This window comes from Mytilus trossulus, chromosome 1 (assembly GCF_036588685.1).
Source record: "Mytilus trossulus isolate FHL-02 chromosome 1, PNRI_Mtr1.1.1.hap1, whole genome shotgun sequence".
NCBI lineage: Eukaryota > Metazoa > Mollusca > Bivalvia > Mytilida > Mytilidae > Mytilus > Mytilus trossulus.
The window spans coordinates 55,698,934-55,841,683 of NC_086373.1; the positions used below are offsets into that span (position 1 = coordinate 55,698,934).

The window sequence follows — 142,750 nt, forward strand, 5'->3', positions numbered from 1 at the left end:
AGTCTCCAGTTCAATATCGCGATAGGGTTGTCTTTGTTTCAACCTATTTTTCGAAAGATGAAGATTTTCGTCTATTATAAACAATACAAAATTTAAAAAAATTTAAGCACGTATACAAAATAAACTATCCTTATGTATTTTTCTAGAATGAGCAAAATCCCTCGGAACTATCCACAATCTTTCTGCAAAACCTCTCTGAACTGTCAATCCCTCTGACGTTGCAGGCGATGTTGGTACGAATTCAATTTTGCTATAGATTATCATAAACATAAATACGTAGACTGGTCAGTTCGATAAAAGTATAGCGATTTCTGGTTGAATTCATTACAATAGACTTGAAAATCTAGACAAATCGGAACTGAAATTGAAAATACACAAAAACGTCATGTCCAACGTCACCTTAAAGTTTTGTGTGCAAAAGATCGGAATTCCGTTTCTTTCATATCGTATTTTTTCTCCGATCATCGTAAAAAGAGTGTTGCTATTGTTATGGTTATTCGAGTGCTAAAAAATGGGGGCTACAAAAGACAAGACATTGATAAAGGTGTCGCTCGTGCTAACAGGATCAGCCGAGATGAACTTTATAATATTTAGACAAGAAGGTTAACAAAAGAGTGCCGTTTGTGCTGACTTACCCATGCATCCCAAATTTGACAAGTTATCACACCTAATCCGCGAAAATTGGAAAGAAATCGGAAAAACATGCTAAACTATCCAAGATCTTTCCCGAGCCACCTGTACTGTCTTTCAAAAGCCTTAAAGACTTACTGTGAAGAGCTGATTTATCATCTAAAGCAGGCTCTTGGTCTGTTGGCTCTTGCAAGGGATGCGGAAACAAACGATGTCTGACTTGCAAACAAATACTGAATACCCAGACGTTTAACAGTCACTCCACTGGTACGGAATACACCATATTTTGTCATGTTAATTGCAAGACTACAAATGCTGTGTATCTTCTACAGTGTAAATGTGGTAAACAGTATGTTGGCGAGTCAGAACAGCCATTTCATAAACGAATGAACGGCCATCGTAGCGACTACGAATGCAAGCCAGAATTTCCTCTCAGTCGACATTTAAGATCCCCTGGCCACACTAAAGCAGATCTCAATCGACTGACCATTACAATCATAGACCACAACACTGTTGGTCTAGGGAGGATAGACTCGCTGCTGAAAGATTTTGGATAAGAAAATTGAAAATTTTGGCACCAAATGGGATAAAAGTAAAGGTGTAGTTGTAATTCGGACAGTGCTTTTCATTTTGGGTTATATAAATATTACTACACAGTCTCTGTTACTACAATGTATTTCTTTACCTTGGTTAACTCTAATACTTGAATTATACCAGTTTAAATCACAGGGTTCTTTTCAAATGGGATGCACAAGTACGCAATCACGTTCAATTACTTAACCTTTGTAAAAAATTATTATTATTGTTTTCATCATGATCAAACATGCTATGTATTTGGATGTTTAAATACGCATCTTCTGTTGTAATTAATTTACAGTTGTCAAATTTGTAATATATACCCAGCTTAGATCGGCCAATGCTGTCCATTGGGAATGTATTTCCCTGCAGTCTTTGTTGTAACATCTTAACTGACGTCACCTTTGAAATTTTATAGATGTACCAGTTCATTTCGCACATTACTATCTTTATTAGAAACATATATATGCAGTCTCTGTTGTAAATACCTATATAACCTACGTCATTTTTGAAAATTTAGAATCAAACAAACGTTTTTGTGTTCGGTTTTTAATTGTATAAAATTCAAGATCGTTATATTAAATCACAAAAAATTTCTACGGTTTAAAATGAAATTAAGAATTAAATTATAAGAAATGACTGTAATATTTTTTTCTGTCAGAAAAAATATAACAGTCTTTCCGTAAATAGATTGATATGACTCTTTTTACACCATAATCATTATAACGAAGGATACCTGTTATCCGAAATTTTTATAATAATACATAATTATAATAAATATTATCATAATAGATAATTACATTTTATTTGTATTTTTTTAATATTGGTCTTGTTTTGTACGCTTTTTATATAAATAAGTCTGAAAATTACACCAAACAGTGTTAGAGTTAGATTTTCTACTGACAAATTTTTGTCCGTCCCTCAGGGGGATTCGAACTCACACCTTTGATACTATATATTTTTATATATCATATGGGATCACGATTCATTTCATCATATCTATAATACTAAAAAAAACGAGGTCCAATTTGTCAGCCGGCATCACGTAAGAACGGCGAATCAAAGAATTCAACTGTCTATACAACTAATATAGTACAAAGGTGTAGATAAAGAATTACAACACTCCAGGCCCTTCTGTTTTCCACGTAATTTATATTGCCAATAAGTAAGAAGTTCCGGGTCGAGTCCGATACCGATACCAATAGTATATTTACCTGTTTCCTATTACCTTATCTGTACGTTCCGCATCTGGAAGGCGCACCACCAAACGGTGTATTCGGGATTAATATGCTATATTCACGGGTCATAATCACAGGGTTGACACTACTAAATTTTCAAATTGTTACCTATTGCAGTATTTTAATCAGTAAGACTTTCTAAGATAACAATACGAATACTAAAAATCTGGACTAAAAATAAGGCGTTTAGGTACAGTTTTCAATTTGTTAGCGGGCATGACGTAAAACAGCGAATCAAATAATTCAACTTTATTTATAACTAATATAGGACAATGCTGTTGATTAAAAAACTCTCCATTCCAGGACCTTTTGTTTTCCAAATAATTAATATTACCAATAATTGATAAGTTCAGTTCGACGGGTTCAAACAAAAAGATTTAAAAGCAGACAAAACTGTGTATCTTATAATCGGCATGACTTTATCAGATGACAATACTAATACTGAAATAAGGCTTGAGAACAGTTATATATTTTTTTTAATACTAGTACTTTAATTTAGTCACGGACCCGCGATATCACGGGTGTGTTCTAGTATATATATATATATATATATAGCATTGAATTGCATTTCCAAATACTAAAGCTACCAAAAATATAATCTAGAAAAACCTTTATACTGCTTGCTCTTCGTGTGAATCTGTAAATTAAATTCTGGATTTACCTTATTGTATATCTTTAGTGGTCTCGTGTTAAATTAAACACAATTTAAATGTAAAATAGTTCGAATTTGAATCTGTTCAAACAATATGTACTTCAAACCAAGGGGCATGACATAAAAGATCTACATGTATATATACATACCACGAAACTTCTACCATGTTTCTTTACAGTTCAATACTTGTAAATTACAACATTTTGTCTAGCTGCGCACTAACTCAATACTTGTTATTGTTAGCTAACGATACAAAAAAATGCATCACTTTAAAATTAAAAAAATGTAGATTTTAACTTTAATAAAGAAGAAGATGTGGTATGATTGCAAATGAGACAACTCTCCACAAGAGACCAAAATGACACAGAAATTAACAACTATAGGTCACCGTATGGCCTTCAACTATGAGCAAACCCGATACATCATAGTCAGCTATAAAAGGCCCGAAATGACAAATGTATAACAATTCAAACGTGAAAATTAACGGCCTGATTAACTCCAGACTCCTGACTTGGGACAGGAACATACATAATGTGGCGAAGTTAAGCATATTTGGCAGGCGCCCAACCCTCTCCTTAACCTAGGACAGCATCATACAAGAACAAACTGTACAAAACAAAAAAGGAATAACAAAATATGATACTAGTATGTAGAAAAAAAACCACTGAATTACAGGTTCCTGACTTGGGACCGGAACATACAGAATCAAGCGGGGTTAAACATGTTAGCGGTCTCCCAACCTTCCCCTAACCTTGCACAGTGGTGAAACAGTACAACATATGAACAAACTATACAAATCAGTAACAGTCGAAAAGAGCTAACTCATCAGATATAAATACAACTAGCAAAACAAAAACAAAAATCATTTATAAAAACCCGAGAAGAAAGAAATGTTTAAACTTTAAATATAAAGTATTATTTACTGTACGAGTAGTTATAAACTACATTTGATACAGAGGACAAGTTATGCTAACACTATTTGTTGTGTTCTATATTTCGTTAAAATCACAAAAACCTATGTATATACTCTAAACTATTGGTCACGATCGTTCTTGATAATGGTTATTCCAGAAAATAAATCATATCATAGTTTTTCCACCAAATGGTTGGTATCACTGATGTTCGACTATCCATCTCCCAGGCAAACTCCGTACAGTGATCGTTTCCGTTCCAGAACTATTTTCCTTTTCTCCACAATTTATATTGTGTAGAGTAGTATGCGGAACGGAGCTGGAGCTGCCGGGAAGTTTGTCTCCGAGGTGGTCATTCGATCCTTTCTTTGGTATTGTTGTTTACACAATTGATAAATTTTGTTTGTACATGTACAGTTCATGAAAGTATCAATAAAATGCAGGTTGTATACATGTTATAAACTGAGGTGAAATAGGCAGTTTTGGCTAATACAAATACTTGCATGCCAAATTTATATTCATGGTCTTAAAAGGCTTTCCAAGATTTTGGTTATGAACGTACCAGTTTAATAGTATTAAAAAAAAACGCGTTTGACGCACGAAAAATCATAATAACCGGTGTTTTTTTTTTAAACCATTTTGTAGGTACCATACTTGTAGACTGTCTCGAGGGGAGGGAATTATTCCCTTACTAACAAGTGCTTCGACTTGTGCATGATTTGAATTTAATATGCTGATTAAAATTCCAGTTTTTTTAATTTAGTAATTCTGTTTTGAATTATACAATTCTTTATGCATGTTATATGAACTGCTGCATAAGAGGAATAGATGTGAATAATTAATTAAAAGTCCAAGCATAAACTGACACCACACTTCTCAAATGAAAATCATGAAAAAGCAGAGGTCTGTTTTAATTGTCTTTTGGTATTTCAACCAAGAAGGAAGAATAAGATCTCCTTTACACTACTGGATACTAAATCTGTGTCATTGCATAGAACGTTCTGTTACTGTGTCTTCGAATTACTTTACGGCAACTCTTTCAAAATCATTTACTTCTATTTTTACATGTTTCGTCAGTCATTTTGCTATTTAATTTACGTCGATGACTCTTCAGGTGTTCAAGTGTTTGTTCATCCTTGACTTTCATTTTTTTTAGATGTGAGTGTTGCTGATGAAGATAAATCCAGAAATACCAAATTTTAAAAAGGTTTACTTTCATGTTTGTTAGAATACAATCTAAGTCCATCTCCCCGTACAATAATATAAAACATTTGACTTTCCCCCTCTTTACACAAGTATTCCTCATTTCAAACTTCAAAACAGACTTATAGAAACAGTACAATTTTGTTATATACAACAGAATGACAAACGTAGATACAAATATCTTGTTCATATAATATAAAGTTATAATACAAAAGCAGTAATATTAATAAAATGTTTAATAACATTGAAAAGCATACAAAGCAAAACGCAGTTCACAATACATATAGAGGTAAAACAGCTAAAGTTTCATTACAACATTTATCAACATGTATCAACATATGAATACAAAAGTTATTTGTAAAATAATACAATTTGACAGTCTAATGAAATCAAAGATCATATAAAACCGCACAACGAATTTGTAAAATGAAAATTTGTTCAATTAATGTTGTCGTGTTTAAATGCAAGTACAGTATCAAAAATCAATTGGACAATATGTTCTGCTTGATTTTAGGGGCTCTTCTTATTCGATGTTTTTATAACTATTTTTATTACTTTCAAATTTTCTATTGTGAATGTCCTTTCTTTTAATTTTTGATTTTGTTTTTGTCTTATGAATGAACTGGCCCTTTTATTTTTTCCATGATTTGTCAAGTTTATCATGTGTGCAGCCATCAATAGTGGAAGATATTAGCTTGCAAAATCGAGGGAATTGTGCAAATGATGATACAAGCATGAAAATTACCACAAAGCATCATTATTATATACTTTTAAAGAAACAACTGCTGGCCATTAAAAAAAATCATTTTTTCAAGATGGCCACCGCCGTTTTCTAAACTGGCCGTTTTTTTCAGTTTGAAAATATTGATTTTTTTCTGGAAAACTTTTCGTTTACCTCCTTTTAGTGAAAAACAGTTATCAGGTTTTTTAGCTACCTTCCTTACATGTGAATAATTCACTAGAAATGGGTATTTGACATATATAGGGTTTGCGCATGCGCGAAAATGTAACAAAAGTCATTAAAAAATATTTTAACTATAATTTATTTAAAATAAGTGATTTGGGATTTTCAATGATATTATGATTTGGTTTGATAACATTTTTCAAGGTTATGACACAATTTAACAATTTTGCGCATGCGCAAACTATTTATAGACATAATGAGTAATTTGTATGCACTTCCAGGTCAAACCGTAGTTTATCTTATTACTACTCTAAAAAGCAAGTAAGTGTAAAATCTATGATGTCACTGTTTAAAAACAAGCAGCCAATTCAGTTGCAATGATCAGGAATTTTATGGATAAGACGGAAAATGTGGTTAATTCGAGAAAAACATCAATAGTAACGGCAGATCAGCCACTTTTGGTAATGGATATTCAGTGGGAATTGCCTGATTTGTACAGAAAAGATAAGTTTATCGTCATGTGAGGTGGATTTCACATTGAAATGACTTGTTATTAAATTCTGGGTGTTATATTACGTGAAAGTAGATGGACATATGTCCTCACTAAAACCATTATTGCAACACCTAGAACGGCATATTCTTGTATGTATGTTCAAATGTACCTAGGACTAGACACGCGCATCAGATAACTCTATGTGTTTGGCTTGAATGGTAAATACCGGCTTAAGAAAGTTAAACACAGAAATTATAATCATGTCATGACTCTGTGACGTTCAATGATGTGATAGACTGGTGTAAGAAAATATAGTCATCTATACCACAGTTCAATTCCTGGCGTTCAATTATAAAATAAAAACTTCTGGTGAATTTGGTAGTATGCTCATTTCATGAGTCAGATTTTGTACAAACAGTCCATATAAAGCATGATACCGTATTCATTTAGGTCTTGATCGTGTAACATATTCTCGATCGCTACCGACCTTCTCCGAGAAATGGCTTTCCTTCTCTTACGTCACCCACAGGTGGCAATTGATTTTGAAAATGATAATTTCACTGTACGTTAGACCAGAAAATAATTTTCTTATAACACAATAAATCAGACAAAACCCCCAAAATAATACAATTGTAAAGGGGGATGTGTTGTCATAGGTTAACCCGAAGACCCTATTTAGACGTATTGATGGTAGCTGGACCAGAAGTCAGTAGACTATCAGATGAATTTGCAAGGCAAACAATTTGAAGATCGTTTGAAGCAAATACAAAACGAAGTAGAACCGGTTTCTTATAACAGATCAAAAAGAACAACTTAATCCATAAAGACAAACTGCTCCTCCGTTTTTGTCTTTGGATGTCATTTTAAACAGTGGTATTAAATCAGTGCAAATGGATAAACTTGAAAAATTTTACAATTTGCAGATCCAAATTCTGACGCATTTATCGTTGATGGGGCAGCAATGGCTAATTCCAGGCCACCTTGTAGGGCAACAATATTGGATGATTTTGCAATTGTGTCATACGGCCTTAAATAAAAATCTTGCATCGATAAGTATTCAAGAGTAGACATTGTGTTAGATTTACTAAATGAATCATTGAAAGGCTAGATGACAGAAGACAAAAGTTGGGTTCTGGAGTAGTTTTCTCTGAAGATGACAACGAAACGATTTTTTTCAAGTGTCTTGCCGACGGAAATGCTTCTGTAGAGACTAATAAGATACTTTCCAGCTACCCCTTGTAAGCACGGAGAAGCAGATATACGAATGTTTGTCCATGTTCGGCATGATTATGAAAATTGTTGTAAGACGGTAATTTAAGGTAGCACCGACACAGATGTAGTAGCATTAAGAATTGCAGCACTTTAAAAATATGGTGGAACAAACTGTGAAAAGGTTTTGGCAGGAATGAAGACTTTTGATGGCTTCCTGTACGTGATATATCAAATGCGTTTGGTCCTCGTGTAGCTACTCTTCCTTTCATTCATTCAGTGGACGTGACACTAAGGGAATAGGTCAGTTTGTATAACATGGGAAGTATTTCAACATGTAAGGGACGTACTTATTTCTTTGCTGAAGTATAAAGACACATACATGGACATAAAAGAAGCATTTGTTTGCATCATGTATGACAGAACAACATCACTACTTGCTGTTAACGAGGCACGATGTTAATTTTTACCCAGGAAGCAGTGGCATTGTGATGTAGTTCCGCCTACAAGAGTTTTTCTTCCCGGAGCACATCCAAAGAGCAGCGTATTAAGGTGGATAAGTTTGGGGTCAGCCTGATTTATGTAACAATTCATGAACACTGGGGTTGGATGAAAGAAAAAAATCGATGACAGCCGCCATTTTAAAACTAGAAATCACCCTTTTTTGTCATTTATGTGTTGTTTTTTGGTAGAGTAGGACCTTTTATTTACGCTTAATAGAAACTTACATTGGATTTTACCTATAACACAACTTTCAAGGATTTACAACTGGATAGGACGCCATTTGCAAAATGATTGGTGGCATCTTGAAAAAATGGAAATTTGTGATGGCCAGCACCTGATTTCTTTTAATTATCATTTAGTCCACCTTTAAACCAAATTTCATGCTTGTATTTCATGCTTGTGTTATTACTTGTTTAGTTGATGAAAATTATTAAAATATTTTCTACGTATTTGCATCTAATTTGGAACTGGAAACCACTATTTTTTTTCATGTATGTGTTGTTTTGTCGTACTAAGGAGCTGTTTTTAACGTTTTTATCATAACTTACATAGGATTATACATTACGCATTTTTTAAGGATTTAAATTCCTTGTGAAATTGCTTGAAAGAAAAAAAAATCGAAATTTTTTACTCTTTTACCGACATTTTGAAACCGGAAGTCACCTAAAGCTTCATTAATGTATTGTCTAGTCCTTATTTATGAACTGTCATTTGCTTTTTATCAAATCTGACAATGGATTTTACATATAACACACCTTTCAAAGGATTAACATATAATGGCTAATTTGTTATGACGCCATTTTCAAATGTGTGGTGGCCATCTTGAAAAATGATTTTTTTTCTGGCCAGCAGCGGATTTTTTATAAGTATCATTTAGTTAACCTTTATACCAAATTTCATGCTTGTATCACGATTTGCACAATTATGTCCATACTATCTCCCAATAGTGGAAAATATTAGCTTGCAAAATCGAGGGAATTGTGCAAATGATGATACAAGCATGAAAATTACCACAAAGCATCATTATTATATACTTTTAAAGAAACAACTGCTGGCCATTAAAAAAAATCATTTTTTCAAGATGGCCACCGCCGTTTTCTAAACTGGCCGTTTTTTTCAGTTTGAAAATATTGATTTTTTTCTGGAAAACTTTTCGTTTACCTCCTTTTAGTGAAAAACAGTTGTCAGGTTTTTTAGCTACCTTCCTTACATGTGAATAATTCACTAGAAATGGGTATTTGACATATATAGGGTTTGCGCATGCGCGAAAATGTAACAAAAGTCATTAAAAAATATTTTAACTATAATTTATTTAAAATAAGTGATTTGGGATTTTCAATGATATTATGATTTGGTTTGATAACATTTTTCAAGGTTATGACACAATTTAACAATTTTGCGCATGCGCAAACTATTTATAGACATAATGAGTAATTTGTATGCACTTCCAGGTCAAACCGTAGTTTATCTTATTACTACTCTAAAAAGCAAGTAAGTGTAAAATCTATGATGTCACTGTTTAAAAACAAGCAGCCAATTCAGTTGCAATGATCAGGAATTTGATGGATAAGACGGAAAATGTGGTTAATTCGAGAAAAACATCAATAGTAACGGCAGATCAGCCACTTTTGGTAATGGATATTCAGTGGGAATTGCCTGATTTGTACAGAAAAGATAAGTTTATCGTCATGTGAGGTGGATTTCACATTGAAATGACTTGTTATTAAATTCTGGGTGTTATATTACGTGAAAGTAGATGGACATATGTCCTCACTAAAACCATTATTGCAACACCTAGAACGGCATATTCTTGTATGTATGTTCAAATGTACCTAGGACTAGACACGCGCATCAGATAACTCTATGTGTTTGGCTTGAATGGTAAATACCGGCTTAAGAAAGTTAAACACAGAAATTATAATCATGTCATGACTCTGTGACGTTCAATGATGTGATAGACTGGTGTAAGAAAATATAGTCATCTATACCACAGTTCAATTCCTGGCGTTCAATTATAAAATAAAAACTTCTGGTGAATTTGGTAGTATGCTCATTTCATGAGTCAGATTTTGTACAAACAGTCCATATAAAGCATGATACCGTATTCATTTAGGTCTTGATCGTGTAACATATTCTCGATCGCTACCGATTCTCCGAGAAATGGCTTTCCTTCTCTTACGTCACCCACAGGTGGCAATTGATTTTGAAAATGATAATTTCACTGTACGTTAGACCAGAAAATAATTTTCTTATAACACAATAAATCAGACAAAACCCCCAAAATAATACAATTGTAAAGGGGGATGTGTTGTCATAGGTTAACCCGAAGACCCTATTTAGACGTATTGATGGTAGCTGGACCAGAAGTCAGTAGACTATCAGATGAATTTGCAAGGCAAACAATTTGAAGATCGTTTGAAGCAAATACAAAACGAAGTAGAACCGGTTTCTTATAACAGATCAAAAAGAACAACTTAATCCATAAAGACAAACTGCTCTTCCGTTTTTGTCTTTGGATGTCATTTTAAACAGTGGTATTAAATCAGTGCAAATGGATAAACTTGAAACATTTTACAATTTGCAGATCCAAATTCTGACGCATTTATCGTTGATGGGGCAGCAATGGCTAATTCCAGGCCACCTTGTAGGGCAACAATATTGGATGATTTTGCAATTGTGTCATACGGCCTTAAATAAAAATCTTGCATCGATAAGTATTCAAGAGTAGACATTGTGTTAGATTTACTAAATGAATCATTGAAAGGCTAGATGACAGAAGACAAAAGTTGGGTTCTGGAGTAGTTTTCTCTGAAGATGACAACGAAACGATTTTTTTCAAGTGTCTTGCCGACGGAAATGCTTCTGTAGAGACTAATAAGATACTTTCCAGCTACCCCTTGTAAGCACGGAGAAGCAGATATACGAATGTTTGTCCATGTTCGGCATGATTATGAAAATTGTTGTAAGACGGTAATTTAAGGTAGCACCGACACAGATGTAGTAGCATTAAGAATTGCAGCACTTTAAAAATATGGTGGAACAAACTGTGAAAAGGTTTTGGCAGGAATGAAGACTTTTGATGGCTTCCTGTACGTGATATATCAAATGCGTTTGGTCCTCGTGTAGCTACTCTTCCTTTCATTCATTCAGTGGACGTGACACTAAGGGAATAGGTCAGTTTGTATAACATGGGAAGTATTTCAACATGTAAGGGACGTACTTATTTCTTTGCTGAAGTATAAAGACACATACATGGACATAAAAGAAGCATTTGTTTGCATCATGTATGACAGAACAACATCACTACTTGCTGTTAACGAGGCACGATGTTAATTTTTACCCAGGAAGCAGTGGCATTGTGATGTAGTTCCGCCTACAAGAGTTTTTCTTCCCGGAGCACATCCAAAGAGCAGCGTATTAAGGTGGATAAGTTTGGGGTCAGCCTGATTTATGTAACAATTCATGAACACTGGGGTTGGATGAAAGAAAAAAATCGATGACAGCCGCCATTTTAAAACTAGAAATCACCCTTTTTTGTCATTTATGTGTTGTTTTTTGGTAGAGTAGGACCTTTTATTTACGCTTAATAGAAACTTACATTGGATTTTACCTATAACACAACTTTCAAGGATTTACAACTGGATAGGACGCCATTTGCAAAATGATTGGTGGCATCTTGAAAAAATGGAAATTTGTGATGGCCAGCACCTGATTTCTTTTAATTATCATTTAGTCCACCTTTAAACCAAATTTCATGCTTGTATTTCATGCTTGTGTTATTACTTGTTTAGTTGATGAAAATTATTAAAATATTTTCTACGTATTTGCATCTAATTTGGAACTGGAAACCACTATTTTTTTTCATGTATGTGTTGTTTTGTCGTACTAAGGAGCTGTTTTCAACGTTTTTATCATAACTTACATTGGATTATACATTACGCATTTTTTAAGGATTTAAATTCCTTGTGAAATTGCTTGAAAGAAAAAAAAATCGAAATTTTTTACTCTTTTACCGACATTTTGAAACCGGAAGTCACCTAAAGCTTCATTAATGTATTGTCTAGTCCTTATTTATGAACTGTCATTTGCTTTTTATCAAATCTGACAATGGATTTTACATATAACACACCTTTCAAAGGATTAACATATAATGGCTAATTTGTTATGACGCCATTTTCAAATGTGTGGTGGCCATCTTGAAAAATGATTTTTTTTCTGGCCAGCAGCGGATTTTTTATAAGTATCATTTAGTTAACCTTTATACCAAATTTCATGCTTGTATCACGATTTGCACAATTATGTCCATACTATCTCCCAATACAAAAGTGTTAACCACAAAGACTTTAATGTTTCAATTTATGTCTGTGCTTATTGTTGGTAGTCTTAATTTAAGTTAATTAACATACCTGTTGAATTAAACACCATGTATATGCTATAGATGGTTTTGGTGTCGGTATATGGAACCGCGGAAGGGAATCTTTGTGATTTTTTCCGCATCACTAACTGATTTTTATCAGCATAGTAAATGTTACTACCCAATACACCTATAGCAAAGTAGTTTTTTGAAGGAGAGTTAGTTGAAATGACAGCTTTAGATCAGAACCATCCACATTGACTGATTTTATGTCACCGTCGTTATTCATCCAATTCAGGAGTTGTTCAGTCCGGTCTAAAATACAACAAAACAGTTGCTTTGACAATTATGATGTATTAATCCATGAACTATAGGAGGTTAAAATTGAGAATGGAAATGGGGAATGTGTCTAATTTCCAAATTGTACACAAGATACTAAAATTAAAATAATACAAGACTAACAAAGGCCAGAGGCTCCTGACTTGGGACAGGCGCAAAAATTGTATATTTCATTTTAATTTATATATTTATTTTTTGGTTAAAGTCATATGAAACAAGTGAGTGGTGGAAATAATGTTTGTCCAAATCTTGAACCAATGCATGTATAATACAGCATAAACTTAGTCCTCTGTGCACGATTTCATCATTATTTTCGCAAATATATCATATTATCGTAATTTTTTTTCTCTCTAATTGTTATGATTTTACAAATATGGCTTCTCATTAAATGCCGTGTTTTGAAGCCGAGTTTTACCGATTGTCACCTCATAGTAAACAAATCACAAAACGCATGGGTATTGAGCACGTGTTTAACATGTACAATCAGATATTTGTTTATTTTAATGACAGATTTATGCGTATTGTGGTCACCGGATTTTGAAGATTTACGGTTACGCTCGGGTCACTATGCATACGGAAAATATGTCGGCGAATTGCTTCCTGGGAGCAAGCAATTAAAAATAAGTAAACTTCTTCTAAATGTGGACAAACTAAAGAATTTTCCTCAGAAAAAAGTATATGTACATAAGTTGTATAATGAAAACTATCCATTTAGTTATAAAAAACATGCACATTTTTTTTTAATTTGAGGTTTCTTATGACTTTAAATATTTTTTGTCTTTGTTCATTTATTGAGTGTTTATTGCCTTATTGTTTTATTTATTCATTTATCATATTTTTAATTATGTTGTCAATCAGTGATATTATTTATGTATTGATTTTTTTTAAATGTATGTATCTAATTAATTAATCTATTTATGTATACACAAGTATGTATAATTGCTCACGTTTCGTAGTATAGAGAGAAATTATTGTATATACGATACTAGCGTAGTAGTTTTATATGTCTACGTCACTAGTTATAAGACGTGAATACATTTTTTTGCGGGAATTTTTTTTCCTGATATTATTACTTTCTAGCCCGACGCAGACAGGACAACATTCAAAAATGGACACCGGAATATCTAATACAATTAAAGACGCCATTTTGTTAGATTTATGAGTTTGACTGTCCCTTTGGTATCTTTCGTCCCTCTTTGTTAGAAGTGAAAAATGTCGTTTCTAACCTTCAACAAGATAAACTGAATAGAGTTTCTTCTATAATGGATTCCAGATTATCGTCTTTCCAATCCAACATAAGACAATCTCAACAGGACATTTGAAAGTCTCAGATGTACAAAATCGAGCAGACCGTTACTGACAATTACCCATTCAAGAGAAAAGGCAATGAGAACCAGTTCAAACATGAATCCAGGGTACTTTCTTAGCTGAAAGAAGCAGACGTGAACTAAAATTCCAGATTTGAGCGTCGATTCCGTACAAACAGCTAAAGCCAAGATAGTAGAAGGTATGGAATTAGTGAAAGAAAGACAGAAACTTATCAAAATGGCAGATTCCTCAGAACTTGGGTGAAAGATTGTAAGTGAATGGGTGACAAATCCTATCGCCGACGATTCGGAAGATGAAAAGAAAATAATCATGGCTCAAAAAAGAAATCCAATAAACTGGTCATAAGAAACACACCATACACAGGAGAGAAGGCAGAGAATACCAAGTCTTCTTGGAAACTGCGTAGGTGCTTCAACTGTGGAGTAAGCAGCCATTGGACCGACGATTGTCCGGATAGGAAGAAGATAAGTACAATTATAACTTTATTTAGTTTGCCAATATTGACTAAAAGTATTTTTTTTCAAATTTGAATGATACTGAACAGAGTTTAATAGAAACTGATGACACATGACATTTTATTGCAATGCTGTGGTCAATAATAAGGTCAGTTTTTTTTTAAATCGCTGTTAAATGTCACGGTTGATCAGCCTTCCGGTATTTTCTCACCTGGTTGTCAGTTAAAATCTTAATTACCTGAAAGGCAATCAATTACAAATAATACACATATTTTGGATGTTATCGAAAACGGATACAAGATACCTTTCAAGACAGAACCAAAATCAAAATTTTTGAAGAATAACAGATATTCATTTGATAATCCAAAATTTGTGCAGATGAAATAAGAAAATTAATTGAGAAAAAATATATTTCAGAAGTAAAGTAAAGACCTTTTGTAGTAAACCCTCTCACAGTTGCTTACAAATAAAAACAATCTAGACTGGTTTTAGATTGTCGGCATTTGAACCCACATTTTTAAAATTTTAGATTTAAGTATAAGATACAGAAAACGTGCGATATCTTTTTGAAATGTGTGATTTTTCTATTTAGCTATAATTTCATATATATCACCATATTGAGATGACAGAAATACACAGGTGATTCCATTATTTTTTTGTTTTGCTTTTGTTTTTCACGGTGGTATGCGTTATTTTGTGTTTGATGTATTGCCATTCGGTATTTCAACAGTTGGAAATATATTTACTAAAGTGCTAAAAGAAGTTGTCAAGCACATGTGCATAGAAGGTAAAACGTGTCATCATGTTTTAAGATGACGGTCTCGGAGGAGACAATGACTTTGAAAACTTGTATATATAGTAGTTTTGAAGTTAAAAATACACTCGAAAGATTAGGATTTTTAACAGCTCATGATAAATGTCATTGGTTACCTAGTCAGAGTATGGATTAGTTAGGTTACACATGGGATACCAAACTAGGTAGAGTTTTATTAGGAGAAGGAGTTGAGAAAGCCGAAAATAGTACTCGCAAATTATGCAGAGAAACCATAAACGGTAGATTGTTATTAAGTGCTAGATTTATAGCCAGTATTTTGGGCCAAATAATTTCCATGATGATTGTTATTGGTGACAAGATGAGATTGCACACCAGATACTTGTAAGATTGTATCATGGGACGAGCAATTCGGGACGCACCTGTTAAGATGAACCCAGATGCTCTCACCGAAATTTCATTCTTGGATAGCTCGCTGAGAAAATTAAACGAGCAGGGTGTTTATTCCCTCAGTGTAGCGTTGTTACTTGGGTTGATATCAGAGGAATGTCAGGTAATTGGACAAGTGATGAAAATTTGGATAGTTCAAAGTGGCACGAATTAGAATGCGCTAGACGAGTATTATGCACTTATGAAAGTAAATTTAGCTTAGATAACAAGTCGATTAGCATTAGTTCGGACAATTAAAAAATTCCAAATATACTAAAGGTCGGCAGTAAGAAAAGCATACTACAAATCATAACAATAGATATTTACAATATTTGTTCAGAAAAGAACATTACTTTAAATTTCAAATGGCTACCAAGGGCAGACAATCAATACACAGACACATTAAGCAGAAACACTGATTACGATGATATGGGTATTCATGGTGCATTGTTGAATTATTTAAATGGTACATTGGGACCATAAATTATAGCATTGCACGTTTCAACTAAAGATATTGGTGCCCAGGTTCAGAAGGCATAGACGCATTTTCTCAAAATTGGGGTAACGACACAAACTGGTTAGTTCCACCGCCGTCTCTTGTTCCTATTGTTTTTTTTAAATAATCAGCATGATAAGGCTGTATATACCTTAGTTATTCATGAATAGAAATCGGCTTCTTTTTGGCTGCTGATTTACATATTTTAAAAAGGTATAGCACATTATATACAAGACATAGAATATTTTTCTGGAAAAAAGGCTGATAGTAAAAGGAGCAAACAAAAACGGAGTATTCGTAAAATTGACAATGAATTTTAGAATGCTACATGTAGCTTTGAAATTAGATTTTTAATAATACAATTGTTAGTTGCAGGTGTGAACCTTAAACTAAAAGTTGAAGCTGATTTAGTAGAGAGTGGCGTTTCAGAGAACTGTATAATTGACAACTTAGCAGGAAAAACGACTACATTCGAGAAGTGAGTAAAAGTACTATTCAAATTCGCAATCGAAAAAACTGTTTAAATTAATTGCCTGCCGAGCCTGTTCATATAGCACTTTACATTACAAAATTAATAGATGAAAAATGTTCTCCAAGTGTCGTAAATTCAGCTGTATATTCAATCAAATAGGCCCATGATCTTAACGGTTTTAATGATCCGACAGAAAATTCATTTGTAAAATATCTTTTAGAATCCGCTAAAAAACGTAATGGTAGGCCTGTAAACAAAACAGATCCAGTTAACAATGACCTGTTGATTGATTTATGCTCTATGTACACAGATAGTTCAGTATCACTATCGCTTGTCCAGTTAATATGTACATGTATTTACGATATTTGTTTTTAGCTGGTTTAGACGCACAATGTGAACAATTCATATCTAATCCTATTTTTAGATTTAAAGGCGTAGCCAGACTTACATATAAGAATAAACATATGAGCTACACTGCAGCTAAAGAAAACATTGTAAAGAGACTTGAGCTGGTAGCCCCAAGTTTAAATCTTGGTCTTCATATCTTACGGTCGGGTGATGCAACTGCAGCTGTCAAGTCTAGTGTATAGAAAAGATGCATAAAGTGTTAAATTTTGGCTAGAGTCATAAAGGCATATTATCGACCAAAGAGGGATTGAAAATCATACTAGATAATAACACTTTTTTCTTTGATGGACAATATTATTTACGGATCTCTGATACAGCTATGGGAACACAAATGGCTCCAACATACGCAACTCTCGTGATGGAATTTCTGGAGGATAAAATGAACCAACACGTTGAAAGTGAATTTGATACAGCTTTTAAAGTGTACATAAAATCGGAATGGAAGCGATTCTTAGACGACTGTTAAATCATGTTAAACAAAAGTCACAATTAAGGGACGTTACATAATCTGATAAACAAATTACATCCTTCGGTTAAATTTATCATTGAATCAAGCGAACAAAGGCTGCCATTTCTAGATATTTTAATAGTAAAGAATGGAACAACCTTAACCACAGATTTATATTATAAGAAGACGGACACCCACCAATACCTAAATTTTCATTCATGTCATCCTTCACATACGAAACGAAACATCCCGTTTTGTCTTGCACGACGTGTATGTGCAATTGTAAGTGATGAGTTAACGGGAGGAAAACGTTTGAATAAACTAAAGGTGTTTTTAAAAGAACAAAACTATCGAAACCCACTAATAGAAAAGGGAATAGAAAAGGCAAAAGCAATACCAATGACAGAACTCAGGTCAACAGCACTTAAAGAGAGTAATACAGAACTTATTCCGCTTGGTAGCACTCATAACCCGTACTATCCTGACATATTCAACGTCAAAAAAGCAAATTTGCAAATTAATGTAAGATATAGTCACAAAAAATAATTATATTTTTAAGTACGTCTGAGTCAGTGACAACTCTACAACAGATTTATCCATCGGATCACCAGCAGTGATGGTGAAACATGACTGTGTACATTATGTATATACAACTCATCTAAACATCAACCCAACAATGTTAGATCGGAAAAAGTACTCTCATTGTTAGATAGACTCTTGAATTTTAAGAGTCAATATAGGATGACGGATCATATAATCCGAAGGGAAAATATGATACAAGCCCAAACGAAAAAATATTAACGAGTCTAAATTGAAATTAACGTTCAAACCTATTATTGCGTTGGATAAAAACCGCAATTTTAATACGTGTGCATGTAAAACAAATTTCGTTGTACGAGGGGTCTAAATACAGCACAAACAACATTTTCAAAAAGACCAAAAAAGTGTAAAAGTATATTTAAACAAGACGCATTGGACTAACTGGTCGAACAACTAATGTTCTTTAACACTGCTGACTGCCATTGGCGATTGCCAAATAAAATTGACCACAAGATGTAATGACTTCGTTGACTTTCGTTTGAATGACAAATGTATGTCAGCTATTAAAAATTAAAGAAGCACAAGACCTGTATTATATTTTTTTCAAATATACACTCCCCGTTGACGTACGTTTTCCGTTTTGAAAAAAAACCAGAGATTGTAAATTAAGGAGATTATCTGCAGACGAAAGGAACGTTTGAAATGATGCTTAATAAAGTATGAAGCAATCCCAGTTATCAACTTTAACAGAGACACATTCTAATTAACACTTTGAGTTCTTTTTTTTTTCTGAATTTTCTAAATAAAATCTATCTAATAATAAATACTCACGGAAATTATATATGATAAATATATTTTTAAAAAAACGAAAAGAAGAAGGGACACCAATTGAATAACGACAAACAAAAGCCATACACACATCCAATAATTAAAGGTTCATTAAATTTTGCAAAGTATTTTGATTAAACAAAGTCATGGTCAAAAGCATGAAAGACAACTCCAATGAATCCTCAAAAGGTTTCATAGTTTCGGACTATTTAGTTAAAACTTGAGTGAAGCATTTAACAAAATTAATTGGTTACAATTCCTGGTCCCGTTACGTGCGTACGTCGAGATAGATACGTATGTCATTTTATTGGAAATCTCTCTCGGTGAAGCTCAGACCAAATAATAAGAAAAGCCAAACAAGTACAAAGTTATAGCACTGATGATCCAAAGATCTAAAAGGCCAAATACGGCTAAGGTTATCTATGCATGGGATAATAAAAGCCTTAGTATTGTGAATAATTCGTACTTTGCAAACAGTAAATATATAAAAAAAAAAAAAAAATGAATATATAATTGATATTCAGGTCAACACCGAAGTGACTACCCACAGCATAAAAACAACCTAGGATCTTTCACCTTATCTTCATATTTTGTGTCAAACAAGGTTTGTTTTGTGTGCATAACTTTGAAAATTTAGAAAGCAGTTATATATTGTAATTGGCAAAGCAACTGCTTCAATCATATCTGAATTATTTCCCTTTGAATACTATTTTTTTAACTTTGTTAAAACGTTGCAATTTTTCTATTTATTTCAAGTGGATTACCTCTAATAAGCACATACATGTATTCACCAGAAAAGACAATTGTTTTACACGTTCTGAATTAAATTCCATAATGAATGTGAGTTTTTCAATCACAATCCTAATTAGAACTGATATGTATAATGCAAACAATTCAATATAAGTCTTTAAAACAAGCCGGTCCTTCGTGTTCCATACCTTTATTTTGGGTAAAACATCAATATATACCTTTGTCTCAAATGTTAACGATCTCTTATGTTTAAGTGTACGAAAAAAAAATGACTGTTGTAGACGATGACATGTTCAACACATGTCAAACATTTAAAAACAACTAGTACTGTATATAGGTAAAGGAAGATGTGGTGTGAGTGCCAATGAGACAACTCACAATCCAAATAAAAATTTAAAAAGTAAACCATTATAGGTCAATGTACGGCCTTCAACGCGGAGCCTTGGCTCACACCGAACAACAAACTATAAAGGGCCCCAAGATTACTAGTGTAAAACCATTCAAACGGGAAAACCAAAGGTATAATCTATTTTAAAAAAACATGAAACGATATAATATAAAACACCATCTGACACAGAATGCCGCTCAAACTGCTTATTGGTGTATGTTTGACCAAATGCGTTTTAAATTCATCGTAAAGCTTAACTTAAACGTCGAGAACAACTCAAATAAAATCATTGTTCAACCGTTTCCTTTTATTCTTTGTGCTAATTGACTTCAACAAAACTACAGAAGTGTTGTAATATTGACAATGAGACACCTATACACAAGAGACTAACGAACAGTTATAATGCAATTAGTTTGTATCAATGTGTGTGTCTGATTGGATGACAGTTAGCGTAAAATTCTCTATCTCCTTTGTCTGTAACTAAGGTAGCAGACATTTTCAATTGTTGAACGTATTGACACGTAATTTCTACAATAAGCCATAAAACTCACATGTTGCCCCTACAAATGCACTTTTTATTAAATTTTATTACATTCTGAAGCGGCACAGAAACCAGAAAACGCCCGGTGTTTATGTTTGACGCCGGAAGCATACCTATGACGCCATCTAGTGTTGGGACCAAAGAAGATAACATCTTTTTGAGGAATTTTCTTTAATGAAGATTTCACACTGATATAATGATTGAAATTTAGTTATGAACTTGCTTTGCATTAGAATAGAGATACCTGTATTGTATTTGAAGCTTCTCGGACGTCAATCGTTATTTTTACTGTCGCAAATACCCGTTTACCTGTCTCCGCTAATCGTCGCCAGGTGAACTAAATTTGAGACAGTAAAACTACCGATGGACGTCCTTAAAGCTTCAAACACAATATAGTTATCTCTTAATTATTGGTCACTGTAAATAGTAAATAAAAAATAGGCATAAAAGCAGCATCATGAAGATTTAGTGATTTTTCAAAGTTCCGTAGATTACTAGTAATTAAAACATGCATAATTCTCAGAACTCTCTTAAAATGTCTATCATGCCGTTTTAGTCAAACATTAAGTCGGTATTTGTAAGGATGTCATGTCTTTTGTCAATATTAATGTAGATATACAAAGAATTATTTAAACAAACGTTTAATTTTGATTTGAAAAATTCAGTTTGAGATAAACAACATTTAGTTCACCCTAAAACAAATATCTTATTGAATGTGTTGAAAATGAAAATGTTTTTAATATTCGACAAAAGTCATTTGTATATAGTTAAAATGATAAGAGTAGGATATGTGGTGTTGTTGCTTTTGATATTACTATCCAACAGAGTCCGCAATGAAGCAAATTAATCAAAAATATGTCGCGTAACGAGCTAAAGTATAACATGTTACCCAATCAATATATAATATATAAGCCAACGTTGCGGAAATCATAGAACTACTTATGTATATATCTTTTTTACCAAGTAATGTCATAGAAATTTGCACCCTTAGAATTTTTTGAGCACAAATATTTTAGTTTAAGTCATCTCTTGATGCACAAACTTAAAACCCTGTTTTACAACCTTCGACATCAATTACCCTACCATGTTAAGACAATGATGTTTACGAGTTGGTTGACATTTATAGAATATCCGTTGCACAGATGATGGCAGATATGTTCCTTATGTTTTAATTACAATCCCATTTCCTTCTCACGAATTTGACCTATCAAAATAGACTTACCAGATTTGTACTATCATAAGCGACACGACGGGTGCCTTATGCGGAGCAGGATCTTCTTACCCTTCCGAAGCACAATATCTCATCCCTAGTTTTAGGTTGGATTTGTGTTGCTCAGTCTTAATTTTTTTGTGTTTGGATTTGTGTACTTCTGTGTATCTGTTTGTCATTTTCTTTTTAAGCCATGGCCATGTTAAGTTAATTTCGATTTATTATTTTCAATCTTTCGCCCCTCATTTTAATCACTACACAACACCCCTAGTCCAAGTCAGGAAAATGACAGTTCTTGTCCATTCGTTTTTGATGCGTTTTGTTATTTGATTTTGCCATGTGATTATGGACTTTCCAAATTGATTTTCCTCTGAGTTCAGTATTTTTGTGATTTTACTTTTTATATAAATGTATGAATGAAGTATTTGAATTCTAAATAGTTAGCAGTATGACATGAATGACGTTTATTACTAGTCTGTACCTGTCATATGCAGCGATAAAGCTTAAGATATCCTTAGATTTTAGTTCTTTAATTGTTTAAGAATGGTTTCGATAATAACAGCACTGTGAAGCAGTGTTATCTAAATAAAATCAGGATAATGGGCTTACAGTTTACTTTGAACAAATGTTTTCAGCACTTACATTTTCCTATTAACTACTAAAGAGATAAAAGGAAGACAATTTAAAAGTTTCTAAACATTTATTTTATTGTTAAACATTTGAATTCCTATCAAAGATTTACAGCAAATTCTTCAACATTACATAATTTAAATTTTTGATATTATTCTGCTTGGTGTTAAATCTCCAGAAATGTTACCTCTTTAAAGTGATGATACTACACTTCAGTTTGCAACATCAGCTGAAAGAATCAAGTCATTTCTATTTTAACATAATTTAATACAAACAAAATGTTTTATTGGGTCTATGGTAAAAATAAGGCCACCTTCAAATTTTAATTCTTGGCAGTAAAAGGTTTATTCTATACTAACAGTTTCCTCAGCTAGACTGGACTTTTGTTCCGATGTTGTCAAATTTACAATATGAGACATAAGTTTTCGTATATAATGTTTTGTATTTCTCAATATTGGTTTAATGACCAGTTTGATAAACAATTTGTGTTTACTATTTTTAAAATAAACATGTTTATAAGCATTGGTTCATATTTGCCATGTCGATGCCCTTTATAGCCAGTACTTTACGTTTTTTCTCAATGTTGAAGGTTTAACAGTTATCTATAATTGTGTACGTCCACTTCATTTAATCTTTGGTGGATAATAGTCTCATCAGTAATCATACCACATCTCCTTATCCTTGAACAGCTGAATTAAAACAGAAACCATTAAAAAAGAAATATTATAGGATATGGAAACGTTTTTTGAAAGTCTATAACAATCGATTACTCAGAAAAATATCAAAGTCACTAAAACATAACTAAGGAGGCCGGGTCACAAAATATTCATGGTAATGAGCACCAGTATTAATACAACTGCATACCAAATATGTTTGACTTACCACTAGTAGTTCACCATAGACTATACATAATCACAAACTAATACATTGTTGACGCCGCAGACCATAAAAACAGCTTACCAAATCTTGCTTTGTGACTCCGTCAAGTGTGACAATCAAAGTAGGATAAAACTATGGAACACATAAATGCTACTTTTTTTTAAGATTAAGAACATTAATCACAAACTACACATCAATATTGGACTGGGGTTCAATTTTTTTAAACATGAGTTTTTCGGTCGGTTTTGTCAATACGCAGTGCTTCTTGATAAATTGAACATCATTGTTCGTAGTCTTTTTGCAAAATCAAGGAACTTTTATTTGAAGCGTAAAAAAATGAACAGTTATCGTATACTTTTAAAATATTACCTAAATTTTTCAGTTCAATAACATTAATAAAAATATTAACGTATATACGAGGATTATTATGTTTAGTAACGATATTCCTGATGATATCCTCAACAGGCTAATCTAGAAATTTTATTGACTACTTCCGGGATGTTATCACATGCATTCCGTTAATGACCGTGATGTTTATCACATGCAACGTCGTGCATTCCTGGAATTTTTTTTATAGAGAACACAGCTGCTTTTGTTGAATCTTTGAAAAACGACGATAGAGTGCGGAAAACTGCAAGTGATTTAAGATTGTTCACAAAATGGTTGATGAGCAACAAAGATTTATAATTAAACATGTTTTGAAAGACATATCAATTTTGTGTCCAACTCAAGACACAATCCAGCCCCAAAAATTTAAGGCTTCAATAAAATCGCGAAATTGTCCTTGACCATTATAAAGGAAAACTATGCCCATGTTTTCGGTGGAAACCAGCACATGAAAGGTGAAAATATGTTTTTCAAACTAAGATCATGATGGAACAGATTTGACTTTTTTAATCAAACGTCAATGAGGAGTTATTTGAAGACGTATAGATTTTACCACTGCACCGAGTGTTATACAATATTTATCCACTCGAGACAGTAAAATTTTCAAATTTTAAACGCGAGGCTCAAACAATACGCAGGCAAACTTATTCCTTTTTTGCGATTAATCTGCAAAAAGATGTGTTCTTGCTATGTGACGTCATCAGGCACGGTCGCCTTTTTTCATGCCGTCACAATAGGAAATTCAGAGAAAAACAAGAAAATTCGACGTCATAATCGGATTTTAACCAATGAAGATCTGAGATCAAACGAACCACACGTTGATTAAATTTTGTAATACAATGGGGGTTAAAAAGGATAATATTGACAAAGAATTAGAGAAACAATTTTATCTTTATATGATACATGTGTATGTTATGTTTACTTGTTATGTTTACTAAGTCAGGAATATGACAGTTGTTATACATTCGTTTGTTGTATTTGGGGTTTTGATTATGCCATTTGCCAAGGAGTTCGTATTAAGAATTCACCATGGACTACGGTATTTCTATTATTTATTTTGTATGAACCAATGTGTCAACGATGTTTTATTTTCGCCTTCAATACAATTGTTGGTGTCAAATACAAAAAAAAATTAAACTAGAATTGCCATTACGAGCAATAGCAGATGACATCCTGGTCCGCCAATTACCACTGAGTGGCAGCCATTTTGATTTTTTTAACATTGAATTAACTTAATTTACTTCACAATACATCATTTTGCAATTTTTCAGAAAATTTAAAGAAATTTGACAATTTTGATGTTTGTACTGTTTTCATGGCAACGATCGCCATTTTCCAATGTTTGATGTCAAGTCTTCGCATGCCAAGTAACATTTCCACAAAATTTCATTCAATTTGAAAGACTTTCCGATTTTTCACATTATTTCTGTTTCCATGACAACTGCAGCCATCTTGGAAATGCCAACCCCCGATTGCACATCTGCACATGGAGGTTAACATTATGGTTAAGTTCCATCATCAGAAATAGTCTGGACAAAAAAATGTGGAATAGAAATAAAGATTATAAATAAAGAAAAGAATCGTACAATAACAATATGTCACCCAAACTCCGTCAGGGTGACATACTAAAATCTGCTGGACGGGTGTCAAATATAAATGGCATAATAAAAATAGAATTGATGATTCCAAATGTAATAATCGAAAGCAAAAAATGCTGGAGAAATAAAAAGGTCCAATTCCGACAGAAATACGTTGATTTAAAATAGTTTGATCCCAATTTAAACGAAATCTGCTTGCGTTAAATAAAACTTCATAAGAGTATGGTGGTATCAAATATAACTGTACAAATCAAATAAAAGCTTGTGGTGTCAAATATAAGGTTTCTGTCCAATAAAAGCAGTTGGTACCTTGCAAATAAAAAAGCTACTGATGTTAATTTCAAAGATGTTATTAAAAAAAAGGATGCTGGTTCATATTTTACCACGGGTGTGTACTCAAAGCGTTTGAAGGAAGTCATATTAAAATATAAAGATACATGTATCTATAATACTAAAATTACGAGGTCCAATTTGTCAGCCGTCATCACGTAAAAACGACGAATCACAGAATTCAACTTTATATATAACTAATATAGTACAAAGGTGTAGATTAAAAATTACACCACTTCAGGCCCTTTTGTTTTCCACTTTATTAATATTGCCAATAATTAAGAAGTTCCGGGTCGAGTCCGATACCGATACCAATAGTATATTCACCTGTTACCTATTACCTTATCTGTACGTTCCGCATCTGCCAGGCGCACCACCAAACGGTGTATTCAGGATTAATATGCTATATACACTTCAATTTGTTAGAGGGCATGACGTAAAACAGAGAATCAAAGAATTCAATTTTTTTATAACTAATATAGGACAATGCTGTTGATTAAAAAATACTCCATTCCAGACCTTTTGTTTTCCAAATAATCAATATTACCAATAATTGATAAGTTCTAGTTCGACGGGTTCAAACAGAAATATTTGAAAGCAGAGAAAAAAACTGTGTATCTTATAATCGGTATGACTTTATCAGATGACAATACTAATACTAAAATAAGGCTTGCGCATAGTTATATTCTTTAATTCAGTCACGGACCCGTAATATCACGGGTGTGTTCTAGTATATCAGATAAAAACGACTGTCGTCATAAATTAAGGCCTCGTTGACGTATCCGCATCTGCAGATTGATAAAAAAAAACAGTATGTGATCTCGAGCTTTAATTTTATGTACTTTCAATAATGCTTATGAGCAACTGATTAATTTTTAATGCAAAAATTAACCCAAAAAAATAGGAAATATCGAGTTTTTGTGGAACATGTAATCCGACGTTAACAGATATTCCGGATAGTTGGAACAGTTTACAGGCATGATAGGAGTGAATACGGTAAAATCGTTTATTTGTGTGCTAACTTGTGCTCACGTAGAACCAATTGTTATTTGACAAATAGAGTGATAATCAGTACTGTTTTATTAAATGTGTACATGTATTTATATGACATCTGATTCAGAAGACAACTCGTGTTTCTATTACCTCTTATGATAACATCGCAAATGAACAATATTCAAAGTTCCTTACATGTATATAAGTAGTACATCTGCTTTTTTTTTTGTGTTTATTCATGTAAGATCTTGAAATATTTTTAAACTAGATTATTAAAGAATTGTGTACGATATTCGTGTACCTGCCATACATTGGTATCTTTGTTAGGGCATGTAAAAGTAGTTGATAGACCCCCTTATTACCATTTTTACAAAACACCACTATTGCAAATTTGAAAGTGAATGTTTGATTGTTTCGAACGTAAAGTGTGCTTAAGCTCGGGATCACATAATATGTTTTGATAAATCTGTAGATGCGGATACGTCAACGTTTTTAAATGACCAACCTCTAGTACAAGGTGTTCTTGTCAAATATATATTGATCCCAATCCAAAGTGTCAAATATAAAGTTCCCATTCTAATAAAGTCAACTTATTTCAAACGAATATAACAGTCCAAATCATATGAAAATTTCTGGTATTAAATATGATGGTCCCATCCAAGTGAAAGCTGTTAATGTCAAATTAAGGGTCCAAGTCAAATATGAACTATCTTTTCAAATAAAAAATTGGTGTCATATATAAAAAGATCTCTTCAAATATAGTACTACTGATATCAAATAGCATGGTTGCATTAAAATGAAAGCAGATGTGTCAAAAATAAATAACTCACTACAAACGATGTCAAATAATTTACAAATTTTAAATAATTGTAAAATCATCATACATGTAGTAAACATTCCGGATGTAATAATTCTTTATTGAGAGATTTATGCCTACTAGTGATCAAGTATTTGTTTACCAAAAGAGTTTTTATTCTATTATCATATTCATTTTTTTTAAATTGTATAATTCTGCACTTATACTCTTAATGTACCTCAGGTCTAGAAAATATTCTAGCAAAGTGAGCAAACTATTTATGTTTAGATATGTGTATGACTGATCAAAGTGATCAGTATTCGTCAATTGATTAAGCTACAATGTAATATTGTGAATTTATGTTCATTCACATCCATGTATGACTTCAAGCATATGTAAGTATACTTTTTTTTTAAACTGACAAGACAACTATTCCTTTCCTGTATGATGCAAACCTATTTCAAGGGAAGTTTTAAAAGTAAAAAGTTAAATATCAAAATTATGGAACTCCGAAGAAAATTCAAAACGGAAAGCACCTAATTAAATTTCAAAATCAAAAGCTCAACCAAATCAAACGAACGGATAATAGCTTTTTTTTATTTCAATTTATAGATCATACACTTTCCAAAGATTATATTGACTTTATTTCATTAAATACCTGTCATAAAATCTTAATTTATCCTTTTTGCGTCACAACACAGACGGAATCATCTGACTAATAAAACAGCAAGGAATGTTACCACTGGGTTGTACTTAGAAAAACCCATCACCTTCATTCCAATTCTGTCTGCATCAAGGACAACACGTGTCTCATGAAAATTATGTAAGAAGACATTCACGTTTTACATGGATTGTTGATTTGGTAGACTTGTTTATAATAAGTTTTCGTGTGTGCCCCTTTTAATGTAGGAACAAATATTTTTAATATTTAAGTAAAACACTTTTAATTAAAGCAATAGCGTAGACATTGATTCAAAAAAGTGTGCTATAACTTGTTTTGACGTATTTGTAATTAGTGATAATGGGACACGTCTTTTTCCATCAATGGGAAAATATAGTATAATCGACGGTTTCTTTAAATAGTAAAATCACAAAAATACTGAATTCCAAGGGCAATCTAAAACGGAAAGTCCCTTATTTTATAGCAAATTCAAAAGCTGAAACACATCAAACAAATGAATAGCATCATGCATGTTCCTAACTTGGTACAGACATTTTATTATGCAGAAAATGGTGGACTGAAACAGGTTTTACAGCTAGCTAAACCTTTCACTTGTATGACAGTTGCATCAAATTCTATTGTATTGACAACGATGCGTAAACATAACACGTTTTTAGAACGTTTTGGTGGCTCTGACAGGCCCTCAAATGTGATTCTTAATTTAAAAAAAAATTACTTGTTTATACCTAACATTGTTTCATAGAATGTCCTGTACCAAGTTAGGCATATGGCAGTTGTTATCAAATAATTCGTTTTATGTATATTGGTGTTTGATTATGTTGCACCTCAGTGTTCCTGTTGTTCCTTTTTTTCATTTTATAGTTAATGTGTTTCACTTGGTTTTAGTTTATAATCCTGATTGTTTTTCTGATCTCAATTGGTTTATGACTCTTGAACAGCGGTATATTATTGTTGGAAATTTACCACTAATTCATGATCCCATTGCTTTCTATATTAAATTTCTCCGTTTCAAGCAGGCACACCTCTTTTATTTTAAGTTCAAATAAATTGACAATCATCACATTTCAAAGCAACACTTCTGGTTTCTTGTACTGAATATCAAAATCAACATACCTTTAATGGTATACAAGAAAGGATGTACCTAAACATGTACTTCAAATCTGACAAACAGACAAATGTACCTTCTTTTTTGGTGCAGTTTATCATAATATTCAAAATTTAAAGTCCAAAAGTGTTCTACAATGATCACCAGTCCTTCAGCTTTCATTTGATACCAAAAATATCTAAATATTCTGCATATTTTGAAAGTAGCACTCATGCGTAGGAACTATTTTGTGTTAAATATGTACTATTTTTTTGGTATGTGCTTTATGGCCGGGCAGGAATTAGTGGTGTTACCTTTTTTATGTTGAATGTTGAAATATTCAAAAATCTTTTTTGTTCTATATATACATTTGCCGGTTCCTCGATTTTGGCACACTCTTTAGTATTATTTTTTTTATTATTAATGCTCTTTATCATTGTATTTTCATTGGCTTTGCGAGTTTTGATTCGGACCTCACTGATGAGTCTTGTGTAAACGAAACGCTCGTCTGGCGTACCTATTTATAAGCCTGGTATCTTTGATTAGTTTTTCAGGCTTCTGTTACTTCAGAACTGTATGTTTTATTATTGACTTCATGCTTTTCATTCCAGCCCTTTCCTAATTTCAAGTTTGTCATGATATAAACTGTTTCAAGCAGCCATATTTGCCTGTTTCTTTTAATACATATAGTCCATCCGCAGAAAAAAATGTAGTTGTGCTCCCTTAATATTACTGCTAGATTAAGGAAGACTCTTGTCTTTGAAAATCTAAGGTGTGCTGTCCCGTTTTGAGAAGTCTTTGAATAGAATTTCAGTTATATTATATTTTTATATACATAGTTCTCTTTTAGAAGGCGAAATAAATACCAATCATGCATTGTTCATTTTTAAGACTGCAGAAGATGGTTTAGAATTATGTTTCATTACTCAGACCAGGAACCGTAATAATTTTCTGAAGCGAAAATTGAAAACTCTTGTTCTTTCTGAAAATTAAACAATGCCGTGTAATTGTATCTGTTCGATCTTCCTTAAGGAACAGTTTTAGTGTGATTATGAAATTTATGCTGTTCTGAATGATAAACATACAATATATTTTCTTGTTCATGATAGAACCTTCATTGGAAACATGATAAGTATCACCAGCCCAGTAGTCAGCACTTCTGTGTTGACATGAATATCAAATATGTGGTCATTGTTATAAAAATTTTTTACAAAACTTTGAATTTTTCGAAAAACTAAGGATGTTCTTATCCCACGCATAGATTACCTTAGCCGTATTTGGCACAACTTTTTTAACTTTTCGATCATCAATGCTCTTCAACTTTGTATTTGTTTGGCTTTATAACTATCTTGAGATTAGCGTCACTGATGAGTCTTATGTAGACGAAACGCGCGTCTGGCGTACTAAATTATAATCCTGGTACCTTTGATAACTATTTACACCACTGGGTCGATGCCTCTGCTGGTGGAAGTTTCGTCCCCGAGGGGGTTGACATGAATATCAATTATGTGGTCATTGCTATAAATTTCCTGTTTACAAAACTTTTTTCGAAAAACTAAGGATTTTCTTATCCCAGGGATAGATTACCTTAGCCGTATTTGGCCGTATGAGCGTTACTGATGAGTCTTATGTAGACGAAACGCGCGTCTGGCGTACTAAATTATAATACTGGTTCCTTTGATAACTATGATAAACACTTTAGATCTATACATAAAATTGAATAATACATAATCCCTTTGGCCGAATTAAGCATTGCATTGTATTGTATTTATGCAAGTAACTTGTGTATTCCTAAAACATTTTTTTAACTTTCAATGCTTCTAACGGTTTTACTAAGGGATGATTCTGAGAATCAAATAGCATTAGCCACATTATGTTTGAACCACATTGCACCAGAGTTGCATGTTGACAACTAATGTTTCTTCGGGATTACACGAAGCCTACATTTTTATAGAACAAAACCAACTAAAAACGTAAGCTATACATGCGGGAGATATGGTTCTTAATATATAATGATTAAGACATGTTTATGATAACATTCCCAAAGAAAAATAGTAAAATGTCCATATTCTTGCGCCGAAGTACCGAAGTACTAGCTACTCAGATTGTAAAACTTTCAGAGAAACAAAAATTCCAGTAGCAGAGGGATTGACCCAGTGCTAAATCTTATTTCCTAGAGCTATTAACTATTGTGTAGCAGTTTTTTTAGTTTTATTCTAAAGGGAACTTTAAAAAGTGTTAAATAAATTTCCTGATCATTATCTATAATATTACCCATATTCAATTTGAAACATCTGAATACTGCTGAACACCACATTGGGTTCAAAATTGTTGGTTTCACAGTTTATTTAATTTTTATCTGGTTGTGTAGGGCATTGAAATATGTAATTGCATTCAGTTATACATGCCACGGGCTTTTGAATAGAAGCAAGAGAGTACTTGTTTTTACTAACATTTCAACTTTTCAAGCATCCGCTTTGGACAACCTGATAGTGTAAAAAAGAACAACACAGTTTTGCACTTTTTTAGAACCTGCTGATAGTATTGTTTAACGTTTTCTTTATTTGTAAAGTAGCAATTAGATTAATATTACCATTTTATGAATAACTCGTCAGTAATGCTCGAGGCTAAACTATTTGAAAATTCAAAATCTTATAGAAAAGTTGAAGATTTGTTGAGAAGCAAATTGTATGTTAAGCTGCATAACAGTTAACTGATAAATAAAGAAAGCTACAGAATAAGGTGAAATGATTTTCTTTTTTTAAACATATTTATTTAACGTGGATTGGGAAACAACTTAGTGTAACATATATTAATCCCTTTCCATTTTTCGGGTGTGAGTGCTGATTTTGTAGCGGCATTAGCCTGCTCTTTTTCTAAATCTACAACGGTGTCTTTCAAGTGCAAGAGAAATGGCTCTCTCTAACCACGGGTCAGCCATTCATCGTCCCCTTCCGACGGACTATCATTCTCACAAATGGTGTCACGGGAGAGCCGAAAATTTAGTCCCTTACATTTTCTCCCCGGAGCGGGCATCGAACTAGGAACCTTTGTGTACTACACTACGGCTCTCTTTAAATAGTGCATTAAGTGAAACATTTAAACAAAACAGCAGAGTGCAGAGAATATCAATAACCATTCAAAGTGATACCTGTAAAATATTTTAACAAATGTAGGACTTTTACCATAAATAAAACACAACTATTAAGTACAAAATTAACAATTTATTGCAGTCGGCGATAATTTTTAATAGTGAATGATTTTCTATAATACAGACTTAATTTTCTGTCGGGACAACATCAGTAAGAGAAATCAATGCTAACATCATAACTGCTAAATTAGATATGTTTTCATCACATTAATTCCGATTGAATCCTCAACTTAAAAGTTAATCACTTCACAGTCAAGTTAAATTACATTAACAACCTTTTGGATAATTTGTGCTTTTGTCTCGTCCATTTATAGTGGAGATTGAGACTTCCTCCTGAGGCGTATGAATATTGGTTAATGTTGCAGAAATAGTGCCGACAGAAACTCATTACTTCGTATGGCAGGATGTTATCGATTGATGAAAGTGCAGATTTTATACTGATACTAACTTTATTTGCAAATGAAGCTTTGTGCCGATAAAACTGGTTTGAATCTAAACTTTTCGTCATAAAAAATGAAGGATTTGTGAGAAAATTACACTTTTAAAGTTCGTTATTATATTCATAGACTAAGATATTATCATATCATATTATGTTTAACTTTTTTATAATTTCTTTTCATATCATTTTTCTCTTCTAGATTGGTTTTAATTTTGTATTTGAGACAGTAAAAAAAAATGGGAGGTTATACATAAAATTATACAAAAATCGTAAGAACCTGGTGGAAACTTTAATAGTAAATCAGATCAATCTTGGCTTAAAACTCACACGATGTTGAGGAATGAAAAATGAGTTTATTTACAATGCAAATAAAGATCCATATCAGTCACACGTACATGATTTTCAGTGTTAAATGATTTTAATTTAAATCTTTAAATGGGTATCAAGTTTCGTCAAATGTAATTGATGAAAGATGCCTTCAATATCGCTCTCATTCATCTAACATACTATAACTTCGTGGTAAAACTCCAGTAAATCGAAAATCTACAAAAATACATTAAAACGATAAACTGTTTGAACAAATTTTGTAAAAAATCACTGACAATTAGTTTCAAAATATTTGATTGTTTTCATTTTACTACAAAACACATCACATAGGCATCTTGATGCTTAATTAAATTGTATAAGCTGTATTATATTAAAGAATAAGGTATAAATTTAAGATGCAAGTTGAATTTAAGTCCAGAATGTTTACGAGATATTATAGTACTACAACGTAACAAAGTTGTACGTTAGCGAACAAATTTCAAGTATCCGTATACACGTAATAAACTTGTATACATAGTACGACTTTGGATACTAGTGTATGCGTTCAAAGTGGGTATTGGAAAAAACTCACCAATCACTGTTCACATATTTCAGTTACATGACATAGAAATATAACAAATATAACAAAACAAGTTACAATATATAAAAAAAAACAAGTTTCATAAAAAAAACATTGCGTAAATAAATAATTTCTATATGATTATCTACAAACAAGATTGAAACTATATAAACACAATTAGAATAAAACATTTGATGAACATCACGAATAAAACTTCCTATCATAAAAGCATTGAGATTCATTAAAACAAAATGTCCAGTTAACATTTTTATATTATTGATATGTTATTGGATTTTCATTCAGCCTAATTGGAAACTTTACTGTATTTGTATTACTCAGGACCGATGACGATCTATTGTTTGTAATCATGACAAATTCCTCATTTTATATTAATAAGTTAAGGGTATCTGCTTTAAATGTTATGCTCTACGTGTATTTTTTTCTATTATCCAGATTCCAAACTTCTTTTACTATTAAATGTCTTTTATATACTTGATTGTTCTGATTGATCAGAAATATGTAACAATAGTCTTCCATTCCATGGAGTCCTAACTAAGGAAGGCTGATATAAGATCAAGGGAAATACGATGTTATTTAATGAGACTGGATGAACCTGCATACAAAACAATACTTTACTTTTATGTACAAACGAACTATTTACAACATTTTAATTTATACGTTGAACATTTTTTACTGACAGGACAAACTTTCTTATCTAAGGGACTTTCAACAATCAGATACAAGTACCACAATGTTCATATGTTGACGGGAATCCTTCTTTCATTATACCATAGAAAACTGGCCTTTTTTTTCATTTGAATGGTCATTATCGATTATCTAAGGGGTCAATATACGTGTGGTAGTTTATAAAGTCTGAATCCATTTATACGAGCGAATATGCATCAGAACTACAAAAAAACATGTCATGGTAGTAGTAAAGATCTTAAATAAAGAGGTAGAACATAAGTGTATATACATGTTAAACTAGACTGTTATGATTTGCATTCATTTTTACTCCTGTTGTATTTGTATGTGTTCTATACATTAACACATGTCGAACACATTTACGCAAATGGCAACTCCGAACAGTTTCAATGCCTTTCAAATCTTTTATAGAACCTCATCATTTGCATCCCGGATTACCATATCTTATTCTAATCTCATAGCCTATTTGAGGCGGACATTTGTTTTTGTTTTTGCATATGTTGCGATCATTTGCATGAGTTAATATCAACTATTCTTTCACAAGTCCGGCATTTAACATAACAACACCAATGAAATTTACACTGGCATCGTTCTATTAGTTTTCGTTTGAATGTATTGTACCCTCGACCACAACACATAAGTCTACACCCGTCCATTCCTTCGGACAGTCTGTTACACTCCCTGCCTACGGTCCCTAAAGAACCAGTTGTTGAATTGGCCACACAATAATCAGGTGACGTATTTACATATAATAAATCATCTTGTGTTGGTTTATTAAAACGTCTCTTCCTTCGTATTAATCGTGTTCCTCTTTTATTAAATTTTACTTCCACTGCACCGTCATACCGGTCTTTTAATCTTTTTCCAACATCTTTGAATGGCGGTAATGCCTGCCAACAAGTTTTCAAACTACACGATCCGGATACACCATGACACTTGCATGCAACATTGGCATAATTATAAACTGCCTGAAAATAAAAATAAAGCATGGATTTATTCTAATGAAGTCCTGCGTTTTGCCTTTGCATATTATATAAAGGAGATACACTAACAGATAAGTGAAAAATAGATAGCATGCACCACGAGGAACAATGATATTCTCATAAGAACAAAGTTGTGTCCATTCTGCTATGCATTTAACTATCGTTGTGTATTGCAATTATAAAGGAATGTTTAAACAAAACCGTCCCACTGTAAGTATACTGTACGGCCTTTGAAGAATTTAAAAAAACTGAACCATATGGGGTACTAAACATTTTTTGAATTGATGAAACTACCAACGATAAACATATCTACTTTTTGAAGACCCGTTCTGATACGTAAATAACCATCATATTGTCTTTAATCCAAATGTTTTATATCATTCATAATAACATAATGTGAACGAATACACGTGCTCTTTGTGACAATTTTATAACAATAAGTATGCATAAAATTAAAACAAATCAAACTTGCAGCTTGATTTATGTCATTATTTCTTAATATTAGCATTTATAAACTATTATAAAATTTGAAAGCTACTTATTTGAGAATATTTTTGTTGTTTTTATGTTACACGTTGATATTATGCTCATTTTAGTATGCAGCACTTCTTCGCATTATGCAATCAAGAAAAAAACAAGTTATATTATTGAATGAAATATAAGGGTTACAAAACTAAAACCAAGGACACAAAATATAAAAGGCATCTATAGGGCAGCATTATCCTTTTACAATAAGCTAGGGTATTATTCTTTGGAAACAAAAAAGTATTCAAATTAAGTCAACAGAATTTACACAAAAATGTTTTACGATTTAAAAAGAATTTTTCCTACTTTTTTTGGTATAATTTAAATTACTGTGCATGATTCGTGCTCAAAGCGATTAATGTCATGATTGTTTCAAGATAGACTATAGTTTGATTGATTTAAACGACATTTTTGTCAATGATGTAAGTGGTGTATTTTTATGCACTCTTTCATTCTGTTTACCAAAAATGTTAATTCATAAGTATACATATAATTATCTAATCATTATGTGTAACCTGTCTTCAGGGCAATAATTTATTGCCAATTGAACTTTTTGGAACGCTGCAGATAATTGTTTTTATAGATATTTAAAACCGAAATTTATGATTTAAATTGTGTTAAATTATGACAAAATTGACGTCTTTACTACAGGTGTTAGACTACGAAGTCTATAAATATTTCATTATCCGGGACAGGGAACCTTTTTTTGTTTAACCCGTTTAGTCTAAGAAGAACCAAATAGCCTGGTGAACAAGGAGCAAAAACCTAGACAAATATGTAGATGTCTAATAATATATCTTGACTAGAACAATATACAACATTGTGCACGGCGAAGACAATGACAGCTGTCTCTCGTTGAAATATATTAGTATGAAACATCACTAGTAAATTTTTTTGTCTTTTTGATTTTACATCATCTAAATAGTCTGTTTAACAAATTGTTCCGTCATGCTAAGTGTTTGAATCAATTTTCAAACTTTTCACTGCTGCAAATTCAGTACTGTTTAAGCAATTTGCTTGCAGTGAAATCAGAACAGTACCGTATATGTCTGTACATTTCAGTAAAATGTTGATGAGTACATGTTGATAACATCTACTGAACAGTCTCAACATTCTACACCTAACAGGTCTAAGTTGACTGCAAGCGAAGTGTCTTAACAGTACTAAATTTACCACAGGGATAACATTGTCGTTACACTTTATTGTTCAGTCTTTACGGCCTGTTCAGATCAAAATGACCCTTTCAGATAAAAATTAATTTACTAGTGCATAATAATTACTTATTTGCTGTATCGAACGTGAGATCAAATGTGATTACTTTAATCATTATGCATTCTTATACTCTTATTCAATTGCAGTTTTAATCTTCAAGTCAGCCATCTCTACTCCTTTTGATAAAGTAATTGTAATATAGCCAGTCACCGTTTTAACATTGTAACAACATGTGTTGGCTGTTTGAATCTTTGCATAAGTTTCAAAAACAAACCATATCGAAATATCAAAACAAGTTTGAAAAAATAATAGCTCTTTGGTTTGTCAGAAACATACTTGTACAAGGCTTTACACTTTTCTTTTTGTGTTAAGTAGTAGCATGTAAATGATAATTTATATTTGGCAGAATAAAATATTCAAACAAAATTATATCAAATAATTTTATAATTTGTGTCTTTGTAGCATTTACTCAAACTATGTGTATGGTGGTTAATTGTATAACATAAAAGTAACCATGATCGTTCTTTTTTATTTAAATGATTTCGCATTTTTATGAATCTTCATCAAACAAACAATCTAGTTCAACACGCATTTGTACATGAACATCTTTAAATACATGTTGCGTTATTTCATAGAATGCAAAACAATTATATGTTTAAAGAACAAAACAAAAACGATCGCAAAGTTAATGATCAAAACGATTGAACAAAAAGCATGAACACAGTGTTGATTAAAAAATAGTTTATTAATAAGTGACCGAAAGGTAAAAGTTTCTCACTTCCATATCACGAATTCGTAAGTGTTGTAATATAAGAAATGTATACAAAAAATGGTAATAACACTTCATAAACTTGGTGTGTCCAGACCGCTTTTTTGGATTTATCTTAACCAAAAGCAAACATATCCATGACATGAATGAGAAAACCTAACAAGCTATATAACAATTCAGGACCTGTATAGTATAGCAACAATCATCGAGGAATTTGAAAAATAAATATGGAAGTCTATCGAGGATTAATTGAAAAATATTTCTTGTATAACATAGCTAAAGAATACAACGTCCCATTTTTATGAGTTTACAAGTTAAGAAATGTCTAGGAATATTTCAATATGAGTTTATGACTATAACTGAAGATTGAAATGCATATAAATACAAAAGGTTTTTGTATCAACAAAATCACGAAGATATGAACATATAGGGAAAAGGTATTCCTATGATTTAGGCACCGATAACACATGTGGGAATATTTCCTGTCGTTTGATATTTAATCAAAGCCTTGATGTTCACATTTTAAACATTTCTTCTTAGTATACTGCCAAATAAGATTTTCGATAGCCAGGTCTATAATTGAAAAAGTCGTAAATTTCAGATTTTATGAGTTTCAAAATGGTGCAAGTATAAAGTGAATTCTCTCAACTTTGACAAAAAAGAAACAATAAATCAAGCCTCCCCTCATAACATAAATTAATGAATTTCTCATCATAATACTCACTGGTGCATATTAAATTTAATTCTTATTTTACAGTTGTACCAACATAAGGTCAAAATATATCGGTGTTTGAAGAATAAGCTTGACTTTACAAATTTTTAGGGTGTATTTGTCTGTATTTTTGTAATGAAACTAAATTTAAAAGCGATACTATAATAAAACTAAATTCAAAAGTGATACTATCTTGAACCTTCGACAAATGTTCTTGTATTTATTTGATTCTACAATAGTTGGAATTCATATTATAACAAAATAGGCCAATTTTACAGCCGGTTTATTACAATCGATGAAACAATTTTCAAGTGGAGCATATTCAAAGTAAAAATTTTCTTTCTGTGATCAAAGTTATGATTACAAATTTTTAATATCTGAAAAAAGATAATTGTACGTGAGCACATCGGGGAAACTATTGAAGTTACAATCTATTCTGAGCTAACATCCAAATATTTCAATATGGAAAAGTAATAATTCCGTTCGGGCGTGTAGATTCACGATATGTTTGCTTATTAATTAAGTCCGTTGGGTTTTCCTAAATCATTTTACAACGAATTGGTAAATTAGATAAGCAGATTATTTTAGTGCAAAATTTTGTAAAGTAATTCCTGCCTTGTCAAAAATCCATATATCTTCATAAAATTAAAATAGTTTCTAACATTTAATTAAATGCAATAACAATCAGTTCTATTAAAATTCCTGATGTGGTCCCCAAGGGAATCATCTGCACAACTACAGTCAGTGCTTTAGCACTGTTACATACACTTTTACTAAATACTAAGTCGATAAAATGTGTTTACAGAAACTATTCCCTCGTTCCTGGTTCTTCGTTTGTGATAGCATTCCTGTCTCATATTCCAGGCAATGCATTGGAATTGTTACATTCTGTGTTCTTAAACGATTCATATTTTATCGATTAGTCCAGTTTTTTCAGGAGGACGGTGAGGCAGTGCAATGTAATTAACAATGAAAAAAATCAATTTTAAGTGACAAATTTGAATTCATACGTACATCCCAAACAGATATTCCGTTCTCTAACTTAAGTTTGCATCAACCAAATATTAATGTTATGAAATTTAAGAAATTATTCATGGAAACCATAGATTAATTGGGAATTTACACATAGCCTGTGCCGTGACCGTGATTTTCGAATTCTATCCTAAGTATTAGCGTAAAAAGCCATTGAACCAGTCTGATAATAAGTTTCATATGTAATAACAGTTTGGTTATGTCTTTTGTTTAACCTTAAAACTATACGAAGTTCATCAATTATAAATGTAAATACTTTAACCATAAGACATGAATGAACGTGAAAATTGTTTAATGTTATACACAAAGCTTGCATGGCGGTGGTGGACAAACCCTGAACGATACAAACAACTTAGGAGTTGAAATTGAATGGATAATGTGTTCATTGGACGCAGATGATGCCCTGATTACATATAACGTTATAAACGGACGTAGTTCTAACAGTAATAGTGAAGCCACTCAGATTTGAACTTGATCCGTGTTTTATGGTTATAGGTATTGTGTATAAGTTCCATAACATATACTAGTAGTTAAGGCTAACTAAAGTAAGAGAGCAGAAACTAATTTTTGATTTTTGGACATTTGTACGAACAGACAATGGTTACACTTTATGCGGCGAGGAGCATAAAAATAATGCAAAACAGCATGAACCAGTAATAAACTTTAGGTGAACTATAGTAAAGCGGATCCTGATCATTTAGTTGCACCCATCAGTGCTGCCATGAAAAATAAAAATCCGATGACTCAAGTCGCCTTCAGTGATGCCATAAACGAGTAAATTTTTAAATGTGTTAATGGCTTATTCGACTTTTAATTTGTATAGGAATGTGAAAGACCTCTTCATAATTTATATAAATCACTAGAAATGACACTTCATTAGTACATGTATATAAAATTGAAAAATAAATTATATGTTATCTATATCAAATTATTTCAGTTTTTTATAATCAATTTCAATTCTATAAAAATTGTATTTGAAATTCCTGAACCTAAAAAAATTGTTTGCCTTTATAAAATATAAATATGTACCTGTTCACTTTCCATGCATGTTAGTTATGACACTAAGACGGTTGTGGAATTAGGAAAAAACCACCCAATCGTTTAATAAATGTATATAGCTCGAAAAAGATCCATTCAAATGCTTTTAAAACTACTTTATAAAGAAGCTTTTTTCGCACAGTCTCACCATATCCATGAGAAGAAGAATGTTATTTTTTTCTTTTTTCAAAATGTGTATCTCATTTTAAATGTTGAGGCAATCGACAGTTAAACATAAAACATTCAATTTACTTTTATTGAATAATATTGCAAGCCACTCTAAAATGCAATTTTGAAAAATGTAAAGACAGTTCAATTTATTAGTTAAACTTTTTCACATTTTTGTATAACTTTTGTTTTCAATCTTTCGACGCAACCCTGTTTTTTTTTATTGAAATCAAAATTGTACGCAAATGATCGCGTTTTTCACCAATCTTATTGAGTTAATTTCATTTTCTACATGGATGTGTTACAAATGTAGGAGTGCAATCCATCTTTGAAACCATTTTTCGAATAAAAGGAAATATTATCGTTTAAATCTACATGTTTGTTATAAAGCACATTAATATGAACAGCTATTACATACCAGATAAATAGCTGATATGCAAATAAATATTCAAATTAATTATAAAATTTAAATCCTACGTTTTCCACATCTAGTAAGTACTCATTGGCCCTGCAATAACATCTCGAACTATTAATTATCAGAAAATGTTTGATCTTCAAAAATTGCATATTGAAAAAGAAATCATATCATTAAAAATATGGAAATTGCATTAAAAATAAACCGCTTCGATGATGATCTAAGAGGTGGATACAGTTGTTTGATCAAGTACGAAAAAGGTAGAAATATCAAAAATTCTTATGAGACATGTAAAAGTAATTACCACCATTACCAGAAAGTATAGTGTCATCTTATCGTTAAACCATTTGAACTATAAAATCAACAAAATCCGACATCAGTCAATTATCTAAGGATGTTTCTAAATTGGTGGCGAGCTATGATAATTCCATGACAAAGTACGTATTGCATCATTGAAAGTTCTATTTCCGACCTATCATAGTAGACAGTAATTAGATTTATAACAAAGTTAATTAATGGCAAAAACAGTCAAGAACTGTGATTATTTGTTAGTTGCACATCTAAGTGTTTAAAGCTGCCAAAAATACAGTTTTGTAAGTAAGTTCGAAATGAAAATCAATTATAGTGTAGTTATTTGCACACAAAAAGTTTTGCTTAAAAAATTGTTGCAATTGAGGTGAAAATTCTTGTTTCATGTGTGTTCTTCTGTTTCAAATTTAACAATTTGTTTACTTTTTCGTATAAGTCATGCGTTCCAAAACAGAAAAACACGAACATTTGAAATCGACCACCGAGATTTATTATAACATGTTTTTGCCCATCGGTTTGAAGTTGCTTATATACATATATGTTCGAGCTTTTTCACGTTCGTGAAACCTATTTAAACTACATCTTCGATAAAAAGATACTTTAACACTGAAAAAAAAATTGAACAAATTAGAAGTGGAAGTTTATTGGCTACAAGTTTATCACAACAACGGTTTGTGGTAAAGCAACATACAACCCAGAATATATACATTTGATTCTCAAAGCAAACTGATAATTAAGAAATAAAAGAAAACACTATACACTGACCACAATTTTGCTTGGGGTACAGTAGAAAAAACTTACAATGGTGTGTTTTTTCAAATATTTAAAAAAAAAAAAACTTTCTCAAATTGTAGATATTTAAATCTATAATACGATTTTCCAATATTTGTTACAATTACATGTCTCTTTATACTAATCGTATCGCCTGCGAAGAAAGTTGCTTCAAGCTTTTTTGCACTTATTTTCTAGTTTTTCATGTTGTTTTGAGGTATATACTTTCATTTTCTCCTTGCATGCATTTTTATCCCTTTTATCTATTCAGTATTTTTTAATATACTAATATTTTTTGCAATATTCAACGATTTCCCATTTAATAAAAGATGAATAAAATGTTCGGTGAGACTTTGACATATTAGAACATAAAAAGGTGAATGAATTAAATACAAACTCACAAATGAAATTTATGTTTAATCATGAAACCAGCTGAGAGTTAAAGATTAATTCTCAATAAAAGATGTCATATTTATACAGTAGGTTTGCTTCATTGACTTTCCCTAGTAAAGGTTGCACAGATAGACATGAACTCGCCTGTGGATAAAGTAAATAAATTTGTCAAGGAACGATGTAGGTAAAGCTGCACTACTATTGTAAATATCTTTCCGAAAAAATGTGGAATTGAAAACGTACGATAAGATATTTAAAAGAGTTATGAGAGCGGTAAGTCATGTTGAAAACGTACGACAGTAAACTCTTATTAGTAATGATATCGGTACGTCATGTTAAGCGAACAGTTGCGAGGTCAAAACCTAAAGGAACGACAGCATTCGCAAGATTGGATTGTCATCAAAAAACGTATGACAGTCAACTTTTTTAGCATGGCAATGCAATCCTCGTTGAAAGTGCACACGACATAGAAAAAAGTAAAATCACAAAAATATTGAACTCAGAGGAAAATAAAAAAATTAATCCCTAATCAAATGGCAAAATCAAAAGCTCAGATACATCAAACGAATGAATGACAACTGTCATATTTCTGACTTGGTACAGGCTTTTCCTGCATTTTAAACTTGGTTTTATAGCTAGCTAATCCTCTCATTTGTATGACAGTCGCATCAAATTATATTATATTGACAACGATTTGTGAACAAAACTAACAGACATAGTAGGTAAAAATGTCAAAAATAGGGGTACAGCAGTCAACATTGTGTTATAATCTTATCCCAATAAAAAAAACCAAAGAAGCACAAAAAGACATATAAACAAATCACATTAGCAACAATGAACTTCGAAGAAAATTCAAAATGAAAAGTCCCAAATCAAATGGCAAAATTAAAAGCTCAAAAACATCAAACGAATGGATAACAACTCTCATATTCCTGACTCGGTACTTGTTACTCGAAATATGAAGGTCGGCATGGAAAATCTAGTACAGAAAGTATTGTGATATATCTAGAGATCATACAATAGACAGTATAAACCGTGTAATGTGATCGACATACATTCACAGTATGTCTCAGACTATTTTCTGTTATGTAATCTATCAGATGTTGATTGGAAAATAGTTTCAATTAAAAAAAGTTTTCTTTAATAACTTTATAAAGTTTAACTGGTTCTAAAATAATAAAACCGTTCTTCTCGCTGTGTTACTAGAGCAATATCACAGCTAAAATGCTATCAAATTTTTCTTGTGATATGTCGATATTTTCAGCTTTATTCATAGTAAACCGTTTTATTTTAAAACACACTTCTTATTCTTATCTCGATTCCTTTTTTATTTTTTTTGCTAATAAATACCGAGTGCAGACAGTAAAAATTAATGGAAGTAAAAAAATGTTGAAGATCTTTTGACAACTACAGAAATATCTGTTTTCCTTCAACTATAGTGCACAAATGCTTCAATCAAAGTGTTGTATATTTAAAAAAAATAGTTATCTTTAACAACTGCGAGTGGATATTGATCGGTGCGTTGTATAACCCTCGTCATGTGCTGGGTACTGATCCGATGACCCAGGCTCTGTCCAAATGATTTTAATTGTTTGTTTAAATAAAACGCTATAACATCATCGTCCCGTGTATTGGAGGTTTAAACCTCACTAGCATCTTTAAACTCACAAGTCGTATTATTCATGTTAAAAACAAAAGAACGTAACGAAAACCCAGACTGCAAATTAATGCATCCTACAACTGACTTTGTAACAGACAGGATAAAACTGAATTTACTGCAATATCAAATGCTGGATAGGTGAGGATACAGGTTTAATCCACAATTTTCTATATTTGAAAATGCCTGAACAAAGTCAGGAGTATGACATTTGTTGTCCGTTCGTTTGATGTGTTTTGTCATTTGATTTTTCCATGTGATTTGGGAGTTCAGTATTTTTGTGATTTTACTTCATACTAATGTGCATAAAATAGAAAATAAATTTTGAACTGCGAACCGTAAAAACACAGCAGATGAAAATAAATTATCATAAAGGGAAAAATCCTCCCCTCCCCCATCCTAAAAATATAACAAAAGGTCGTCCCCTTATCAACATCAATTATAACACTACACCACAGTAAATTCCTTCGATAGAAAATTCAAATTAAAAAAATACTTTTAAATTTCATTGACAAACCGTTATTGATAATTTAGAATGTTATACAATACATTTAAAGTGTATTTAAGAGTTTAAAAACGACAATTACACAATTAAAACATATAATTATCAACCTGGTTAAACTAACCTTGCAGAATGTCATTTTTTTCGTAGCTAATATTTTAATTGTTATAAAGATCTGCAAATTTGCGTGTGGTACAATAACTAAATACTTTTGACAAGTCATAAATAATGCAGAGCTGATAACTGAACAATACTCAGATTTTAAGAAATGAATACTATTGATTTGCGGTCTCGTATAGTGTGTCAGTTATCTCACAATTAAAACAGACCAATGCATAACGGTTATACATTATAAAGCAATGAACACGAAATAACAAAAAGGAGAAAGGTTTAGGTGAGGAGGTGTTGTCGATTCGTTGTTTAAAAGAATTTAGCAAACCTTCGAAAAATCGTTGTCAATATAATGGAATTTTATGCAACTGTCATTCAATGCACTAGTGAGAAGTTTAGCTAGTAATCAAACCAGGTTTAATCCACCGTTTTCCATATCAGGCTTTGAAATGCCTGTATCAAGTCAGAAATATGGTAGTTATTATCCATTCGTCCGATGGTGTTTTTGATTTTGCTATTTGATTAGGGACTTTCCGTTTTGAATTTTCATCGGAGCTCGTGTTTTTTTTTCTTTTTATAAAGCTGGCTGACATTACAATTCGTTTTTCTGTCAGTAGTCAGATTTTGTCCTTCACATTGTCATATTTAGCTTAAAGTTTTACCATTACTAAATCCTTTTATTTCAATATATTGTTGACGTACATTTTCTCTTGGCAAATATGTTAAATATTAAAAATAATAAATATATATGCATATTCATTATATAATTAAATCTTACATTTTTTGCAATGTTTCCCCTTCTAAAGTTTATATATGATACTGTATAAACTATTAATGCAATACTAAGCGGGATATTAGCATTTTTATGACAGATAAAAAATGTTCAAGGTGAAATATTTAATGATAAGTTCCAAATAAAAACAGGTTATCATAAAACAGTTTTAAACCGTACTTATTTGTAATATAAGATAGGTTTAGTGCTCCATAAAATCTATTAAATGTTTTACAAACAAATATATAAAAACTTCAAAGAATCAAGTTTAGAGAAATATTTTCAGATTTTAATCTCTAAATTACTGTATCACATTATCAATTTTATCCCTTAGAGTTAAAGTTTGCAATAAAACCAAGAGATTGCATTACATCTGAAATTTTTTTCTAAGTTTACAATTATTTACTATTTTGTTAGTAAGAATAACACTTTCTTAACACCTATATTATACCTCCAGCTTATTTAAGATTACATATCTCTATTACATACAAGTGTCTTGTAGGGCTTTTCACCGTTTTAATTTGGCTAAGTCTTAAGTTACCTGAAATACTGAGTAGCTTAACAGATGTCTGTCAGTTGTTATCAAAGAGATACAAATCAAACCTGTTCAAATGATTTTATAGTAATGAAAAATATATTATAGGATATTAAAACAATTTTTAGCTTATTTTTGACTTACAGCCTCCAATAGCAAAAAAAAGCGATATTCATTTATAAAACCTATCAAAAATGAAATTGATTTCTGCTATCATTTTCTGTCTCTTAAATTAACATGGAGACGTTTAAATGTGAACATTAGACAATTATTCGATTCCCCGTAATAACTATACCTATAACTATAACATATAATACCAAGGAGGATGAAAAATGAACACGATATTAAGCACGACTATATATGAAGTAAATTTACCAACGTGTGCCTTTCACGATGGATTTAATATGTGGAGCAGGAACTCCTCACTCTATGGATCACCTATGATTCCACCATCCCCGTTCATAGTTCATGTTGCTCCGTCTTTAACTTTCTATTTTTTGTGTTTTGTATATTGATGTATGTCAATTTTTAAGTTTTTTTGCCATGGCAATGTCAATTTGTTTTCGATTCATAAGTGAGTTTATCTCTTTGGTACATTATATCTGTCAAACAGAGACTCATATTTATCAGAGTCGAAACCATATGCCGTGTAGTCAGCTATGAAATGCCACGACATGACAAATTGTGAAACATTTCAAACGAACAAAAGGCAACGTCCAAACAAAGCAATGAACTTCTGACAGACAACAACTAAAGCGGAATTAAAAAAAAACACTGACTTAGGACGGGTATATATAGAATTTTGCAAGGTTGATCATGTTTGCTTCCCATAAGCTAGGACAGTGGAGAAACTAACATAAGAGGAAACTATAAAACAATCAGTTGGAAATAGCTTCACTTATGAGATCGCACAAAGTAGGAAAATAAAGAAGAGCTAACATTAAGACGAAAGAATGTATCATCAATAGACTGATACATAACTTTTATCATTGTCGCATCGAATATATGTATAAAGAAGACATAATAAGAAACTTTTGCATCTGTTAGTTTTATGTAAATCTCAAACAGTCCATATGAGACCATTTGCAGTATTCCGATTTAACTTTGACAACTGAAGCATACAGAAAGAAAGCAAAGACATTTGAAGTGTTTATCAATCGATAAAAAGTTTAGAAAGAAAAGTACACTCAGTTTTCAATAAAAATTACAAAAAGACAATAAACATTCAAAAATACCCAAGATACAAAGCAAATAATTCATTTTTTATTAACTTTTTTTGACTCTCGAAACTTATGGAGCAAAAATCCTTATATTCGCGGTGTGCATACGGTATCGGAGGAGGTATTTTTTTCTTCTAAATACAGTTGAATGGTAGAAAATTAACCGTTACACTTAAGAATATCTTCAAACATACAGCAATAACTAAATTTTAACTGAGTATTTAGATCAATAGTGCTGAATCAAATAATTGTCTGACCCCCATACTTTGCTAGTAATTAATTTATATTACCCTGACAAAACGGATATAAAATTTTCATACAAAGGATTAATTGATCAGTCGAGCTATCCGGCGGTTATCATATCTTTTTAAGACCAATTTTTCTACGTAAAACATAAGAAATTTAACGATAATTCGTGATCAAGTTTGTTTTTTAAACAGATTTCCACAGTTTTAATCATTTTCAATATTGCCCTGAATGACAGTTTTTCTGATTTATCAAAAATATTTCCGACCTCAATGACACTCCTGCTTAAATTTGACAGAATGCAAATAAATCAATATTTCATACACGAATTCAAATTTTAAAAGTTGAGATTCAAATATCTGAGTACCAAAAATTACCCAAAAATTTCCAAAAGAGGTTAAATGAAATCAAACATACTGAAATAATATCATTCCTGTGTTATCCTCCCCCAGAACCATCACATCTTAATAACGTATGAAACAAAGGAACTGTTACAACAAAGAGCCTACAACGGACGACAAAAGAGATAGAAACAATGTAAACAGAAATATCTGAACATTGAAGTTTAGGTCGAAACTTTGAAAATCAAGAAATGAACAAATACACATAGAAAGGGGATAATTTGTAGTTTCAAAAACTGAAAATGTATATGTCACACAAACAATGATAAACTATATACAGGGAAATGAGTCATGTATCATTATGATGAAACACAGAATAAGGAAGCATACATGTAGAACATCGTAGTGAAAATACATGTTAAGGAACAAATGGACGTGAAAATACATGTTAAGGAACAAATGGACGTAAAAATACATGTTAAGGAACAAATGGACGTGAAAATACATGTTAAGGAACAAATGGACGTGAAAATACAAATTAAAACTAAAAGTAAACTTTAAAAAAGAACCAATAACCAAAACAACATAGAAGGAAATGGATCTATGGATCTTTAATGGATACATGAAGGACAATATGGGTTTCTACATAACATGTTTATAAAAGTTTGTTGTCTTGTCGAAAATGTGTTATTAATACGCAAAATCACATATTTTCAGAATGCATACACAATTGTTGTGTCAATAAATTATAAAAATGATTGCAATTTTCATCCCTCGTAATGATGTTCCAAAGATATCAGACTGATATTGAAAGTAAAAGTTTGATATCTCGACAGTTATAAACCTTGAATTGTGACTGTTCCGTGCCAACTCTTATTTCAATTTAACTGGAATGTAAGCACGTGAAGTTTCCGCTTTTCTTGTACAGACGTAGGTTAACTAAAATCTCTTTGAACAATTTATAACAAAAGTTTTAACTCAACAATACCGTTTTTGAAGTATGATCTAAATGCAAGTGCTAATAGACATGTAGATGGAGAATGTATGGGGAATGTATATTACGTTACCCATGATTTCAGCTGAAGTGTTATTTTGATTACATGAGAATCTGCCTGTCAGTAATGATTAAAAGATAACGAAGTTTCTTACAGTGAATGTGCTATTACACCGTCAAATATCTATAACTGTTTTGTTTTACAAAATATCAAACTTTTGCTTTCGTCACTCAAATAGTGAAGATATTTACAAGATAGCATATAAATCGACGACTGGTGTATAAACTAGTCATGCGACGTTTTCTTACGTTTTTCTTCAGAATTTGTGTATTTTTCAACAACAAAAATATTGATTTTTTTTGTCTTTTTTAGCATTGAAGAAACTAGCCTTAAAGATGGGCTTTTGTTTAGTTGCTTCGTCAGTGCCATGAGACAAAACTTATAGTTCCTTTTTGTAAAGGATAATCCTTTTATCGAAAATGACGCAAAAAGTACCAGATTTTAGAGGAAAATCCCCTTCACATTTTAATAAAAGTAGCCTATTCCGTGATCAATTCAATTCCATGGAATAACCATGTTAACGCAGTTTCAAAATCATTGCAGATAAAAGCTGTTATCAGGAAATAGAAATCAGATTCTTGAAGGTCTCGAAATTCATATCAATTACAGAATAAATAAGAAATGTCAAAGGCGAAGCAAACAATATTCAATATTAAGCAGTTTGTGTGGAGTGTATACGCATTTTTGTTTAAATTAAGAACTGACAACATGGGTATGTCGTTCAAATAGGGATGGAAAGGACTTCTCTATAGATATGTTGTCTTATTCGTAAAATATTCTAGAATTCAGATAAAGCAAATTTTGAAAAATAAACTATAATGACTTTAATTAGTTCTCTGCTTTTGTATTGGTATAAATGTTGTTATCATCAAGCACTGACAACAAATTCAAACAAAAAACATCATATCCAATATAATTTTCCATTTCAGTCCAAGTCTCTGTGGAAACTCTACATTGCATTGTAACTAATTATACGCCAAATAAACTCAAGTATATGTTATATCTATGATCATGATTTTAATTAAACTGACGTTTTCACACATTTAACATATCCTTCCCCACAAAATATTCCTTTGAGCTTGATGTAGAACAACATTTTTAGCGAGTTGCTACTGTTATTCATGTAATCTAAACGATGCCTCGCTTTTAACTATAACACAAAACATGTTTCTTGGAATAATGATGGTCATAACCTCTTCGTATTATTACTTTATACTCAGAAATATGACAATCAAAGATATTGCTGAACATGCCAGAACTTCTTTCTAGATACCCTTATCAAAAGACAAAAGTTTTTGATGACTAGATATAGAAAGATGTGGTGTGAGTGCCAGTGAGACAACTCTCCATCCAAATAACAATTTAAAAAAAAAAGTAAACAATTATAGGTCAATGTACGGTCTTCAACACGGAGCCTTGGCTCACACCGAACAACAAGCTATAAAGGGCCCCAAAATTACTATAATAAAACCATTCAAACGGTAAAAACAACAGTCTAATCTACATTAAACAAACGAGAAACGGGAAACACGTATAAATTACCTAAACAAACGACAACTACTGTACATCAGATTCCTGACAGGTCCAAAACTCTTTTTTTCTTGTTATTTCGAGGTTTTCGCACAATTTTCTTGGATACAACATGTATATTGAGAATACATGTTGAGCTATTTCGGTTCTTTGTCGTTGTGTTGCTGTAACATTCGGGTGTACCCTTCATTTCAATTTATTAATATTGCTTTTAAATCATAATAAACATGTTTTCCACTTTCAAATCATTTCTTCACATCCCTATTTGAACGACATTTTTTACCTTATAATTTACGGTAATTACGGTAACACCTGCAAAAATTTGCATCATAAATGCTATGTAATTTAATAATTACCGTTATAAAATCTTACAGATTGATATAATTATATGTAATCACCGTTTACGCTTTGAAGATAGAAAATGTGGTTCATGATAGTTTATTGGAAACTAAAAGCTTTGCAATGGACATGCTTTGCTTATAATGATTAAATGGATACATTTCAGTGTCATAAATGACATTCTTTGAAGAACATTATATTGTCATAAATATTATATCTTGTATATATTTAGTCTATCATGTAAAACCAATAATACAGGTGTTCCAAGGTTTAGAGAGAAAATATTATTTTTATTTCTTGCGAATTGCAGAATTTATTAGGCGATGGCTTTTGATATAGGGAGTGTTTATTGCTTTGGATTTTTTTAAACATAACTGATTTGTTTAATTTTTTTCTGACAACGCAGGCTGGAGATAAACTTAAATTGCTCAAAATATTATGTTCTACGCTTCTTACACTTAAATTTTAGCAATCTTTCAATCGCTTACGTATTATTTCAAAGGTAACAAGTAGGTAAAATGTAGTTTTCAAACATTATCATTTAAATCGGAAATAAAAGACCGATTTTAGTTGAAAATCATCATAATTAAAAGTGATGTTTACTTCTGATAATCTAATAATGTAGAAATAAATAGACCTTGTTCTTGAAAATGTAATGCCCACACAATCAGCACTCGTGGCATTTTTCTCACTTGTTAAGCTAGAATTACTCGTTTTTTTAAAGTGTTTACAAAGCAGATTTGGAATCTCTTTATAAAGCTGGAATCTCTTTATAAAGCAGTAAGTACTGATGAGTTGAATGTTACATTGGTTGATGCCAACATTTCTAACAGATTGTTAATCCAATGTAATAAACCAGACTGAGTAGCTTTGGGCAGATTCTAAAAATTTGAATATTTTATTGGTGTCAAAACATTCTTTAAAACATGGCTGGTTGAGTTCTGCAAATACCATATCACACTCTTAACTTTCAAAAACATGCTGATCCCAATGCTACAGAACATTCTTAACAGGTCCTTTTTGTCTCTTTGAAATTTATTTACCAGATGTATACACTTCGGTCGATAACAAGTTCACTTGTTAATCGTTGTAGATTATATGACTTTGTCTAAATAAACTCATCAAAGATACATTTTGTACCAGGACTAAATTTAGTATTTACGCCAGACTCGCGTTTCGTCTACAAAAGACTCATCAGTGAAGCTCGAATCCAAAAAAGTTAAAAAGCCAAATAAAGTACGGAGTTGAAGAGCATTGAGGACCTAAATTCCTAAAAGTTTTGCCAAATATATATTTCAAGATGTCCTTTTGTTTTTGTTTCGTTGGTTTGCTGTCAAATTGACGTGTACCTACATCATAGTTTTTGTCATATAGCCTAAGGATCGATAGCTGAAAAGAATTATATAGAGAATATATGCAAAAGCAAGTTGTACGAAAATTCTGATATAAAATGGATTGCAATAGGAACTAACACGTGAACTAGTAGCAAGTGAGCAACAGTCTTCCACTCACTATACAATAGTAATTATTTTAAGTACTAACAAGTGAACATTTAGCACTCGCGTTGAATAACAATCTACCACTATCTACTACAAATGTAGTACTTGGTTTTAAGATGGAACACTTACCCTTCTTCCTGCTTCGTTGTTATGAAGGTTCATCAACATTCTTGACAACTCAGGAGAAAGTCTTGGATGATTTTTATCTTTTTCTCTAAGATCAACAAAGTAACTTCCAAATTTATACCCGTATTGTATATTATCACCACACCCACCCCATATCCAGTCCCTTACTAGTTCTTTAGGGCGTAATGCTTTACTACAGTGACACGAACTTAGTTCACCATCTCGACACGACCGTGCTATAGCACTAACAACTCCTGCTGCTAATATAGAATGCATAAATGCTGCCTCGCGGCTCGCTGAAAAAGAAAGACATTGACATTATGACTACTATAATGTAACATTGCACTTTATAGGAATAAAGGACTATCGTTACTTAGAAAATTAGTTGTAGTGTACTTTGTTGTGGCGCATCCGAATCTATTCGAACCATTTGCAACAGATTCTGCTCAAGCTAGTGCTAGGGATCGTCATAAACGTATAGGTGACAGTTTTTATGGGTTTTGCTCGGTGTTGAAGGCCTCGTTGTGCCTATGAGATGATAAACTGCAATGAAAGCACTGTTCGTTCGTATTTTGTTCTTTGTTTTTCTGTAAATGTAATAATACTGTGCCAACGTGATCCCCTATGTAAACATATATACAGGCTACAGGCCTAGGCTTTTGTATGTTATCTGAGCAGATACAAAAAAATCCATTAATTTTAACAAAGTACACAACCAACTAGACACCGCGTCGTGCGTTTGGTATCCGAAAGCAAAGAGGTTAATATTCTGTATATAAAATTATAAAATATGAAACAGATATGGTGTTACCCACTGAGAGATGCAAATTTTCAACTGATGTCTTCATTTTTTCTTGCGATTAAGTTATTCAGGCTTAACAAAAACAACAGGGGAAGATTACAAGACTAAATAGCTTATTTTGTCTTTTAATTACAGGGTAAATATTTAGAGCATAGTTAATTGTGCATTTACATTCTTTATTCACGTCAATCAATCCTGGCACGTGCCAATTGTGTTACGGCGTCTGCAATGTCATTAATCAACAAATCATCAGGTCGTCTGCTGAAACATGCTGTAGATCAGCGTCTTAATCTATTCACAAACAACATATTAAAAACTATTTATTTCTCATATTGAAAATTGTCTTTTAAAACGGGATTTGAGCAGTGTAACTGTTTTACATGCCTAATCCGACACCTGAGTATTCCAACATCCAACTTTAACCGAAACATTTTTCTGGTCCCAAAATATACATATCCTTGCCAAAAAAATATTGTGAGTATTCCGATACACTACTTAATCCGATATGTGTTTCTGTCCCCCAGTGTTTCGGATAACACCGGTTACACTGTATATGGAAGGACTGCATTTCTGTTGCATTTATGTATTTGCTCTCCAGCATGATGCATGGACAAGTCTCTGTGTAGGATTGAAGATTGATGTTGAATTAAAGTGTTCTTAGAAAGTTTGAATTTAGTAAATTCTCAAAATAACATATTTTATTTCATTATCTTCCTGCTGTCATGTTCGATTTGAATTTGTCAAATAAATTATTTTGATGAGTGAAAAGAAATGACGGTTGGCGAGGTCAAATGCAGCCAAGGAGTGTAATGTATTGTAATTTGTTATAGACAAAGTGGTTCAGAAAAAGCAAAAGTGTCGTTAGCCATACAATATGTATATTCTGTACTTCAAGCAGAATTTCGTAGTTGATTTTTTGTATAGCAAAACAAGTTTCAATGCACTGTTGCTTTTCTCAACATAGAAAACATTTGATACCAGTAGGACATCTGTTAATATCATTACAAGATTTTTTTGCAAGTTTTTAAGGCCTACTTTATCGTATGCTTGCGACTAAATTAGAAAATTAGCCTTGAAACAGTTTTTATGTAGTGAGTTTCAAGAAAAATTATTACAATTATTACAGATTATGTTTTTCATTCATTTGTGTATTCTGCAATATCACTTTTAATTATAAAAGCTAGAGAAAAGGAGAGAATTCCTGTTCAAGGCGGCGAAGACCTGAGTTACTTGTGTGCACATTAAACATAATACATTTACGTACATTGTAGAGTGCTGCTGATATAACTTCAGTTTTAAAACTTATTATGTGACTATCCATATTGTTTGTTCTTTGATCGTCTGTTATCAGCATTTATATACTGCTTCAAGGAACATTGTTCGTCTTTTCGTCTCTTTTCTTTTGTCTTGACGTTGTCAATACTTTGACTTATGATTTTGCACATCTTTATTTTTATCAATTATTGCATGGTAATATACTCTGTTATTTCAATGTTTTTGTTCTATCTTTATTAGGTCGACCTTTTTAATTTGTTATGTTTCCGGTGTTTTTCTGCCATATTTGCATGTGCGTTTGTTTAGCTATAAGTAATATTTATCCTTTCAGCATGTTTGTGAATGTGTATAATGTTGATAAGTTGGGTTAATTAACATTGATTTGATCTATGTTACTGTTCTTTTACAATATTTCGACTCCGAATCAAAGTTTTTCGACAGGGTACCTTCTACTGTAAGCATATGACATTCTGGTACTTGTACTCAAGTCAAGTAAAATCTACTGAAGTTAAATATAGCTTTCAATCGGTGCAATGCGGATGATATATTAGCTTTCCGATGATTTAGTCGTGCATAGAAAAAATAGAAAACTTTTTCCACAAACTGACCAATTGTAAGTTTAATTTCACTTCCTTTACTTGCTCTGACTTATACGGTAAAATGAAAAATCGGTAATATTGTCTATTATCATGTTCATGTCAGTTACCTATATTGTTTCAATGGTATCCTGTAGAATCGATTCACAACTGGAAAATATACTACAATATAAACGTACCTATTTGTATAACAGGACCAAATACGGTTCTATCGTCTTCTATGGTTGTACAGTTCCATCGACGATTTTTAAATTGTGTTTGGCATTCTGTTATACCTAACCGTGCCCCTCTACCAACACTGGGCATATGATCATGATGATTTTGACAAGCACGGATTTGTCCGGGAGATAACTCTCTAAGTTCTGTACAAAATGGTTGTACTCCAACCATTAGCATTCGTGGATTTGTGCCAAGACTCCTGCAATAACAATATAAGTTTGATATATTTGGAAAACAACAGCTCCATGAAAGATTAGGGAACTTGTTTACTATACTCCTGACCTTTGATAATAGGCTGTAGCCATATTGAATAAGGGCCAGATTTTGGATAGAGATGTAAATAGTAAGTGCAGGAAAAAATATGCATGTTTCCAAGCAACTCTACTGTTTCAATAATGTTTACTCGTGTTTTTCAAAGCATTTTCGACTCCATTATAAACAATCTGCCCGTATTCAATATACAGTAGATGCAATAATCGAGAAAGTATCTATTGTTGAAATTTAAGTTTATGGATATCGTTTAACAATTTTAAATATTGCTCCCGAAATATAGACTTAAATCGACACTTTTTCTTTAAGTTCAAATGTCCTATCAGGCTACATTTCTCCAAAGTGATACGAGTAACGTACACGGATCATCAATGTCATGTCATTCAACACTTCAACTTCTGCATCTTTATAAGAAAATAAAGCAAACGGTGTGGTACATTTATCATTTGTGAATATTTGTTTGTATTTCTATTTGTGGAAAGATACTTTTTGTTTGTCGACGAATTAACCTTTTTATTTTCCCGCCCTAAAGATAATCACTACATCCTTACCCAAACTTGAGAAAATCGGATGCATGAAAAGAGTTATAGTTGTACAGAAACTAAGATATGCGATGTATATTTCACTTGAAGGCTTTCTGATCTTTCCGCTAATGTTACTTCAATCCCGATTTCCTGATAGATTGAAACTTAAGTTTTGTTTTAAGTTAAGTGCTACTTATAAAAATTAACTAAATTCATAGCGTTATCTTCAATTTATTGACTTGTTGTCTTTTCATGGGTTTTGAAAGCTTATATGATCTTGTCTAATACAACAACCCATGAAGACTGTACTGAATTAACTTTCTTTAAACTGATTTCGAGCATAAACGTTTTATTGTCTGATTTATTAACAGTTCCGTTGTGTTTTCAATTTAGACATCAACCTGTATCAAATTTAAAAACACGCCTACACTATGGTTATTTCAAATACACATTTGACGTAAGTAAAATATCATTATGCAATATTGATGTATGTAAGGAACATGACTTTCAATGAATGTTTAATTTTGAAACAAAACGGGACATATATAAATTAAATACAAAGGGGCAATGACAAACCATCTCGTTAACACATGACCATTCAAATTAACTTTTCCGATAAATAGTTTTGGAAAAAGAAGTATTAAATTCTCTAAGTAAAAAAACACACAAATTCCGAACTCAAGGGAAATCAAAAACGGAAAGTCCTAAATCATGCAAATGGCAACATCAAAAGCTCCAAACACTTCAAACGAACGGAAAACAACTGTCACACTACCGACCCGGCACTACGTATGCAGAAATGGTGGAACAAACCTAGCCCTACAACTAGCCAAACCTCTCAACCGCACGATAGTCGCATTGAATACTGTATTCCTTTGTGCATATATACCCTTGCTTATCTAAAAGCATGTGCTACTGTAGTTTGAACAGGAAATGTGCCTTATAAAATAACCAAACCCGACTGTGCTAGTAGTCTGTTGTTATTTATGTATAATTGTCATTTTGTTTATTTTCTTTGGTTACATCTACTGACATCAGACTCGGATTTCTCTTGAATTGAATTTTAAATGTACGTATTGTTATGCGTTTACTTTTCTACATTGGCTAGAGGTATAGGGGGAGGGTTGAGATCTTATAAACATGTTTAACCCCGCCGCATGTTTGCGCCTGTCCCAAGTCAGGAGCCTCTGGTCTTTGTTAGTCTTGTAATATTTTAATTTTAGTTTCTTGTGTACAATATGGAAATTAGTATGGCGTTCATTATCACTGAACTAGTATATATTTGTATAGGGGCCAGCTGAAGGACACCTCCGGGTGCGGGAATTTCTCGTTACATTGAAGACCTGTTGGTGACCTTCCGCTGTTGTTTTTTCTATGGTCGGGTTGTTGTCTCTTTGATACATTCCCCATTTCCATTTTCAATTTTATCTTGTCAATATTCTATCTATTTTGAACGTTTATATATACAAATAATTTTTTTAATAGCTCCAATACTTAACAAAAGCACACAAAAAAAAGGGGGAGAAATATTGGATTTATTAAAACTAAAAAAAAATAACCAATTCTATAAACATAGGTTTGTTTCTCTTTTAAATGCTATATTATGGAACTTATATAATTACCTGCAAATAACAGAAAAGGAAATGGTTTTCAATCAAGGAAGGAGGATATAGGCATGCAAACCCCCAAAAAAGTAAAATTTTCACAACATTCACGTAGATCTCAATTCACTGGTAATAAATCACAAAAATATTTTATTAACATATTAGGAACACCATGTAAAATGTTGTGATTATTCTAACAGAAGTAAACAACATATCGGTTTGCCTTTTGTATTTGACATCTTTATTTAGATCGTTGAATATTAAAATATTCCCAAGCTATAGCTTATAAGCACTTATTTTGGACTCGGGTGAAACATACCAATCTTCTTTTTTTGTACTGGTCAAACAGATAAGAAAAGACACTTAAGCTTACATGATCGTCGGCTTTTAAACTTACAATTATCAGTCAACAAAAGTATATAATAAACCTATTAGTATTTGTAAGCATATGATTTATGATAAAAGCAACAGGCTATTTTAAAAGTGAATAACCTGTAGGACTTATTCTTTATCATTCGGAAGGATTACATCTGTTGACTTTTTCGTACTAAAATTATTGTTAGAACATACATATTTCTCATTCGAAATATTTTTGTAGTGGGGATATACATGTAGAGTCTAAACTCAAGGTACCTGCTTATTAATGCATTGTATGTTGACCTCTTGATTTTGTGTGGTGTGCTTTCTTGTGGGGGGGGGGGGGGGGGGGGGGGGGGGGTAGGACAACTATATTATTAGTATTTTATTAATTAATTATGTAATAGACATATAAAGCTTCATATATCTTTTTTAAGTAAGGGATATTTACTTCCAATAGTGTTATATGTATTATTGGGGGAAAATGGTTGTCAATCACGGAGTTCAATAAAAAGTTCTTAAGATTTTATTTTGAGAACCCACCAATTTATAAATGGCCCATTTACTACCAATAAAAATTACGCATCAAAAACATGATGCTTCTGTACTTAGCTTATATGTTTCTAATCTGTATATGTTTGGTAGAACGAAAAACGTGCATTTCATTTTGGAAAGGTTGTCAACAAACCACATTTGGCCATTGTGCACTAGATATACCATACTTATACATGTATATCATGCATCTATTAATACAGTAAAGGAATGTCTATTGATTGATTCCTTTCAACAAAATAAGAAATATGTCTTTTTCATGCCAATTAATTCAAATTAGACAGTGTCGTTCTATATCTAGTATTTAGCTGACATGGCCAATTGTTGCCCTTATTTTATAACTAAAAATATTACGATCTAATTGAAATACAAAAAGATGTATTTCAATTTTATTGTTTCGTCTTTTGCTCTTTTTGTTTTAGTTTTGTGTTTTCATTCAATTATTACTTGTAAGTTATGAACATTTCGTTGTTAATGTAGTATCTTTGAGTTCTTTCAGTGTGTTTGCACTTTCAAATTAGCCTACTGATGTACAAGAAATGATTTGACTTAACACCAGAATGACTGCAGTGGAAAACCTATAAGACTGAATGAGACTGGAAAAAACGCAGTCATGCAAGCACAGAAAAATCCGGAAAAATCGTTGCGGTCTTATTTCCCATGAGATTGTATCTCTTTGATTACATATTCGGCCTGTCGGTTCTAATTCGGATAAACAGATATCCAATAACACAAAGGAGAAACATTAATTTACACGAGAATTCATTACTGAAATAACCACCACTTATACGATGTACTCTAATATAAAGAATTTAATACAAATATAAAAACTGTCATATTTATTCATGAATAAATTATCTTAAACGGAGAATACGTTATTCAAAACAAGGAAAATTATTGGTTATATGCCCAATTTGTTTCCTTCCCATGCCCATGCCAATCGTTGGGGTAACACTTTGAACATATTGAAGGGTATGATTTATATATTAATTCTCTCATCACTAAGTAACTAAATGTATGTCGGCAATGAAACCACTTTTGTAATAGAGCATGATATATAAATACAGCTCTTTGAGAATAGCATGTGATTGATGAGAACATTTGTGTTGTTTGCAGATTTTATATATTACGCTGTAGATCTTATTATTTAAAGAAAATGTGAAGTGTTAGAAAATTTAAATGTGTACAGTGTAAACATATCCTTTGCTATTATTACCCTATATTGTCCTTTTGTGGACATTTGTTACTTTGAAGAAGTTGGGTAAATTTGATCTTAAATAAAATCAAATTTGCAACTTCATGGTAAATTATTGATTTTATTTGATTAAGAAATCAAAGATGTCAATAACCGAAAAAGAATTAAAAAGAACGAATCAATTTTGTGTAAATTAAATTAATATCTGCATACATGATGTCTAACGGTTGTCGCTGGTAATTAAATTAGTATATTATTTAGAAGTTATTTTTCGTTTTGGATTAGGTGAAAATAGGCAAGAAAAGGGCGTTAAGCAAACCACTGTTAGTCAGTCAAATTCCGGAACTAGTGAAATAAGGTAATGTGCTATGATTGCCAATGAGACAACTCTTCACCAAAAACCAAATGACAGAGAAGTTAGCCACTATGTATGTGCGTATCCTTCATGGTGGTGTGTTTTTGTTAGCAATACGAAATTACGAAAACAATGTCTATAGGTAATATTTATCTACATGTTTGTGGTCATGAAACAAGCTTATTGGTATATAATTTCATTATTATTATTGATTGTTATAGAAACATTTTTCTGAAAATGTATCGTGCGTGTTTCCAGACTACAATTAGAGTCGAAAAATAAAGATTCGTTCTCAAATAAACGGGATTAACTTTGATATTATTATTTAAACTAAATGATTATTGCATTGAAGGGTATATTAAAGGACATGTCAAAAATCAAATACAAATATTTTCCTATCTGCAGGTCTATCCAATAAAAATTCTACATGACATGTCAAATTTAAAGTGCTAAGAAAACATAATTGTTTTCAACTTTGGTATGTTAAAATAATCTGTTTTCTTTCTTCAGGTGTACTAAGTCCTTTATGCAATGACCCAGATTTTCAACATAAAATGCAAGAAAAGTCACCCTTTGTTAAGATTAAAATTCAATCCCTTAATAATGGCCGTATTACTTGTTTATTGTATGCAATTTTCTGAAGGTGTATTGGATTTAAATTTCTGCTGACAGGTTATAATATTTCATATATTTGTCATATTTTTAAGTGAAAATACAAAATTTAAACAAATTCGGTTTATAAGATTTAAATGTGAAACTACATAACTATTTAGATTCGTGTTGTTTGCTTGAAATCAAAATTTTATGATACAAAATGTATCAACATTTATCTATATTTTTATTGAATTGGCGAGAAGTTTTTTCATTACATTTGATGTGCAAGAGTTATATAATTCCTCAATTTTTGAAGGAGATAAATGATCAGCATTTCGAATAGGTTTACTTCTTATAAATAACTTTTTAATTTTATAATTAGAGACAAATGATCCATGTCAACCTCTTATCTTTCAGGGGGAAAAAAAACAAAATTAAATGGAAATATAAAGTGTTTATTTTACCGAATGCTGACTTTTAACTAAGGAGAAGTCATTGTGGTTTAGTATGATGTGAAATTTTAAAGAAATTAAAAAATCAAATAAGTAATTAAAAAATCTGTATATAATAATAAAAGTACGTACCACCATACGTTTGCGTTAACAACAACAAATATTGCTTGTACTATTCCTAACAGATATAACACAGTCCCATTCCATTGTGTTTCTGTCATCTTGGCATATTTCTTCCGGTTTCTAGGTAACACTAAAAAAAATCACAACTGTTTAAGTCATATTTCATTGATATATTCACATTTATAAAAATTAAATCACTTTTTATTGAGTTTCCACTGCAGAAGAATATGTTGATCCATATCATATATTACGCCACGTGGAGAATAATCTATCGTTAAATAAAGATGTTTTTATTCCAAGTAGTGTATATTTCTACATCCATTCATTATTTGGCTGTTAAGTAAAAGTTCGAAATGCAATGATTGACGGAAGCAATCATCACATGTGGAAAAAAACAAAAAGCACTAAAACAGACATACTAACCAATCACGTAATATGATTGGTTGATTGTATTTTGATTCACAAACGATGCGAACAATTTGTGACCAGTATTGCTCACTAGACTAAACGTCAATGTCGGTTGTATAAAAGAAGGTAAAAAAGCTAATGCGATGATAAATAGTGAAAATCTTGTGAAGTAGGTCCAAACAAAATTATTGTTTATCCATGTTATCAGTTAAATCCCACACGAGCCATAACTACTTTCAACGATTTTAAGTTTTATTTGTTTTGGGTGACAGCTTTCAACCAGTGACGTTACCCCGGATAGACAGCGATGTAAAAATAACGTCTTTACCACCAGGCTGGTCGTTAGCTTCACTTGTAATCCTTCTTTTCATATCAACATCGGCATACCTGTATTATGGCAGTGATCTGAATGTAAGAGATGAAAGAAGTGATTTCACACTAGTGCACATCGCTGACTCTATATTAAACATACCAAAGGTTTCAGATATTCGTGTTCTCATAAATCTTATAGTGTTCATCTTTTGGACATAAAATTCAAACTTAATAGAAATTTATAACATTGTCCAATCCTAACTATTTTACATAAGTTATTCAAAAAGTAAAAATGGGATTTGTGATAGCGCATTAAAACTCCAGTTTATGGGGAACATGTTTGGAAAGGAAAGATCATAAGTATCTGGGAATTTAAAAAAAATAATATATCATGGTCACTATAACTATGAAAAAAACATCAATTTTACTTATAGTAAATTAAGTTACCTGATCCTAAATAAGACGCATGCATATTTGTACATTGACATTTTTTTTAAAGAGATTTCCTTGAATATATTACATTAAAGGGTCATTTTCAATAGTCTTTAATTGAATGTTTTCACTAATTTACAGAATCACAGCCAATTTGTGCATTTGAAACTTGTATCAATTCATATTCACGGTCCTCTCTTTTTCTGATTTGTAACCAAATTATAAATACCCGAAGATAGCACATGAATTTTTGACAGAATTCAACATATTTTATAACTTCAAAATTGCCGAATAAGAACATTCTCAAAAATCAGAAAACTATATATTGTTAATATACACCAGAAGGAAATTATTGTTTTTCAGATATACTATAAATCTTTGTGGGCATATTTATCCATCGATATAAGATTTCACAAAATCAAGTAAAAAAAAATTCAAAAGTGTGTCAAAATAGTCTTCAAATACAAAGTTTCCCGCGGCTTGATAAACTTTAAGTTTTTCTGTTGAATGTAATATTATTATTATGATTTTTTGGAGTTGTAACACCGTATCAATAATGCCCGATATTGTGCTACATATTTTAATAGGTGTCACTTATGTTCCACTGTGAACCCGTCAGTGAAACAAAGTCAGGACAACTCGGCCATACCTCTTATAAGACGAGTACTTCAAGCATTGTTTTTGTATTGATACATGTACAAGAAGTTACTGTCAATAGGTTTGACCCTTGTTTCGGACATACAGCAGTTGAGGAACTGGATTGTCCTGATCTTTCAGAGACACAATGATATTAATTACAGCATAGAAAACTGTACTGCCCTAGGTGAAGACATGTTTGCTTTCTCAGTTACAATTAGTAAATGTGGGGCTTTTTGTTTCCCGTCAAGCCTGCTAGGCGCAGAAAACCGGTATAGGACTATTGGTAACGGTCCTTTTGTAACTTGTAATTTGTACACTATGTTGTTATTTTAATACAGTTCCTTTGGTTCTCATATACGTTTTATTTTCATGAAAGTCCACACTGATTTAATAGCGTATAACTAGTTTGATTTGCTATCATGCAGTTTTTTCATTTTTTATTCAAGTCCTTATAATTACCTGCCAATATATTGTTTTTGTTTCTCTTTACACATTTACAAAATATTCACGTGTGCTTTAGTGGTTATTTTTGTTATTGCCAGGTATGGCTTGGTTGGCAAAATTGTTATCGAGATTTAAAAAAAAAATAGAATGATTCTGATATAAAATGTTAAAATGTGTAAATAAATAAAAACCAAATGCTTCAACATAAATCATATACGTTTGATGTCAGATATGACCTTTAATCTTTCTAATTACAAATTTTAACATCATTTCTATCGTGCTTTTATGAACAGATCAATTTTTGAGTGGAGTGTATATTGACTTTTCGAATGAAATGTAAAAATTATCACTTTTATTTTATTCAATCAGAAATAATTCAAACGTTAAAAAATGTCATGAAATAAACTAATTTGGAATCTAAACTTATTGATTACATTGTATAACATATAACTCACCTTAAAACATAGATTTTCCTATCTATGATTTACCAAGTTCACTATTGATCCCTTGACTTTTGTAGTTAAATCCTTTGTTTATAATATGTCCTTATGAACTTATATTTAATATACACAAAATACCGCAAAGAATGATACTGCACAATACATGCAGCCTAAATATTTCTGTAATGTTTGTATACCAAGGCTAGAATATCTTACACGAACTTGTTTCACTAATTATACCAATTTATCAGCAATTAAAATAAAAATTAGCACGAAATCTGATATTCAATTTTCAACTATTCCTTTAATGTAACAATAGTGCACATAAAATTTTCTTAACGTAGAAAATTATTAACTTGACTAAAAGCCATGAATAACACAAATAATGAAATAAACACTTATATACTATACAGCCGACTGCGTGTGGGAAACCAAAACATGTGCTTGTTTTACCTGTCCCCACTATCACCCCGTTTCCGGTCTGGAAGCTTCAGTCATAATTTACTTAAAGACATAATAAAGCGTTCTATCAGATGATTTTTGCAGCACCGTATATTATTATCTAAGTATACCGATCTCTGACACATGTAAAGCGATTAAAACCTTATCTAATTCGTTTAAAAAGGTATCATCACTGTTTCGAGATAAATCACTGTCGAACACATTACTTGTAGAATAATCCAAGTCAAAATATAATGCCGTAGTGACTCTTGGACAAATCGGTCTTAACTTGACACATTCATGAATAAATTTTCAAACCGCAGTGCCAAATATTTATATAAATTCTACTTAATACACCTATTGTTATATTAATAATCTGGTGTTTTTAACACGTTACTGGACAAGTGGATTGTTTAGGTGATCAATTTCAACTGCTTTATCATTCAATCAGTTGTAGAGCATGATTAAGAGCCCTTATCAACGGCTTTTGAGGATAATCCTCCTTCAATGGGAAGAGAAGTAATCTCGAGAAGAAAGCCGATAAACCCTCTCAACAATTACAGTTAGGAAATTTTACGTTCGTTGATTGGCACAATTGAAAAAAATTATGTTAAACGGTAGGGGATGTCAAAAATATTTAAACGACTTTCCGCACTAGTTCTGTCTGTCCAATCTTTTTAACGCTTCTTTAAATACAGCGTTATGATCAAATAATGCTCTCCGTTGTGGAGGCGTTTCTGAAAATATAATAAAACCAAGAATGTTGTCCGTATCCTTTAATTCTAGTAGACCTGTTTCAAAAGTAGTGTGCATTAGTGTCGAGTTCAGAACGAATCTTAAAGGAAAATCAGTAACCCGTCATTATTGTACGACAACTAAAAGTGAATATTGTTTATGCTAGTGTTAAAATGCCATGTCAAGATTTTTTTGGCTGAGGGGTTTAGTTTGTACATCAAAACTTATAATCAAAACTGCGGGATGAATATAATTAGGTAAATAATAGGAGCGTTCGGTGCGTTTTCAGATTTTAAAAGTTTGCGTACGGCTAATGATTCACAAAGAATTTTAGTTATCATGTGAAATTATTTGGTATCGTAATCTGATCTATAAAAAGACAGTTTATTCATTACAACACTTCGTCTCATAAAGACAGTTACTTTATCACAAGCACTGTCCAATCTTGATAGTATGTATGTACTATGTCAACAACGATTAAACCATTCCGGGACTAATACATGAACATAAAACTTGTGTATCCAAATTCACATTGATCCTTAACTCTTTGTAGTTTTAAATCCTTTGTTTATTATGTAGAAGTCATGAACTTTGCTCTAACATTCACAAAAATACAGCTTAAGAAGGGAGAAGTGGGGCAAAGGTCATCAAGGCTTGAAACCAAACACCCAAAATATAAAAGTGTAGCAATTGTTTTGCAATAATTCCTCATAAGTTTACAAATCCCACTCGTAAATATGAAATGGGACTTTAATTTAGTTTGTTTGATGCTAAACCGCATTTTAGGTATACGAATTCAATAAACCGGATACCCTAAGCCCAGAAGCCAGTGCATGTTTCGGTATTGACTTGCATCAAATGTCACATTTTGATAAAAAAAAAATACACATTATATATACTAGTAAATTTAATGAATACATTATATCGAAATAGGTACAAATGTATCGTAAGTTTGTATTTTAAAGAAATAAGAACATGGAAAAGCAATAGGTCGAATGCGCCTCTTCAAATTTAATTTTAGGTTCTCATACTCAAATTATTGCTTTGAAATATTTTAAATTAATTCCAATATCAATTTATATGTTCTTTCATTCCACAGATGTTAAATAAAGGTGTCAAATTTACATTGCGAAACAGACTTTGTAATAAGAAATTTATTTCAGTATTGTTACTCGACTCGAAACTAATGCGCTCATTCAGCTTGTTACAAAATGATAATCCCGGCTACTGCCGCTTGAGTTCATATCAAAACCGTCCCTCCTCGTTCACTTTTATTCATTGTAGAGATTTAAATGCAAAGGAAGAACAAGATAATTAAAATATCACATGTTGGTGGGTATAAAACGTAAATTCTATTCAAATCGGAATTTAAAATTCCCATTCAGTAAGTTGCTTGAGAATATAAGCCATCTATTGAGAATTAAATACACATTTATAACGGACACCTACAGCGAAAATCATTCCCAAACATTTATCGTCACTATACTTGTACGACCTATCACTTTCCCCTTTTGTCGTCACTAAAAAAACAGATGGTGAAAATACTATAAGCCTAAAAATCCGTCGTGTATTTATAAAGTAACTATTAAGTAATATGTACTATGTATTGTTAAAAGACAAATATAATTTTTTTTAAATTATTTTCCTAATCATATACAGTTTAGATGTCGTGCAGATGTAGGTTTATTTAAAGACCACTTAACTGCATCTTTGGTTGTATTGTTAAAAAAATAGATTTCTATTAACAGAATATGATAGTTCTGTTAACCTACAAATTAGCATACTTTAAAAAATGTGTCATTAAAGTTGTTAATGTGTTATCTTCTCGGCTGGCAGAGTTAAACGGAAGTTGTTTAATGTGTTATACTATCGACTGACAGAGTTATACTAAAGTTGTTTATGTGTTATCCTTTCGGCTGGCAGAGTTATACTGAAGTTGTTTATGTGTTATACTCTCGACTGACATAGGTATACTTAAGTTGTTTATGTGTTATACTCTCGACTGACATAGGTATACTTAAGTTGTTTATGTGTTATCCTTTCGGCTGACAGAGTTATACTGAAGTTGTTTATGTGTTATCCTTTCGGCTGGCAGAGGTATACTTAAGTTGTTTATGTGTTATACTCTCGACTGACATAGGTATACTTAAGTTGTTTATGTGTTATCCTTTCGGCTGACAGAGTTATACTGAAGTTGTTTATGTGTTATACTCTCGACTGACATAGGTATACTTAAGTTGTTTATGTGTTATCCTTTCGGCTGGCAGAGTTAAATTGAAGTTGTTTATGTGTTATCCTCTCGACTGACAGAGTTATACTGAATTTGTTTATGAGTTATCCTCTCGGCTGGCAGAGTTAAACTGAAGTTGCTGATGTGTTATTCTGGCTGTAAGAGTTATACTGAAGTTGGTTATGTGTTATCCTCTCGGCTATTAGTGATATACTGCAGTTTTTTGTGTGTTAGCATCTCGGCTATTAGTGATATCCTGATGTTGTTTGATATACTGCAGTTGTTTGTGTCTTATCATCTCGGCTATTAGTGATATCCTGAAGTTGTTTGTTTGTTATCCTCCCGGCTATAATTGATAAACTGAAGTTGTTTGTGTGTTATCCTCTCGGATATTGGTGATATCCAGAAGTTGTTTGTGTGTTATCATCTCGGCTATTAGTGATATCCTGAAGTTGTTTATTTGTTATCCTCCCGGCTAATAGTGATATACTGAAGTTGTTTGTGTATTATCCTCTCGGGTATTAGTAATATTCAGAATTTGTTTGTGTGTTATTCTCCTGGCAATTAGTGATAAACTGAAGTTGTTTGTGTGCTATCATATCGGCTATCAGTGATATACAGAAAATGTTAGTGTGTTATCATCTCGGCTATTAGTTGTATCCTGAAGTTGTTTGTGTGTTATCCTACCGGCTATTAGTGTTATACAGAAGTTGTTTGTGTGTTATCCTTTCGGCTATTAGTGATAAACTGAAGTTGTCACTTGTGTGTTTTAATTTCGGCACTTGGTGATATACTGAAGTTTTTTATGTGTTTTCATTTCGGCTATTGGTGATATACTGAAGTTTGTTGGTGTTATGGGGTAAATTTTTCCGGGTATATGAACTGAAGTTTTGTATGTGTTATCTTATCGGCTGTCAATAATATATAAGAGTTGTTTATGTTTAATTTTCTTAGATAAAGTTATCGTTAAAGAAATGAACAATTGATTTACGGTTGGCACTATGGCGCCTGAAATTTTTACTCTTTTTACATGCAACGTCCTTTCACACGTCTCTAATGAGGAATCTGTTTACTGGTATTGCATAGGAGACCTTCCAGACATGGCCTCACGGTCATACAACTTTCGAGCATGATTTTTGTACTCAGACTAAAAAATCAACCAATCAAATTGCTGGATTTCATGTTTCGAGCATGATTTTTGCGCTCCGAGCACTGAGCAAAGTTTTATGCCTTCAAGGCCAGGTCTTTTTTAAATTATGATACACATCTCACCAGTAGGTACAGCTCTATATACTTGTTGTATTATTTCCAGTGACTTAATCAAACCGGATAGTGGGATGATTAACGAGTACATACTAACATTATTACGTCTCTTATTAGAATATGACATCAAAAACATATTTTGACTGGTTCCTTGAATATACAATTACATTTGTAAGTTGAAAGGTAACCAGCATATTTTTTTAAATTAGGAAATTTTCCTGGAGGCCTTGTTACAAAGTGAACAAGAAAATACAAGCGTAATAAAGACAGAAACAACCTTTCTCTGATCATTCCAAGTGCAATTAAGACTGTGGTTCATTAAGATTGAGAGTAATAAATTCTTTTCCACAATCATTTTATGTCATGAAAGCATGTTTGTTAAAAGATTAGGGTACGAAAAAAGACGTGCATTTGTTACATGTACACGTGCATTTATTGATGCTGACTTATGAAACTTTGTCAAAATGGTTTCATCCTAATTCCAATTAAGCATACTGCATATTTCTTAGACATTTTATAGATTGGTTTAATTGAAAACGAATGTTTCACAGCTTTTAAAATTTAATGCGTTTTTGTGAAAATGCTTTGCTCATGGAATGAAATATATTTATGATTAATTATTTTCAAGTGTACGTGAATTGCTATGAAATAGTGCCAAAAGATCAAACCAGAAAATAACGCTTTAACGAAAGTGTGAGAGAGAGAGAGAGAGAAAACTCAACCAATGAAAACTGGGGTTAACTCAAGTGCACGCTTTACTCATTTCTATGAGTATACAATCTGTATTCGAAATACTTTGTGACTGCAACACGTGCAAGCGAGATTCTTAACGTAATTTCAGCTCTTAAAATGTCTTCTGTGTCTTCTATTCATAGCATTGTCAATACACAAAGCATAATTTGTGTTGAACCCAAACTTACTTTTCAATCTGTTTTGAGTACATTGATTGAGTTTAAAGTTTAACATATACAAGACTTAATATGCACCCTTTTCGGAGAGTGACTAAGCTACGTTTCCTGGAAGTCTTAAAGTCCCTTAATCACCATTTTCAATAACAATATAAAACGATGATTCAGGAAAACAATTTAAAACCTATTAATGAATTAGAGAACGACTCCAACATCAAACTCTTCAATATACTTGATGAAATTAAACCACGCTTATTTTCAAAGCTTGTTAAAAAAGCAATATAAAGGAGTATATACATGTATTAAATCTCGATTGTCAACGAGATTCATCATGTGTCATCTGAATGTGTCATACGTAATAAACCTTGATTCCATCTAGACCTATTCTAAACAATACCGACTTTTATAGATGATGTCATCTATTGTATGTTTCAGTTCCATTGCACATGAGTGACGAATTGGAAGTAATTAATTTGTGAATTAAAAAGACCTTGACATTGTGGTCAATGCTAATTAGACATTTGAACGAATTTATAATCGTGCATACCTTTTCGTCAATTAAATATTACCTTGCTAAGTGCAAATGCATATTTACATTTTGATATCATGAGAACAATACCAATTGTTTTCTTATCAAACGGTTGTGGTTTTATTGATTTGTAGTTTATGAGCCAAACGGAAGAAATAAATACTTTATTAGTTGGTCGAAAGATTTAAACCGCATGCTTTTGGAAACGGTAAAAAGTATATACTAGATAGGAATGGTAATGTAAAAATGCTATGAAACGCATACAGAAAAGTCTGGACAAAACAGAAACATCTACTTGTACAAAACAAATGTACTGTGTGTTGGTTTGTTCTGCATTGACTAGAGGTATTAAAAAGGGTGGTTGAGGTCGCACAAAACTTGTTAAACTCCACCGCATTTTTGCGCCTGTCCCATGTCCGGAGCCTCTGGTCTTTGCTAGTCTTCTATGTTTATTTAGTTTTAGTTCATTTATAAGTTTTTGAGTTAGGAATGACGTCCTTTTTCACGGAACTATTACACAATTTTATTCAGAGGCCAGCTGAGGACCACATCCGGGTGCGGGATTTTCTCTCTGCGTTGAAGACTAATTGGTTGCTTTCGACTGTTGTCTGCTTTTTGGTCGGGTTGTTGTCTCTTTGACATATTCCTTTTTTCCATTCCCAATTTAATTAACGATATCAAATAGAAACATTTGACTAAAGAATATTCCAATTGACGGGAATAGGTATGCCGTTTAAATAGAGAATACACCTTTAACCAACGGATTTTTTATTTATATTTCAAATTACATGTTATAATGCAAAAAGAAAGTTCGTCCAGTGTCCACAATTGTAGCCCACAATGTGGAATGAAATCGAAGATGCAGAGAGAGTCATTCAGAAGAATGCTTGAGGTATTATGACTATGATTTTCGATCGCGATGAAAAACAAATAAAATGATTACAGCTAATGTATGATTGCAGTTATCTGCTTTGTATTATTTAAATATCGGTAAACTACTGTTGTGTTAAGTATATTCGATCAGAGTTACTAAGAATTTCTTAATATATTTATTCGAATTATGATTATAGTACTTGTATATTTACTCAAGTCAAATTAGCTCCAAAAACTTGCATTTCCAAGTGCGTCTTTCTTTTATTTTCGTCTCTGAACCGAATTTCTTGTTTTTCGATGATCTTCAATTACGTTTTAATTTGGCTTCCAACTGTTATGATTTGAGTGCAACTTGTGAGACTTATGCAGACAAAACCCTTGTCTGGTGAACGAAATTATAAGCCTGGTATTTTTGATGAGAACGATTCTTAACAAGTGTCCTAATTAAGTTTTTCACCGTAATTCTGTATCGACACAATCTTGAAATTTATGACCATTTTATGTTTCTGTTGTTTCAATTTTGAAAATATATCTTTTGTTTTAGTAAATTTTATCACAATAACGATTTAACGAAAGCTTGAGTTTCTGGATAATTTCACGCTTCATTTAGACGATGTAGGTGGCTTTTCATCAAAGTTTGTATTTATCAAGCGCCACTGGAGTACTGAAATGCTAAACACTATTCAAAATCTCAAAGACAAAAAAATATATACTTGATGATAACAACCATCTCTTTCCTTATAATTCTACTGCAAAAACATCGAAAATTAAAAAGTCTTATATATACACGGTCGTATAACTTATTGGTGTAACGCTTTCTCACGCTGACTCCAATCATCTACCCGAAGCGAACTAGCACTCCTAAAATTACAAGCTTAGTTAATGTACTCATCTGAGGTCAAGTTCTTATAGGGACTCCTGATAAAAAAAAATGAATCATATCTATTTACAATAATTATTTCTAGAAACTTCTATCCCTATAACCGATGTCATTGTGGTCCTTTATTGAAACGATAATTTAACAAGATAAAGTGGCACCAGAGATTAACAACTACCATCCTAAAGATTTGATTCCCTTGTTCGTTTAAATTTCTCTATATCTGATTTCAAATTATTATGCTTTAGGATTACATATACTGTATTATGGAGCTCAGAGATGTTCAACTCATATGCAAACGAAGTCGCAATATAAATACTGATAAAATGAAAAAAGTAGATACGAATAATTCAAACCAAAAAAAAGTCTCGTTTGTCTGAATGGATATATGTTTTTTTTATAAATGTTCGTAAATCTTTTCAAATATATGAGATAACATAAACGAACACTAAGCAATTTCTGTTGTTGTGGTATTAATTGATAATATTATCTCGAAGTTACTAAATGACTTTTTACTCTTGTTTTTTCATTGTTCCTTTGAAATCCATCGTCGGGGCAAAGCTTTAAAAATTTAAAGCAATTGCAAATTATTTGTAATGACGGCCTACTTTTTAAGATAGCATGTAATTTTACTACTGGGAAGCTTATAATAAAGATATAAGCAGAAAAGACTTTTGCTTAGGACAGATTTTTAGCCATATTAGTCTTTTCAAGTGTGTTTTATTTGTCATAATTTAAAGATATTTATGCCACTTCATTTCACAACAGCTACGCAATATCAGTCTGTTTAGCATATAAAATGTATAACCACAGTTTCTAATTCTTTCGTTTATTCAAAGATTGTTCAAATTTTAAACAAGTATCATCATAAATCTTTTAAACATTTGGAATTGTTGCGTCAGTATAACAGTAATGCTAATGGCAATCAAGAAGTAATACATGCTACAAAAATTGTCTTGAAGAGAAAGAAAAACCAACATCAGGATAATTTATTGTTATATTATTGACATTATTACAAACGAAACAGAATGAACAATCTACTCCAAGATAAAAACGATATCTTTGCCATTAATGTCCCACTCTACATCAAAACAAAAGGAAAAACTTGTATCGGTTTAATTTATGAGGTGAAAAGTATTTGTATTTTGACTTTATCAAAGTGAATGCTTCTGTTTGTTGCCTTGAGAGGATTGGAATGGCCAAATATAGACAACCTTTTAGACTTTAGTAAAGACGTAATGCCTGTTATGTAAGGTTGATATCAAAGCAGCTAAGCACCCACTGCTGGATTCCAAGAGTAAATAAAACAGTTGCCTTCAAAAATGAAATTTCTTTCATGCATTTTATTACGTATAACGTCCTATCCTTGTCTTCAATAAATCAAGTGATGATCAGATCCAGTAAACGATACCAGGTTAGATCTATACTTGAGGGCCTACTCATCCAGAAGTAGCACTCAACGACAACTAATATTTCTCAATGGTGTTTTTTAAGGCTGAACGGAAGTGCTCATCGTTAATTTATATTCTTCAATGGTGGTTTTGATTAAAAGCTTCAGTTAGTGTTTTTATTGTTGTTAAATGGTTGTAACTAATAGCACTCCCGTCCATTACATTATGCTAAACAAGAGAGAGATCATGTATATGTTTTATTTTTACATCTAAACAGAATCATTGAAGCGCTTTGAATACTAAAAAAAGCTGGTGCTCAATTAATGGTACAAATAAAAATGTTTTCACATGAAGTCATATTCACTCGGTTTTATTTACAGCTTCTTAAGTTACTCTATAAAATGATGAAAATAAAACTGAAAAGGTGATAAACTTGTGTATGATTATCCGATAGCTAGTTATAACCCGAAGCGCTATATGGTTTGACAATTTTAGAGAATACATCGTTCTACTATTTGGAAATAGTCAATTAAACATTAATATAATAAAAGTTTTAAAACGTTAAAGTTTCAGTACAAGGCCTAGATGCGGGAGGGACATTGAGCAAGTGATAGTACAAAGCCATTAATGTACTTGATATATGGCATGCGATAACTTTAATGTAAAGAGGAAACTTTAAGTTTGCTTATTAATTTTTCTTTTTTCATAATTAATATCATGTTCTATTCCAAATCATTTTCAGATGGATACATATCCCCCACAGAAAACAACTTTTCAATTATTAGGTGTTTCCTGTTTAATAACTAAATATTACAGAGAAAATTAGTCGAAAGTTACGTTGTTCTTTTTGATCCATTAAAACCTATAATAGTCTCACTCTATCCATCAAGTTACAGTTCTGTTTTATATAAAGTAAAGGATTAAGTTGTTTTTTCCTCTTTTATGTGATTTGTTTGGTAAGGGATTAAGTCCAGTTGGTGCGTTTAGAAAAGTATACACACATGTATAAGAACTTTATTCTAATCAGATTTGAATTGCCCAATTTAAAAATTGTTGTTTTAATCTGTCTTTTTGTTCTGTTTATAAATTGCATTTAGATTTGACAAACGTAAATTATAAATGTACATGCATAGTATCTGGATGATAATCTTACTAGATGATCTTTTATCAAAGATGATGATGATGGTGACTTTCTGTTTAAAGTCCTGCGGCATATTAAAAGCATATTCAGGGCGAGAACATGTTAATATTATGTGAATATTAACCGTATTGCACTAGACTAGACCGACACTCTGAGCCGGATTTTTGTAAACGTGCTAATTCACAAGCAGGAAGATACTCTTACAATGTTCCAAAGGCTTTTAAACGTATCAACTAGGAATCATTATTAAATTGTTCCTTACACGAGGTGATGGAATAAACGTCCCCATATCGAATGTAGACGTGGAAGCGTATTTGTATAGCCTGTGTTTATTAGTTGACTCCTGTTTAGCAAGTTTACTGTCGTTATGAAAGAAGTCCAGGAATGGCCCTATGTATATTCATATTGACCCCTTGGGATGTGGATGTAATTAGGGATATTATTGAAAATGATACTATGGGGTTATTGCATGAATATTGGGGAATATTGTCCCGAGTAGAATCTTATATTGCACGAGCTTGCGAGTGCAATGTATGTTCTACGAGGGACAATATTCCCCAATATTCATGCAATAACCCTTTTATTGTATAGCAATATAATATTTGAAAGTAAAAATTGGTTTAAACTAAGATTTAAACGTTGATGACGTCATGATTTTTGAAGATTTATTGCACTAGTGCATTATTAGAATTTATTGCACGCTAACTTTTGGTTACGTTCTGTGGGAAATATTATATTGCTATACAATAATATATATTTTTTGTTTTTTTTCTAATCTGACGTAAAAATAACTCCATGTTTGAAGGAATAAGAGAACTTTCTTACATCATTAACATTTTTACTTTGTTTTCTTCTTCGCGTAGATTTTTTACATCTTCTTACAGATAACGTCGGCCGATTTATATAAAACGGTCTGTAACACACTGTGTATCCTGGTCCAAACTTTCCAGATTTCGGTTCGGGATACCAAGTGTATAGTTTTGGCATCAAATAAAATATATTAACTGTAAAAATTGATATTCTTCGGTCGTTATGAAGTTATCACATCATAATCAGGTTTTAAATTCCATTTTAAAATATTATATAATGTTATTCTAATTTTACCATACCTTGGCATTAATGGGAAGAGATTTAGCCGATATTTGCTAATTTGATAAAATATGGCTGTCTTAATCATAAAAAATTTGAACGAGCTTATTATGCTTTCAAAATCATAAGATAGATTGGCTATTAGTCAGTATCCCTGAATATTTTAGCTATTTATATATCAATTATGTTGTATAAAACGTTATAAACCACATTGTATATGCTAATTTTTTGTCATGACTAGCATAAGTATTAATATTTTACTCTAATAAAATGCCGATGTGTAATTCATTCATGTTTCAATTTTTCAACATAAATCTCACAAACTAACAGGTGTTAAATTTTCTACACATAAATTTCCGAGTTCAATTTTGAAATTAAAATAGCCTAGTTCTCTTGCTTTTGTAGGTATTGTAGTTGAAATGGTTGGATATGCAACTGTGGACATATCATATACTATTCTTGTTGATATTAAAAGAGATGTGTTGTGATTGGCAATGAGACAACAAATCCAACAAGGACCAAAAGGTAAGGATGTAAACAACGTAAGCCTTCAACAATGATCAGAACCAATACCGTATAGTAGGCTATACAATGATATCAAAAGAAAAACAAATCAATAAAGAAAAACAAAAGTCCAATTTAAGCTAATATCATTTTTTCTTAAATGGCAAACAACGACAACTATATGGACGACAGTCTAATAAAATAGTGAATGGAAACTGTGAATTTTCCAAATTAGACAACAATCCGACCAAACAGCCGACACTATATCAAGGCCACAATGAGTTTTCAACGCCGTGTGAAAATCGCACGCACGGAGATGGGCTTCGACTGGTCTTAATCTTACACATATGCACAACTTAGAAAGTTTTAGGTAAAAGAGAAGGGATACCTATGTTTAGCAGAAGTACAACACATAAAGCGAGATGCAGAAAAAATCGTTCTTTTCTTCAAGAACCCTGATGCTACATGTAAATACGTCATCGAAGTTCAAATCCTAGACAGTTCTAAACAGTGATTATGCAGTATTGCAGATACTGACATGATTTAAACTACTAGTATTGGTCTTAGTGTAAAATTCACAGCTTAAATATGCAAACAATCAATCAATTGCCAAGAACCAATTCGCACAGACATAAATTGACCTTCGACCCTACGACAGTTTTCCTGTTTTGTTTGTAGCTTTTTCAGGTTAATTGTCCAAAGTTTCAGGTGTTTAACTTCCAATATTGAGTGTACCAGAAAAAGGTTCCTTGTACATGAATAAAGCTAGCCACGTGCACTGAAATCATACGAAACTATACATGTCATTCCTTTTTAAATCATTAATGTTCTATGTGTATGACGTATGACTGGCTAATTTATCAGATGATTGATTTATTTTACATATTTATTGCATCTATTAAATACAAGGACAAACGTGCAAAATATATCTCACTATTTAAAATTAAATAGAGATTTATCAAATTGCATTTAAAAGTCTTGTTTTTCTTTCTATTCTTTTTTTCTTTTTGTTAATCAATTCACAAGAAGTATTTATAGATTCCCTATATTAGTAATGGTATCTTTGTGGATGAATTTGACTTGATAATTAAGTTGTCGCCAAAAAAGTGTGGTTTCCTAATTCGATTAACGTCACAAAGTTTTTCCCGAATTTAGAAGGAAGGACACCAGACTTTTATAAACAATTTTTTTCTGAAGGCGACGTTTGAAGACTACTTCTTAAACCTATGTTTCTAATAATCAAAATGTAGAGAACCAGTATCTCGGTCTATATCTATTATCTTAATAACTTCCAGTGGCAAACATCTCATCATTATAGAGTGTGGCAAATATCTCATCAATATAGAGTGTGGCAATCATTTTAAAAATTGTTAATGATATGACGGTTAGATTCAGGAGTCACTTTCAGACTGTTTATTATCTTAAAAACTTCCAGTGGCAAATATCTCATCCATATTTAGTATGGCTATCAGTTGAAATGTTGTGAATTGTATGAAGGCTAAATTCAGGAGTGACTTCGGACAACTTAATCCATAAATAAGTCCACTGAACATCGTAAAGTGATCAAGTCACGACAGGTGGTGTTAGAAAACCAGTAAAAAAATAACCAGTTAACAAAACATATCAAGTTGGGAACATAAAATCGGTCCAATGATCTTAAATAATTATGCAAATTGTAAAATTGTATAAAAAATTGTTCTTGACTGTTTTCTCATTTTAACATATTTTAACTAAAAAAACCATGCGGAAATTAGGAAAATATGAGAAAATCTGTAGACAATGGAAAATGAATGTATTATAAATTATTGATACGAAATGTGCATTAATTTCCCAAACGGTTTAGCTATCTCATCATTACACTTAACATATAACTAACTGGAATGTCGAAAACGCAGTTTTATTGATTTTTCAAATAATTAAATATGTTGAAACAGTCGGGAATATTTTCGGAAGGTTTCTGTATCTTGGGCGATAAAAATCAACTGTCATTGTTTTATTGACAAAACATGGATTCAATTACTTTGGAATTTTTGTATTTTATACCTGTAACCAGGTAAAATTTATTGTCAACTTTTACCTTGAAGCATACTCTCTTATCGTATATTGCATATACAGGCAACTTTAAATTTAAGGAGAATAAAAATGCAAATGTAAAGTAATTAATATATAAATGTGAAGCTATAAATCTTTGATGGCTTCTTGTTAAAAAGCATAAACAATTTTTAAATACGAATAGGTTTTTTTCATGAGATTGGGTAATATAATATTTCAAACCACAAATATATTCTTAATAAACACGTGAAATATAGTTTCAACTTACCGAAATATATAGTTTAACGTTATATATAAGTCAAATGCAGTTTAATCGGCTGGCATCGAAGTCCATAGAATATGAAAATATAATCCCTGTTTATTGAACATTTCAAAAACTAAAATATATCTTAAGAAATTTTTACTGTTTGATCAAAACTCTTCCATGTGAAACACATCAACACTCAAAACATATTAAATTGACAGGACAACTTTACGACAAAAATGATGTCCAATTGACTAGCAGGTTGATTGACACTTTTCTTTTCGGTTTTTGGTTGGATGAAAAATGACTATAATAACTAGGTGGTATATATCATAGATCTTAATCTTTAATGAACTCTGACCCTTCCCCTTAGCAATTTAACAGTATTTTTGACATGTTGAGTTCATACTTTTTTAAGTTTTTATATTAGCAATTATTTGTTGGTTTTCAAAAGATAATTCTGTAAATATCAACCCCAATTTAGAGAAAAATGGACTCTTTTTGTAACCCGAGACACTAAGAAATAATTGTGGTTGAAAAGATACTACACCTATCATAATCTGGTTTTAGAAACTGTTGTTCTCAAAACACTGTCTTGGGGTCATTTATTTTTCAATGAATACAAATTGACAACTCTTTTTTGGATTAATTATCTGTTCCTATAATTTACAATTTTTATACATTATCTATAAAAATAATTACATGCATACTGAATCAATTAAAATTACAAACTTGAATTAATGAAAATTTGTGCAACAATGCACTTTTATGCACTGCGTCTTCCTGTTGGTCCTATACATCAATGCAAGTAGGTTTTACAAATCAAAGTAGGTATTCTCTTCATTCATAAAACTATACAATAGTGAGACAGTAGTTTAACAATAACATATCCAATGTTACCGTACTCAAAGTTGCAACAGTATTACGTCGCTAATCATATTTCATTATGTATTATACAGAATTTATCAGCTATTTTATAGCCATCAAACATCTTGCTCAATATATGTTTTCAAATAAAAGAAGTACAAATATATCAACAGATTAAAAAGGCAAGGGGCAACATAAACATTTTGTGACAGAATTTACAATTGAAAAATAAAACAACGGGTAAAGTGAGTACTATTTGCTTGGTATTTGTTTGATCCAAATAGCAATAAATATAGACAGCTTGACAAACAATACTAAACATGAACAGGAGAAAGATCAGCAACCAAACTACACAAGACAAGGTTTTAACACGCATACGAACATTTATGGACAATCTGTTAATACGTGAGCTGCGTCGGATAGAAATCGACGTTATGCAAGCGAATGTGCACATAAACATATCTAAGACTTTGATCGATTTTGGAATAACCTAAGATATAAAAGCTGCATTTTGGTCCGTTTAAAAGGATTGTCTTCTTATGAAAACCTTCTTTTGGAACAATTACAGACTTTCCGTAGAAATAACTTTCACCCAAAATATGTTAACAGAGGTATTGATTTTCGTTTGCATAAGGTCGATTTCTATCCGACGCAGCTCACATTATGTCAAGCTTAAATTTGACAAGAGACGAGCAAAGTTGCAGATAAAATTAATCAAAAACTATCAAAGATCAAGCATAAACACCAAAAACAGTTTTTGATAATACGACATTAGAATGTGTATGAGTACATGAATGTCCCAACTTCAGCTCGTCATTTTTTAAGCTATATAGCAATAGGCTTAACTCTAGAACGATAAATGACTAATAACCAGAATTCAAACTCTTGTCTGAGAGTTGTTATTCAAGCCAAGTGTAAGAGTTTCATAACATTTGCATGTGGCAAACTAAAGTTGGAGTAGGAAAACGAAAATAGGACTGACTTGAAGGACTGAAGGACGAATAACACTTAATGCCCCTGTTGCCTACAATTGGGATATAAAATGGAACTGTGGTGCAATTATATTGTAAATTCGACATACTTATTGATATGTCGAATACATGGCATTAAACACAAGTGCTTTAATTGGCTTTTGTAATTGCAACATTGTAATTTTGAATTAATATATATTTGTCATTAAAAAATATTAATCTAAAATGAAATATAGCATGCATTTAAATTTCAAAAATATTTTTGAAAATAAAAGGGATAAGGGGCATTTTCCATTTCTAGTAAAAATTGTTTCAGTGTTTTCTTGTCGGGACCTTTTAACGCCGACTACACGGTATATGTTTTTCTAGTTCCGCGCAGTTACCTATAATTGCTCATCGTCATTTTATTTTTACTCTGGTGGATATGTATTTGTCTCAGTAGTTATTATACCACATACTCAATTCTATAGTCTTCATTGCTTACAGTTTACGGAAACATCCTATTTGTACCGACATTGCACTCAAAATTACTGTTTTACATTCACTATCGATCCATCGACATATCATATCAAAACACATCACCACTTTAAACTGATTGAAGTTTTAAATGTTAAAATATATCCATTTTTTAGGGCATTAATAGTATAATAAAAGTGAGTGAGTATCTCTTCATTAAGGACTTTTATGAATGAGGCGGATTTTTATTGTAAACATACAAGAGAAGTGTCCTTGGAAGAGACCAACAGAAAGAATATTTGTAAATAGCTGCAGTTTTATACTGATGTTCTTTTGAAAGTAAAACTTCATAATAGGTTTTCAAGTATCATTTTTGTCATGAAAATAAATGTGTTATTCATGAATAATATAAAGAAATTGGTTTCAATTAAAAGCAAAACAATAAAAATCGTTTATCGTTAAGTTGCCTTACTTCAAATATTGGAAAATAAAGATATTTTAATGGCATAATAGTTGATACCCAAAAATTCGATTTTAAGGTATCATATTTTAATAATTATTGTCAAGGAGACTGATTCATAAAAGAACAAAGGACATGTTGATTTTATATAAAAAAAAATCTTCTTCATAAATTGTTGGGTTTCAATCTTAATGATGTTTAACCACCCCCTCTCCAAAATGTCTTGCATCAAAACACCAAGGTCTTTATTCTATCATGGCGTTGCAGCTCAATAATCCATTTGAAACACTATATACTAACAGTACGCTCGCTGTATGGGTCCATTTACTTACATTTCAGTGATTTAGAATACGATGTTGCATTGTGGTAAAATTAAATATAAGTAAAAGTAAAAGATATGTTATACACATATCAGCATCTATATCATGAAACTGAAGGTAAGTCAGTTTCTTATATTTTAATTATGTTCTCAAAACGAAGATATATTCTGTGATTTGTTTCCTTCCGATTTTCCTACAAATGCAACTGATCATACAAACTCCTTTGATTTTTTCTGAGGGTTTAGTTAATTGTTGGTTATGTTTTTGTCGTAGCAGCGTTCAAAGTTCATAGTAAAAAGAGGGGCGGAAGATACCAGATAGACAGTCAAACTCAAAGATCGAAAATAAACAAAGAAATAATGGTACACAATATACACGTAGTCAAAGAAAACTAAAAACTAAGCAACAGGAACCCCACCACAAACTGAGGGTGATCCGGAGTGGTAAGCAGATCCTGCTTCACATGTGACACCCATCGCGTTGCTCATCTAACCTTCATGCATAAAGAACATACGTGGGTGGATAGTGGTTTAGGAGAGACAATTTATAAACAATAAAATAAGGAGGTGTGGTACATTTATGATTGCCAGACTACTATCCATCAAAGTTTAAATGGATTGGATGTAATTTATTATAGACATCTGTGTAGTCTTCAACAATGAGGAAACACATACAGTATAGTCAGCTATAAAAGACCTGGGCATGAAAAATATGAAACAGTTCAATTGAAAAATAATAACTAACGACCTAATGCTTAAAACTAAAAACTAAGCAGCAGGAACCCCACCACAAACTGAGGGTGATCCGGAGTGGTAAGCAGATCCTGCTTCACATGTGACACCCATCGCGTTGCTCATCTAACCTTCATGCATAAAGAACATACGTGGGTGGATAGTGGTTTAGGAGAGACAATTTATAAACAATAAAATAAGGAGGTGTGGTACATTTATGATTGCCAGACTACTATCCATCAAAGTTTAAATGGATTGGATGTAATTTATTATAGACATCTGTGTAGTCTTCAACAATGAGGAAAACACATACAGTATAGTCAGCTATAAAAGACCTGTGCATGAAAAATATGAAACAGTTCAATTGAAAAATAATAACTAACGACCTAATGCTTAAAATACGGATTTAGATATCAGTACAAAAATAATCGCAAACAAGAATAATTATGGGTTCATATGTAGTCATTCTCTCTTTACCCTGTCAAATTTCCATGTTCAAGGAACCGCGTAATATGGGTCAAGTCCTTATTTGAATGTATATTTTTAATGCCTGTTGAATAATAAAAATATGTTCTGAGTTTTTCTGTGATATCAAAAGAAACTATCATAAACAAAATGTTTAACCTGATATTAGACAGTTGAGTGAGTTGACAGATGAACACTTCGACCGAAAAACATGATGCCCTGTGATGTGCCATACAATTAAAGATACAAAATCTAGGACTTAATTAAGCTCCTCCTTTTAATATTTAAACTAATGAGAGTAAGTAGGAGTAATATTATCCGAGTAGATGAAAAATTACCCGTGTACCTACATCACAAATTTAATAATGGTTTTCATAATTCATTTTTGATCAAATGAGGACAAATATTCACTTATCTTGAGGGTGTTGTCACGTTCAGGTGTCAATAGTCACATCTATTATCAATAGTAAGAAATCTGGATTGTCTAAATATTTAATCAGAACATATTTGTTAAAGCCATTGGCTAATTATGATAACATCTAGAAGGTACACAATAAACAAGTCATCGAGACACAGACATATAAATAGTTGTCGCCTTTTTGGTCATTAGTTATTGTAAGATAGAAAATTGACTTTCCGTGAAGTTCATTCTCCTTGAATCACATTAATTCTTTCATTTCTTTCCTTCTTTTATCAGGTGCTATAATCTAAGTGGTCATTCTTTTTATCAAATAGTAAGACAGTAAGTATAATTAGGTGTCTATTGAGAGTTCTTGGATACAAACACTTTTGGGATGATTGTTGCTTTTTGTACAGTTACAACACTGTCACCCATTCAGCGAAAAAAAAAGATTGCTGATAAACTTTGCAGGGTTTTTTCTTTTTAAATTTCACAATGCAAAAAATAGCATTCAGAACGCATTTACTTCAGACCTTTGCGATTGCTAGGTATCTTTAAACAAAAGAACGGTAATAGTTATCAAAGGTAGCAGCAAGGAATTGTATATTTAAAATTAAATATACAATTTCCTTGGTACCTCAGAGGCGGATTTAAGGGGGGGCAGGGGGCCCGGGCCCCCCTTTTTGGGAAATTAAAACCTAGTTTTGTTTCAGTTTTGATATTTCTGTTGCATTATTTAAATATATTGTACCTATTGATTGTTGCTGTGGGAATTAATGTGTTGTAACTTTACTTTTATACTTGTGATGTTTATGAAGGGCAGACATTACAATTAGTCGAAGTCTTTATAGCCGATTGCATTGAGCGTGTACGTAAATGAAATATCTTTGGTTAACTTGCTTGCTAGCTAAACCATGAGGTCATTTTTAGATTTAGGTAAACTATACCCTCCATGAAGAGTAGACTAATCCGACAGATTACCACCAATCTAGCTGTCTGTAGGACTAGACCTCTTCGAAAGGAGGATAGTATGCCTTACCTTATAATGACTTCACGATTCTAACTAAAGATAAAACCATTATCTACAAACTCAATGCAATCGGCTTTAAGACCCATAAAACTTAAAAATTCGAAATACTAGTACCCGAAGTAGGAAATAAGCGGATTTGAACTAGGGTACGCTCCAATTATTTGTGAGCACTCTTAAATCGGTACTTTGTGTCTTTTTTATAAATTTATTTATGGTTGTGCATAGCAAAGTCTAGGTTTTTAAAACGATTTTTACAGTTGTTCTAATATTTTTTGTTATTAAACAGCTGTACAATATTCTTCTTCCGAAGACTATTAAAGGTCATTGAAGAGTTTCAGAAGCGGTTCTCGTTTCTCGCTTTTTATATAAATAATTAGGCTGTTGGTTTTCCTGGTTTACACTAGTCTTTTTGGGGTCCTTTATAGATTGCTGTTTGGTGTAAGGCAAGGTTCTGTTTTGAAGACCGTACTTTGACCTATAATCATTAACTTTTTATACATTGTGATTTCGATGGCGAGTTGTATCATTGTTACTCATACAATAATTATTTATATTTAATTTGTAGATGTCCAGCATAAATGCTACACATTATAGTTGTCATAAAAAAAATCTTACCTTATCGTGATCTTCCTGCAGCAACAACCAAAGTTATTCGTCCATTGTTTCGGTACTCAACCTTATTTTCCTGTCCTCAGTGTAATCATTTTTGTAACAGTTTTAAATCAGATCGGTTAATTGTTAATAAAGAAAATTATAGTTTTATCTTTATAATTATATAACATCCTTATGAGAATGCTGCAAATGAAATGAATCGTTTAATAAGACGAGACGTTTTAAGGGTTACAAATTAAAAAAAAATCAGTCTACAATGTACCGAACGAACCACGAAAGTTTTGATTCAAGCAATTTTTGTCTGATGAAAAGTTCCTTGATCTCATTTTCTTTTTTTTATAAATATTTTGATTTTTTTAGGTTAATAGTATATTTGTCACATTAGCCCGATTCAGATATGCGTTGTAGTATTTAAATATAATTGATGAAAGAGAACGTCTTCAAGTGATGTTTAACATCATTTACGTAATTTCAAACACATCAGGATGTTTTTTACACCCAGCTTTCAACATCTGTGATGTCATAACACTTTTGCTGATTTGAAGTGATGGTCAGGTTATTCAGTGCGTGTTTATATCATTGTGATATTGCAAAAATAATTATCATTCATATTTTTTTCTGATTTTATATTAATTCATATTTTGTTTGTAGTTTAATGTGGTTTTTGTAGGAGTAACAGTATCATCCTTTGGGTAACCACAATCATTTATCGTGTTTGATAGTAAGTAGAAGTGTTGAAATTATATACTTAGCAACAGAAATAAGGCACCACATCTTAAAATATAAAATAGATTCTCAATTTCATGTTTTTGCTACAAATTAGGAGAACTTGATGAAATGATATTTTAAGCATAATGCATAGTTTTCTGGATAATTTAAGTTACGACAATACAGATTTCAATCTCAAAAGTCAGAAATCAAAAAAAGCCGGGGAAAATCAAATACAAATTGTTCATTAGACAAGATTTTAATAATGAAACTGTAACCAAAGTAACTTTTTATTTGATTTCTGTTCAAAATGTACACACGACTTCATTTTTCACATAAGAAATCTCATGTTTTTTTTACAAACAATGTGTTTTTTTGAGATGTAAAAATTTAAATTAAAAAAATTCTCCTACTCACAGAATTTAGTGTTTATGACTTCAGAAACGTAGTGTCAAAAAATCATCTCAATAATTTAGTTAGAAATTGACTACAAACGGAAAGTAAAATGGGATAGTTTCTCCGGTCGATGAGTATACATAAGTATCACTTTACAAACTATAGTAATTAAAAGTTCGTTACGTTTGTCTACTATACACATACAATAACAAGTCAAATAACTTAATCCTTTTCATTCATGATATAATATTCTGTTATATATATTTCCTAGTCCTCATTTGCCTCAATTGTAAAACTGTGCTCATCCAATACGTTATTTGAATAGTGTAGCAAGAAAAAATTAAACTAACAATACAGATACATCCCTTCCTAATACAGACAGTCAGGTGGAATATGTCATGCATATGCAGGACGAGAACCAGTTAACATTAGATACAGTAATAGGATTTGTATTGCAGTTCGAGTCTATAAAGTGCGGCAATTTGAGAATCTCACCGATAAAGAGGATTTCATTATGTTATTTATTAAGTGGAAGACGATGTATTTCGGTACTGGCATGGAAACACCTATTTTGCGTTATTGAAATTTTCTGTTACAAAATTTAAAATAAAGGAATGAATCTTCCTCATGCAAAGCTCTGATTCTCTCCCCTGCGCTGTCTATTCTTTTCTATACCTTTTTTGGTTTTCGCTCTTTATGTTTTTAATAAGCTTTTGGTTTTAAAATAATTTTGCCTAGAAGCATCACTGAAGGGACATTGATTGTCGAAATGCGCCTCAGGTGCAGAGAAATTGGTACCCTTTAAGATATTTGCTTTGAAACAGACCACTGAAAGAGCTGTGCATGGATTCTGTAACGCTTATATAGACAGCGTGCTACTTCGTACATGGGAAGCATAAGATTGAAAGTTCCCGTTGAGACTGGACGTGGCTACGTATTTATTCATCCTGGACAACAAATGGACCCCTTCTTCAACATTGATTTTACAATCGGAGAGTAAAGGTCAAGGCGATAGTTATTCTAAACCAAGGTCAACTATTAGGGTTATTCCTGGTGGAATATATTGAAAAAAAACTGTTTCATTTTAAGTATACCAGTCTATTGAGTTTGATAACATATCGTATTGTATGAGTTCCGGTGGGAGAATATCGGTTTCTCTGATGATTTTTAACGATATCCAGACAACATCATTCTTTACCAATAATCTACAAAACCATTTGTTCTTTCTATGTAACATCAAGCCTTTTTCGTGACGTCACTTTGAAGAAATTAGAGGTAAGCAAGAAAATTTGACACCAAGCCAGATCAAACGAACCACACATAGATTAAATAAAAATGCCCAACCCGTCAGGCAAATATAAATCGGCTTAGAGCAAGAAAAAAATCAGATATTTGCTTGTATATTACGACCTGTTTATGATTGGTGGTTAAAGTTTAACGCCACTTTAAAGTTATTTCGTGGACGAGCGGGGGTTCGGACTCACAATCTCTGTGTTGACTGTCTAGTGGTTACAGCAGTAGAACTACTTAGACCACTTGGCCACCAAGGATCCTCGACCTGTTTATTACAACACTTGTCAGTGGCGTGCTTATTTGATGCTTTTGAGTTGTTAGAGATTAGTAAAATATTATTTTGTGTACTAGGCCGTTTTTAGATAGCAGGATATTGGTTGTCAACATATTCAATTTGAAAGATGACTTTACATTCGGCTGTGCTAAAAGTATAAATAAAGGCTAATGTATCACCGTTTTTTATTGTATAATCAGCACAACGGAAACAACACGTCGGTACAACTAGAGGAATCATAAATTGCTTAATATTACCAGTTTTTGAACTTTCTTGAACTGTTTTGTTTTTGTTTTTGTTTGTTGATTATTATTTATTGCGTTTTCCCATGATGGTCTATCTTTCTTCGGTATTTGATGGCATATTAGTTTCTACTATATATATTGTTGTACCGTACCTATCTCAAAATTCATTCACATCAAAGTTGTTTTCTGATTTTTGAGATTATCTACAGAAACCTTGGACGATTTACAACTTGTCTTTCAGTAAAGGGGTTTCCCATTGTTTTCGGGCCGTTTGGTGATCTTTAGGTATCCTTTTCGGACAACTGGTTGCAACCCTCATTTTTTAAATGTTATATTTGTGTAAACTTTTTATTTCGCCACATATATCTCGCTGCTACTTTTAGTGTATTTTAAAAGAATCACTGGTCAGTCGTGAATTTAAAATTTTATTAAAATGATTATTACTCTCTTAAAAATGTTTATGACCTTAAACGTCTAGACCACTCATTCACACCAGATAATCACCAAACGTGTTTAAAGCTTAGATGAAAAAAAATCCATTGCTTAAATATTTTTATATTCTATCTCATTTATATTATTTAAATATGCTAATAGATTTTTGTAGTAAAATATTATTCCTTTCACGTTTTGAAAAACTTTAATATGATTTCTATGTAAGCAAAACACATTTAAACAATGATATAGCATTAAGTAAATGCTTTTATATAAGTAATATTTTGTATTGCTTTGCCTACTTGACCGTCACTATTTAGACAGACTTGTCAGTGTAAAGAATTAATGATTGAAGAGCATCAGACACTGTAATCGTAAGCAATCAGGATACGTTGTTGGTCCATATACCTTTATCATTGAATCTGTACAAATCCGTTCTGCAGTAATTAGACGAATGGTAAAGGTACTGTTCTGATGTGGGATGTATAAATACGAAGCAACTTTCGGTCAGATAGTGACCAGACACCCTTACAAATACCTCGGTAATCTGTGTTAAAAGTTTCAAATAAAGTTTGAATTATAGACGACCATCATATATTTATAAAAGAGGGACGAAATATATCAGAGGGACAGTCAAACTCATAGATTGAAAATAAACTTACAACGTCATGGCTAAAAAGAAAAAAGGCAAACAGACAAGTAATAACACGAAGCCCACCAAAAGCTGGGGGGATTGCAGGTGCTCCGGAAAGGTTAGCATATACTGGTCCACATCTGACACCCTTCGTGTAGCTTATGTTATTACAAATCCGGTAAATAGTCTAATTTGGTAGGTCATTATACAACATTCGTGAAAAGGGAAGGATATTTTAGGTACGACATAAGGAACATTCCGATAGCATCTGTGTATTTACAAACTACTTGTACAGCAAATAGGTATTTTTTGTCAAAGTTAAAAACTGGAAAGAGAGCCAAATCATTTCAGAGCCCTCAGTTTGCCCTTTTCCTTAATGAGGTAGCTTTATTTATAATGAATTGTCTAACTATAAAAAGAAGATGGGATATGAATGGCAATGCAACCACTCCCTACTAGATTAAAGGAACATAATAACACACAAGTTAACAGCTATATAGATCACCGTACTATCTTCAACAATTAAGAAAGACCACATACCGCTTAGTCATCTATAAAAGGTCCCGAAAACACAAATGTAAAACAAGAAAACTAACGACCAAATATATTAAAGGCTCCTAACTTTGGACAGGCACAAACAAACAGATTGTGGCGAGGTGAAACATGTTAGCGGGATCCCAACCCTCCCTAACCTGGGACAGAGGTGTAACAGTACAAAATAAGAACGAACTATAAAACTCAGTTGAAAAAGGCTACTAGATTGTTGTCATTTCTGAAGGGACTGGTAAATTAAACTTTCTTGAAGGTTGAAATAAAACGAAAGTATTTCAGAAAATGCTTTTAACATGTGCCTTTATCACATCAATAGACCTGTCAATATTATATCTTGAGGTTACATTTTTTCTCATTTGAAACATAATGGGCTCATTGAGAACTGAAGTTTTCAACACGTACCCAGCAATTTTTAACAAGGTTGAACACCACACAGATAGGTATTCATATAAAGTTATTGAATCATTAGCCTTAAAGATGATAGCTGAAACTTCCCGCTGTCATTAATACATGAAGAAAGTGACGATTTATCAAATTCAAAGACTAATAGGTCCTCTCACGCAGAGAATACAAGCTTACCACGGCGCTAATCCGGAATTGAGTCTTTTACATCTCCGTTATTTACTTGTTATGTTATTGTGTTTATGTAGATTATGATTGAATTATGTTAAGAAATTTTAATTTTGTTTGTGAATGGTAAGTGTAAAAGGATTTAACATGTATTAATAACTGTTTATTATTTCCATCAATGAAACACCAGGTATGACACTTTACGGATGTACGATTGTATACATTATTGATGAAGTCATTCGGTTTAGCTATTAATTTCTCCATTTTCCTTCCTTTCATCAAAAATAATTATATTAGAAATTTCATGAAGGAAATTACAAAAAGGGTGGTACTCAGATGAACCTTCGTGGAACTAATTTTTGAAAGATATGGAATTGTATCCGACTTTTTAAAACATTAATATTCAATATAATTTTGAGTTATGTTTTGGAATGCATATCATTGTATTTAAATACATTTGTATGTGATGTAAGATAAGTTTTTCTTCTTTTGTGAATTATGGGATTATATTCAAATCACTTATAAAACATTAGTATGAATTAAGACATCGAAAGCACTTATAATAACATTTTAATTTCAGACTGCATGGGACATTGCTATAAAATATTGAAAACAACACGTTATTAATTTCTTGCGTCCGAAGCGTTTTTCTGGATTTACCTTCATCAGGAACGCTCAAAGCCAAACATTTGAAATCCGAAGATGTATAAGTACCGAAACTGTTGAAGAGCTATATATAAAATATACCTGAAATAAATAACCAAATTCATCTAAGACCAACTTTGCCTGAGGGAGTTGAAATCTTAGTTTCTTAATAATTTATAGATTTATAAACGGACAATTTAAGTCAAGTTTGTTAAATCATGTCAGTACCGAAATACTGACTACTGAGCTGATGATACCCTCGGGGACTGATAGTCCACCAGCAGAGGTATCGACCCAGTGATGTAAAATATTGAAATCAACACGTTATTAATTTCTTACGTCCGAAGCGCTTTTCTGGATTTACCTTCATCAGGAACGCTCAAAGCCAAACATTTGAAATCCGAAGATGTATAAGTACCGAAACCGTTGAAGAGCATATAAATCTATTTACAGCGTCAACAAAACTGACAATGTGCATACTTTTCCTCCTTTTTTGTTATCTCTCCTTCTATTAAACTTAAACTAGTGGTATCTTAATTTTCCTTGAATCACTTACACAAAACAAATCAAATCACCCTCCCTCTCATAAATTCTATTGTCACAATCACAAACTGACTGGTTGTGATGTAACACAAAAAATCAGGCCCGTTCAGAAAGCAAAGCAAGTAGTACATAGTCAATACAAATAAAGGCAACAGTAGTATACCGCTGTTCGAAATTCATAAATCGATAGAGAAATAACAAAATATGCAGTGGTTCATGAGTGGTTTTGAGCTTGTACATATACCATTCATGTATTCAAATTAAAATTTTGTTGTTTCTGTTATGGTTTCGGTTGGATAATCTGTTATATCTTATCGTTTTAAGTCCAAATAATTATAAGTTTGGCTTTCTATAACATCACTGTCATAAACATTCTTTGGACAAGTATTATGAAAATAATTGTATAAAATTCGAGATTGCATGTTAGTTACGAAAAGAGGGACGAAAGATACCAAAGGGACAGTCAAACTCATAAATCCAAAACAAACTGACAACGCCATGGCTAAAAATGAAAAAGACGAACAGAAAAACAATAGTACACGTGACACAACATAGAAAACTAAAGAATAAACAACACGAACCCCAAAGTGCGTCACTGTGTTTTTCTTTATATCCTGCGGTGTATGCGTAGTTAAAATATGTTCGCTCGTTATGTCGACTATATTATTTTGTTATTGCATTTCTCTGTAATGTATGTTCTAGCGAGTGTTTGAAATTTTCTGCTGTATTTCTGTGAGGTGGTGTTGTCATTAACCAGGAGGTTTGGCTAGCCTTTAAACCATGACCAACCCACCATTTCTTCATAAAATGTCTTGTACCAAAACAGGAATATCGCAATTGTTATAAATAGGCGAGCGCCAAAACAAGGATTCGGAGGTTTATGATGCACATACCTTAATCACGGCTATATGATATATCATTTGAAAGGTCTTTTATTGTACAATCAGAATTGCCTGGTTGTCGAATTGGGAAATGGTCACATTTTTCTAAAAACGGGGAAATATAAGTCATAATTTGACGATATTGTTCGAAAAATGCTGTTTAAAAACAAATTCATCTGCTATATAATATAAAATATCATTTGATAAACTAAAGTCTATCTAACTTTTTTTTAAATTAAATTAAAAAAAAAGTGTTTAGAATGAAAAATTCTCGTATTTTTGTGAAAATTATATATTTTACGGGTATTGACGCAAAAACGCTCTGTTATATTTAATTTTGCACCGAAAACACAAATTTTCTTGGTTTTATATTAATAACAAATATATCTAGTTTTTAGCATTTATTTAATACCGACAAAATATTGATTAAACAATATTAAAACATATCGTATAACTGCTTAAAAGCGCATATTTACCGTGTTTACAACACAGTTGAAAATATATGTTATGTTGGTCTCCTGTTAGTTCGACAGTTATAAATACATTATTATTTAATTGTCTTAAGCTTGCCAACCACGTGAAGGTCAAAGATCACTAGCAAGGCTTTTTTATAATTATTTTCAACTACCCCTATCATCGCATACGGAACGTACTTATTTTAGCTGGTAAAGTTATTACAAAAACAGAAAATCAATAATAATAATGGGTTATTGCATGAATATTGGGGAATATTGTCCCGAGTAGAACATTATATTGCACGAGCTTGCGAGTGCAATATATGTGCTACTTGATGACAAATTTATGATCATTTCAACTTCCCGATTATCAATATCCAATTTCAAATGAGTAGCATACCCTCTGCACCATGGTACGGTGTTTACAAATTTCTGTCGAACGTTATGCTCATGCATGTTCACATAATACGGACTTCGTGTACAGGACAAACAGACAAAGTTATGAGATGAGAAATGACACTGTAATTTTTATGGACACCATCACAAATTGGTTGATCCATACGATGTGTCTTTGTCTAAACTAATTAAGGACATTTTCACCACATCTTAGATTGTAGTTTACCATTTTCGTCGTCTGATCTTTAAAGTTCCTAATAGGATCTTTCCCTAATATGACTTTTTTGCTGAGTGTGAATTCGCATCGCTATAATACATGTCACGGTATTTGTTGTATATAGTTATGATGTTGTATTTGTAATTCTGATCTGTAGTTTAATGTTTTATCGTTTGTGGCTGTAATTATTTTTTTTAATTTTCTATTCGTATGTAAAAGTAAAGATTATTAATCACCCAGTTCATTTATAAGACTTTAGTTTAAAGCATCTGGACTTACACGCTTTATTTGTTTTATTGTTTGATTGAGAAGAAATACCATCATAGCCAGATAATACAATAATTGATAATCTTTTTAAAAAAACATTTTTTTTATTTAATAGTCTCGTAATGGTTATTAAATTCATGTAATACCATAGTTACAAACCTGATCTTGAGCAACATATTTGTTTTAGAAATTTACATGTGACATAACTGTTGTGGCGTCGATTAAATCGTTTGACAGACAATGCGAGGATCTGGTGTGCGGTTTTTGTGTCCTGTCCTAGGTTGTTTTACGTGTTCGTTTGTATTCTGTGGTTAGTTAGCACTTAGGTGTATACACGAATATAGTAATTTTTTAAAATTTACTGCTTGAATTATTCTCAATACTAAGAACTTTCTTATCCAAGGCATAGATAACTTTTGTCGTGTTTTGCAATTTGTTTGACATTTTAGATCATCAATGATCAATCAACTTTATACTTGTTTGGCTTTCTTACTATTTTATCTGAGCGTCACTGGTGAGTCTTATGCAGACGAAATGCGTGTCTGGCGTATTACGTTATAAGCTTGGGACCTTTGATAACTATGCATGTCAAAATGTTCTATTGTATTGTTAATTTGTGTAGTTTTCTGTCCGGAATGTTCTTGCATTTGTTTGTACTGTAGTCCTGTCATGTTATGTCATTTTAGTTCTACATTTAACATTGCCATGAAAGCCATTTTCTTAAAATGTACTGTACCAAGACCATAAAATGGCAGTTGTTGTCTTATGGTTCGTTTTCTGTGTGTCATACTTGGTTTTTCTGTTGTTGTTGCACTTCATTGTTTCTGTTGTTTACCTTTATAGTTGAAGTGTTTTTCTCGGTTTGAGGTTGTAACCCGAATTTGTTTTGTCTTAATCAATTTATGACTTTCGAACAGCAGTATACTACTGTTGCCTTTATTTAAATGAAACTCTTTCCAATTGGAAATCGTGGAAAGGAGTTTCAATAATGTGTAAATTCATCCATGTCATTTATATACCGAAATAGAATTAGAACTTTAATATACAATTGTTCATTTCTTTGTGTTTAGGATCAAATGAGATAATGTAGTGTAATCAAAACATATATTTTGAAAATTAAGTATCCATAAAGCTTTGAAATTCAATAAAAATATAATGAACACTTTGTCTTTTAGATTTGGTCATGCTCATATTTCACAAAATTCAAGCTTTGGTAAATAAATATTACGAAACCGGAAAGTAAACTGAATGATAATATTAATAAATAAACTATTACAAGAAAGATAGTCTTTGTTAAAAACTTGCATGTAATTAACAAAGAGAACACCTAGAATAATCGACCTTTTAATTCCAAGTACATGTAAATAACACCATTTAGTTAAGTTTCATTGCTAGAAAATTTACATGACCGATGGTTTATGTTTTCGGTGATATCTCAAGGTTAGTTAAAGTAATTACCAATCCGCTAGTGCGTGGTGCCTAATCACTGATTATTACTTATCGCCACATTTTTGATGAGTGACATGACGATTGTAACATGTGGAACATGATATGCCTACCTTTCCGAAGCACATGCTATCATCCCCTTTTTTATTGGTTTTGTGAAACTCAAATCTTTCAATTTCCTATATGCCATTTAAAATAATCATATGAAACAGGTCTAAGATCTGAACTTGTATCGACATATTTAACAAGTTATTATAATTTAATAAGATACGGCTTGACAAACATCTCACCAAGGTTAAAATCTATAATTAATGATGCAATTTGAACAGGTTTAAAGATACTTAAAACAATGGGGAAAGTGAAGACATAATCCGAGGAGCAAACCTGGAAAGGTCTTTATGTAACAGTTTGGAATATGTATCTAATTTTAAGCTATAGGGATATGGTAATCATGATTTAGATAATAGATTTTTTTTACAATGTAAGAGGTAGTGGCATATCCGTCTTGAGTCAGCTAATTCGACAAAACTATAGTCGTCTGCTATCTTGTCGATTGTTTCCAATTCCTTGGCTGTGACGTTTTGATCAAGTCTTTGATTCACATGGCGGGTAATACTACTTTTAGAGTTCATGTGATTCCCTTCATTTTATTATTATTTGATCAGACATACACAATCACGTTTTAAAGCTTAATGTCGACCAATTTATGTTGCGTCGATTTCATACGTTCCTCATACATGTATTTGCGTTTGAGCAGTTTTTGTGTTGAGGGCAAAATTGTCTTAGTGAAACCAATATAGGGAGAATCTGAACGATCGAATTGAGATATTTATGCATCATACAATGGGAGAAAGAGTACATTTTTGTCAAAATCGAGGGAGAACCAGATTTAAACAGACATACACTAGATGTATAGATTGAATGATTGTTGATTGTGACACATTTCCCTATACGAGGTTTCCTACCGGACCTGGCTGTGCAGATTCATATTTTAATAACCCGAACGGACGTCCATATCAATTGTTATATGCGACTCAGGTAAATTAAGAATATCAATCAAAACATGATGGCGCCCACACATGAATCAACCTTACAATTAAGAATCCTTTGTGCAATGGCTTCGTTGTAGTAAGAAAGAAAGCTCTGTCACAGAAGCTACGACCGAAAGCCACTCACTCACATAGATCTCACTAGATCGTAGATACAAATTTCTTGTTTTGGGTTACAATAATTCGTATTTTGTGAAGAGCCACACTGAATCTACCAGAAAATATACTGAAGATGATATTATCAAAATGCTGGACTTTTTGATAGACAATATATTTGCTGAGTTTGGAGTTTCAACAAACAATCGGTATTCCAATGGGTACTTATTGTGCACCCCTACTAGCCGATTTTTTTTTACTCGCATGAAGCAGAATTCATTCAAACCCTTCTAAAAGTCAAAAAGAGAAAGCACCTTGCGAAATTCTTTAATTTCACTTTCCGATATATTGATGATGTCCTATCACTGAATAACCGATATTTCAGCTCATATATCCCAGCGAACTTGAAATTAAGGATACTACTGGTACTAGGAGGACTGCTTCATACCTTGATCTTCTCCTAAATATTGACGCAGATGGACGACTTCACAACAAAATTTCCAATTATCAATTTCCCATTTCTCAGCAGTAACATAACCTCTGTCCCTTCGTATTGTGTTTACATATCTCAATTAATACGTTATTCTCGTGCATGTTCATACTATACACACTTCATATACGGGAGTGTGCTCATAACGCAGGTCTTTAACCTTAAACTGCTCCAACAAAGTTATGAGGAGGACAGATTGAAAATGACACTACGTAAGTTTTACGGACACCATCACGAATTGGTTGATCCATACGATATATCTTTTTCCAAACTAACTATGGACATTTTTACCACGTGTTAGATTGTGGTTTGTCATTTCGTCGTCTGATTTTTTTATTATCGAACGTGGCTGTTTTTCTGAGAGTGAATTCGTGTACGTAAGACGTGGCACGGTACTTATCCATCCCAAACTAATTTGTTGGGTTTTGATGTTGCGTTTGTTGTTGTCATCGGATTTTTTTCAAATAATTTAACGTTTGTAGTTGTAAATCGTATTTTTTCTTTTGTATTGTTGCGTTGTATTGGGGGATAACTACTCATCAAGTTCATTTGGTAGATTTAATTTTGAATCAACGAAATTTACACTTCTATATTTGGTTTGCAGTTTGATCAGAAGAAACAACCACAAAGCTAGATAATGCAATTAATTATCTAATTACTTCTTCAATTGAATATTAATTAGTTTTATAATTTTCATTTTTTTTATTAATATAAGTTAGATGAGTCATACAAATCTAATCTTGAATTTCATCCAAATTCTCTTATTTTTTGGAACAGGTCTTAGAACTTTATATGTGACGTCACTTTGGGCGTTGCATTGACTATGGCAAATAGGGCGGTGATTTTGTAATTTATTCGTTTTTTATTCTATAGCTAGTCACCACTTCAGGTTAATCATGTATATCTATAATATAGTCATTTTATAAAATTTACTGTTTGCAAAACTATGTTTTATTCTTGATAAAAATGATGTTTCGTCCCAGGCTGATATTGGCCTCACAACTTTTTGGAACTTTTGGTCCTCGGCGATCTTCAACTTGGTAGTTGTTATGGCCTTCAAACTTTTCATATCTGAGCATATTTTTCTGTTGACGTAGCGCGCATCTGGTGTATAAAAATATTTGTTAATAACCTGTTACCTTTGGATGGGTATCATTCGTTTGTTTCTCTGTCCTATATTTTCTCCCATTTATCTGTTTATCTATTGTGACCCTGTCGTGTAGTGTTGTAATTTTAATGTTACAATTAACACTACCATTAAAGCGGGAGGTTTGGCATACCACAAAACCAGGTTCAACACACCATTTTTTCATAAAATGCTCTGAACCAAGTCACGAAAATGGCCAATGATACATTATTGTTTGTTTCTCTATGTGTTACGTTTCAGTGATGTGTCTCTGTTGTGTCGTAATTCTCTTGTACCACAAAACCAGGTTCAACACACCATTTTTTCCTTAAATGCCCTGAACCAAGTAACAAAAATGGCCATTGTTACATTATTGTTCGTTTCTCTATGTGTTATGTTTCAGTGATGTGTCTCTGTTGTGTCGTAGTTCTCTTATATTTGATACGTTTCCCTCAGTTTTAGTTTGTAACCCGGATTTGGTTTTTTCCCTGTCGATTTATGAATTTTGAACATCGGTATACTACTGTTGCCTTTATTTATGTTAATAATTTTGAGGAGGTTTTGTTCTACCAGAGGTTGACTGTTGTGACAAAGTTTTGATTTGAGTTTAGATAAAAGTGATTTTGAATCAATTTGAATTTCCGTGGTAATCTTTAAATTAAATTTACTATGGCTTCAGACTGTAAGGAACTAGTATCTTTATGTCTCTATATAAGAAAGCGGACATGTTTCTACTTAGAATAGTTATAAGATCTGTCTTTCCACAGCTATAAAGTAGTATGTATGACTTTTTTTCACTCGAGTTAATATTACAGCTTTTCTTTTCAAATGTATGCTGTTTCCTTTAAGTCTAGATGATGATATTCAATATAAAATATATATATTTTATACACAATTCTCACAGAACATAATTGGAACGGTTAGACAGTATTTGATATGCTTAAATAATCTCTTTTAGATTACTTTGAACAATCCTGGTATGTATATCTTTTTATTCTATCCAAGATTTACCACCATGTAGTATTTAGTAATAATTTAAAAACGCAAAAATATAGTTATTTACATTTGGATAAGAAACATGCACTTATTAATGAGATATGGTTATAAAAGTTATCAAATAATTTGTATTCTGCATATGAATAATAAACTCATCCTAGATACTAGGATTGAAATTCACGCCAGACGCGCGTTTCGTCCACAAAAGACTCATTAGTGACGAATCACAACATGTTGAAAAGTACAAATAAAGTTCGAAGTTGAAGAGCATTGACGACCACATCATTGTATAATTGTTCTATGGTTACTTTTGTGTATTTGTCGTTCGTGTTTGTGGTAATGTCCTTTGTCTGTATGCCTTTTTGTTTATCTTTGTTGACATATTTGTTTGTTTTTATAGTGATTAAGATTATACCACAATGTTGACTGCTGTTCCCTTAATTTTTACATTTCTACATATTATAATTGTTTGTTTTGTTCACACATTGTTGCCGATATAATGGAATTTGTATGCTACTGTCATACAAGTTGTAGGTTTAGCTAGCTATAAAACCAGATTAAGTCTACCATATTCTACATAGAAAATGTCTGTACCAAGTGTTTGGTGCGCTTGGGGTTTTGATATTGCCATTGATTATGGATTTCCGTTTTAATTTTTTTTCTCGGGAGGTCAGTGTAATAATTTTATCTTCATTTGAATTTTTAGTGGCCATTCAATATGATAGCTATTGATACTCAAAGGGAAGTGTATTATATCTAAACGATTTTGATTTTTTTTTTGGTGAAAATAAAGAAAAACAATTTATGATTGCCATTTATAATATAATATAATTTAGTTTCAGTCCTTTTTTGTTTTATAAGTTCTCAAGAAAACGATCAAGCTTATCCTTTGACAACAAGTTTTCGTTGCCATTGGTACCCTCTAAACAAATTCTCATAATAGACTCAAATGTTCGCTATCAGTGAACTTCATACATGTACATCATTCATTGAACTAAAGCGTCTTTAAACTGATGATGTAGATGTTTGTATGTTTATTAGGAGTATTGAAACCGAAATCCGTAAAGACAATTACGAAGGACAACATATTTTGTCATCTCAGTCAGGATATCTTTTGGAGTTTTAATTCTTCCAGTTTGCCTTAAAGAAATTATAATTGTTTCTTATATATGCTTCTTTTTCCTAACATGTAATTTCTTTTTAAAGAATACAAAACTATTTCATAAGCAGTAATTTTTAATGAGTTTATTAATCATGACTGTGCTTATTATTTAAAAAAAAACTAATAAACTTTATGAACATTATCAAAGTTCCCTATTTATAATAAGAATTCTGTTAGCAGGTATATTCTCTTTAATTTTTCTGTTTGTCGGTAGTTTTTTTCTAGAGGAGATTCATTTTTTAAAATACGTATTCATTAAAGTTTTCTGGAATATTTACAACCTTTTGAGTGTTATCTGAGACGATGACGAAGGAATGTCAAAACTAAAAATACAATCAGTAATAAAGAATAACCAAGAAAGATATTGACAAAATAAAATAATATTACTGTTGACCTTTTTATTATCTTCTCCTCGAAGTTGTTTTTCATAAGTATTTATTGGTTGACTATAACACGAGTTTTACGTTGTTTTAATATTTTATTTAAAAATCACAATTGTTTGAATGGAAAATCAAAAGTATCACGATTGCTCTGTGGTTTTTAAGTAATTTTTCAAGTCTAATTTCAATTTAATTTTTTTTTTACGAAATTAGGAAACACAGAATATACACTGTTCGTCTTTTTTGGTATTGTATTTTACAAATGGAGAAAAAATATTCGTTGTATTGTACTCAAGAATAGATACATTAATAATGTATAAAATAAATAAATAAAAATACCGAACGCCGAGGAAAATTCAAAACGGTAAATCCCTAATCAAATAGCAGTATAAAAAGCTCATACACATCAAAGGAATGGACAACAACTGTCATATTCATGACCTGGTACAGGCATTTTCTTTTGAACCAATGGTGGATTTAACTTGGTTTAAAATTCCAACATATTGATAATAATATGGTGTGAACAAAACAAACAGAAGTAATAGGTAAAGATGTCAAATAGTGGTACAGCAGTCAACATTGTGTTATAATCGTAATTATTACAAAAACTAACAAATGTGTCAACAAAGAAAAATAAAAAACACAATAGCAAAAACAAAAGACAAGCATACAAAAAAATACCATAGAACAATACCATCCACGCAATGACGGGATGTGTAAATATCGAACAACATCAAACATCAAATGGATATTCCTAAAGATCACCACAAAAACATAAAAAAAATCAAATATCAATATAGACAAACCACATCAGCAAAAACGAAAGACAAAAATACATCTTTTTCCATAGAACAATAACAGGAAATGCAATGACGGAATGTATAAGTACTGAGACACGTCAAATGTATATGACCTAGAGTCTCTTGTGGAGAGATGTCTCATTGTCAATCATACCAAATGTTTTGTTTCTATTTTATATAAACAGTAAAAGTAATAATTTTTAAAGACAAATTAAAGAACAAGTTATCAAGATGATGTACACTGTCAGAACCTATAATTTATCTTCAAGACTGTGAAGTTGATACGGAATATTTATGAACAATGTATTGGTATCTTTTGATTAACATTATTGTAAAAAGGAGGGTACGTTTTTTTGACATAACTCCCGGTTCATCGACTTACAGCGCAGACAATTATGACGTTTATCAAAGTCTGAACAGAAGCTGCAAGCTCTTGAATATCAAATGCGTTTGGAAATGTTAATCCAACATGCAGGTCAAGATGATATATTGCTGCTAAAGCATTTGGAATGTCAACGAACATCTCGTTCTTTTCCTTTAAAAAAAATATCGGAAGGTACCAAGACCTTTTTGATAAATCTTCCGTATTTTAATACTTTACAAATTATACAAAATGCTCTTAAAGTCTGGGTATTGACGTTGTTTATCATCTCAATAACGTGTTATATTATTCTTTTATTTCTCTTCTTGCATATTACTTTTACTGCTTAGTCTGTTTTAGGTGAAAACCATTTGACTTGATTTATTCCGTCAAGGTGTTAATTGTAAGGTGTTAATTGTTCTATGATAATTTTTTATATTCTTGTCTTTCATTTTTGCTTATGTGCTATTATATGTTTCTTGGATATATATAACGTGGCTTTGTACTTGTATATTCCGCCATTGTATTATAAAAATTACTAGAACACCCGCGAAATCGCGGGCATATAAAGCTTGTGAACTGTTGTAGGATGATTTTTTGTAAAATATATTATGTACGTAGAATTTTATAAAAGGTATCAAAGGCTCTCTCTTTTCCAAATATCTTTGTTTCCTTTCTGTTAAATTCAATTATTTTCATGTGTCTCGCCTCAGACCACAATTATTCTTTCCCTTTGCTACAATGCTTCTTTTGGTAAAAGTCAATCAAATTAAAAACTTGCACCGTTTCAAACATGAAATAAATATAACTGCTTATGTATAGACCATTATGAGTCTGTTAAAATATGCTTCTAGGACAATCCTATCAGTGCTTTTTTTTCTTTTGAGAGTCTTATTAACATGCCAATGGTAGGATGTGAATCATGTATAAATGACTAAGACCGACTGAGGCTTATCTGAGAGGTACTGATCCCGAGATCGAAAAATATATTCCCGGATCCTGTAAGGATCAATCCCCGAATCCTGAGCTTAAAAACACCCTATCCCGACGCCTCGAAAAAGGTCTTGCCTGCCTCTAATCTCTAACTTACTTTCATTTTTGCCAAATCACTATTTTCCCTTTCAACAATAATTTTTTATGCCCTTTTATGGGCATTATGTTTTCTAGTTTGTGCATCCGTGCGTGCGTTCGTTCGTTCGATCGGTCGTCCGTCCGTCTGTTCCGCTTCAGGTTAAAGTTTTTGGTCGAGGTAGTTTTAGATGAAGTTGAGCATGTTTTACTTACTTTAATATATATGCAAGTGGTATGACCCCTTAAATAGTAAAAATGCATTCAAATAAAACAGGGAGTCTCTATATATTAAAGTATTACAATCGTAGTTTACATGTCGATAGACGCGAGAAATAATTGTCCTCTCTGAGGAGGTATAATAGTTAGTTGTGATTCTTGCGATCTTAACACCATGATATGGAGAACGCTCTGAGTGGCTTATTTATTTTTCATTTTTGTTATCCATTATACAATTGGTTGTACTTGTATCACATGTTTTACTTATTTTAATATATATGCAACTGGTATGAACCCTAAACATTCAAAGAAAACCGTAGAAAGAATACAGAGAGTCTCTAAATATCAAAGTAGTATAATCGTAGTTTACATGTAGATAGACGCGAAAAATAATTATCCTCTGTAAAGAGGTATTTTAGTTTTGGTTCTTGCGATCTAAACACCATGATATGGAGAACGCTCTGATTGGTTTTTTTTTTCTTCCTTTTTGTTATCTACTAATATCACACGATTGGTTGTATTTCTGCATGTTTCAAACCGGAAGTCTTATCTATGACCAAAAGTCAGTCCGATGACGGAATCTTATCCGGACTCCTTTTTGTCGTTTTTCTCCCAAAATAACTCAATCTGAATAATCATAATAATGGATGACAAATGCGACTATGCATGTTACCTATAGGACACAGAGGCATGATGATTGATTTATTGTGAAAGGAAGAGAAGCGACACACAAAATGAGGTCTTCTCGTTTAATAGTATAGATTCTATGAAATTTCTGTAATCCTGTCTTTCATTTTGGTTATGTGCTTTTCTTGTGTGTTTTTATATACATATGACGTGGCTCTGTACCTTAACATCTCGTTTTTATGTCTTTTATTTTATTTTAATATTGACTTTCTATATACATTATTGTGCTTCTTTGCTTATATATGTTTGTTTAGATTATAACACAATGTTGACAGCTGTATCCCACTTTTTGAAATTTGTATCTATTGTGTCTGTTTTGTTTTGATTACACATCGTTGTCAATATGATGGAATTTGATGCGACTGTAATATAATTGAGTGGTTTAGCGAGCTATATAACCAGATTGTATCAACCATTGCATTGTCTGCACAGAAAATGCCTGTACTTAGCCAGGAATATGACAGGTCATTCATTCGTTTGGTGTGTTGGAGCTTTTGATTTTGCCATTTGGTAAGGGCCCTTCATTTCGTATTTTCATTGTAGTCCAGTTTTTATGTGATTTTACTATTTTAAAATCATATCCATAACAAACCAATGACAATAAATGCAGCTCTGCACTTCATTTTCTAAACATTTGTAACTAGCTATATTTGTCAACATTTAAATAGATTTAAGGGGTACAAACAGCCTAGAAGCAGGATACAGAAATCGTAGAAATGGCTATTATAATGAGGGTTTGTTTCTTTTTTTCTTTTTAAAAAAAAGTACTTCATAAAAATGTTAGTTTACAAAAAAGAATGAATTTGATATTTGCATTAGACCCGATTTTGTGATCGCGGTGTATTTTACAGCATACTTTACGGCACAGCATACTTTACGGCACGAATCTTATTCACGGTAAACTGCAATTTTTTCACCATTCTTGCTTAATAGGAGTACATGTATTATAGTTATCATTCAATTACTCTTTATTTTCATATTTGATAACCATTAATGAAAGAAATTTCTAACTTTCATAAACGACAGGAAGGTTAATTTATAAATCAGTAGAGAAAGTATTTGACTCTCTCTAGTAGAAACACAGATTACAGAATGTGTCCGATTTTACCCGGTTAACTTTTATTCACTTTTTATGTTTAGAATATTTATAAGAAAAAATATAAATTATAAAAAAAGGCGGAAGATACCCCAAAAAATACAAACTAAAAAGTCGAAAACAAACTGGCAACGCCACGTCATAGCTACAGAACAACAATTTAAGAGAATAGCAATAAAAATAAACAGCTGCGCCATGAGCGCATGATACGCCCGACATTTTGTGTGGAAGTTTTATGCAATAATCATATACAGTTTCTGAGAAAGTTTTAAGCAATAACCATACATTGTTTTTGAGACACGACGGGACATGTGAAACCCTAACCCTGTTTTTTTTTTTACAAAAAAGTTCACTAGAACAAAATTTTAAATCAAAACCAAAAAGTATACAGATCTTTAGATTGATATAACAAAGACATGTGTAAAGTTTTAAGCAATAATCATAAATCGTTTTTTAGATATGGTGCGACTGGTAAAAAAAAACTCCCCCTTTTTTACAAAATACTCAATAACTAAAAAATAAAATTTTGAATCATCACCAAAAAGTATACACATATTAAGATTAATATAACTAAGAAGTTTTTAAAGTTTTAAGCCATAATCAAGAATCGTTTTTGAGATACGGTGCGACATGTGAAAAAACAAACCCCTGTTTTAGTTGCAAAGTGCCGTAACTCAAAAAGTTTTAATCGTTCTCAAGTTACGGTGCGAAATGTTTACGACGGACGGACGGACACCGGACATTTGTATACCATAATACGTCCCGTCAAAATTTTGGCGGGCTTATAAAAACCCGCCATCCTTCTCAACAAAGTATTTGAGAAAGAATAGAAAAGGTGTGGTTATGTTGAAAGATTAAAATAATATTCTTGTTAAGGATAGGATTGGAAGCCTTTATTGTGTTGATTTCCCGTAGTTCCCATCTCTCAAAAAGATGGAGTTTTATTCATATGAATATTTCTTTAAGAAACAGTCTCCCTGGTTTTAAGTAACTAACCACAAATCCGTACACTGAATCAATCTGTACATATGCTAATACTGCCTGTATGTATTTTCACATCATCATGCACCACTTCAGTTTTGAATGAAAATTTCACTCGTTTACCCTTCTGTGGTTTTCTGTAACTCCATACAGAAGTTTGTTGTCAAAGGAATTGATTGCCTTTTAATAGAACAGGGTTATATCATTGATAAGCAATTAAATTCCATTAAGAATTACCACAAAGCGAGAAGGCATATGCAAAAACTACCTACAACGTCGTATTTATTGCCGTCAAAGAAAATAGCATAGTTAAAAACTTGGTTTGCTTTAAAATTTGTAAAATTCCAATCCCATATGGATATGAATACAGCTTTTTGAAATTGAGGATCAAAAACATTTTTTTGTATTCGTTACATAAATTATTCTTTATAGTGATTGTTATAAATTTATCGCCCTATTTTTTAAAAATATTTTCCAGTGATTTTATGAACTGCGTCACTTATGAGCAATATGATGTTGTTCAAAAGAAATTATTTACTAATTTGAGTAATTAAAAGCCTGTGAGAAATCATGCTTGAAATCTATTTGTTAGCCATTTTATTTATGAGTCCTATTTAATTTTCCGCTTTTTGATTTCTCAATTTGTAATTGCATATATATTATGATTTTGTTTTGTAATTTTACCTTCCTAAACTTTAATATTAATTGCAATTGTTCGTTAGGTTATGAAACTGAAAGAGAATGACGCAGCAATTTCAAAAACTTAAGTTATAGAATGAGCAGTGCAACACATATTTCACATGTTACAGAAATTTGTTATGATTTTGTTTTGTAATTTTACCTTCCTAAACTTTAATATTAATTGCAATTGTTCGTTAGGTTATGAAACTGAAAGAGAATGACGCAGCAATTTCAAAAACTTAAGTTATAGAATGAGCAGTGCAACACATATTTCACATGTTACAGAAATTTGTTACTTTTTATAGTCCTCTCACTTTGTAATAAATTGTTGGTTTGTTTTTCTAAATTATTAATTTATTAACTAAACAAAGTATCAAAATGAGAACTGATGTTCATTTATCTCTGGAATTGTTTAAACAAGAACCACAAGGGTAACTGGGAAATAAAAATATTGTCTCTAATGTCTTCTTCTGACCATCAGAAAATCCCTTGCAAGTGGGGCGTCCGTTTTGATTACGAGGGATTACAATTACGCAGACACGTTCGGTCGGAATGCGGACGTTAAATCTGAAGCCTCTTGTTAAAAGATTGTCACGCTCTTTGCATGTAAAGAACCCTAAAAGCTTGCAACAACACTTTTTTGGGTCCGTAGATATCTTGTTGAAAGGTCCGGAACATGCATAATTATTCGCTACTAAACGCAAGTAAAAATGTCAATCGGCTTGGTGTTTGTGAGGCATTCGAGAAAAAAGTATTTTAGCAACATTCATATTTACTTCGGTACTGGCATGAAAATACGGATTTTTTTGTGTTATTAAAATTTGCTGTTACAAAATATTAGAAATTATTATAAATCGAGGAATGTATCCCTCATGCAAAGCTCTGATTTCTTTCACGGATTTGGCTATACTTTTTGGACCTTTTGGATTATAGCTCCTCTTCTTTTATATAGGTTTGAATTTCAAATATTTTGGCCACGAGCATCACTGAAGATCGAGACATGTATTGTCGAAATGCGCATCTGGTGCAGGAAAATTGGTACCGTTAATTTTATTACAAAGACTATTTCAGTATACATTTTATATCTTTATCTAATATTTTTCCTGTAGACCTTGATCATCTGAAAAAAGTTTTTATTTGATGGTTGATAAAATTGAGAACTGAAATAATGTGTGAAAGAGACAACAACCCGACCATAGAGCAGACAACAGCAGAAGGTCACCAATAGGTCTTTAATGCAGCGAGGATTTCCCGCACCCGGAGGCGTCCTTCAGCGGACCCATTAACAAAAATATACACTAGTTCAGTGATAATGAACGCCATACTAAGATACATATATAAGTTGAAAATAGAAAATTTGCTTGGATGAAATCTTGGCGAAGTTCTTCATTAGTCAAAACTCGATTATAACGTCGAATTTTCCTGCCTTCCTCTGAATTTTCTATTGTGGCGGCATAAAAAAAAGCGACCGTGTGTGATGAAGTAACATAAATGAACATTGAAAAGAAGGAATACGTTTGCCTGCATATTGTTTATCAGTAGAGATACACATTCAACCACAAAATCTCGTGTAAGACGATATTTATCCACTCTCGACAATTCAATATTAAACATGCGAGCCTCGCATTTTAATTTGAAAATTTAACTGTCTCAAGTGGATATCGTATCACACTTGATGCAGTGGTAGAATCTACATATATAATATATAAATATTTTATGTTTTTTAATCCTTTTCGTTATTGAAACCTATTTATGTTTGAAACTGTTCGACAGGAAATCGACAATTCCTTTTTTTTAATCTTAAGTATGTAATAAATCATTGATGGGCATAATGTGATTTAGCCAAAAAAAGTCACCTCAATTAACCAGTTTATAGTGTAGCTTGGTTGACATTAAGTATGTAGAACTTAAAATATTTTTCATTCAGTTGCAATGAAAAGGTTTAATATTGTATGGTTGGTCTGTTTTATATGAGGATTTTCTGTTAATCATCGCGATACAGGTGTTCTTTTATAGACAATTTTAGAAATGTCCTCATAATTAATAATCCTTTTACCTGTTTACAGGCAATGAATGTCTTTCTAATACGTCTTAATACCATTGTTATTGCGTCTTTAATTGTAATATAAGAAGACAGTAACGTACCTGTAATAGTTGATGTTTTCTTCGTAATTTAACTACCTAATTAAGAGCCTGTTGATTCTGTCATTAATGTGACATTATACAGCATTCATTATTTATTATCTATATATAGACGGTTGTGTATTTGGCCACTTACTCAGCATAATTTAATTCGTCAAAAAAGTGCAGACCATAACAGAAAAGATGATTTGTTTGTGATCATAATACACTGTAAATTAGTAAAAGAAAGGAGAGAGTTTCAAATTAACTTGACAAGCTAGGTTTAATTATACTCGAATTGGTAAAATATGAAATGCGAGGAATATTCCCGTTATGCTTGTTTGTTCCCCCTAACCTCCACGTAAGAAACGGATCCACTAAATTGATTATCTTTATTTTTTTATATGTATTCTGAACATATTAACTGATGGACTTTGAAAACGCTAAACAGTTGTTGACATTGCCTTGAAGTGATAAAACTTTGCGCAGTGCTTGGAGCACAAAAATCATGCTCGAAACATGAAATCCGGCAATTTGATTGGTTGAATTTCGAGTCTGAGTACAAAAATCATGCTCGAAAGTTTTATGACCGTGAGGCCAGATTTTATAAAATCAAGCTCTCATTATCTTTTATTATTGCTATTTCAGCTTACCGCACTTCTTTTTGATAAGAAGACCCCAATACCCGGCTTACCTGAGATTATTATGCAGACCGGATATGTACGTCGCACGAAATTCTTGACGCTAGATTTGAAACCCATGCATGGTTTTGTACAGGGTTTTTTTGTGTTGTGAAACACGTCTTTGACTCCCTACTCACACTTGCATCAGTTACAGTGAAATGAAAGACTGAATCAGGTCATAAGTTAATGAAATATAACATGATGTTGCTAGACAATTTCACTTCAGATCCTAACAAGAACGATACAGGCAGATGGGTTTTTAAAATGAATAACCCTTGCGAGTACAACTTTGAGCCAATAAAATTTCATTACGGAGCACCTTTTTAATTTCAAGGGGGGTATAGGGTTTTTTTTTTGTCCGAGTCGGAAAACATTTTCCGCGGCATTAAAATTAATGTTCAAAATTTAACACTCTAAGGTATAGGGGAAATCTCGATTTATTATATTGTTTTTGTTCTCTGAACAGAATAATGTTTTCAATTAATTATTTTTGGGAAATATAATATTTTTTAGGATAAACCATACCCCTATTTTTTAAAGTTAAAAGAAACTCTAATATGGCGTGCTTCTTTCGCTTTGTGAATAAACCCATGCTCTAAATCCAATAAAATTGGTTTGCACATGCGTGTATTGACTACTTTAGAAAAATGTATTTTATCAAACTGGCATGCGTTTTCATTTTTGTATTTGTTTGGTTTATAACTATTTCGATATGAGCGTCACTGATGAGTCTTTTGTAGACGAAACGCGCGTCTGGCGTACTAAATTATAATCCTGGTACCTTTGATAGCTATTTACACCACTGGGTCGATGCCTCTGCTGTTGGACGTTTCGTCCCCAAGGGTATCACCAGCCCAGTAGTCAGCACTTCGGTGTTGACATGAATATCAATTATGTGGTCATTTTCTAAATTTCCTGTTTACAAAACTTTGAATTTTTCGAAAAACTAAGGATTTTCTTATCCCAGGCATATATTACCTTAGCCGTATTTGGCACAACTTTTTTGGAATTTTGGATCCTCAATGCTCTTCAACTTTGTATTTGTTTGGTTTATAACTATTTCGATATGAGCGTCACTGATGAGTCTTATGTAGACGAAACGCGCGTCTGGCGTACTAAATTATAATCCTGGTACCTTTGATAACTAATTATATCATCATTATCTTAAAATACTCACATGTTGTTACTAATTTATTTATCATGACTGTAATATGTTGCAATTCGAAATTGACATATTTGACCTAGATACGACAACCGTTCATGCTGGCTGTTCAAAACTCCTCTCCCTGTAAAATATCATTGCCAGTAGTTTGCTTGTTTATAAACAAAAAAGGAGGTTCATGGAAGAGCCTACACAAATACTCTACACTTATACACATCGGACATTGAAATTACCTTAATTGTCCTAATCAGAATTGAAATAATTTTTTTTAATGCAAGCTATACTTTATTGTTGTTTTAACATGGATAGGCAATATTATCGTGTTATTTTAGCCCTCACTATCGCTCGGACAAAAATAATCACGAATATAATGCCTACCCATGTTAAAACTACAATAAAGAATCAATTACTTCTTAAATAAATATTCCCTTATGCAACGCAAATACGATATTTACTACTTCATCACCAACTGTTATAAAGGTAGCACTTCACAGTAGGTGTATGATTTCGAAATTTGGTCCAAGTGGACTGTTTTTAAATATCAAAACCATTGTTCAATAAAATTCATTATTGTATAGCTGCTTATAAATATACATATCTTTCAACTGGGTTGTGTATGGACATCAAGCTTGTGTATACGAATAGATAAAGTAAGATGTGGTATGAGTGCCAATAAGACAAATCTCCACCCGAGTCACAGTTTGTATAAAGTTATCCATTATAGGTCAAAGTACAGCCTTGTATAATTGACTTTTACTGTATGGTAGTTTGTACTTTCACAACCTTACCATACGAACTTTGTGATTCTATTTTACGAAAAGATAAGGCGAAAGGATTTCAACTTTTATGTAATCATTTGATCAATTAATTTCAATAGTTTAAAAAAAAAAGTATCACACAAAGGGATTACAATTCTACTATGTGCCAAGTTTTAGGGAAACATCACGGTTAAATTTGTAATCCCTTTTTTGCCCTAAATGCAAATATGTAAGATAAAGTTATGTCTATACAGTTCTCGACAAACTACATTTTTATTATCTGAAAAATACGTGTTCTTTGTGTATTACTTATATAATAGTTCTTGAAAAACTTCATTATCGTGATATATGGACTGTCCTACGGGCAGTCCATGTATCACGATAATGAACAGTTTTTCAAGAACTATTATTTTTATTTCATTGAGAAACCATGTTTTGGAAAATTCTCATAAATTCAAAACGCCTAAACAAACTCGAGTAGTCATACGATTTCTAAGACAAAGAGTGAAGGCCAGTCGTAGTAATACTGCCACTTTTCAGTATATAAATACTTAACCAAGTTCTCTTTAATTTTATAATTAACGAAAAAATATAATAAACAATTCAATCTCTTAATTTAATATAATATTAAAAACAGGAACATGTTTTATAAAAGGTACATCTCTCTAAACAGAGAAACCACGCCCCACCGGTCATTAACAGAGAAACCACGCTCCAACGGCCATTATCAGACGGAAACTACGCCCCCACGGTCATTATCAGACGGAAACCACGCCCACCGGTCATTATCATGTTGAAGTTCGTTAACGACCGGTTTTCTGGTCCGTTTTGTTCTGTTAGTGACCGATGGAATTTATTACTGAAGATTAATGAATGTCATGTGACCCCTTATTATCCAATAAGAAAATCTTATTCTCAACCGATATGAAATAAATCGTATTATGTCGCGTTTTGATTGTCGTTCATCGAGGCAAAAGAACAAAGCAAAAAAATGTCGCCATGCATGTATATGAAAACTTTTTAAAATAAAGTCATAGTAATTAATTAACACTAATTAATTATTGCCCTATTATCAGAAAAATAGAAATCTACTCTAAACTTAAGAAATTCAAATTATTGTTTATCAAGTATAGCTTAATAGAAGGGAATGCATGCATAACTATTTTCACCAAAGATTCGAATAGTGCTTATGATTCCAACTAAACACAAGTTTAAAAACAACCTCATTAAAATATTTCAGCCGTAAAAATACAAGTTCTATCAGTTCACAATAAAATGTCAAGAAGTGCAAAATAAGAACAAATTTGTTAATAAGCAATTAATTGAAGATGATTTATACACAGAATGGGTAATGATAATACCCGTAACACGGGATTGTTAAGTCATTAATGTGTGGTTGATTGCATAGATTCGATACACATAATGACTCAGTTATGAAAAATCAGTTATTTAATATTTGTTTACTAAATGACCATCTCATTGTACCGAATCAAGCTTGCTGATATTGAGATAAGAAATGATATTTACTATTTGATACATTCACTCAAAGTGTGTTAGATCATTTAAAATACGGCTATTTTGTTTTGACTCAAAATGAATGATTCCACTACACGACAGTGCAATCAACAACTTAAAATATTTTAAATGAAAATAAATGTTTCGTAGTAACGACCCTGCAACTCAATACAAAAGAAACCCACAAGGAATATGTATTTCGTGTACAAGATATCAAGACTTAACAATTAACATGGCGTTGTCAGTTTGTTTTAGATTTATGAGTTTGACTGTCCCTTTGGTATCTTTCGTCCCTCTTTTAAAATGAACATCTTATCCTTTTATAATATTCTTTCACCAATTCATTGCTTTAATGCCGTGCAGAATCAATTACAAAGTAGATTGTACACTTCCTCGTAGCTACATATTTCGTCTTTGGTTGAAATAACAAAGAGGAAATCTGTAAGACATTATCAAGGATTTCTTTTTGTAGTAGCATTGGAAACTTGTATTTAACTTACGCATAGTGTTTATGCATGTGTTAAATAGTTATGCCACAACTCAAAGGTGGCGTCAAATACAGTGACAATCTTTGTTGTCTTAAAGAGTTAATTTGTAATTTCAAATAAAATGAGCGAGAGTTACAGACATAACAGGTTTCTGTCATCACTGGAGACACTGTGTGAAAGCCATCGATAATAGAATTTAAAAAACCCACAGTAGTATTCTAGTTTTTCATACAGCCAAAATGTAACTATATTCCGCCGTTCAGTCCCAAATTTAAAATTAGGATTAATGAGACGGAAAACTGACTTATTCGGGCGTATTAAATTATAATACTTGTACCTTTGATGGCTATGTACACCACTGGGTCGATGCAACTGCTGGTGGACGTTTCATCCCCGCGGGTATCAGCAGCCCAGTATTCAGCACTTCGGTGTAGACATGAACATTAATTATATGGTCATTTTTATAAATTCTTTGTTACAATAATTATATTTTTTTCGAAAACTAAGGATGTTTTAAACCAAGGAATATATAACCTTAGCCGTATTTGGAACAACTTTTTGGATTTTTTTTATTATCCTAAATGCCCTTTAACTTTGTACTTGTTTGGCTTTACAACTTTTTTTATCTGAGCGTCACTGATGATTTGTATGTGGACTAAACGCGCGTCGTCTGGTGTATTAAATTAAAATCCTGGTACCTTTGATAACTATTATTCAACTGAAAAAGGAAAGAAGATAGCAATTGTTTCAATCATATGACATCGGGACATTTGAGTTCTAGTAAACACAAACAAGACAATCGTAAATTAGCACAAATAATAATTTGAACATAACATTTTTGGAAAATTATGACATAGAAAATCCTACTAAAACGGGGGTGATCTCAAGTGCCCCGGAAGGGTTATCCCAATAATTTATTAAACTAGTAATAATCTGTTGTTTGAGACAAATAATTAAAAGCGAAAAAGTAAATTAAGAAGTCAAAATGTATCAAGATTCCTTGGTTGTAAATCAACTGGACAATGTGATAAAACTATCGGGTAAACGGCAGGTGGCTTTGGTTTTGATTGTCTTATTATTGTATAATTAACAATCAATGCGCCATTTAATGTCTATTGTTAACACCTGTAGTGAGATAATATGGGAAGACCACACATCTTGTCAGTTTATATATTAACTGTTTTATTTGAACATATAAAATCAATCGATTGATCGTTTCTACAGAAACACTATCAAGCAAAACATACTTTCCATATAAAGACTAAAGGAATTGCAAATTAACAAATAAAAAGTAATTAACATACAGGTTAGCATTCTAAATTCAGAGGGTTTCTTATCGTCGAGTTGCAAGTTAAGAAAGTTGCGAGTTACTAAAGTCTAGTCGTGATTTACGAAAGTCCAGTTGCGAGTTACGAAGGTCGAGTTGCGAGTTACGAAACGCAATACTTGACAAAAAATGAATCTCCTAAATTCGTGATGTAATCACGTCTAGCCACTCAACACTGATTTTTTGAGTTCGAACCTCACTCGTACAGGTGCAATCGACATCAACCTTAATTGACTATGAATGTCAGTTATCCTATCGAAGATTGGTGGTTTTCTCTGGTAACTTGAACTTTCTCCAACAGTTAAAACTGGCCGCCACGAAATAACTCAAAAATGGCCATTTAAAGTGGCGTCAATACACCAACAATCAATCAACCAATTCATTCGGATATTTTAAAAGAAAACAAGATGCGTATAATTCGATTATAACACAATAGGCGATTTTTTTTTATCAAGGTCGAAAAGAAGAATCTACGAGCAAATTAAGCACACCAACTGCCTGCATCAGGACATTAATTAAGATGAGTATTTAAGTTTACAAGCATTTGTTGTTATACCTCAATTCCCATTACTGTGTAATATTAATCTAAAAACATCCCAGCCGGAAAATAGCTTGAACATATGGATTTTATTCTGAACAAATAGCTAAAGTTTTAGAAGAACACTATACATTTGGTGCATCCGAGATTGGCTTTTACCTGGAATGCTCGAACCCAAATAATAAAAATAAACAGAAATGTAAAGATATTACTGAACTCATGACAACCTTGCAGACTAGCAAAGGTATCCAACAAATGCTGGTAAACTCCTTATAACTGTTTGCCTATGTGAATGTTTACATCACTTTTAAGTAAATTCTTTTATCTCAATCACAGATAAAATAACTCTTTATTTCTGTATTGATATTTGAGTTATCTCGCGTTATACGAGAAACGTTAGTTGTAATCATCGAAACAAAAAACAGAAACCTCTTACAATTTGAGAAGTCATCTGACAAGCTATTTATATATATAGGTAGCACGGTAGTATTTGCATTTCCGAATTTAGGTTGAACTTTTTGTGTACCTTTTAAATAAATGTATCTGAACAGTATGATTGGACAAAAATACAGCATCGACTTAACAGACTTTTCCAAACTGAGGGATGAATCAGTTGTAGAAAAATATGAAATAAATTTACCAACAAATGCAAATGAATTTTTGGGATTTTTTTTTTAATTTGTATCCACTGCACGATAAAAGCACTAGTGGCCTTAGGCTTTTCAAAATATTAAAAAAAAAGTAAACGGTCATGATACACATTCAAATTCATTTGTGAATAGTAAAATGAAATAACTTCAGCTAACTGTGAATGTAAAATGTTTGGCAGTGTTATAAAGTGGTGATTTTCTAAAAAGGCTATCATTATCCCTTATGGGCCAGGAAATACTATCATGTCACCTACATGTATACTTGTACACAGTCAATACATGTCATAGAACTTAAAACAAAATAAGGGTGGACATTTTCATGAATGATCACAGAGAAACGGAAAAACAACTTGGTAAACTGGTATAAAAACTGTTTAGAGGAGTGCCTATACAATTGACTCACCCAATGTTTTGTGTTATTGATTAATTGTGAAATAAAGTAAAATAACAACAATAACAAAAAACTACCATGAAAATTTAAACGGAAAGTCACTTATCAAAAGCACAAATACACTTTAATTAAGTTTATCATATAAAGATAAACTGTTTAAATAAAAGTTTAACTTCATTTTCCGGAATCTATCCTAATTTATTTTTATTTAATCACATCAATAATACGTCATTTCGTGACGTCATTCATGCGTTATCAAACAAGTGCAAAACTGCCAACATAGCTAACGAAAATTATTAAAAGAGGTCAAATAAAAAAATCCGATTTGCGGGTACCAATTTCAATTGATTTATTACGGAAATTAATCAGGTCACTTCAACATGTCTGTTTTACGTCGTATGAATCCGCCATGTTTGCTTCCGCTTTTAGTCTAAGTTTTTTCGCTTTACTTCGCGTGGGTGACATAGCTGCGGAAAGTAAAACTGATTTAGGCAGCAACCATTTGATTTTCTGGGGAGGCGGGGGGCTATGGTTTTTTTTTCTGTGCAAACTTTTTTTTTCGCCTTCGGCGAAGAACAATCTATTTTTTTAGCGACAAACCGAAAACAATTTTTTTCTTTCAATTTTAGCATTACATATAGTGGCAGCTGAAGGTTAAACAAACAATTTTTTTTTTCTCAGGGTCCAAAACAAATTATTTTTTTCACCAAAACCAGGAAACAAACTTTTTTTCCAAAAAAACCCATAGCCCCCCCCCCCCCCCCCCCCCCCCAAAAAAAATCAAATGGTTGCTGCCTTAGGGGCACATGTTATACAAATATCTGACGTTTCAGTTGTCAAATTTGAGCTTCGTCTGTGTATACGTAGTTCCAAAACTTTGATAATTTGTGAGCAAATCGACAAATCTTTGTGCCCCATTCACAATACTAAAGAATGTTTTACAAGTTCGATATCCTTCGTCCGGAAGTAATTTTTACATACATTTTGATGGACCAAGTCTCACATGTTATCATAATTCGTCTATCAATGGACATTTCAGAGAACATTCCTTCAGAATCGGGGGAGCAACTGAAGCAAAAAGGCTAGGAGTAGATGACGAAACATTAAAGAAATGGGGTCGTTGGACATCAGATGCTTGCATAAAATACATCCGTTTGAACATTTTAACCTATTGGCTATACTTTTTAAACCGCAATAGCTTATTAAAATAATACATACATCAATTTTAGGCGTCAAAACACTGGTTAATAGGATCATTCATAGTATATTGGGCCAATAAAGAAGCTTCGTGTAGACCTGGGGGACTTCACTTTGGCCTACAGAATACAGGTGCTCATATGTTTTGGATTGGTCAAAGGGGTATGAAGTGGGGTGATTTAGATAGAGTCTTTGAACAAAGGTTGCTTAACCGCCCCCTCCCGAGTTTCCTTATTATTCAACTTGGGTCTAATGATTTGGGTATATTGACATCAGAGAAATTATTCAGTGATATAGAATGTGACCTGCTTCGGTTACATGCATTGTATCCAGCTTTAAAAATAATATGGTCAGACATAATAATGAGACGGTACTGGCACAAAGCCAATTGTGGTCAAGCTATTGAAAAGGCTCGTAAACGAGTAAACCTCCCGAGTGCAAAACTTAGTTTTGAGCATCGGTGGATGTGCAATTAGGCACAGTAACATACGTGCTAAAGAAAGTAATTTCTTTAGATATGACGGAACACATTTATCAGAGATTGGTAATGATATTTATCTAAATAATTTACAAGGAGCACTTGAAAAGTTCATGACATCCGGAGGACCAGTTGTTTTTCCTCAGTGAAATTGATATTATTATGAGAATTGTCATGAATTTAGATTATTTTGATAATAAGTGAAACTAGGTCGGGACTTTAAAGGGGAACCAATGAGTTTAATTAGGGGTTGTTTCAGGGTTAATTTCTTTGGCAGTGAGTGGGTATGCCCTACTCATTTGGCGGGATATAGCAAGATGAAAATGGAACATGTCCCCACATTGTACGCTAGCTTTTATTTGGGGTTATATTCTTCTCTGTTCCCACAGAGATTAGATTGGGTCTTTGAATGTACCAAAGAGACCGGTTCCTGAATTGATCCCAGTTTGGAACTTAAGGTGTTCTCTTTGAATTTTATAATTAATAAGCTGCAATGGAAACCAAAGAGTTCGTGGGGGAATATTTGCTACGTATCGGGGTTCATTTTTCATACGACCTCTATTTAGCATTTAATGTAGAGGATTGCAGCTTTCATTGCCTACCAGTGAAGCACAGGCTTGCCAAAAATAATGGTTCGGCGGTGTGTACGTTCATCTTGCCTTATAATGTCTGCGCAAAATAAAATAATACTGTAGCCATATCATTCCACATTCTTTGTTGATTATTATATTTATCTTTGAAAACAAAAGGAGTCGGTTTTACATTTCACACCTACTACTAAAGTAAAGAAAGGGTTTGATTGCACACGAGACATAATTAAGAAGAAAGCAAACATTGGTTGATCGCCTATGAGACATGTATATAATATGATGCAGTTCGGATCTTTGATTAAACGAATGAAAGACAACTGTCATATGTTGTAAGGTATTTTTATTTTTCAAAATAACCCTATGAATAACACACTGTCAGTAGCAGTCAAGCTTTTTGTATGAATCCGAAACCAACCAGATTTAGTATTTAACGGATGTATGTACTGCAAAAAAAAGATTTCATTCATCACATATTGAAAAAAATTGAGAATGGAAATTGGGAATGTGTCAAAGTGACAACAACCCGATCATAGAGAAGACATATTGAAGTACTTCTTTCAGATAAATATTCCTAAAGTAGTTGTCGCTCGGACACACACTTTCATAATCTAGTATATTATAAGAGCATTGTTGATCACACATAATTAAAGTATAGTCTATGGATTAATCGAATTAAAGATAAAGACAACAGTACTTATATACCGCTGTTCAAATGTCATAAACGATTGAGAAAAAGCAAATCCGGGTTAAAACTAAAACCGAGGGAAACACATCAACTACACGAGCAAAACAACGAAACAGCAGAATAAATATAGAATAAATCGAATTTATTGTCCAAATGTTTTTGTACATGTACCAAAGTACATAATTCAATATATTTACATAGCAAGTAAGGTATGATGTTCATATGCTTTTTGTTAATTTCTATGTTTTTATGTCTTCTGTGGTGAGTTGTGTCATCATACAACATGTTCTTTTATTATTTTTATTAAAAAAACAACTTTAGACACTGGCATACATTTATAAGAAAACATTCACATTTCAGCTGGTCTTTAATCGGGTTGTTTGCTCTTTTAGACATATTTCACCATTTCTTTTTTTCAATTCAACGTTTCATCTTTTCACTACCCACAGTGACCGTGTTAAATATACGACAAAAACTAAATAAAAATAGACTAATATAAAACAAAAAAAGCAAATTTTGAATTTTAAAATGATAATGAAATAAATGTACTATTTTAATCAGTTCTTTTATCATCCTTTAGTAATATAGCTGTACTCTATAAAATGCATTAAAAAACCCTGTTAAAGAAAAATAACAATAAACCAACAAATAAATAACAAGAATATAGAATATAAATAATTAAGTCAGAATCACTGCTGTCATGACCCATTTCCTTTTTCCAGGGTTTGTCTCTGACAAATTTCTTTTTCCTCAACGGGATTTCCATGGTTAACTATGACATTCTCCTTAAGAGTAGCACCATGAAGAATGGACGGCACGGAATTTTTCTCAGACGTACAAACAGACAAATCAGTGGGTTTTTTTCTGAACTAAGTTGCTAAATTTCTTGCAATTCTCTACATGTATATCATTATGAATATCAATTACTTCATAACTTTCTGTTTTATTTCTCAAGCAGTTTATTTTCTATCATTTCTCGTGACGCTCTTACTTAAACTATGTCGTCATCATCATCAGGAATTTTATCAACATTATTCAAGTTAGCAGTACTATCACCGGGTTGAATAGTATTCTGATTCATATCTGTAATATTATCTTGGTTTGGAGTGAATGTACAGAGCACTTTCGACATATCTTTTTGATGTTGAAAAGAAGCACTAGGATAGTTTTTTATAGAACTTAGGATGTTATGGCCTGAATGTTGTTGCACTTAAGTCTTCTGACCTCCAGCATAAATAAGTGTTGTAATGCCTGTTTTACGAGCACTATGATTTGGTTTACGGCCCTGTATACCTGCTTCTTCTGTTATAGATTTAATAATCTCAGATAGTGTACTTTTACCCATTGTTAGGTTTTATAACTAGTTATCAAAAGTACCAGAATTATAAACCATTCGTCACTAGATCCTTTATTGTTTATGTCAACAGTGAATTTTGAGTAGTCTTCTGTTATTTTCTTCGGACGCTTTCTTGCCTACATCAGATACAAACTTACTGGATATCTAGGATTACCGGCAAAAAAACATAATGTAAAAAAAGAAAGATGTATAGTTTTCTAGGTGTATATGTAATTAGTGATAAATATGTCCTGGTAAAACATGTCTGGGCGGACAAATATTACTAGTAAATAAGTCCATGGTTACAGAATTTACTATTATATTTAGTCCGTTGTTAGTAAATTATGTCTCCGGACTAATTTTCCTAGGAAATCATGTCCTATAAATTTTACTATCGGAACAAATTTACTGTTACATATACAAGTATATTAGAATTTCATATTGTGTTGTTAAAGTCTTGTTAACATCATCTACCAGATAATACAATATAATGTTTGTTTTAAATTACATGTACATTTAATACATACATGTAGGATATGTATCCCTGGTTTTCTTTTCAAATTTAGAAAAAAATATTATATGTTTTTCTGGTTATTATTCAGACTCGTGACCTTCCATCATTTCTGTACATGTAAGAAATGGCTGAGAAAGCGTGCTAACAATAATGTAACAGAGAGACGGACGGTAAAATAATTTATCGCTATTTTATGAAATTGTACTTTTATTTTACTGACTGATTATTTCCTTTCTCAGCACTGTATAGTGATGTGAAAAATTAAAGCTTGAAACTAAGGGCGCACTCGGCCGTTGTCAATGTTATTAAAAGTGTTTCATATAGGTAATAAAGAATAAACAGAGTATCTTTGGTCATCTGAACTTGATTGCTTTTCTCACTTTCAACATACTTTCTCAATGGAGGAAATCAATCTCATTGAGAAGACTAACGATAATCGATAAATATTATTTCAAGCAGGGAAATGGTAATGCTATATGCACCAGAGCTGCGGTTGAAGTCATAAAACTTTGCATAGTGCTCGGAACACAAAAATTATGTTTGAAACATAAAATCAAGCATTTTGATTGGATGATTTTGGAGTACGAGTACAAAAAACTGACTCGAAAGTTTTATGACTTCAAGGCCTGGTCGTTGTTGATCGATCTATATACTCCCGATACTTCTCTCCTGCTGAGTTAATTTTCAATTTAATATCTTCCAATCTCAAACTCTGATGTTCATGTTGTGATCTCATATCAAAAAACAAACTGTTGTTTAAGAAAAAAGTGTTTGTCAATGCTCTTGGATTAGCCGAAAAGTACACGACAAATTATTTTTTAATTAGATAATCACAGCATGTTTTGTGTCTACGCTTTTTTGTTAGATAAACTGACTAAATAAGTGAGTGTTTTGTTAATATCAGTTATAAATAAAGGTAATAGTAGTATACCGCTGTTCAAAACTCATAGATGGATCATAGAATAAAACAAATCCGAGTTACAAACCAAAACTGAGGGAACGGCATCAAATATAAGAGAACAACGTCACAACAGAAACACAATATTATAGTGTAACACACACATAAACGAACTAAGCATTGGACAAAATCTGATGAAAGTAACATATATAACATCAAAACTAAATGCATGAATTTTGGATAGAAAAGTACTATGCCACGTCTTACAGCAATGCGAATTCACACTCAAATATAAGAGGAAACAAACGACACACAAAAACACAACATTAAAACGTAATACACACAGAAACAACCTATAATTTAACAATTGCCTTTTAAAGAAAAAAATGGTGGGTTGAACCTGGTGTTGTGGAATGCCAATGTTAAATATAACATTAATACGAAAACACAACATAACAGGACCACAATACAAATAAATAGGAGAACATATAGGACAGAGAAACACTCGAATAATAGCTAATAAAAGGCACCAGGTTCAAAATTTAATACACAAGAAGTGCGTCACGTCCACACAAGACAACCTGCGACGCTCAGATGAAAAAATAGTTCGAAAGCCAAAACAAGTACAAAATTTAACAGCACTCAGGACTAAGAGTTCAACAAAGTTGTGTCCAATACGTCTAGAATTCTCCGCCTGGGACAAGAACATCCTTATTATTTAGAAGAATTTTACTTTTGCAAATATTACATTTTATAAAAATGACTATATAATAGATATACATGATAAAACCGAAGTGTTAACTTACATGATTAAACCGAAGTGTTAACTAATTACAGAATACAGACAGATACATCACATAGACCAACATAATCCAGCACAAAACAATACACACCGAGTTAGCCAAAGCCTCAACGCACAAAGTGACGTCACATTTGAAATTGTAATAAACAAGTAAAATCACAAAAATACTGAACTAAGAGGAAAAACAATTAAGAAAATACATAATCACATGGCAAAATCAAACAAAAAAAAACGCATCAAAAACAAATGGACAAGAACTTTCATATTCCTGACTTGGTACAGGCATTTTAAAATGTAGAAAATGATGGATTAAACCTGGTTTTATAGGCCAACCCTCTCACTTTGATGACAGTCTCATCAAATTCCGTTATATTTACATTGATGCGTTATCTAAACAGACACAATAAATAAAATAGTCAAAATATGGGTACATCAGTCATCATCGTATAACAATTTTAAAAGGAATAATTGAACAGAACAACGAAACATATACTATCTAAAAACACATTGATTGATTTGTGTGTCTGACCTCAGAAAATTGTATACGTCACATAGATTTGTCATTCAATGTGCATACAAACAATTTTAAAATTTACATAGGCAATGTAAGCATACAGGGTTAAAAAGTAAAATCACAAAAATACTGAACTCGGAGGAAAATCAATTCGGAAAATCCACAATCACATGGCAAAATCAAATAACAATACGCATCAAAAACAGTGGACAAGAACTGTTGTATTCCTGACTTGGTACAGGCATTTTCAAATGTAGAAAATGGTGGATTAAACCTGGTTTTATAGCGCTAACCCTCTCACTTTAATGGCAGTCTCATCAAATTCCAAATAAACAACCACAATAAATTAAATAGTCAAGATATGGGTACATCAGTCATCATCGTAAAACAATTTTAAAAGGAACAATTTAACACAAAATCATTTACTATCTACGAGCACATTGGTTGATTTGAGTTTCTGACGTCAGAAAATTTGTATACGTCACATAAATTTGTCGTTCAATGTGCATACAAACAATTTAAAAATTAACATAGGCAATGTTAGCATACAGGGATAAAAAACCAAAAGTATGTAAGAATAAATTTCAGAAATAGCACCGAGACTTAAACTAGTCCAAAAGTTATATATAGAATTTATAAGAATCCAAAAATAGTTAATTCCACTACGCGATTGAATGATTTTGACGTTTGTGGTTCAACGTATATAGTAATTTATAATAGAAATATATCATAATGACATATAATAGAATAATATCATACTGACGGGATCTTTTAAAGTACAGAGTCACGTTGTAAGAACAAAAGAAATACAAAAAGTCGCATATACAACAAACCACCAACAAATGAAAGCCAATACAAACACATTCATTACCGAGCCACGTCAAACGGATATTACATAAAACCATTCAACAGTAAAAGTAATATTAATAATAGAACAAAGACAAATTAAAAAACTATAAAACACGTTGTTAAGATGATAAATAACATCAGTACGCAGAATCTATACATCAAGACCATCGTGTATTATTTGAGAAGTTGATACGGAATATTTATCAACAATGTATTGGTACCTTCCGAAGAACTTTTTTTTATAAAAAAGACGAGACGTTCTTTGACATACCCCTGGTTTATCAACTTTCTACTCAGACACTGATGACGTTTCACAAAGTCTGAGTAGGAGCTGCAAGCTCTTGAATATCGAATAAGTTGGGAAATATATATCCCATTTGCAGGTGAAGTTGGTATATTGCTACTAAGGAAGGGGAAATTTATAATTTCAAAATTAAAATCGTCTCGTTTGTCATAGATTCTGTTACTGAGATGACTGTGTACGTCAAATCCGAGTTCTAAGTCTAAAAATGAGGCGGAGGAAGCCGTGTCTATTGTTTCTTTCATCTCTATTTATGAGGCATATATTAATGGAACCCTATCAGAAAAGTTCTGATTGTTTATGGAAAGAACATCATCAATGTAATTGAAAGTGAAATTAAATAATCTGACTTCTTTGATCATCTTGTTTTTGACAAGTGTCTGGAGGAACTCCGATTCATATGAAAATAAGAAGAGGTCGGCAAGAAGAGGCGCACAGTTTGTTCCCATCGGAAGGTATCAAGACCTTGTTGATAAATATTCCGTATCAACTTCTCAAATAATACACGATGGTCTTGGTGTATAGATTCTGCGTACTGATGTTGTTTATCATCTTAACAACATGTTTTATTGTTCTTTCATTTGTCTTTGTTCTGTTATTAATATTACTTTTACTGTTGAATGGTTTTATGTGATATCAGTTTGACGTGGCTCGGTACTTATACATCTCGTCAATGTGTTTGTATTGACTTTCATTTTTTTGTGGTTTGTTTTGTATATGCGACTTTTTGTATTTCTTTTGTTCTTATTACGTGACTCTGTAATTTAAAAGATCCCGTCAGTATTATATTGGTCTATTATATGTCATTATGATATATTTCTATTATGAATTACTATATACGTTGAACCACAAACGTCAAAATCATTCAATCGCGCAGTGGTATTAAAAAAAAATTGGATTCTCATAAATTCTACCTATAACTTTTGGACTAGTTTGAATATCGGTCTATTTCTGTAATTTATTCTTACATACTTTTGACTTTTTAACCCTGTATACTTACATTGCCTATGTAAAAAAAAATTAAAACTGTTTGTATGCACATTGAACGACAAATTTATGTGACTTATAAAATTTTCTGACGACAGATACTCAAATCAATTAATGTGTTCGTAGATAGAAGATGTTTTTGTGTTCGGTTAAATTGTCCCCTTTTAAAATTGTTATACGATGATGACTGATGTACCCATATTTTGACTATTTTATTAATTGTGACTGTTTATTTAACGCATCATGTAAATATAACGGAATTTGATGAGACTGTTATTAAATTGAGAGGGTTAGCGCTATAGAACCAGGTTTAATCCACCATTTTCTACATTTGAAAATGCCTGTACCAAGTCAGGAATATGACAGTTCTTTTCCATTCGTTTTGTAGATGCGTTTTGTTATTTGATTTTGCCATGTATTATGGACTTTCCTAATTGATTTTCCTCTGAGTTCAGTATTTTTGTGACTTTACTTTTTCTCATGGGAATGCCGACAATTTGTTGGAAAAGTCTACCTCTAAACTCAACAAATATGTTGTTTATAAGAAACTCCAGCATACAGACCACTTGTTCTTCTGTGTAGCATGTTTTACCTTTTTGTTTGTCACTATTAAAGAAATATACCTTGTGAAATCCAAAAGTAATAATTTTTTAGCGTATGCTACCATTTTTATGTTGAAAGGCATTGCGGATTATTTTTTTAAGGCAATTTTTCAATTTCACATTGGGAATGGTGGTATACAAGGTTGAAAAATCAAAAGTTTTGATGGGACTTATTTCAGAAAAAGACCGAGATTTAAAATTGTCTAGAAGTTCTTTAGAATTTTTAAGAATCCACATATGGTTAATACCACTACGCGAGTAAACAGTTTCACAGTATTTCTGAAGACCCTCTTTCACTGCTGACAGAATTTTAGTCAATATAATGGACAATTCGTTACTGGAACATGAAGATGAGCCAGCAATATACCGTTGTTTGTACGAAATTTGATGAAGCTTTGGTATCCAATACAAACAAGGTAAGTCCTCCGATTTGGTGTTCAATGTAATGTTTATTGAAGCCATGAAGGACTTATGATTTGTCAAATGATATGTCTTTGTATGTGGGGTTACCTGAGTGCTCCTTTATACCCAATTCTTTTACAAGACATTCGTAGTATTACGATTTACATACAAAGACAATACTATGTGAAGCTTTGTCCGCAGGAACAACAACATACTTATCATGAAGAGTTGATAGACATTTCATGGCCTCTTTGTCTCTGAAAACGGACTTTGGTCGATCGTTCACGGTTTTTCAACTTGTGAATGCGACGTTTTATCAGAGACCTGATAGTTTTAACCCATTCTGACAAAGTGTCCAGTTCAACTTCTTCTCTCTTAGTCCATGCTCTGGCGTATTCCTCAATGGAATCCGTAATTATTTTGAAGTTATGGTTCCAATTGATGTGTTGGGGTTCTCTAAACTTAGGACCATGAGAAATCACCTTTCGGAGATTTTCATGTTGAATTGTTTTTAGATCCCCAGTTATAACATGACCAGAGGGGCTGTAATTATAAGGCGAGTGGGAACAGTCACATGTCGGAGTATTTTTAAGGTGCTGTTCAAAGTCAAGGTCCTGCAATGCTTGTTTATAGTTAAATATTTTAGGTGCAATGGTTTTGGTGTAACTGTAGGATACAATAGGAACATACTGATTTTGAAAATAAATAGGAATTTTAAATGTTACCTCCTTGTGATGTACAACGTTGCAGATATTGATTGTAGCAATTCCTCTATTGGCAAAATCAACAAGGTTCCGATCTTACTGGTTTGAAAAGACGAAAAGGAGCTACATCACAAATAATACTGACAAGTCTGTATATTGCAGAAAATGTATTGGTGCCTCCTTTGTCAAGTGCATAATCTCTCAAACGTTTTAGAAAATTAACTAGCAGTGAAAAGAGAATAGTTCTTATATAATGTAACCCTAGTGGATGATGAAGATGTGAAAGAAGGTCACCAAAGCTCCCAGATGGTGATCTAGATTTGGAAGACCTTTTTTTACATTAGGCCGATGGTAATGTTTTTGCCCAGGACTACACTGTTGTCGTAAGGTAGTATTAAATAAACTCATTACATTAAAATCACTGCAGGCAGGACTTGACAAATTTCCTACTCCTCTAATATTGTCATTGCAACCATATGGCATTGCAGTCCTAACTCCCTTATCCAGAAATTTTCTCTATCTTTGCGGAAAAGAGTACTTAGTACAGGGCTATCTGTGTGATGATAAATTTTCTCAATGATGCGTACTTTCATAGATAAAGCAGAATCATGGTCCGCTTGATTAAAATGGTTATAAAGAAAACACACCAAGTGACGTCACATTTGAAATTCTTTAAAAGCACACAAAGTGACGTCACATTTGAATTATTAAGAATCTTAAGAATATTTCCCAAAAATAAGATCGAATAGACCACTTTCGAGTTCATCCGTTACCGGGAAAAACTCAATTAAAAAAAACAATTATGCGTGCCTTTATGACGTCATTTACCAGAAGAGGGGCTTGCCTATATCCTTGCACTATTAAAGTTCATCAGCATCTAATAAGTGATGGTTGTTGTGCAGGATAAACTAGAAACAATGTTAATTATGTAGGTACTTAATGACAATTCCCTAATGACAGCAGCGCTGATTGTCAATTTTGAGAATTCAATTTGCCGAATAATTCGTGAAATATAAAATTATAGTTTCTCAACCAATCGCTCAACATTAGAATGGAAGAGATGACGCCCCTTTACGCTCAAATGATTTTCACTAAAACCAGAGATTTAGACGGAAATGCATCGAACTCGAAGGTTGTCTATTATGATTGATATAAGATTAGATTTGTAATACTGATATTACCTTTAATAACAACGAAAATTACAATACTTATCAATACAAAATGTATCAAACTGCGGTAGCAATCAAATAGCTAATAACTCAATGTAGCCATGTGGGGATATCTTTTGAACTAATTTTTAACAAATAAAGTCGTAAAAATTTCGTTGAACCAAAAAAATCCAATTAATGAAGGGGGTGATTAATTTTCTTTCACATAACACACGAATATAACAGAAAAGATGTATAGACATTTGACAAAATCCGATGAGAATTACGAATATAACATCAAAACTAAATACATGACTTTGGGATAGAAAAGTACCGTGACACGTCTTATAGCAATGAAAATTCACACTCAGCAAAACAGTCACAATCTGAAATAAGTCACATTCGGTATTCAAGGGGGAACTAAACACACACAAAAAAACTGTCGTTTAATTTTTCTTGTTAGCTCACCTTTCCTAAAAGGAAATGTGAGCTTTTGCCATCACTTACGATCCGTCGTCGTAAACTATTTCAAAGATCTTCTCCTCTGAAACTACTAAACCAATTTCAACCAAACTTTAGCTGAATGATCCTTAGGGTATCTACAATAAAGATTGTGTTTTATTTTCCATTTTGAGAAAAAAAACATGGCCGCCATGGCTAAAATTAGAACGGGGGTAAAATGCAGTTTTTGGCTTATATCTCAAAAACGAAAGCATTTAGAGCAATCTGACATGGTGTTAAAATGTTCATTAGGTCAAAATCTATCAGCCCTGAAATTTTCAGATGAATCAAACAACCCATTGTTGGGTTGCTGCCACTTAATTGGTAATTTTAAGGAAATTTTGCAGTGTTTGGTCATTATCTTGAATATTATTATTAGATAAAGATAAACTATAACAGCAAAAATGATCAGCAAAGTAAGATCTACAAATAAGTTAATATGACCAAAATTGTCAATTGACCCCGTAAGGGGTTATTGTCCTTTAATGACAATTTTTCACAATTTGTTCATCATATTTGCTAACTTTAAAAAATCTTCTCCTCTAAAACTACTCAACAAAATTCAACCAAACTTCAACTGAATGATCAGTAGGGTGTATAAAATAAAGTTTGTGTTTTATTTTCTATTTCGTCAAAAAACATGGCCGTCATGGCTAAAAATAGAACACAGGGTAAAATGCAGTTTTTGGCTTATATCTCAAAAACTCCAGCATTTAGAGCAAATAAGACAAGAAGTTAAAGTATTTATTAGGTCAAGGTCTACCTGTCCTGAAATTTTCAGCCGAATTGGGTAGCTGGTTTTTCAGGTATAATGCCCCTGAATTGATGATTTTAAAGAAATTTTGCAGTTTTTGGTTATTATCTTGAATATTATTATAGATACAATAGCAAAAATGTTAAGCAAAGTAAGATCTACAAATAAGTCTATTTGACGAAAATTGTCAATTGACCCCTTAAGGAGTTATTGCCCTTTAAAGACTTTTTTCACAATTTGTTCATCATGTTGACTAACTTTAAAAAATTCTTCTCCTTTGAAACTGCTGTATCAATTTCAGCCAAACTTAGGCTAAATGAGTTTCAGAGTATCTAGTATAAATTTCATATTTTATTTCCTTGTATGTCAAGAAACATAGCTCCTATGGCTAAAATAGAACATGGGAGAAAATGATTTATTTTTTTTTGCTTTTGAAGAAAATAGGACGATTCAAAGAACATTTAAATAAATTGAAAAGCCAAAATAATCATTGATGAGAGATTTAACCAAAAAAATTAAGGTGAGCGATTCGGGCTCTTGAGAGCTTCTTGTTTTATCCCATTGGCATTGATAAACTAGGTTAAGCTAAACATTTTGTAAAAATTTCGAAGGATTTAAACCATACGTTAAAACGATTTGGCAACTCGAATATGACATCTTTGACATGTTAATATTAGCATAATTTTGAGGTTTCAGATATGAGGGTACATATGTTAAAAAAAATTAAAATGATCCTAAATTGACGAAAGCATAGTTAATAGTGAAAACTAAGGCAAATATTAGTTCACCAGTTTCTTTTTTCTTGTATTTTTTGTTTGTTCTGGATTTAAATTTTTGTCTGAATTAAAAAAATGGGGGTCTTAAATTCAGCCCGCAAAAGTGACTTTTTTGGGTCCAGTATTTGAAGACGAAATTAAAAAAAAAATGTGTCGTTTAATTATTTTTTTTAAACTAACCATTTGTACTGCTATATTAGTTTGTTAAATTTGTAAATATTATAAATTTTTAACCACCAGATTTTTTTCAATTTTATTTTTTTATAATACCACCACCCTATATAAATAAGAGCAATTTCCATTCTGATAGTATATTTGACTTTTTTGGGTCCAGTATTTGAAGACGAAATTAAAAAAAAAATGTGTCGTTTAATTATTTTTTTTAAACTAACCATTTGTACTGCTATATTAGTTTGTTAAATTTGTAAATATTATAAATTTTTAACCACCAGATTTTTTTCAATTTTATTTTTTTATAGTACCACCACCCTATACAAATAAGAGCAATTTCCATTCTGATAGTATATTTGATGCATAGTTTTCTTTTCTTTTGACCTAGGGCTTAGATATTTTGTATGTTGACGTATCATCATGAGGTAGAGTGTCACATTTCATGATGACTTCATGCGATCTTGTACTTTGACCTAGGTCAAATAAATGTTTTTTTATAGAATTAAAAAAAACCAAGGCCATATGCATTTTTTTTCTTTTGATATAGGTCTTGCATCTTTTGTATGAGGATGTATAATAATGAGATGGAGTGTCCTGTGTTGTGATAATCTTCATGTGACTTCAAGGTCAATTTTACTTTTTACTATATATAGCTATAAACTAGGGATGTCAAAAGATCTGAAATTTAATACTCGGATACTCGGTCATGATACTCGAGTACTCGCGAGTACTCGGGTGAATCTTAAACGTCTATTGAAAAGTTTAGATTTTAGGTGGGTTTTTGTTATCACCTTTCTCAAACATGTAAACGAAAGACAAACGTATTACAAACATAGCTTGCTCCTCTAGTTCTTGTTGTGTCAATTAAACAATAAACGACCGCCGTTTTTACAATCACCTATCATAATAGCAATGTTTGTTTGTGTACGTGTTCAAGAACAAAACTCAATCTATAATATTTGCATGAAAGGTCCGACAATTTACAGTAGACAATACATGTATCATCTGTTCCTGAGGAGTTGATAATTGTTATATTACGACTTGTCCATAAATTTGTTGTTGTTTTTTTTGCACTATCGTTGTCCGATTTTCTTTTTATTTTAACCACGACGTTGTCAGTTATTTTCAATTTTTGGGTTTGAATGTCACTGTCGTATTTTCGCCGATATTTTAAGTTTCAAATACAGAGTAATTAAATTAATTTAAATGTACATCTCATACCAATTACGATTACATAAAAGTCTTGATTAACAAACAAAGGTAAGTTTTACGGCTAGTGTCGGAAAGTGTTAATCCGTGTACAAACACCGTTAGAAATGTCTCTAATCAGACTAATCAGTTGCGTAGGGTTTACCGCTGGTCACTTTGTTCTTGTTTAGAAATATGATCTGGTCAACAATTTCAGACGAAAGACTGTTTGTCTTTCTATTTTTTGTTACAAGTTGTGCACATGAAAACATTCCCTCGTAATGAAAGGACGTTGTTGGTACTATTAGTCATCTCATGATAAAGTTAAACATATGTATGTTGTTTATAGATCTTATTTAGTATTACGAAGGGGATAATTCAACAGAACTAAGGTTTGAAGAGAACTACATGTATCTGAAAATGTATAACAAGCAAACGAGTATCCGAGTACTAAAACTGTACTCGAGTACTCGGCCTTCCGATCGAGTAACCGAGTACTCGGGTACTCGTTGCCATCCCTACTATAAACACTTTACCATGCCTTGTTGTCTTTTGACCTTGGCCTTAGATCTTTGGTATGTAGATGAATCATCATCAGATAACGTTGATGAACCAGGGGTATGTCAAAGAACGTCTCGTCCTTTTTCTAAAAAAGTTTATTTGAAGGTACCAAGACCTTGTTGATAAATATTCCGTATCAACTTCTCAAATAATACACGATGGTCTTGGTGTCTAGATTCTGCGTACTGATGTTGTTTATCATCTTAACAGCGTGTTTTATTGTTCTTTCATTTGTCTTTGTTCTATTATTAATATCACTTTTACTGTTGAATGGTTTTATGTAATATCCGTTTGACGAGGCGCGGTACTTATACATCTCGTCATCTCGTGTTTGTATTGGCTTTCATTATTGGGTGCTTTGTGTTGTATATATTCGACTTTTAGTATTTCTTTTGTTCTTATAACGTGACTCTGTACTTTAATAGATACCGTCAGTATGATATTGTTCTATAATATGGCATTATGATATATTTCTATTATGAATTACTATATACGTTGAACCACAAACGTCAAAATCATTCAATTGCGTAGTGGAATTAACTATTTTGGGAATCTTATAAAGTCTATATATAACTTTTGGACTAGTTTAAATCTCGGTCTATTTCTGAAATTTGTTCTTACATACTTTCGATTTTTTTAATCCTGTATGCTAACATTACCTATGAAAATTTTAAAATTGTTTATATGCACATTGAACGACAAATTTATGTGACGTATAAATTTTTCTGACGTCAGACACTCAAATCAAGCAATGTGTTCGTAGATATAGATGTTTTTGTGTTCTGTTAAATTGATCCTTTTAAAATTGTTATACGATGATGACTGATGTACCCATATTTTGACTATTTTATTTATTGTGTCTTTATTTAACGCATCAAGCAGTCCAAATTTCCCCGACCATCATCCAAGATGGCCTCTATCATATCAACCTACCTATTGTGTGTATTGTGAACTTGTTCTCGTCCTGAATATGCATGACATATTTACCACTGGACGTTAAGCAACCAACAATCAATCAATCAATTTAACGCATCAGTGTAAATATAACGGAATGTGATGAGACTGTCATTTAAGTGAGATGGTCAGCGCTATAGAACCAGGTTTAATCCACCATTTTCTACATTTGAAAATGCCTGTACCATGTCAGGAATATGACAGTTCTTGTCCATTCGTTATTGATGTGTTTTGTTATTTGATTTTGCCATGTGATTATGGACTTTTCGAATTGATGTTCGTCTGAGTTCAGTATTTTTGTGATTTTACTTTTTGCACCATGATGACCTTCATGTGTTCTCAATTTGACCATAAAGTCAACTTAATAAAAAAAAAAATCCAATGAAAATGTCCAAGCCATAACTTTTGACCTTGTTCTTACATCTTTGGTATATCAGATGGGTTATCATGAAGTGGTGTGTTCCTTGCAATTTTGACCATCATGAGAATTTAAAGTTTGGTTCTTATCTCTTTTTAAGTAGCTTCAGAGAAATAGTTTTTTGCATATCTATATCCAACCACTAGTAATAAGAATGTTTGACTTTGGCGGTCATTTTTTTCTGCAGACGAAAAATGGCAAATTCTTTATTATTCAGTGTCTATTGAACTGGGACAATAACTAAAAATATAAAATTATAATGCAGGGAATCAATTTTTCATATAACTTTGTTTTATGTACGCACTAATTGCATTCTTACCACCTTGTAAGTTTCATTAAATTCTGTTGTGCCGTTTTTAAGGAGTTGAACTAACAAGAAAAGGACAGACAGACTGGCAGACTGAAACATCTTATCCCTGGCAAATTCATTGTGTTGGGAGAATAATAAAACAAGCATTAGGGTAGATACAGTCAGGTTATAGGAAAACACAGACATATATTTATTTGTTGGCCATTCAAAATTGATTCCCCAGTCTAAAAGTAGTCCTGAATGCATTTCACACTCTTCGCTGGTATCTTATGGTCCTGTAAGACAAATTTCAATCCATTTACATCTCGTACAGATGCCAGTTTGAGGTGTTTCAACGATATACCATCTTTGCTAGTTGCTTGCAAACTGGCCTTGACACAATTTTACTACTTAGTAAGCCAGAGTAGGAGTCCATGCAATTGTTGATTTGGCAAATAGATCATCAGATTTTACTAGTAAAGCAAGTTTACTGTCATATAATGTTTTTAATGAATCCACATCCTCTATTGCATTGTGGGCGAGGTAATTTTCTCCTACAAACTGTTTGACAGGAGTCTGCTGCTTAAAATTTTCTACATCATGTTTGGGAATATACTTTCTAGCCACTTTCATTGTGTCAATAAAACCTTTCACTGTTTTACAAATGTAATGACCTAATATTATTGACTGATTCTGTTCCTTTAAAAAAATGTATGAAATCAAGTAGAGCTTTATGAAGTGACACCGGTTCAACTATTTGTCCTGGAACATACATTTTATTCGTTCCATAACTGTAAGTTATACCAGTTATCTTACTGGCCTCAATCTGAATGTCCACTCTTGGAATGACATACCTATTAAAACTATTTGAATATGACTTAGCTGCTATTTGAATTATGTCGCTTTTCCTTCCCAAGGCTGTTGTTTCTAAATTTAAAAAAAATCTTTAAAAAATCTTCTCCTCTAAAACTACTCAACCAAATTCAACCTAACATCAACTAAATGATCAGTAGGGTATATAAAATAAAGTTTGTGTTTTATTTCCTATTTCGTCAAAAAACATGGCCGTCATGGCTAAAAATAGAACAAAGGTTAAAATGCAGTTTTTGGCTTATATCTCAAAAACTCCAGCATTTAGAGCAAATAAGACAAGAAGTTAAAGTATTTATTAAGTCAATGTCTACCTGTCCTGAAATTTTCAGCCGAATCGGGTAACTGGTTTTGCAGGTATAATGCCCCTGAATTGATGATTTTAAAGAAATTTTGCAGTTTTTGGTTATTATCTTGAATATTATTATAGATACAGCTAAACTGTTAATAGCAAAAATGCTAAGCAAAGTAAGATCTACAAATAAGTTAATTTGACGAAAATTGGCAATTGACCCCTTAAGGAGTTATTGCCCTTTATCTTTTTTTCACAATTTGTTCATTATGTTGACTTACTTTAAAAAATCTTCTACTTTGAAACTGCTGTTTCAATTTCAGCCAAACTTAGGCTAAATGAGTTTCAGAGTATCTAGTATAAATTTTATATTTCATTTCCTTGTATGTCAAGAAACATAGCTCCTATGGCTAAAATAGAAAATAGGAGAAAATGATTTTTTTTTTTGCTTTTGAAGAAAATAGGACGATTCAAAGAACATTTAAATAAATTGAAAAGCCAAAATAATCATTGATGAGAGATTAAACCAAAAAAATTAAGGTGAGCGATTCAGGCTCTTGAGAGCCTCTTGTTTTTTTTTTTTTATCTCTTACGATTAGACGACGTAATGAAAAACCACAATCTAACACGTGGTAAAAATTGTCCTAAGTTAGTTTGGATAAAGACATATCGTATGTATCAACCAATTCGTGATTGTGTATGTAAAATTTACGGAGTGTCATTTTTAATCTGTCCTTCTCATAACTTTGTCGGAGCAGTTTCATCGTAAGGACACACTCCTGTATATTAAGTTCATATAGAGTGAACAAGCACGCGAATAACATATCAATTGATATATGTTGACACCATACGAAGGGGCAGAGGGTATGTTACTGTTGAGAAATGGGAAATTGATAATTGGGAAGTTGAAATCATCCTGTTTATCAAAAATGTTCGTTTGAAGTCGTCAATATGTCTCCATATTAAGGAAAAGATCTGTAGTATCATTAATTTCAAGTTCAGTGGGATATATGAGATAGTATTGGTTGAAATAGAAAGTAAAAACACAAAAATACTGAACTTCGAGGAAAATTCAAAAAGGAAAATCCAAAATCAAAAGGCAAAATCAAAAGTCCAAACACATCAAACGAATGGATAACAACTGTCATATTCCTGACTTGGTACAGGCATTTTCTAATGTAGAAAATGGTGGATTGAACCTGGTTTTATAGCTAGCTAAACCTCTCACTTGTATGACAGTCGCATCAAATTCCATTACATTGTCAACGATGTATGAACAAAACAAACATACTCAAAGAGTACAAATTTAAAAAATAGGGGTACAGCAGTCAATATTGTGTTATCATCTTAATATCACTATAAAAACAACAAATGGAAAGAAGAAGCACAAAAAGGCATACATCAAATTTACATACTCATTTTGCTTTTCTTAGACTACTTAAATTATCTATATAAAGTCTACCCGTTAAGGATAGAAGGTTTTCATTGCTGGTGTAAAATTTCGCGTTTGAAATTCGCACAGGTAGACATAAAAAAAAATTGTCGTTCAAAGTATGAGGGCATACATACATGCATCACTATATAAACAACAAATGTAATAAGAAGCACAAAAAGGCATACATCAAATTTAACATACTCATTATGTTTTTTTTATATCACTTAATTTATCTTTATAAAGTCTACCCGTAAAGGATAGAAGGTTTTCATTATTGGTGTAAAATTGCGCGTTTGAAATTCGTACAGGTAGACATAAAAATAATTTGCTCGTTCAAAGTATGAAGGCATACATACATGCATAGTCACGTAAAGTTAATATAAAAACAACAGATTCAGCAGTAAATGTAATAATGATAAATAAAATAATGTGTGGTTCAAAGTATGACGGGATACATACGCTCAGTTTCACGTAAAATGTATAACATAAAAAACAGACTTAACAAAAAGAGTATTGTTATTGAATAAAATAATTTTGTCATTCATAGTATGTCAAGGTCCATAAGTAAAAGTAATATCTGTAAATGAAATAATTTTGTCGTTCAAAGTATGATGTTTTTATATAACCATAATATAGGGGTTATTCCATGCTAGAACATCATCAATGTATCGGAAAGTAAAATTAAAGAATTTCTTAAGGTGTTTTTCTTTTGGTCTTTAAGGTGGTACCTAACACTTTCCTTAAAATTAATTTGGCTCGTTTAATTTTCATAAAATTTTGACAAAGTATTTACTTTGACCCTTTTACAAAAAATATAAAAGATTCAAAAAATTTTAACCAAGCGTTTTATCAGAAAAATTACACTGGTTATATAGCAGTTTGACAAACACTAATTTTGATCAATGAGAAGCTTTACATTGCGTTCACAATGCAACGTAATTAAAACGTTTAGCTGATATTACAGAGTTATCTCCCTGTAGTGTTAGGTACCACCTTAAGAAGGTTCTTAATGAATTCTGCTTCATACGAGTAACAAAACAAATCGGCCAGTAGGATTGCACAATTAGTACCCATTGAAATACCGACTGTGGCGTAAATACGGTATATTACTATGAGCCGAAAGGTTAAGGTGAACCTTAAATCAGTTAGTACTTTATATATAAATATGGAAAGCACAAACTTTATATCAGACAGACACGAAAATAAACAGTATTTCAATGCGAAACATCAGGTTCGACCGTCCGAGTACACAGTTATTTCGTTGTGCATTTCTTTTAGACAATACATGAAAATTAAAAAAAATCCAACCTGCGCTTTCTCAATAATATTTTACAGTTTGCTGTAATACTTTTGGGACAAATTATATCAAAATTATAGCAACTTTCATCGGCTCTAACTCAAAATATGGACAAATTTATGTCCAGGGGGTCTTGAAATCTTTTGACAGCTCCAAAGTGCTATTTTTTTAATTTTCGCCTGGATCAAATCACTACTTTACTTTAAAATTCATGACCCAAATTTTATTACAGTGTCATTTCATCCCCTTACTTGCTATTTGAGGCTATATGGGGAAATAAATTTGGAAGGGGTATAAACAAATTTGGCAAGTTACACGCTTTCTACACTTGGGACTACATTCGCGTGTACTCGGACCATCATGTATTCTATTTCATTGCCTTTTAATCACTCTAATTTTACTTGCTCTTCGAAGGTTGTTCTAATACAATATATCAATTTCCCGCTTTTTAGCTCAGCGGGGCCGAAGGGCCAAGTGAGCTTTATTCATCACTTGGCGTCCGTCGTCCGGCGTAAACTTTTACAAAAATCTTCTCCTCTGAAACTACTGGGCTATATTTAACCAAACTTGGCCACAATCATCATTGATGTATCTAGTTTAAAATTTGTGTTTTTTGGACCCGGCCAACCAACCTAGATGGCCGCCATGGCTTAAAATAGAACATACGGGTAACAAGCAGTTTTTGGCTTATAACTCAAAAACCAAAGCATTTAGAGCAAATCTGACAAGGGGTCAAATTGTTTATCAGGTCAAGTTCTATCTGCCCTGAAATTGTCAGATGAATCAAACAACCCATTGTTGGGTTGCTGCCCCTAAATTGGTAATTTTAAGGAAATTTTACTGTTTTTGGTTATTATCTTGAATATTATTATAGATGGAGATAAACTGTAAACAGCAATAATGTTCAGCAAAGTAAGATTTACAAATAAGTCAACATGAACAAAATGGTCAGTTGACCACTTTAGGAGTTGTTGCCCTTTATAGTCAATTTTTAACCATTTTTCGTAAATCTCCATGATCTTTTACAAAAATCTTCTCCTCTGAAACTACCGGGCCAAATTAATCCAAACTTGGCCACAATCATCATTGATGTATCTAGTTTAAAAATTGTGTTTATTGACCCGGTCAACCAACTAAGATGGCCGCCAAGGCTAAAAATAGAACATGGAGGTTAAATGCAGTTTTTGGTTATTACTAAAAAATCAAAGCATTTAGAGCAAATCTGACAAGGGGTGAAATTGTTTATCTGATCAAGATCTATCTGCCCTGAAGTTTTAAGATGAATGGGACAACCCGTTGTTGGGTTGCTGCCCCTGAATTGGTAATTTTAAGGAAATTTTGCTGTTTTTAGATAATATCTTGAATATTATTATGGATAGAGATAAATTGAAAACAGCAAAAATGTTCAACAAAGTAAGATTTACAAATAAGTCAACAGGACCAAAATGGTCAGTTGATCCCTTTAGGAGTTATTGCCCTTTATAGTCAATTTTTATCCATTTTTCGTAAATCTTAGTTAACTTTTACAAAAAATCTTCTCCTCTGAAACTACTGGGCCAAATTTTACCAAACATAGCCAGAATCATTATTAGGCTATCTAGTTTTAAATGTGTGTTTTGTGACCGGGCAAACCAACCAAGATGGCCGCTACGGCTAAAAATAGAACATAGGAGTAAAATGCAGTTTTTGGCTTATAACTCAAAAACCAAAGCATTTAGAGCAAATCTGACACGGGGGGTCATTGTTTATCTGGTCAAGATATATCTGCCCTGTAATTTTTAGATGAATCGGACAACTCGTTGATAGGTTTCTGCCCCTAAATTGGTAATTTTAAGGAAATTTTGCTGTTTTTGGGTTATTATCTTGAATATTATTATAGATAGAGATAAACTGTAAACAGCAATAATGTACAGCAATTTAAGACTAAAAAAAAAGTCAAATGACAAAAATGGTCAATTGACCCCCTAAGAAGTTATTGTCCTTTATAATCAATTTTTAACAATTTTCATAAAATTTGTAAATTTTTACTAACATTTTCCACTGAAACTACACGGACAAGTTCATTATAGATAGAGATAATTGTAAGCAGCAAGAATGTTCAGTAAAGGAAGATTTACAAACACATCACAATCACCTAAACACAATTTTATCATGAACTGTCTGCTTCCTTTGTTTAATTCATATATGCCAAGGTGAGCGACACAGGCTCTTTATAGCCTCTAGTTTAATTGTTCTGCTTTTTTCGGTTTATTTTCTTTCCCACTCTGACGTAGTAGTTTTCGTTTTGACACCAGAACATCTCTCGAATGCTTTCATTCTTATCTTTGATGAGGTCTATATTGCAGTGTTTTTCAGTCAAATGTCTGTTTATGCTACCTTGTATTGATTTTAAATGAGCCTGCTTCATAATCGCCTCCATCACACGTCTAGGCTTGTCAAGTTCCTGAGGAGGAATCTCATGAAATTCCCGTAGTTCATTTTAAACGGAAAGCCATGTTTTTAATTTGTTGACACTTAAATTTGTCTTCTACTTGTATTCTTATTTCTCATTTGGTCGATAAATTCATCGGTAGTAATGTGCTCAACAGCACGATCTATTCTTCAATCTTCAAGTTCAAAGACATCTTGTAATGAGCAAAACGATTCTTTACTTCTTCCTCTATTTGAATGCTGTGAGGGCTCCGTGGCAAGACAATGACATCAACAGATTCCTAACATCACTGAAGAAACATTTATACCAAATCCGGATCTGGTGTACTAAAAAAATATTGACACCGTATGTTTGTGTCATAACATCGTGGCCACAAGTTAATTTTTTTCTGTTTAGTATTAAATTTATATTAAGATTCATTTTGTTACATCTTGTGATCAATTTTATTTGGCAATCGCCAATGGCAGTCAGCAGGGTTAAAGAACATCAGTTGTTCGTATATACGAGTCTAAATTGAAAACTACGTTCAAACCTATGATTGCGTTGGATAAAAACCGCGATTTTTATACGTGTGCATGTAAAACAAATTTCGTTATAGAAGGGTCTAAAAACAGCACAAACAACATTTTCCAAAAGACCAAAAAAGAGAAAAAGTATATTTAAACAATATATATCTTTGATTTACACCATGGATTTCTTTTAAGGTTAAAAAAAAAATCCTTTGATAAGATAAGAAACTACTCTTTTAAATACCAGATGGCATTTTATGCATTTGGCTTTTCTTTTTAGGTTCAATATTATATAATCATATAGACATGTAAAAATCATTGGCTTTCACAAATTTAGTTTCGAATATTCTTATTCAATGTTAATCCAGAATAATGGCATTGGACTCAACAATTTTTATGGTTTTATAGTTCATTGTGCAAAGGAAAGGTTTATAAGTACTTTATCTAACAGAAACAAAACAATGCTTGTATCACCGTCGCAGAAATATACCTATTAAAATGATTAAGTACAGAAACAAAGCAAAATCTTGGTTAGCAGAAATTGTTTCCTTTAATAATGATTAAAACGACTTGCCAGTATCGAGCAAATCCTCCCTCTATAACCCATGGTGCTTGTGGACAATGAATAAAATAAATAAACCAATAAAATACTTAAGCTATTGTTTTGCTTTACACACAGCATGAACAGACAAAGTCAAAGGAGTTACCACCAAGTGAAATAATGTGTCCGAAAAGATTCGGATGTTGGTTTTTTTTGTGAAGTTTCACCTTGTGAGTTTGGAATTTAAAATTCCGACAAATATAAAAGTAAGCTGATTTGATATGATTGTCAATGAGACCACTCTCCACCAGAGACTAATGACACAGAAGCTAACATCTATATGTCATCGTACGGCCTTCAACAACGAGAAAAAAAAACATACTGCATAGTCATCTATAGAAGGACTCAAATGTAAAACAATAATTAGCAGTTACAAGTATATCAGATGAAACCCTGAACCGCCAATTGCAGCGGTCACTGTAGCCAAACTTCCCAAAGTTAAATTATAGTGTATCAACAAATGTCATTGATTAAGCATATTTTATGTTTCATTAAGTCTGAACCATTTTAAAAATGTTCACAATTTTTATGTTTCCATTGTTACGGTGACCATTTCCAAAATTTCAGATAAAGTCAGATACCACATTGACACATAACATGTTACATTTCAATACATTTTTATTGGGTTTTATGTACCATATTCTGAAAGAAATAGCTATTTTTAAGAATTTCCAATAGAACATAATGTGATATATATTACAGTTCCCAAGGCACTGATCGTGTAGGAGGCCATTTTGGAGGTTCCATATACTGTATTTCCCATCTAAGCTTCACATGCAGTATTTCCATTAAATTCTATCAGGTTGGATTTAAATATAAAATATTTAGAATTGTCAGAAGATTTCATATGTGTGCTGTTTCCATGGAGACAAATCAAGTACACTTCACTTGATGGTCCCAATTAGAATATGCTTTCATCATAATGTTCCATTTTAATTACGGACAAAAAAGTACAAGAAAAAGAAGACAGAAAAACGAACAATAATAAGATCAGAGTCGCCGAAAAATTAGTTTAAAAGGTCCTACACTAAATTTGCTAAATGACGTCTTTACACGATATTCACATGTCATAGGATGTTGGGTGGCTACGTACAGAAATTTTAGTCTTAAATACATGATTTTTATTTTTAGTTGCTAGTGACATTGATCTAGCTAGCTGTCAGTAACTGCGAGTACTCTAAGATATGTAATTAGTATCGGTTTTGGTGTCGGGAATATATAAGTATCCTGTCACGTTCAATCTGTGTTTTGTTATATGTATTTCTGTTTTGTATCCATTTGGTGAGTTTTTCAGCCCTTTTCAACTAGATTTCATACTTTGTTCTTATGTTGTAGTTTTACACAACTTGATTGGTGCCTTCAATTTCGTTTAACCCCGCCACATTATGTATGTACCTGTCCCAAGTCAAGAGTCTGTAATTTAGTGGATGTCGTTTGTTGTTGTTAATCATTTTTTTTTCTTCAGTCATTATTTTACACATATGTGCAATCTTCCGGTGAGGTTTCAATGATATGTGTAGAAAACTGAAGAATGGGCTAATTATAAAAAACGTGTATCGCTTTTAAAGTAAATAAGTAAACAAGTCGGGGAAATACAGAAAATAAGAATAAATAGATGATGTCCCCGCTTGCATATGAAGGGACATAACTGAAGAATGGTAAAAGAGAAATCACCAAAATTTACTCAGTCTCTTGATCTGCTTTATTTGGTAATAAGCAATTATGTATAAGTTTCATAACTTTTGGTTGAAGCAGCTAAAGTAAGAGAACTGAAACGAAAAATTCAGCATTTTTCCATTGGAAAAGGCCACTACTCTATAGAACGGTTAAATAGTG

General features: G+C 32.1%; 1 protein-coding gene across 4 annotated transcripts; it reads right to left on the bottom strand.

Moving 5' to 3' along the window:
• Positions 1-32,667: 32,667 nt before the first annotated feature.
• On the bottom strand, positions 32,668-85,242 carry LOC134727718 (protein Wnt-5a-like). Of its 4 annotated transcripts, none has more exons than XM_063592118.1 (5): positions 85,085-85,242; positions 61,827-61,947; positions 55,752-55,990; positions 52,903-53,195; positions 32,668-35,607 (listed from the first exon to the last, which is right to left on the bottom strand). In XM_063592118.1, exons 2-5 carry the CDS (start codon positions 61,913-61,915, stop codon positions 35,146-35,148), a joined length of 1,083 nt encoding a protein of 360 aa, XP_063448188.1. In that variant the 5' UTR covers positions 61,916-61,947; positions 85,085-85,242; the 3' UTR covers positions 32,668-35,145. The 4 variants fall into 4 exon arrangements, with proteins under 4 accessions (XP_063448188.1, XP_063448175.1, XP_063448194.1 ...); XM_063592105.1 differs by lacking the exon at positions 85,085-85,242 and adding an exon at positions 78,794-79,032; XM_063592124.1 differs by lacking the exon at positions 85,085-85,242 and adding an exon at positions 64,946-65,240.
• Positions 85,243-142,750: the final 57,508 nt, after the last annotated feature.

What these genes read in the sequence shown, in the direction of transcription:
- LOC134727718 (XM_063592118.1), bottom strand. Translation starts at nt 61,915, where the DNA reads ATGACAGAAACACAATGGAATGGGACTGTGTTATATCTGTTAGGAATA. An exon ending in GTTAACGCAAACGTATGGTG is followed by an intron (nt 55,991 to 61,826) that starts GTACGTACTTTT and finishes TTGTTATTGCAG; the next exon opens with GAGTCTTGGCACAAATCCAC. An exon ending in ACAACGAAGCAGGAAGAAGG is followed by an intron (nt 35,608 to 52,902) that starts GTAAGTGTTCCA and finishes TTTTATTTTCAG; the next exon opens with GCAGTTTATAATTATGCCAA.